General features: G+C 45.3%; 3 protein-coding genes across 7 annotated transcripts in view; 1 reads left to right on the top strand and 2 right to left on the bottom strand.

Annotated features, from left to right (window-relative positions):
• Positions 1 to 22,778: 22,778 nt before the first annotated feature.
• Positions 22,779 to 107,267, bottom strand: plekhm3 (pleckstrin homology domain containing, family M, member 3). Of its 4 annotated transcripts, none has more exons than XM_036959284.1 (9): positions 106,712 to 107,267; positions 103,397 to 104,344; positions 92,149 to 92,389; positions 91,165 to 91,925; positions 68,854 to 68,999; positions 68,439 to 68,632; positions 60,675 to 60,738; positions 32,738 to 32,895; positions 22,779 to 23,355 (listed from the first exon to the last, which is right to left on the bottom strand). In XM_036959284.1, the coding sequence occupies exons 2-9, from the start codon at positions 103,878 to 103,880 to the stop codon at positions 23,193 to 23,195; spliced, it is 2,211 nt and encodes a 736-aa protein (XP_036815179.1). In that variant the 5' UTR covers positions 103,881 to 104,344; positions 106,712 to 107,267; the 3' UTR covers positions 22,779 to 23,192. The 4 variants fall into 4 exon arrangements, 3 of the variants coding, with proteins under 3 accessions (XP_036815179.1, XP_036815178.1, XP_036815180.1); XM_036959283.1 differs by lacking the exon at positions 106,712 to 107,267 and adding an exon at positions 104,557 to 106,684; XM_036959285.1 differs by lacking the exon at positions 106,712 to 107,267 and adding an exon at positions 104,557 to 106,684 and having other exon boundaries at positions 23,213 to 23,389.
• Positions 107,268 to 111,626: 4,359 nt separating this feature from the next.
• LOC110501851 (isocitrate dehydrogenase (NADP(+)) 1) lies at positions 111,627 to 125,135 on the bottom strand. 2 transcript variants are annotated; one of them, XM_036959281.1, is made up of 9 exons: positions 124,986 to 125,135; positions 122,804 to 122,933; positions 119,146 to 119,437; positions 116,665 to 116,767; positions 116,088 to 116,265; positions 115,693 to 115,844; positions 115,249 to 115,389; positions 114,779 to 114,941; positions 111,627 to 114,686 (listed from the first exon to the last, which is right to left on the bottom strand). In XM_036959281.1, the coding sequence occupies exons 1-9, from the start codon at positions 125,017 to 125,019 to the stop codon at positions 114,593 to 114,595; spliced, it is 1,287 nt and encodes a 428-aa protein (XP_036815176.1). In that variant the 5' UTR covers positions 125,020 to 125,135; the 3' UTR covers positions 111,627 to 114,592. The 2 variants fall into 2 exon arrangements, with proteins under 2 accessions (XP_036815176.1, XP_036815177.1); XM_036959282.1 differs by lacking the exon at positions 124,986 to 125,135 and adding an exon at positions 123,845 to 123,991.
• A 14,389-nt stretch (positions 125,136 to 139,524) lies between these two features.
• LOC110502145 (potassium voltage-gated channel, subfamily H (eag-related), member 3) overlaps positions 139,525 to 144,179 on the top strand; it is a 205,725-nt gene continuing 201,070 nt past the window's right edge. Inside the window, exon 1 of the mRNA XM_036959274.1 lies at positions 139,525 to 139,999. Coding sequence (XP_036815169.1) covers positions 139,924 to 139,999 — 76 coding nt within the window. The 5' untranslated portion in view covers positions 139,525 to 139,923. The remainder of the gene's footprint in view (positions 140,000 to 144,179) is intronic.

Below are 144,179 nucleotides of genomic sequence, written 5' to 3'. Positions count from 1 at the left end.
TGGTAGGTAGGTTGGGTAGTTAGGTAGGTTGGTAGGTAGGTAGGTAGGTAGGTATGTTGGTAGGTAGGTAGGGAGAGAAGTTGATAGGTAGGTAGGTTGGTAGGGAGGGAGGTTGGTTGGTTGGTTGGTAGGGAGGGAGAGAGGTTGGTAGGTAGGTTGGGTAGTTAGGTAGGTTGGTAGGTAGGTAGGTAGGTAGGTAGGTAGGTAGGTAGGTAGGTAGGTAGGTAGGTAGGTAGGTAGGTAGGTAGGTAGGTTGGTTGGTAGGTAGGTAGGTATGTTGGTATGTTGGTAGGTAGGTAGGGAGAGAAGTTGATAGGTAGGTAGGTTGGTAGGGAGGGAGGTTGGTTGGTTGGTAGGTAGAGATACAGGTTGGTATGGAGGGAGGTAGCTAAGTAGGGAGTGAGGGAGGTTGGTAGGGAGGGAGGTAGGGAGTGAGGGAGTGAGGGAGGTTGGTAGGGAGGGAGGTTGGGAGGGAGGTAGGGAGGGAGGGAGAGGTTGGTGGGTAGGTAGGAAGTTAGGTAGTAAGGTAGGTAGGTAGGTAGGTAGGTAGGTCAAATCAAATCAAATTTATTTATATAGCCCTTTGTACATCAGCTGATATCTCAAAGTGCTGTACAGAAACCCAGCCTAAAACCCCAAACAGCAAGCAATACAGGTGTAGAAGCACGGTGGCCAGGAAAAACTCCATAGAAAGGCCAAAACCTAGGAAGAAACCTAGAGAGGAACCAGGCTATGTGGGGTGGCCAGTCCTCTTCTGGAGATTATAACAGAACATGGCCAAGATGTTCAAATGTTCATAAATGACCAGCATGGTCAAATAATGATCGTTCCAAGATGGCGTAGCAGTAGGACGTGTTGTCGTGTTCCTTGTATATATCGTTTGTTTTCGTTTCGTTTTCGTTTTTTTCTTCACATATCTTTAAAACTTTTTGCTGAACCTCAACTTCTTCTAAATACTCTCCTGCAACCCGCCTCACCCAACGTAGCTTTTTTCCTAAAGTATTTATATTTACTTCGGATCTGGAACCCCTCAACTGAAGCTAGCCAACTAGCCAACTAACTACCAGCTTCAGCAAAACATTGCTAGCGGTCTTCAGCTAACCGGTCAGCTAACCGGTCATCAGCTAACCTTTAGCTCGGAAAGCTCTCGCCAGTTCGAACAACGCGACTCTAACCAGAGCATAACGGACCTATCTTTTATTTTATTTTTCACCCCCGGATTCCCATCGCAAACGGAACATTTTGAGCTCCTGGGCTACAATATCCAGACCCACGACCGGTCCATTGATGTCACCGCATGAAGAGGAATAAACAGACTCCCCCCATCGCGACGTCCCCAAAGGCTAACTCTCTAGCCCTTGCTATCTCCTTGCTTGCAAATTCGGCCTGCTAACTGCTAGCTTGTTTAGCCCGGTCCGCTAACTGCTACCGTGTTTAGCACCGTCTACTAACTGTTAGCTTGTTAGCACAGGCCTGCTAACCATCTGAATCGCCGCGTCCCAAACACTCACTGAACCCATATTTACTTTCTATCCCTTTTCGATTTTTAATTTGTTTATACCTTCCGGTAACCTGCCTCACCCAATGTGATACGGAACCGCTATTATCTTTACATTTTTAGAACACACTCAAGAACCTTCAGAAGCTAACCAGCTAACTGGCTACAAGCTATTTAGTCATTGTTAGTTTTCTAACCTGGATAACACTCGCCAGTCCAGCTTCCCTGCCCCATCCACCGCTGCCCCTTGGACACTGATCACTTGGCTACATAGCTGATGCAGGCTGGACTGTCCATTAATTCACGGTAATCCATTCTGCTTGTTTATGTTTTATCTGTCGGCCCCAGCCGCACTTAGGCTCTGTGTGTAGTTAATCCGACCCTCTCTGCCTAATCTATCGCCATTCTACCTGCTGTTGTTGTGCTAGCTGATTAGCTGTTGTTGTCTCACCTACTGTTTTAGCTAGCTCTCCAAATTCAACACCTGTGATTACTGTATGCCTTGCTGTATGTCTCTCTCAAATGTCAATATGCCTTGTATACTGTTGTGCAGGTTAGTTATCATTGTTTTAGTTTACAATGGAGCCCCTAGTTCCACTCTTTATACCCCTGATACCTCCTTTGTCCCACCCCCCACACATGCGGTGACCTCACCCATTACAACCAGCATGTCCAGAGATACAACCTCTCTCATCATCACCCAGTGCCTGGGCTTACCTCCGCTGTACCCGCACCCCACCATACCCCTGTTTGCGCATTATGCCCTGAATATATTCTACCATGCCCAGAAACCTGCTCCTCTTATTCTCTGTCCCCAACGCCCTAGGCGACCAGTTTTGATAGCCTTCAGCCGCACCCTCATACTACTCCTTCTCTGTTCCGCGGGTGATGTGGAGGTAAACCCAGGCCCTGCATGTCCCCAGGCACCCTCATTTGTTGACTTCTGTGATCGAAAAAGCCTTGGTTTCATGCATGTCAACATCAGAAGCCTCCTCCCTAAGTGTGTCTTACTCACTGCTCTAGCACACTCTGCTAACCCTGATGTCCTTGCCGTGTCTGAATCCTGGCTCAGGAAGGCCACCAAAAATTCTGAGATTTCCATACCCAACTATAACATCTTCCGTCAAGATAGAACTGCCAAAGGGGGAGGAGTTGCAGTCTACTGCAGAGATAGCCTGCAAAGTAATGTCATACTCTCCAGGTCCATACCCAAACAGTTCGAACTACTAATTTTGAAAATTACTCTCTCCAGAAATAAGTCTCTCACTGTTGCCGCCTGCTACCGACCCCCCTCAGCTCCCAGCTGTGCCCTGGACACCATTTGTGAATTGATCGCCCCCCATCTAGCTTCAGAGTTTGTTCTGTTAGGTGACCTAAACTGGGATATGCTTAACACCCCGGCAGTCCTACAATCTAAGCTAGATGCCCTCAATCTCACTCAAATCATCAAGGAACCCACCAGGTACAACCCTAACTCTGTAAACAAGGGCACCCTCATTGACGTCATCCTGACCAACTGGCCCTCCAAATACACCTCCGCTGTCTACAACCAGGATCTCAGCGATCACTGCCTCATTGCCTGTATCCGCTACGGAGCCGCAGTCAAACGACCACCCCTCATCACTGTCAAACGCTCCCTAAAACACTTCTGTGAGCAGGCCTTTCTAATCGACCTGGCCCGGGTATCCTGGAAGGACATTGACCTCATCCCATCAGTTGAGGATGCCTGGTCTTTCTTTAAAAGTAACTTCCTCACCATTTTAGATAAGCATGCTCCGTTCAAAAAATGCAGAACTAAGAACAGATATAGCCCCTGGTTCACTCCAGACCTGACTGCCCTCGACCAGCACAAAAACATCCTGTGGCGGACTGCGCTAACATCGAATAGTCCCCGCGATATGCAACTGTTCAGGGAAGTCAGGAACCAATACACACAGTCAGTCAGGAAAGCTAAAGCCAACTTCTTCAGGCAGAAGTTTGCATCCTGTAGCTCCAACTCCAAAAAGTTCTGGGACACTGTGAAGTCCATGGAGAACAAGAGCACCTCCTCCCAGCTGCCCACTGCACTGAGACTAGGTAACATGGTCACCACCGATAAATCCATGATTATCGAAAACTTCAACAAGCATTTCTCAACGGCTGGCCATGCCTTCCGCCTGGCTACTCCAACCTCGGACAACAGCTCCCCCCCCCCCGCAGCTACTCGCCCAAGCCTCTCCAGGTTCTCCTTTACCCAAATCCAGATAGCAGATGTCCTGAAAGAGCTGCAAAACCTGGACCCGTACAAATCAGCTGGGCTGGACAATCTGGACCCTCTATTCCTGAAACTATCCGCCGCCATTGTCGCAACCCCTATTACCAGCCTGTTCAACCTCTCTTTCATATCGTCTGAGATCCCCAAGGATTGGAAAGCTGCCGCAGTCATCCCCCTCTTCAAAGGGGGCGACACCCTGGACCCAAACTGTTACAGACCTATATCCATCCTGCCCTGCCTATCTAAGGTCTTCGAAAGCCAAGTCAACAAACAGGTCACTGACCATCTTGAATCCCACCGTACCTTCTCCGCTGTGCAATCTGGTTTCCGAGCCGGTCACGGGTGTACCTCAGCCACGCTCAAGGTACTAAACGATATCATAACCGCCATCGATAAAAGACAGTACTGTGCAGCCGTCTTCATAGACCTTGCCAAGGCTTTCGACTCTGTCAATCACCGTATTCTTATCGGCAGACTCAGTAGCCTCGGTTTTTCGGATGACTGCCTTGCCTGGTTCACCAATTACTTTGCAGACAGAGTTCAGTGTGTCAAATCGGAGGGCATGCTGTCCGGTCCTCTGGCAGTCTCTATGGGGGTGCCACAGGGTTCAATTCTCGGGCCGACTCTTTTCTCTGTATATATCAATGATGTTTCTCATGCTGCGGGCGATTCCCTGATCCACCTCTACGCAGACGACACCATTCTATATACTTCCGGCCCGTCCTTGGACACTGTGCTATCTAACCTTCAAACGAGCTTCAATGCCATACAGCACTCCTTCCGTGGCCTCCAACTGCTCTTAAACGCTAGTAAAACCAAATGCATGCTTTTCAACCGTTCGCTGCCTGCACCCGCACGCCTGACCAGCATCACCACCCTGGATGGTTCCGACCTTGAATATGTGGACATCTATAAGTACCTAGGTGTCTGGCTAGACTCTAAACTCTCCTTCCAGACCCATATCAAACATCTCCAATCGAAAATCAAATCAAGAGTCGGCTTTCTATTCCGCAACAAAGCCTCCTTCACTCACGCCGCCAAACTTACCCTAGTAAAACTGACTATCCTACCGATCCTCGACTTCGGCGACGTCATCTACAAAATTGCTTCCAACACTCTACTCAGCAAACTGGATGCAGTTTATCACAGTGCCATCCGTTTTGTCACTAAAGCACCTTATACCACCCACCACTGCGACTTGTATGCTCTAGTCGGCTGGCCCTCGCTACATATTCGTCGCCAGACCCACTGGCTCCAGGTCATCTACAAGTCCATGCTAGGTAAAGCTCCGCCTTATCTCAGTTCACTGGTTACGATGGCAACACCCATCCGTAGCACGCGCTCCAGCAGGTGTATCTCACTGATCATCCCTAAAGCCAACACCTCATTTGGCCGCCTTTCGTTCCAGTTCTCTGCTGCCTGTGACTGGAACGAATTGCAAAAATCGCTGAAGTTGGAGACTTTTATCTCCCTCACCAACTTCAAACATCTGCTATCCGAGCAGCTAACCGATCGCTGCAGCTGTACATAGTCTATTGGTAAATAGCCCACCCATTTTCACCTACCTCATCCCCATACTGTTTTTATTTATTTATTTTTATTTTTCTGCTCTTTTGCACACCAATCTCTACCTGTACATAACCATCTGATCATTTATCACTCCAGTGTTAATCTGCATAATTGTAATTATTTGCCTACCTTCTCATGCCTTTTGCACACAATGTATATATAGACTCCCCTTTTTTCTACTGTGTTATTGACTTGTTAATTGTTTACTCCATGTGTAACTCTGTGTTGTCTGTTCACACTGCTATGCCTTATCTTGGCCAGGTCGCAGTTGCAAATGAGAACTTGTTCTCAACTAGCCTACCTGGTTAAATAAAGGTGAAATAAAAAAATAAAATAAAAAATAATAATCACAGGCAGAACAGTTGAAACTGGAGCAGCAGCACAGCCAGGTGGACTGGGGACAGCAAGGAGTCATCATGCCAGGTAGTCCTGAGGCATGGTCCTAGGGCTCAGGTCCTCCGAGAGAGAGAAAGAAAGAGAAAGAGAGAATTAGAGAGAGCATACTTAAATTCACACAGGACACCGGATAGGACAGGAGAAGTACTCCAGATATAACAAACTGACCCTAGCCCCCCGACACATAAACTACTGCAGCATAAATACTGGAGGCTGAGACAGGAGGGATCAGGAGACACTGTGGCCCTATCCGATGAAACCCCCGGACAGGGCCAAACAGGAAGGATATAACCCCACCCACTTTGCCAAAGCACAGCCCCCACACCACTAGAGGGATATCTTCAACCACCAACTTACCATCCTGAGACAAGACCGAGTATAGCCCACAAATATCTCCGCCACGGCACAACCCAAGGGGGGGGCGCCAACCCAGACAGGAAAATCACATCAGTGACTCAACCCACTCAAGTGACGCACCCATCCTAGGGACGGTATGAAAGAGCCCTAGTAAGCCAGTGACTCAGCCAGTGACTCAGGGAGGGAGGGAGGGAGGGTCAGGGAGGGAGGGTCAGGGAGGGAGGGAGGGAGGGAGGGAGGGAGGTTGGTAGGTAGGTAGGTAGGTAGGGAGGGAGGGAGGGAGGGAGGGAGGGAGGGAGGGAGGGAGGGAGGGAGGGAGTTTGGTAGGTGGGTAGGTAGGTAGGTAGGTAGGGAGGGAGGTAGGTAGGCAGGGAGAGAGTTTGGTAGGTGGGTAGGTAGGGCGATAGGTTGGTAGGGAGGAAGGGAGGGAGAGAGAGAAAGAAGGAAGGAAGGAGGTAGGTAGGTAGGGAGATATATTGGTTGGGAGGGAGGGAGGGAGGGAGGGAGGGAGGGAGGGAGGGAGGGAGGGAGGTAGGTAGGTAGGTTGGTCAGTCGGTAGATAGGTAGGTAGGGAGAGAGGTTGGTAGGTAGGGAGAGAGATAGGTAGGTAGGGAGAGAGGTTGGTAGGGAGGGAGGGAGGGAGGTTGGTAGGGAGAGAGATTGGTAGGTAGGGAGGTTGGTAGGTAGGGAGGGAGGTTGGTAGGTAGGTAGGGAGAGAGATTGGTAGGTAGGGAGGGAGGTTGGTAGGTAGGGAGAGAGATTGGTAGGTAGGGAGGGAGGTTGGTAGGTAGGTAGGGAGAGAGATTGATAGGTAGGGAGGGAGGTTGGTAGGTAGGGAGAGAGATTGGTAGGTAGGGAGGGAGGTTGGTAGGTAGGTAGGGAGAGAGATTGGTAGGTAGGGAGGGAGGTTGGTAGGTAGGTAGGGAGAGAGATTCGTAGGTAGGGAGGGAGGTTGGTAGGTAGGGAGAGAGATTGGTAGGTAGGGAGGGAGGTTGGTAGGTAGGTAGGGAGAGAGATTGGTAGGTAGGGAGGGAGGTTGGTAGGTAGGTAGGGAGAGAGATTGGTAGGTAGGGAGGGAGGTTGGTAGGTAGGGAGAGAGATTGGTAGGTATGGAGAGAGGTTGGTAGGTAGGTAGGCCTATAGGTAAGGTAAACAGCAGGCATGCTTTGTGTGTTGACCTAGCAGGACTGAGTCTAAACATGCATGACAATGGGTCCAACACGCAAGAACACTGCCCTGTGTTCACATGGAGGGGCTCTTCCACAAAGCATGGCTGTGTCCCAAATGGCTCCCTATTCAGTACACTCTATTCGTGCACTATATAGGGAAGATGCGGGCCATTTGGGACGAAGGCCATGTTTTCACTCTTAGCCAGTTTCTCTTGACCTGTCTCTTTAAGGTCAGGGAACATTCATACAGGATAGGGTTGATATTTTCTCACACAACTAGATTTGCTCTCCTTGTCCTATCACTCAAACAGACTCCATCTATAACCATGGTTTGCTGCTCTGATATAAACTGACTGTACAATGTTTACCTAATTGCTTTGAAATACAAAGTACACCACATACCATAGGTGTAGATAGATAGCATTAGCATGGGTGTGGTGTGGTTGATGTGTGGGTACTAGAGTATACCCCACCTACAACACTACATTGCTCAGGAGAATAGTTATGGCTTCTTTACTATGTGCAGTCAAACAAACACAAGTAGACTCTCTCTCTCTCTCTCTCTCTACCTCCCTACCTCTCTAAGAGTGTTGAGGCTTTCTGAAGTCTTGACCAAGACTTAACACTGAAGGAACACATTCAAACCAACCCCTGACCTGCATCATTGACAAATCTGCTAACCACTGGTTACAGAGCACAGCATATCAACAGATCTGACAGCTAGGCACACCTAGTCATCAACTGCCCACACAGGCAGTGCTGCTCTGTGATCAGACAGAGTGGACCCAACAACCAATCACTTGATTGTCACTTCTTCTTTCTCTGGAATCAAAACAACCACCTGAACGCACCTACAAAAAAACACACGGTAATGATTGTGGGCTCCATTTCAGTTAGCTTGGGTATGTGAACGAAATGGAGGGCTGTGTCCACACTCCTCCCTGACCCCCCCCCCCCCCCTCTCTCACCACCTCCCTCCTTCCAGAGCCAGGGATGAGCCTGCGTGCCCGTACAGGTGTCTACACAAAAGCCTTTATCCTACTCCTCATTCAGCCCCCTCCATACAAAACACACACACACACACACACACACACACACACACACACACACACAAAAGGCTGATGACACAATGTTACAAATGTTCACGTTTGTAAATCATTCTCATTTTCCAGTCTCCACTCTTCCTTCCTCTCTCTGGTTTATCCTTTATGTACAGAGACATGAGGTCAGGGTTACACAATACCAGACACAATTACTCATAAACACCCCTAATCCCACGTTTAGGGACCAACAACCATGTGTAAATCCCACATTTTGTGTGATAAAATGATGTAAACCCAATCTCATCATTATAATAGCAGTATTTATAAGTAGGGCCAGAGCTTTTCCTGGTTAGTTGACATGGTAAAAGGTAGGAAAAAAACCTGGGCCTATTTATAAAACATAACTAGGGCCAGGAATATACCCTGACTAAATGTCTCTATCCATGAGCCTGGGCCTATTTATAAAACATAACTAGGGCCAGGAATATACCCTGACTAAATGTCTCTATCCATGAGCGTGGGCCCTGCAAACGACTCAATAACATGTTCAGACTTCTAGTCAGAGGGCAAAGAGAGCATCAGTCGACTGAGAGGGCTGTGACAGGTGAGAGAGGGGGTTGGGTTGGGTTGTGACAGGTTATAGAGGGGGTTGGGTTGGGTTAGAGAGGGGGTTGGGTTATGACAGGTTAGAGAGGGGGTTGGGTTGTGACAGGTTATAGAGGGGGTTGGGTTTGGACAGGTTATAGAGGGGGTTGGGTTGGGTTGGGACAGGTTATAGAGGGGGTTGGGTTGGGTTGTGACAGGTTAGAGAGGGGGTTGGGTTGGGTTGTGACAGGTTAGAGAGGGGGTTAGGTTGTGACAGGTTAGAGAGGGGGTTAGGTTGTGACAGGTTAGAGAGGGGGTTGGGTTGTGACAGGTTAGAGAGGGGGTTGGGTTGGGTTGTGACAGGTTAGAGAGGGGGTTGGGTTGTTACGGGTTAGAGAGGGGGTTGGGATGTGACGGGTTAGAGAGGGGGTTGGATTGTGACAGGTTATAGAGGGGGTTGGGTTGGGACAGGTTAGAGAGGGGGTTGGGTTGTGACGGGTTAGAGAGGGGGTTGGGACAGGTTATAGAGGGGGTTGGGTTGGGTTGGGACAGGTTATAGAGGGGGTTGGGTTGGGACAGGTTATAGAGGGGGTCGGGTTGGGTTGTGACAGGTTAGAGAGGGGGTTGGGTTGTGACAGGTTAGAGAGGGGGTTGGGTTGGGACAGGTTATAGAGGGGGTTGGGTTTTGACAGGTTAGAGAGGGGGTTGGGTTGGGTTGTGACAGGTTATAGAGGGGGTTGGGTTGTGACAGGTTAGAGAGGGGGTTGGGTTGGGTTGTGACAGGTTATAGAAGGGGTTGGGTTGGGTTAGAGAGGGGGTTGGGTTATGACAGGTTAGAGAGGGGGTTGGGTTGTGACAGGTTATAGAGGGGGTTGGGTTTGGACAGGTTATAGAGGGGGTTGGGTTGGGTTGGGACAGGTTATAGAGGGGGTTGGGTTGGGTTGTGACAGGTTAGAGAGGGGGTTGGGTTGGGTTGTGACAGGTTAGAGAGGGGGTTAGGTTGTGACAGGTTAGAGAGGGGGTTAGGTTGTGACAGGTTAGAGAGGGGGTTGGGTTGTGACAGGTTAGAGAGGGGGTTGGGTTGTGACAGGTTATAGAGGGGGTTGGGTTGGGTTGTGACAGGTTAGAGAGGGGGTTGGGTTGGGTTGTGACAGGTTAGAGAGGGGGTTGGGTTGTTACGGGTTAGAGAGGGGGTTGGGATGTGACGGGTTAGAGAGGGGGTTGGATTGTGACAGGTTATAGAGGGGGTTGGGTTGGGACAGGTTAGAGAGGGGGTTGGGTTGTGACGGGTTAGAGAGGGGATTGGGACAGGTTATAGAGGGGGTTGGGTTGGGACAGGTTATAGAGGGGGTTGGGTTGGGACAGGTTATAGAGGGGGTCGGGTTGGGTTGTGACAGGTTAGAGAGGGGGTTGGGTTGGGACAGGTTATAGAGGGGGTTGGGTTTTGACAGGTTAGAGAGGGGGTTGGGTTGTGACAGGTTATAGAGGGGGTTGGGTTGGGACAGGTTATAGAGGGGGTAAGGTTGGGTTGTGACAGGTTAGAGAGGGGGTTGGGTTGGGTTGTGACAGGTTATAGAGGGGGTTGGGTTGGGTTGTGACAGGTTAGAGAGGGGGTTGGGTTGGGTTGTGACAGGTTATAGAGGGGGTTGGGTTGGGTTGTGACAGGTTAGAGAGGGGGTTGGGTTGGGTTGTGACAGGTTATAGAGGGGGTTGGGTTGGGTTGTGACAGGTTAGAGAGGGGGTTGGGTTTTGACAGGTTAGAGAGGGGGTTGGGTTGTGACAGGTTAGAGAGGGGGTTGGGTTGTGACAGGTTATAGAGGGGGTTGGGTTGTGACAGGTTATAGAGGGGGTTGGGACAGGTTATAGAGGGGGTTGGGTTGTGACAGGTTATAGAGCGGGTTGGGTTGGGTTTTGACGGGTTAGAGAGGGGGTTGGGTTGGGACAGGTTATAGAGGGGGTTGGGTTGGGACAGGTTAGAGAGAGGGGGTTGGGTTGTGACAGGTTATAGAGGGGGTTGGGTTGGGACAGGTTAGAGAGGGGGTTGGGTTGGGACAGGTTAGAGAGGGGGTTGGGTTGGGACAGGTTATAGAGGGGGTTGGGCTGTGACAGGTTAGATAGGGGGTTAGGTTGGGACAGGTTAGAGAGGGGGTTGGGTTGGGACAGGTTATAGAGGGGGTTGGGTTGGGACAGGTTATAGAGGGGGTTGGTTGGGACAGGTTATAGAGGGGGTTGGGTTGGGTTGTGACAGGTTAGAGAGGGGGTTGGATTGGGACAGGTTATAGAGGGGGTTGGGTTGTGACAGGTTAGAGAGGGGGTTGGGTTGGGACAGGTTAGAGAGGGGGTTGGGTTGGGACAGGTTATAGAGGGGGTTGGGCTGTGACAGGTTATAGAGGGGGTTGGGTTGGGTTGTGACAGGTTAGAGAGGGGGTTGGGTTGGGACAGGTTAGAGAGGCGGTTGGGTTGGGATAGGTTAGAGAGGGGGTTGGGTTGGGACAGGTTAGAGAGGGGGTTGGGTTGGGACAGGTTATAGAGGGGGTTGGGCTGTGACAGGTTAGAGAGGGGGTTGGGTTGTGACAGGTTAGAGAGGGAGTTGGGTTGGGACAGGTTATAGAGGGGGTTGGGCTGTGACAGGTTAGAGAGGGGGTTGGGTTGGGTTGTGACGGGTTAGAGAGGGGATTGGGTTGTGACAGATTATAGGTCAACTCCATCTTTCTTCAGTCAACTAAGGAAGTGGATTGGAATTCCACTTAATGAATATAAAATTCCTCTTTGAAAATAAACGGCCTCTTAAATTCTTTAATTTTAATTTAAACCCAAACCGATCTACTAACTTAAGTAAAGCACATTTTTTCTGAACAGACCAACTATCTAAAATGTAGATTCATAGGCTTTCACACAAGGACATAGGTCCAAACTAGAGGCCCCAGTCTGAATATACCATGAGGCAACAGTTGTAATTCTCCAGAGCAGCAGTACTAGCTACTCTCTCTCTGATCCAGGTCACCCGGAACAGCAGGGTCCAGTGTGCCTTTGTATGGCTGCTCAACGTCAGGGGGCCAGGGTGTGTGTGTGTCAGAGAACGGGGGGGATGGTGGAGGGGGGGGGGGGGGGGGGGGGTTTCAAAGCCACTATTTTCCTCCTTTCACAAGCACCGACCCTCACCCCTCGCGTTCCATCCCATGTTACCCCCTCCTCCCTCTCCCTTTGCACCCATCATCTCTCCCATCGTCTTTTTCTCCTTAAACCATCTTTTGTTTTCTTTTTCTGATGGCATTTCTCCTCTCTTGTTGTCAAGGCCCTAAATGAGTCTTGACCGGCCCCCGGGCCACTGGAGAAGCACAAAGGATCGTGTTCCGCTCGCTACAGTTGAGCCATTGTGGCCGCTGACAACGCACTAATTGGCAATGACAATTAAGCGCGGTCGACACTCAGGTTCAATTTGCCTGCTCCTCAATACAAATCACAGGCAAATGAGTCAGGCGATACACAGTTTGAACACACACACTTTGTTCTGTTACAGTTTTCTCTTGCCTTGTTTGGAACTTGTGGGAAGCCTGCTGACTGGCATGGTTTTGGACTGGTTGGAAAGCCTGCAGGCTCTTGCCTTGTTTGGGACTGGTTGGAAAGCCTGCAGACTCTTGACTTGTTTGTGACTGGTTGGGAAGCCTGCAGGCTCTTGCCTTGTTAGGGACTGGTTGGGAAGCCTGCAGGCTCTTGCCTTGTTTGGGAAGCCTGCAGACTCAAGCCTCATTTGGGAAGCCTGCAGACTCTTGCCTTGTTTGGGACTGGTTGGAAAGCCTGCAAACTTTTGCCTCATTTGGGACTGGTTGGGAAGCCTGCAGGCTCTTGCCTCGTTTGGGAAGCCTGCAGACTCTTGCCTCATTTGGGAAGCCTGCAGACTCTTGCCTCGTTTGGAACTGGTTGGAAAGCCTGCAGACTCTTGCCTCATTTGGAACTGGTTGGAAAGCCTGCAGACTCTTGCCTCGTTTGGGAAGCCTGCAGACTCTTGCCTTGTTTGGGAAGCCTGCAGACTCTTGCCTCGTTTGGGAAGCTTGCAGACTCTTGCCTCGTTTGGGACTGGTTGGAAAGCCTGCAGACTCTTGCCTCGTTTGGGAAGCCTGCAGACTCTTGCCTCGTTTGGGAAGCCTGCAGACTCTTGCCTCGTTTGGGACTGGTTGGAATGCCTGCAGACTCTTGCCTCGTTTGGGACTGGTTGGAAAGCCTGCAGACTCTTGCCTCGTTTGGGAAGCCTGCAGACTCTTGCCTCGTTTGGGAAGCCTGCAGACTCTTGCCTCGTTTGGGACTGGTTGGAAAGCCTGCAGACTCTTGCCTCGTTTGGGAAGCCTGCAGACTCTTGCCTTGTTTGGGAAGCCTGCAGACTCTTGCCTCGTTTGGGAAGCTTGCAGACTCTTGCCTCGTTTGGGACTGGTTGGAAAGCCTGCAGACTCTTGCCTCGTTTGGGAAGCCTGCAGACTCTTGCCTCGTTTGGGAAGCCTGCAGACTCTTGCCTCGTTTGGGACTGGTTGGAATGCCTGCAGACTCTTGCCTCGTTTGGGACTGGTTGGAAAGCCTGCAGACTCTTGCCTCGTTTGGGAAGCCTGCAGACTCTTGCCTCGTTTGGAAAGCCTGCAGACTCTTGCCTTGTTAGGGACTGGTTGGGAAGCCTGCAGACTCTTGCCTCGTTTGGGAAGCCTGCAGACTCTTGCCTCATTTGGGAAGCCTGCAGACTCTTGCCTTGTTTGGAACTGGTTGGAAAGCCTGCAGACTATTGCCTCGTTTGGGAAGCCTGCAGACTCTTGCCTCGTTAGGGACTGGTTGGGAAGCCTGCAGACTCTTGCCTCGTTTGGGAAGCCTGCAGACGGAACAAGGACAGGAACTAAAGGCTGAGCTCATTTTCTTTCAACCACATTTTGTCATGTCAGCAAACTGCATGCAGAGTTCATAGTTTCAAAGTCCAATGACATTTTACAGGGATTTAATTCCTCTGGTAACTACAGTATATTCATTTCCAATAACAGAGATGGAATGGTTCCATCCTCCCACTCATTCATTTCATACATTTACAGAGAGAAAACACTCATATACTTTGTGTAGTTAAAACAACCTCACACTGAAAATCTGTTTTAAATCTTAAATGGTTACAAAGCCTGTAACCCTTGTGTCCCCCAGGGAAATAAATGTGTGAGGGCTCCATTTAGAAGAGAGAGAGAGGACAGAGAGGACAGAGAGATGAGACTTCAACTCTGACCTGCCCAACATTAAGATCTTAATGGGTTTTGGAATCAACAGAGCGGCAAGGCTCAAGGACCCTCTAAAAACAACCCAAACCTTTCAGATCTCTCTGCCACTTCATGAAGAAAAAAAATGTGGCGGGCACACGTCCACGACAGACTGGCACACGTCCACGACAGGCTGGCACACGTCCACGACAGGCTGGCACACGTCCACGACAGGCTGGCACACGTCCACGACAGGCTGGCACACGTCCACGACAGGCAGGCACACGTCCACGACAGGCTGGCACACGTCCACGACAGGCTGGCACACGTCCACGACAGGCTGGCACACGTCCACGACAGGCGGGCACACGTCCACGACAGGCTGGCACACGTCCACGACAGGCGGGCACACGTCCACGACAGGCGGGCACACGTCCACGACAGGCGGGCACACGTCCACGACAGGCGGGCACACATCCACGACTGGCGGGCACACGTCCACGACTGGCGGGCACACGTCCACGACAGGCTGGCACACGTCCACGACAGGCGGGCACACGTCCACGACAGGCGGGCACACGTCCACGACAGGCTGGCACACGTCCACGACAGGCGGGCACACGTCCACGACAGGTTGGCACACGTCCACGACAGGCTGGCACACGTCCACGACAGGCGGGCACACGTCCACGACAGGCGGGCACACGTCCACGACAGGCGGGCACACGTCCACGACTGGCGGGCACACGTCCACGACTGGCGGGCACACGTCCACGACAGGCTGGCACACATCCACGACAGGCGGGCACACGTCCACGACAGGCGGGCGTGTTGCAGCCCATCGTCGGGTCTCAAACAAGTCCTCAGATGCCTGTGGATTACTGCCTGTCAGCTTTAGAGCTTCATCTCTCACTCTCTCCAAAGACCAGGAGAAATGGCTGCTGCCTGCCGCAGGGAGGACAAGTGGAGCGTTGACAAAGTAAACTACATGGGGATTGGGGAAGAGGCCACCAGACCAGGAGAAATGGCTGCTGCCTGCCGCAGGGAGGACAAGTGGAGCGTTGACAAAGTAAACTACATGGGGATTGGGGAAGAGGCCACCAGAGCAGGGGGGTGGTAGGAGAGTGGGTTTCTCAAGCTTTGTGTGGTTTGCCCTGACAGATGGAACAGGGATCCCATTGGCTGCTGTATGCCCCAACCACAGATCTAGGATCAGATGATAATCCTACCATTAACCATTGGGTTGGATGAAATAATATCTGACCCTGTATTAGTGGTTCGGGGCAACTCCTATCTACTCCTATGCCAGGCTGGAGAGTTGGTAGAATGTGATACCAGGTGGATGTTGTCTCACCAATGAGGTCATGCCAATGAATTAACACAATGTCTTTAGGGTTCTTCCAGACCTTAACCTTTGAAAAGGATAGAACGAGATAACGTGCCAGCGTAAGCAATATAATACAACTCAGTATTAAAAAAGGACACATAGCGAGTGGTAGAACTCAATCAGATCCTTGGTGCATCCTCTTACATGACATTACAAGGCTGGTAGTATAGTGTGGTTTATGACAGGTCCTCTGGCTGGCTCTTGGTTCTCCTCCAGGAAACCTGATCCATCTGGAAGTTAAGTTGTAATTTGGGATTAGTGAGAGTCAAGAGTTAGTGTTTGGACCTTCTCTGGCCCTAAACCAAACCAAGACCAACCAAGCCCAATAGGAACCATCCGGACCATTAACAGAACTATAGGGGTAGAAATAGACAGAACTGAATCAGTTGTTCCACTCTGTAACCATTCTTAGGTTTGTTCTGAGTTATAACCAGATAATAATTATGTATTTCATATATAGTGCATAATATATTGTTTAACTAGGGCCATGGGGTTTTCCAGACCGTGTATGACCAGAGAAGAAACATCTCTGTGGAGGCTATGCTTTTCAACTGGTTTACTTCTCCAGCTCAGGAAAATCTTCTGTCCCTATAGAATATCATGTCGCTGATGTGAAATGACAAGCCAGATCACAACATCAATGCCCACACCATGCTGTAGTAGTTTGTTTTATTGGCATCAGTGGTAAAAAGAGAAAAGAAGAAAGAACAGCAGGAGGAACGAGTGGTCAGGTACAGAGGTTGTCTGTTGGCTGCGATGCAGACTGAAACCAAGGCAGAACGGTCAGGTACAGAGGTTGTCTGTTGGCTGAGATACAGACTGAAACCAAGGCAGAACGGTCAGGTACAGAGGTTGTCTGTTGGCTGAGATACAGACTGAAACCAAGGCAGAACGGTCAGGTACAGAGGTTGTCTGTTGGCTGAGATACAGTCTGAAACCAAGGCAGAACGGTCAGGTACAGAGGTTGTCTGTTGGCTGAGATACAGACTGAAACCAAGGCAGAACGGTCAGGTACAGAGGTTGTCTGTTGGCTGAGATACAGACTGAAACCAAGGCAGAACGGTCAGGTACAGAGGTTGTCTGTTGGCTGCGATGCAGACTGAAACCAAGGCAGAACGGTCAGGTACAGAGGTTGTCTGTTGGCTGCGATGCAGTCTGAAACCAAGGCAGAACGGTCAGGTACAGAGGTTGTCTGTTGGCTGCGATGCAGACTGAAACCAAGGCAGAACGGTCAGGTACAGAGGTTGTCTGTTGGCTGAGATACAGACTGAAACCAAGGCAGAACGGTCAGGTACAGAGGTTGTCTGTTGGCTGAGATACAGACTGAAACCAAGGCAGAACGGTCAGGTACAGAGGTTGTCTGTTGGCTGAGATACAGACTGAAACCAAGGCAGAACGGTCAGGTACAGAGGTTGTCTGTTGGCTGAGATACAGTCTGAAACCAAGGCAGAACGGTCAGGTACAGAGGTTGTCTGTTGGCTGAGATACAGACTGAAACCAAGGCAGAACGGTCAGGTACAGAGGTTGTCTGTTGGCTGAGATACAGTCTGAAACCAAGGCAGAACGGTCAGGTACAGAGGTTGTCTGTTGGCTGAGATACAGTCTGAAACCAAGGCAGAACGGTCAGACACAGAGGTTGTCTGTTGGCTGAGATGCAGACTGAAACCAAGGCAGAACGGTCAGACACAGAGGTTGTCTGTTGGCTGAGATACAGTCTGAAACCAAGGCAAAACGGTCAGGTACAGAGGTTGTCTGTTGGCTGAGATACAGACTGAAACCAAGGCAGAACGGTCAGGTACAGAGGTTGTCTGTTGGCTGAGATACAGACTGAAACCAAGGCAGAACGGTCAGGTACAGAGGTTGTCTGTTGGCTGAGATACAGTCTGAAACCAAGGCAGAACGGTCAGGTACAGAGGTTGTCTGTTGGCTGCGATGCAGTCTGAAACCAAGGCAGAACGGTCAGGTACAGAGGTTGTCTGTTGGCTGAGATACAGTCTGAAACCAAGGCAGAACGGTCAGACACAGAGATTGTCTGTTGGCTGAGATACAGTCTGAAACCAAGGCAGAACGGTAGATTAACCTGAAACAGTGCTGAAGTCCAGACAGACATGGTGGTGGTTGTCTGTTGGCTGAGATACAGTCTGAAACCAAGGCAGAACGGTCAGGTACAGAGGTTGTCTGTTGGCTGAGATACAGACTGAAACCAAGGCAGAACGGTCAGACACAGAGATTGTCTGTTGGCTGAGATACAGACTGAAACCAAGGCAGAACGGTCAGACACAGAGATTGTCTGTTGGCTGAGATACAGACTGAAACCAAGGCAGAACGGTCAGACACAGAGATTGTCTGTTGGCTGAGATACAGTCTGAAACCAAGGCAGAACGGTAGATTAACCTGAAACAGTGCTGAAGTCCAGACAGACATGGTGGTGGTTGTCTGTTGGCTGAGATACAGACTGAAACCAAGGCAGAACGGTCAGGTACAGAGGTTGTCTGTTGGCTGAGATACAGTCTGAAACCAAGGCAGAACGGTAGATTAACCTGAAACAGTGCTGAAGTCCAGACAGACATGGTGGTGGTTGTCTGTTGGCTGAGATACAGACTGAAACCAAGGCAGAACGGTCAGGTACAGAGGTTGTCTGTTGGCTGAGATACAGACTGAAACCAAGGCAGAACGGTCAGGTACAGAGGTTGTCTGTTGGCTGAGATACAGACTGAAACCAAGGCAGAACGGTCAGGTACAGAGGTTGTCTGTTGGCTGAGATACAGTCTGAAACCAAGGCAGAACGGTAGATTAACCTGAAACAGTGCTGAAGTCCAGACAGACATGATGGTGGTTGGTGCACAACATAAATACAATACATATTGGGCCAAAGTAACACAATGTAACAAAGGCAGAGTAAAACACTGAAGAGAATAAAAACACAACGAAAAGCAGGGTGCAGTAATTCAGAAACCAAGGGCTCATGGTGCGAAGGCACATGGAAGTAAATAAATCCCTATTTGGGACTCCGAGTCCAAACAGAAAGACATGTCCAGGAGGATTATTCCCTTTGGTTCAATGCTCTCATCAGTCCCTCAGTAGGGACAACATTGTTCACCATTTACAGTGCACAGAATACCTGATGTTTAAAAGATCAACTCACGTTAAGAGAAGCCGTTCCAGACGATCACAGAGCGAACATCAGCCGTGTAAGAGTCTGCACTCTGACTTTAGTTATGTACATTGTACTGCATTTACGTACAGCGTTTTACTTCAAGGAACAGAAGTTATACACCCTCCCTGTCCTCTCAGCACATTACTAGTTGTACATTGAGGAGCTTTGCTAGAAGCCAATTAAAATAAAACATCACATTCCAGATATATTCTCCGTTGCGTTCCAGATTGGAGTAGGCACCCTTATTCAAGCAACAGTGACCGTGGTTTTTGGCCCTCGGTCTATACAATGAACAAACAGAAACATGGTTCAATACTAAATGGGAATCTGAGGCACGGTGCCATGATTAAAGATAGAAGCCCACACGTCAGTCTCACACAGACTACATTATCGCTGTAAGGAACACGTCAACAGGCTGTTAAGGCAGGCGAACGTACAGTCACTCAATAAATACCATTAATGAAATGTTCAAAAGCATGTACTCATTATGCATTCACACACAAAAAGAAAGGTGATTTATTACACAACACAAAAAAACAATACTGGCAAAATAATTGATTGGGCAACATGCCAAAAACGATAATGTAGCTGCATTTAAACAAGCACACCCACTTAGCTAGCTGTTAACTGGACCTTGTCTGGGGCATTAGTGCAGCTTAGTATCGCTGGCTCAGTGTCAGCCACACCAACACCCTGGCTTAGAGCCATTATCCAGTTTTCAATCAACGCAAGACATTTCCAGAAATGATATGACTTGTTACTTCAAATGTAAACCACAGGAAAACTAACACACTTACATACAAATTCATGGACAAATAAACTACCAGAACTTGGATGACCAGATAAAGGGCCCGTCCAGGAGAGATGGGACGATATGGGAAGAAAAGAGGACAGTGATAACCAGAGACATGTATTCTAGAGAAAGCAGAGTACGACTATAAAGACCTAGTTGCATAGGGAAGACACTCAACTCAAGGTAAAGCTTCAGTCTTTGAAAGTTTTGCACGATTAAAGCAGAGTACCTCAAAAAGGACAAGAAACAGAGGAGAGAAACAGAGGAGAGAAACAGAGGAGAGAAACAGAGGAGAGAAAAAGGCAACAATGAAAAGAAAAATGTATATTTTTGCCCCAAGTGTAGTTCCAGTAGTGAGAGCAGTGAGCCATCACAGTCCCAGCTCCTGTGGGTTCGTGACGGCTTGGCTTGTGTAACAGAACTAAGCCACGCATGGTGTTTTCCCTGGACTGTAATTTGGGCCTCCTGTGGCTGAGGCCTGGGGATGTAGGGCTGACCTGAAGGAGCTCTCCCTGCTGAATATACTGGACAGTCAATAACTCCACCAGCCTCCAGCATCAGAGGACAGGACTCGTTGCCCTTATTTAACCAGGATTAAGAATACATGATATGTGAAATGACTATGACCTCAAACTCATTCTAGTTTCATGTTGGTCCTGGACCCTTCTATTGAACATGTCCAGATAAAGAGTTGCCAGGTTAGAGCTGGGTGCACAACTGGCCCAGTGTCGTCCGGGTTTGGCCCGGGGTAGGCCATGATTGTAAATAAGAATCTGTTCATAACTGACTTACCTAGTTAAATAAGGTTAAAAAATGTTTTTTTTAAATAACCAACTCACCATCAAACTTATGGTGAGTTGGTTATTGAAGGACCGCGTTTGGGAAACCCTGGGTTATAGAGGGGCTCCAAAGGGTAATAGGCAAGTTAAATATGCAAACGCATCCTTCAATACTGTGGCTACGAGCCCAATCTGTGGCTTGACATCTGAATTAACATGCATTGATAGTGCAAAAACATGTGAAGGAGAGGGAGGGAAAGAGAATGACGTCCAGAGAGACAGTGTGGGGAAAGGCTGGGGACAAGGGGGGGGGGGGGGCACAGTATCCTAATGTAGACTTCAGATATATAGCGAGTTGCCACATCACACCAACTGAGACCACATATAGTCCATACACACTGCATATAGTGACATCACACCAACTGAGACCACATATAGTCCATACACGCTGCATATAGTGACATCACACCAACTGAGACCACATATAGTCCATACACACTGCATATAGTGACATCACACCAACTGAGACCACATATAGTCCATACACGCTGCATATAGTGACATCACACCAACTGAGACCACATATAGTCCATACACACTGCATATAGTGACATCACACCAACTGAGTCCACATATAGTCCATACACACTGCATATAGTGACATCACACCAACTGAGACCACATATAGTCCATACACACTGCATATAGTGACATCACACCAACTGAGACCACATATAGTCCATACACACTGCATATAGTGACATCACACCAACTGAGACCACATATAGTCCATACACACTGCATATAGTGACATCACACCAACTGAGACCACATATAGTCCATACACACTGCATATAGTGACATCACACCAACTGAGACCACATATAGTCCATACACACTGCATATAGTGACATCACACCAACTGAGACCACATATAGTCCATACACACTGCATATAGTGACATCACACCAACTGGAACCAGCTGTCCTTCTCATAACCAGCTGTTGAGTCACCTGGTGTGTGTGTGTGTGTGTGTGTGTGTGTGGAAAGGTTATCCCGTAAAGCCTTCAGGTGGTATGTTTGTGTGCCCAGAAACTTAAAGGACACATCACTGCTGTTCAGTCATCATAGTCTGTCTTCCTTTATTTGTGTGTGTAGCACTATGATGACAGAGGACACACTCTTTTCACACCACTAGCTAGCTAGCGTTTGCTCCGGTCCAACATTAAACCAACTCGGAAGTTCAAAGACATTCAAAGTTGATCTGAAGAAGCGCTCCTCTGTAGGTATAATTCTGTGGGCCTAATTCAGATCATACACATCATAACAAGATGCCCAACGCTTCAGAGCAAGCTTCCTCAATCCTCTCTCTTCCTGATTAAACCATGCTCTTAAGGCAAGCTTCCCCATCCCCTCTCTTCCTGGTTAAACCATGCTCTTACGGCAAGCTTCTTCATCCCTCTCTCTTCCAGATTAAACCATGCTCTTACGGCAAGCTTCCCCATCCTCTCTCTTCCTGGTTAAACCATACTCTTACGGCAAGCTTCCTCATCCTCTCTCTTCCTGATTAAACCATGCTCTTACGGCAAGCTTCCCCATCCTCTCTCTTCCTGATTAAACCATGCTCTTACGGCAAGCTTCCTCATACTCTCTTCCTGATTAAACCATGCTCTTACGGCAAGCTTCCCCATCCTCTCTCTTCCTGGTTAAACCATGCTCTTACGGCAAGCTTCCTCATCCTCTCTCTTCCTGATTAAACCATGCTCTTACGGCAAGCTTCCTCATACTCTCTTCCTGATTAAACCATGCTCTTACGGCAAGCTTCCCCATCCTCTCTCTTCCTGATTAAACCATGCTCTTACGGCAGGCTTCCTCAACCCTCTCTCTTCCTGGTTAAACCATGCTCTTACGGCAAGCTTCCTCATCCTCTCTCTTCCTGGTTAAACCATGCTCTTACGGCAAGCTTCCCCATCCTCTCTCTTCCTGATTAAACCATGCTCTTACGGCAGGCTTCCTCAACCCTCTCTCTTCCTGGTTAAACCATGCTCTTACGGCAGGCTTCCTCAACCCTCTCTCTTCCTGGTTAAACCATGCTCTTACGGCAAAATACAATTAGCTCTTAACGACTTTCCTATGCAGATCGCTTTCCCGCTCCACAGCAAGCTGCTCTTTCTGCCCTGATTGGTGAAGTCATTTAATGTCCAGTTAAATGTAAAAAATATACAGTACCAGTCAAAAGTTTGGACACAACTACTCATTCCAGGGTTTTTCTTTATTTTGACTATTTTCTACATTGTAGAATAATAGTGAAGACATCAAAAACTAAGAAATAACTCATATGGAATCATGTAGTAACCAAAGTAAGTAGCCACCGATTCTTTAACTCTTTTGGGGGTTACTACATGATTCCATATGTGTTATTTCATAGTTTTGATGTCTTCACTATTATCCTACAATGTAGAAACTAGTCAAAATAAAGAAAAACCCTGGAATGAGTAGGTGTGTCCATTTGTGATTGGTACTGTACATATTTCGGAGGTTTAAAAAGGAACAGAAGAACCATGTAAACCAGTACTTTTTGGAACTTTATTTTGCAGAGCAGAACAGTGGAATGAAATTTAAAAAACAAATGGTTCTGTTCAGAACGAAATGATTGAAAAATAATTTTGGTTCCAACCCCTGCTTCCGGTCATAGCTGTTTAAAGTGGCATGAAAAGAGTGTTTCTATTGCAGAAAGCAGAGTAGTTCCTCTCCAGTGGGTCTTGCGTTAGTGTCCATCTCTCCCAGGAGAGAGTGATGTCAGATCAAAAAGCAGGTGTGTCAGGGAGCATGATCCTTGCTTAGTCATCAACACTTCTGTTACTGTTTATCCTGGCCGACTCTCTCCCTCACACACACACACACACACACACACACACACACACACACACACTTTGGTAAGAGCAGCTCTGTGGAGTGGGTCCGCTGTTTCTCTCTCTGTGTGTGATCAGGTGTCCTGGTAGGGCATTGTGAAGCAGCCTGGTGTATCGTCGTTAGGGCTCCAGAAGGACGAGGGTCTCGTGTGGTGGAGCTCCCTGCGGACACAGCGTGGACATGGCTGGGCCTTCTGACGACACTCTGTATGGAACACCGCTCCGCAGACATCACATCTGGATCACACACACACCAAAATACAACAACAATCTGTGGTGATTGTAGGCTGGTCGATTTCACCAATGTCAGAAATGTATAGTAAATCAGAGGGAAAACATCACTATAGTAAAAATGTGGATAAAATGTAGTTTTAATGGCCCTGTTCAGTTCAGCCCTGACTGTCTAAGATGTACCACCTGTTGCCATCCTGCCAGGTGTCTATAGGACAGGACAGCATACTACACAGGTGGCTGTCTCTCCATCCATCATTCCATTCATCATTCCATTCATCATTCCATCTATCATGTCATCCATAATTTCATCATTCCATCCATCAATCATTCCATCTATCATTTCATCCATAATTTCATCATTCCATTCATCATTTCATCCATCATTCCATTCATCATTCCATCCATCATTCCATTCATCATTCCATCCATCATTCCATCCATCATTCCATTCATCATTCCATCCATCATTCCATCAATCATTCCATTCATCATTCCATCAATCATTCCATCCATCATTCCATCCATCATTCCATCCATCATTCCATCTGTCATGTCATCCATAATTTCATCATTCCATCATTCCATCCATCAATCATTCCATCTATCATTTCATCCATAATTTCATCATTCCATCTATCATTTCATCCATAATTTCATCATTCCATTCATCATTTCCTCCATCATTCCATTCATCATTCCATTCATCATTCCATCCATCATTCCATCCATCATTCCATCCATCATTCCATCCATCATTCCATCCATCATTCCATTCATCATTCCATCCATCATTCCATCCATCATTCCATCAATCATTCCATTCATCATTCCATTCATCATTCCATCCATCATTCCATCCATCATTCCATCCATCATTCCATCCATCATTCCATCCATCATTCCATCCATCATTCCATTCATCATTCCATCCATCATTCCATCCATCATTCCATCTATCATGTCATCCATAATTTCATCATTCCATCCATCTATCATGTCATCCATAATTTCATCATTCCATCATTCCATCCATCTATCATGTCATCCATAATTTCATCATTCCATCAATCTATCATGTCATCCATAATTTCATCATTCCATCTTTCCATCCATCAATCATTCCATCTATCATTTCATCCATAATTTCATCATTCCATTCATCATTCCATCCATCATTCCATCAATCATTCCATCAGTCATTCCATTCATCATTCCATTCATCATTCCATTCATCATTCCATTCATCATTCCATTCATTATTCCATTCATCATTCCATCCATCATTCCATCAATCATTCCATCAGTCATTCCATTCATCATTCCATTCATCATTCCATCCATCATTCCATCCATCATTCCATCCATCATTCCATCCATCATTCCATCCATCATTCCATTCATCATTCCATCCATCATTCCATCCATCATTCCATCCATCATTCCATTCATCATTCCATCCATCATTCCATCCATCATTCCATCCATCATTCCATTCATCATTCCATCCATCATTCCATCCATCATTCCATCCATCATTCCATCCATCATTCCATCCATCATTCCATCCATCATTCCATCCATCATTCCATCAGCTGAGCAATACATATGCATCTTTACTACATACAGTGCCTTCAGGAAGTACTCATACCCCTTGACTTATTCCACATTTGGTTGTGTTACAGCCTGAATTCAAAATGGATTAAATTGATTTCTTTCTCCCCCATCTAAACACAATACCCCATAATGGCAAAGTGCACATTTATTGAAAATGAAATACAGAAATATCAAATTTACATAAGTATTCACACCCCTGAGTGTTAGAATCACCTTTGGCAGCAATTACTGCTGCCAAAGGTGTGAATCTTCATGGGTAATTCTCTAAGAGCTTTACACACCTGGATTGTACAATATTTTATAAAAAAAAATGTAATCAATTTTAAATTCAGGCTGTAACACAACAAAATGTGGTAGGGAGTTTTTCCTAGCCACTGTGCTTCTACACCTGCATTGCTTGCTGTTTGGGGATTTGATTTTGGTAAAAGATAAGAGCTGTGAAAACTTTCTGAAAGCGCTGTAAGTATCTCAATGACTAGAAGAAAAGATGAGATTGCATCCTAAAACGTATGGAACATAGAATGGTGAAAGCATCTACTGTGTCTGAAAAGAAGAGAGAGAGAGAGTCTTAGAGAGACGGGTCAAACGAGACAATACATTGGAATACACAATATTGTAGAGCATGATTATGGAATGCATCAGACTCAACATATCAACATATCTCATCGACGGGGCTGTAGTAGAACAGGTTGAGAGCTTCAAGTTCCTTGGTGTCCACATCACCAACAAACTAACATGGTCCAAACACACCAAGACAGTCGTGAAGAGGGCACGACAAAGCCTATTCCCCCTCAGGAACCTAAAAAGATTGTGTATGGGTCCTGAGATCCTCAAAAGATTCTACAGCTGCAACATCGAGAGCATCCTGACTGTTTGCATCACTGCCTGGTACGGCAATTGATCGGTCTCTGACCGCAAGGCACTTCAGAGGGTAGTGCGTACGGCCCAGTACATCACTGGGGCTAAGCTGCCTGCCATCCAGGACCTCTACACCAGGCGGTGTCAGAGGAAGGCCCTAAAAATGGTCAAAGACTCCAGCCACCCCTGCTGCTACTCTCTGTTTATCATATATGCATAGTCACTTTAACTATACATTCATGTACCTACTACCTGAATTGGGCCGACAAACCAGTGCTCCCGCACATTGGCTAACCGGGCTATCTGCATTGTGTCCCTCCACCCGCCAACCCCTCTTTTACGCTACTGCTACTCTCTGTTTATCATATATGCATAGTCACTTTAACTATACATTCATGTATATACTACCTCAATTGGCCCGACCAAACAGTGCTCCCGCACATTGGCTAACCGGGCTATCTGCATTGTGTCCCACCACCCACCAACCCCTCTTTTACGCTACTGCTACTCTCTGTTCATCATATATGCATAGTCACTTTAACGATACCTACATGTACATACTACCTCAATCAGCCTGACTAACCAGTGTCTGTATGTAGTTTCGCTAATTTTATAGTTTCGCTACTTTTATAGCCTAGCTACTGTATATAGCCTCTCTACTGTATATAGCCTCTCTACTGTATATAGCCTCGCTACTGTATATAGCCTCGCTACTGTATATAGCCTCTACTGTATATAGCCTCTACTGTATATAGCCTCTACTGTATATAGCCTCGCTACTGTATATAGCCTCTCTACTGTATATAGCCTCTACTGTATATAGCCTCTCTACTGTATATAGCCTCTACTGTATATAGCCTCTCTACTGTATATAGCCTCGCTACTGTATATAGCCTCTACTGTATATAGCCTCTCTACTGTATATAGCCTCTCTACTGTATATAGCCTCGCTACTGTATATAGCCTCTCTACTGTATATAGCCTCTCTACTGTATATAGCCTCTCTACTGTATATAGCCTCGCTACTGTATATAGCCTCGCTACTGTATATAGCCTCTACTGTATATAGCCTCTCTACTGTATATAGCCTCTACTGTATATAGCCTCTCTACTGTATATAGCCTCTCTACTGTATATAGCCTCTACTGTATATAGCCTCGCTACTGTATATAGCCTCGCTACTGTATATAGCCTCTCTACTGTATATAGCCTCTCTACTGTATATAGCCTGTCTTTATACTGTTGTTTTTATTTCTTTACCTACCTATTGTTCACCTAATACCCTTTTTGCACTATTGGTTAGAGCCTGTAAGTAAGCATTTCACTGTAAGTTCTCTACACCTGTTGTATTCGGCGCACGTGACAAATGAACTTTTGATTTGATCTATAGCATTGGTTATGACATTTGCGCCAAAACGGGGCACCAGTCCAAAATAATCAAATTCTGCACCACTTGATGGTTAACAGCGCATACAGTGCCTTGCAAAAGTATCCATTTCGTTTGGTGTTTTTCCTATTTCGTTGCATTACAACCTGTAATTTAAATGGATTTTTATTTGGATTTCATGTGATGGACATACACAAAATAGTCCAAATTGGTGAAGTGAAATTAAAAAATTACTTGTTTCACAAAAATTCTAAAAAATAAAACACTTAAAAGTGGTCTGTTCATATGTATTCACCCCTTTTGCTATGAAGCCCCTAAATAAGATCTGGAGCAACCAATTACCTTAAAGTCACATAATTAGTTAAATAAAGTCCACCACTTAGATTGCACACAGGTGGACTTTATTTAACTAATTATGTTACTTTAAGGTAATTGGTTGCTCCAGATCTTACTTAGGGGCTACTCATTTCACTTCTCCAATTTGGACTATTTTGTGGATATATATATATATATATATATATATATATATATATATATATATATATATATATATATATATATATATATATATATATATATACACACACATACATACACACACATGTGTATATATATATATATAATATATACACACACACACACACTGTATACTGTACAGTATATATATATACTGTATATTTAATATATATATACAGTGCCTTGCGAAAGTATTCGGCCCCCTTGAACTTTGCGACCTTTTGCCACATTTCAGGCTTCAAACATAAAGATATAAAACAGTATTTTTTTGTGAAGAATCAACAACAAGTGGGACACAATCATGAAGTGGAACGACATTTATTGGATATTTCAAACTTTTTTAACAAATCAAAAACTGAAAAATTGGGCGTGCAAAATTATTCTGCCCCTTTACTTTCAGTGCAGCAAACTCTCTCCAGAAGTTCAGTGAGGATCTCTGAATGATAAAATGTTGACCTAAATGACTAATGATGATAAATACAATCCACCTGTGTGTAATCAAGTCTCTGTATAAATGCACCTGCACTGTGATAGTCTCAGAGGTTCGTCAAAAGCGCAGAGAGCATCATGAAGAACAAGGAACACACCAGGCAGGTCCGAGATACTGTTGTGAAGAAGTTTAAAGCCGGATTTGGATACAAAAAGATTTCCCAAGCTTTAAACATCCCAAGGAGCACTGTTGTGCAAGCGATAATATTGAAATGGAAGGAGTATCAGACCACTGCAAATCTACCAAGACCTGGCCGTCCCTCTAAACTTTCAGCTCATACAAGGAGAAGACTGATCAGAGATGCAGTCAAGAGGCCCATGATCACTCTGGATGAACTGCAGAGATCTACAGCTGAGGTGGGAGACTCTGTCCATAGGACAACAATCAGTCGTATATTGCACAAATCTGGCCTTTATGGAAGAGTGGCAAGAAGAAAGCCATTTCTTAAAGATATCCATAAAAAGTGTTGTTTAAAGTTTGCCACAAGCCACCTGGGAGACACACCAAACATGTGGAAGAAGGTGCTCTGGTCAGATGAAACCAAAATTGAACTTTTTGGCAACAATGCAAAACGTCATCCCCACTGTCAAACATGGTGGGGGCAGCATCATGGTTTGGGCCTGCTTTTCTTCAGCAGGGACAGGGAAGATGGTTAAAATTGATGGGAAGATGGATGGAGCCAAATACAGGACCATTCTGGAAGAAAACCTGATGGAGTCTGCAAAAGACCTGAGACTGGGACGGAGATTTGTCTTCCAACAAGACAATGATCCAAAACATAAAGCAAAATCTACAATGGAATGGTTCAAAAATAAACATATCCAGGTGTTAGAATGGCCAAGTCAAAGTCCAGACCTGAATCCAATCGAGAATCTGTGGAAAGAACTGAAAACTGCTGTTCACAAATGCTCTCCATCCAACCTCACTGAGCTCGAGCTGTTTTGCAAGGAGGAATGGGAAAAAATGTCAGTCTCTCGATGTGCAAAACTGATAGAGACATACCCCAAGCGACTTACAGCTGTAATCGCAGCAAAAGGTGGCGCTACAAAGTATTAACTTAAGGGGGCTGAATAATTTTGCATGTCCAATTTTTCAGTTTTTGATTTGTTAAAAAAAGTTTGAAATATCCAATAAATGTCGTTCCACTTCATGATTGTGTCCCACTTGTTGTTGATTCTTCACAAAAAAATACAGTTTTATATCTTTATGTTTGAGGCCTGAAATGTGGCAAAAGGTCGCAAAGTTCAAGGGGGCCGAATACTTTCGCAAGGCACTGTATATGTAGCCACCGTGCTTCTACACCTGCATTGCACACGCTTTTTCAGTTCTGCCCACAAATTTTCTATAGGATTGAGGTCAGGGCTTTGTGATGGCCACTCCAATACCTTGACTTTGTTGTCCTTAAGCCATTTTGCCACAACTTTGGAAGTATGCTTGGGGTCATTGTCCATTTGGAAGACCCATTTGCGACCAAGCTTTAACTTCCTGACTGATGTCTTGAGATATTGCTTCAATATATCCACATAATTTTCATTCCTAATGATGCCATCTATTTTGTGAAGTGCACCAGTCCCTCCTGCATGCAGCAAAGCACCCCCACAACATGATGCTGCAACCCCCGTGCTTCACAGTTGGGATGGTGTTCTTCGGCTTGCAAGTCTCCCCCTTTTTCTTCCAAATATAACGATGGTCATTATGGCCAAACAGTTCTGTTTCATCAGACCCAAGGACATTTCTCCAAAAAGTACGATCTTTGTCCCCATGTGCAGTTGCAAACCGTATGTCGATATAGGACTCATTTTTCTGTGGATATAGATACTTTTGTACCTGTTTCCTCCAGTATCTTCACAAGGTCCTTTGCTGTTCTTCTGGGATTGATTTGCACTTTTCGCACCAAAGTACGTTAATCTCTAGGCGACAGAATGCGTCTCCTTACTGAGCGGTATGACGGTTGCGTGGTCCCATGGTGTTTATACTTGCATACTATTGTTTGTACAGATGAACGTGGTACCTTCAGGCGTTTGAAATTGCTCCCAAGGATGAACCAGACTTGTGGACGTCTATAATATTTTTCTGAGATCTTGGCTGATTTCTTTTGATTTTCCAATGATGTCAAGCAAAGAGGCATTGCGTTTGAAGGTAGGCCTTGAAATACATCCACAGGTACACCTCCAATTGACTCAAGTGGCACCATGAAGACCAAGGAGCTCTCCAAACAGGTCAGGGACAACGTTTTGGAGAAGTACAGATCAGGGTTGAGTTATAAAAAAATATCAGAAACTTTGAACATCCCACAGAGCACCATTAATATAATTGAAAGGATATGGCACCACAGAGAGGCAACAAAGAGACCAAAAATAGCCCTGAAGGAGTTGCAAAGCTCCACAGCGGAGATTGGAGTATCTGTCCATAGGACCACTTTAAGCCGTACACTCCACAGAGATGGCCTTTACGGAAGAGTGGCCAGAAAAAAAGCCATTGCTTAAAGAAAAAAATAAGCAAACATGTTTGGTGTTTCCTAAAAGGCACGTGGGAGACTCCCCAAACATATGGAAGAAGGTGAGACAACAACTCTCATCACCCCGAGAACACCATCCCCACATGCACAGCATGGTGGTGGCAGCATCATGCTGTGTGGATGTTTTTCCCCATCGGCAGGGACTGGGAAACTGGTCAGAATTGAAGGAGGCGCTACAGGGAAATTCTTGAGGGAAACCTGTTCACCTTCCAGCAGGACAATTAAAAAATATATATATTTTACGTTTATTTTACTAAGCAAGTCAGTTAAGAACAAGTTCTTATTCTCAATGATGGCCTTGTTCAGGGGCAGAATGACAGATTTGTCAGCGCGGGGATTTGATCTTGCAACCTTTCGGTTACTAGTCCAACGCTCTAACCACTAGGCTATGCTGCCGCCCCAAATGACCCCATGCATACTGCTAAAGAAACACTTGAGTGGTTTAAGGGGAAACATTTCAATGTCTTTGAATGGCCTAGTCAAAGCGCAGACCTCAAACCAATTGAGAATCAGTGGTATGACTTCAAGATTGCTGTACACCAGTGGAACCCATCCAACTTGAAGGAGCTGGAGCAGTTTTGCCTTGAAGAATGGGCAAAAATCCCAGTGGCTAGATGTGCCAAGCTTATAGAGACATACCCCAAGAGACTTGCAGCTGTAATTGCTGCAAAAGGTGCCTCTACAAAGTATTGACTTTGGGGGGTGAATAGTTATGCACGCTCAAGTTTTCCGTTTTTTTTGTCTTATTTCTTGTTTGTTTCACAATAAAAAATATTTTGTGTCTTCAAAATGGTAGGCATGTTGTGTAAATCAAATGATACGAACACCCCAAAAATAAAATTTTAATTCTAGGTTGTAAGGCAACAAAATTGAAAAAATGCCAAGGGGGGTGAACACTTTCACAAGCCACTGTATATATAGCGGGCAAACTGACTGAGTGTCCAAGGTTAGGTTATTAATGCTGACACAACCAGACCAGGAGAGGAGCAGGTCTCTCTCTGGCCTAGAGCTCTCTCTCTCTCCCTCTGGCCTAGAGATCTCTCTCTCTCCCTCTGGCCTAGAGATCTCTCTCTCTCTCGCTCTCCCTCCTCTCTGGCCTAGAGCTAGCGCTCTCCCTCTCTGGCCTCGAGCTCGCACTCTCCCTCTCTGGCTTCGAGCTCGCGCTCTCCCTCTCTGGCCTCGAGCTAGAGCTCTCCCTCTCTGGCCTCGAGCTAGAGCTCTCCCTCTCTGGCCTCGAGCTAGAGCTCTCCCTCTCTGGCCTCGAGCTAGAGCTCTCCCTCTCTGGCCTCGAGCTAGAGCTCTCCCTCTCTGGCCTCGAGCTAGAGCTCTCCCTCTCTGGCCTCGAGCTAGAGCTCTCCCTCTCTGGCCTCGAGCTAGAGCTCTCCCTCTCTGGCCTCGAGCTAGCGCTCTCCCTCTCTCGGCTTCGAGCTCTCGTTCTCCCTCCCTCCCTTTCCATCTCTCTGGCCTAGAGCTCTCGCTCTGCCCTCCCTCCCTCTCTGGCCTAGAGCTCTCGCCCTCCCTCCCTGGCCTAGAGCTCTCGCTCTGCCCTCCCTCCCTCCCTGGCCTAGAGCTCTCTCTGTCCTCTCCTCTCCTCTCTGTCCTCTCCTCTCCTCTTCCTGATCTCCATTCCTTTTCAGTGAAACATCAAACCTCCCTGAGGTGAGAGAGGGCCATTCCTTCTCAGTAGCATGTCATAAGGCTCAAGCAGAAGGAGACGAGGACAGTGACTGGGACAGAGCAAGGAGGATCAACTGCTCCTCTCCAGCACGGTGCCATGCCCCTATCACCCGTGCCCCTTCCAGCTGGTGTGACTAACAAGAGACAGAGACACACTCCTCTTTACTCCATTCATTCTCCAGGATGCCATCATGATCTAAGATCAGTTTTCTGCATTACCCCGAAAAGCTAAAGGTGCAACATGCAGAAATCGCTCCGCCATTTCCTGGTTGCGGGTTAGTGGGATATTGTGCTGGTCCTAGATCTGTGCATACAGGGGACTCACCTCTTAGTAGCACTCTCCTGGAAGGGGTAGATGACCTGTCCGTTCTGACACATCTCACAGATGAAGCCCTTCTCTCTGCACTGTCTGCAGCTGTAGACATGGGAACTGGCAAACTGAATCACCTTGGAGAGGAAGGGGGCCAGCGTCCCATCTATCACCTGTAGGGACAGTTGTAGGGAAAAAATAGGAAATTTTCTTAATGGCACATTATTGAATAAAATAGAAACATTTTCTAAATTCTCATTCTAAATCAACCATTCTATTTCCCATCTACATTAATTCCCTGCAGTCATATATTCTACTATAGAGAGAGAACAACAGGAGGATTTTCCCTGAGAGGACAAACAGGGTTGATACAGGTCCCAACGGGAGCCACTGCAAAGAGATGGACAAGAGTTCGTCAGGAATTCACAAAACTAATAAAGGCCCTGGGAGAAAGACCTGGAGGCTGGAGAGGCCTGGGAAGGAGGTGTTGGGGGGTAACATGAGGGGGAGTCCTTTTTTTGTGAGGGGCCGTTTTAGCAAAAAAAAATGATATGTGAACGCCATTTACTGGACTGGGGGGTGCGTAGTTAAAAACCAGCAGGGCCTTTGAATCTTGGGGGCCTGGTAGAGAGAGCATTGTGGCCCCTTTGAATGAGTCTGGGGAAGGGAAGGGGCCCGGCCTGAGTGGACCTCCAAAGAACACTGAGGGAGGCTGAGACAAGTGGCTACACCTGGCCCCGGCTGCACCAATTAAAGGGCCTGCCAGGCATTCTTCAGCCTGGGGGAGAGAAGAGAAGGAGAAAGGAGGAGAAAGAGAGAGAGAGAAGGGCAGAGGGAAGGAGAGGGTGAAGGAGAAAGGAGACCACCACAACCCCCCCCTCCTACTGGAGATGGATACTCTGCAGGGGAGGGGGAGGTTATGTCTGGATGGTTTGGGCAGAGAAAGACATTACATCATGTAAAATGTAATGTACATCAAATATATTTTGATTTGTGTTAACACTTTCTGGGTTACGACATGTTTCCATATGTGTTATTTCATAGTTTTGATGACTTCAATGTCGAAAATAGTACAAATAAAGAAAAACCCTGGAATGAGTAGGTATGTCCAAACTATTGACTGGTGCTGTACGTGATTGCATACAAATGTAAGCAAAGTTTGAAATGAGTACATTTAAGTCAAATGTTATATCTGTTTGTGCTTCTTTCGGTCAATTTTCAGTCTACAAATGATTTGTCATGATGTTCTGGCCCCCTGACCATCCACTCAACACAAAAATCGCCCCGCGGCTGAATCCAGTTGATGATCCCTGACCTAAAGAATGGTCTTACAACCAGGAATAGTCCTTACACAGTAACACCTCAAGCAGTGGCTGAAAACACAGCCCCCCCCCATCCCAGAGGCTGTGTTCCCTCCAATCTGGGAGAGATACAACACTGTTAATAATGCTGTTTAGAATGGTGACATGAGTCATGCTGCTGCCCACCAATCAAAGGCTGTGTGTAGTGTGGAGCAGGTAGGGAGCCAGCCAGCCAGGCCGAGCAGCCAGCCAGCCAGGCCGAACAGCCAGCCAGCCAGGCCGAGCAGCCAGCCAGCCAGCCAGCCAGGCCGAGCAGCCAGCCAGCCAGCCAGCCAGGCCGAGCAGCCAGCCAGCCAGCCAGGCCGAGCAGCCAGCCAGCCAGCCAGGCCGAGCAGCCAGCCAGCCCGAGCAGCCTGCCAGCCAGGCAGAGCAGCTAGCCAGTCAACCAGGCCGAGCAGCCAGCAAGCCAGGCAGAGCAGCCAGCAAGCCAGCCAGGCCGAGCAGCCAGCCAGCCAGCCAGGCCGAGCAGCCTGCAAGCCAGCCAGGCCGAGCAGCCAGCCAGGCAGGCCGAGCAGCCAGCCAGCCAGCCAGGCCGAGCAGCCAGCCAGCCCGGCCGAGCAGCCAGCCAGCCAGGCCGAGCAGCCAGCCAGCCAGGCCGAGCAGCCAGCCAGCCAGGCCGAGCAGCCAGCCAGCCAGGCCGAGCAACCAGCCAGCCAGGCCGAGCAACCAGCCTGCCAGGCCGAACAGCCAGCCAGCCAGCCAGGCCGAGCAGCCAGCCAGCCAGCCAGGCCGAGCAGCCAGCCAGCCAGCCAGGCCGAGCAGCCAGCCAGCCAGCCAGGCCGAGCAGCCAGCCAGCCAGCCAGGCCGAGCAGCCAGCCAGCCAGCCAGGCCGAGCAGCCAGCCAGCCCGAGCAGCCTGCCAGCCAGGCCGAGCAGCTAGCCAGTCAACCAGGCCGAGCAGCCAGCAAGCCAGCCAGGCCGAGCAGCCAGCCAGCCAGGCCGAGCAGCCTGCAAGCCAGCCAGGCCGAGCAGCCTGCAAGCCAGCCAGCCAGGCAGGCCGAGCAGCCAGCCAGCCAGCCAGGCCGAGCAGCCAGCCAGCCCGGCCGAGCAGCCAGCCAGCCAGGCCAAGCAGCCAGCCAGCCAGGCCGAGTAGCCAGCCAGCCAGGCCGAGCAGCCAGCCAGCCAGGCCGAGCAACCAGCCAGCCAGGCCGAACAGCCAGCCAGCCAGCCAGGCCGAGCAGCCAGCCAGCCAGCCAGGCCGAGCAGCCAGCCAGCCCGAGCAGCCTGCCAGGCAGGCCGAGCAGCCAGCCAGCCAGCCAGGCCGAGCAGCCAGCCAGCCAGCCAGGCCGAGCAGCCAGCCAGCCCGAGCAGCCTGCCAGCTAGGCCGAGCAGCCAGCCAGCCAGGCCGAGCAGCCAGCCGGCCAGGCCGAGCAACCAGCCAGCCAGGCCGAGCAACCAGCCAGCCAGGCCGAGCAACCAGCCAGCCAGGCCGAACAGCCAGCCAGCCAGCCAGCCAGGCCGAGCAACCAGCCAGCCAGGCCGAGCAACCAGCCAGCCAGGCCGAGCAGCCAGCCAGCCAGCCAGGCCGAGCAGCCAGCCAGCCAGGCCGAGCAGCCAGCCAGCCAGGCAGAGCAGCCAGCCAGCCAGGCAGAGCAGCCAGCCAGACAGCCAGGCAGAGCAGCCAGCCAGCAAGCCAGGCAGAGCAGCCAGCCAGCAAGCCAGGCAGAGCAGAGCAGCCAGACAGCCAGGCAGAGCAGCCAGCCAGGCCGAGCAGCCAGCCAGCAAGCCAGGCAGACCAGAGCAGCCAGACAGCCAGGCAGAGAAGCCAGCCAGGCCGAGCAGCCAGACAGCCAGGCAGAGCAGCCAGACAGCCAGGCAGAGCAGCCAGCGTGTCCCTCATCCCCTAGCCTAGTCCAGATGATATATGCCCCCCCTGATCAAAGCTGACACCAGGGGTAATCAAGACACTCCATCATTTAGCTAAGCTGAATGAAACAACTGGCAACACACCACGCTGGGTTCTGACTGTGACTGATGCTCAGTGGACACGGAGAGAGGGAGGTTAAGGGAAACTGAGGGAGAGAGGGAGAGAGAGAGAGAGAGAGAGAGAGGAATTAAAGGAAGGAAAATAAATGACGGGAGAGGTATGAATGAACAGGGGGATGCTTTAGATGGCAGTAGCACTAGGGCTCCCCGTCTTTGCCAACCAGGTGGATACATTCTCCACAGAGAAGTGACCCTCCACCCAGAGCTGGTCTGAAGAAGGGGTGCAGAGCAGAGCGGAGAGGGGCCACCGTTTATTTGTCCTGCCTACAGCTGCCTTCCTTCGCTGCAGTGTCATTGTGACTGTTCCTGGAACAAACCACCCCCAACTTCTTCCACCCTCCCCAAATCCTCCTCATCCCTCACATCCGATAAAGTCACGCCCCTCTGGCCCTGTCCCGTGCAGGGGGCTTTGTGGTCCAAACGGCTTAATCCCCTAAAACCTCTATTTAACACCCGCTACGTTATCCCTCTCTAGTGTTCCCCTGATGAAGGCCTGGAACCTCCATTAGTGATGCTAAGAAAGCCACCCGGATTACACACATAAAGACATGGTGAGCTCTGTTTGGATAACACGCTCCCTGCCACCCCACTCACTAAACAGGATTACCACCAGCCCCCAGTGTGCAGAGAGGAGAGTCTGTCTACTAGTGAGTGACAGACTTTGATTACAGAAGACGTAGAGAGTGATTACAGAAGACGTAGAGAGTGATTACAGAAGACGTAGAGAGGGATTACAGAAGACGTAGAGAGGGATTACAGAAGACGTAGAGAGGGATTACAGAAGACGTAGAGAGTGATTACAGAAGACGCAGAGAGGGATTACAGAAGACGTAGAGAGTGATTACAGAAGACGCAGAGAGGGATTACAGAAGACGCAGAGAGTGATTACAGAAGACGTAGAGAGGGATTACAGAAGACGTAGAGAGTGATTACAGAAGACGTAGAGAGGGATTACAGAAGACGCAGAGAGTGATTACAGAAGACGTAGAGAGTGATTACAGAAGACGCAGAGAGTGATTACAGAAGACGTAGAGAGTGATTACAGAAGACATAGAGAGTGATTACGGAAGACGTAGAGAGGGATTACAGAAGACGTAGAGAGTGATTACAGAAGACGCAGAGAGTGATTACAGAAGACGCAGAGAGTGATTACAGAAGACAGAGAGTGATTACGGAAGACGTAGAGAGGGATTACAGAAGACGTAGAGAGGGATTACAGAAGACGTAGAGAGTGATTACAGAAGACGTAGAGAGGGATTACAGAAGACGTAGAGAGTGATTACAGAAGACGTAGAGAGTGATTACAGAAGACGTAGAGAGTGATTACAAAAGACGTAGAGAGGGATTACAGAAGACGTAGAGAGTGATTACAGAAGACGTAGAGAGTGATTACAGAAGACAGAGAGTGATTACAGAAGACATAGAGAGTGATTACAGAAGACATAGAGAGTGATTACAGAAGACATAGAGAGTGATTACAGAAGACGTAGAGAGTGATTACAGAAGACGTAGAGAGTGATTACAGAAGACGTAGAGAGTGATTACAGAAGACGTAGAGAGTGATTACAGAAGACATAGAGAGTAATTACAGAAGACGTAGAGAGTGATTATGGACTAACGTGTGAGAGATAGAGAGTGAGAATGCCTGTGGGAAAGAGAGGCAGTCGTGTTTGAGTTTTTTTCTTTAATGCAGAAATACTTGCAATATCTTCCACGCAAAAACAGCATAATTATAATTTACCAACAGTTCTCAAGATGACCAACATGCACCTAACCCAGTGACAGTGTAAGGGCATACATGGGCATACTGCCTGTGTCTATGCCTGCAGGATGTCGATGTGAAAGTGTTGGTGTCTGTACTAGAGAGTCCTTGTGGCTACGACATCTGTCTGATCCGGTGTCCTGTGTGAATTTAAGTATGCTCTCTCTAATTCTCTCTTTCTTTCTCTCTCTCGGAGGACCTGAGCCCTAGGACCATGCCTCAGGACTACCTGGCATGATGACTCCTTGCTGTCCCCAGTCCACCTGGCCGTGCTGCTGCTCCAGTTTCAACTGTTCTGCCTGCGGCTATGGAATCCTGACCTGTTCACCGGACGTGCTACCTGTCCCAGACCTGCTGTTATCAACTTTCTAGAGACAGCAGGAGCGGTAGAGATACCCTTAATGATCGGCTATGAAAAGCCAACTGACATTTACTCCTGAGGTGCTGACTTGCTGTACCCTCGACAACTACTGTGATTATTGTTATTTGACCATGCTGGTTGTTTATGAACATCTTGGCCATGTTCTGTTATAATCTCCAGCCAGAAGAGGACTGGCCACCCCTCATAGCCTGGTTCCTCTCTAGGTTTCTTCCTAGGTTTTGGCCTTTCTAGGGAGTTTTTCCTAGCCACCGTGCTTCTACACCTGCATTGCTTGCTGTTTGGGGTTTTAGGCTGGGTTTCTGTACAGCACTTTGAGATATCAGCTGATGTACGAAGGGCTTTAAAAATACATTTGATTTGATTACTACATAGTTTGTGGCCTGCATATGCTGCATACCAGGGTATCAGTGTGGGAATCTGCCTCCCTGCACGTAAGTGTGTGTCACCGTGGCTGCTGAGCCAGTCCGGGCCGGGTCCCTCAATGCCCTTTTGTCCCCTCCGTTGTTTGTAGGTCGTTGGCAGGACCAGCGCTGCTGCCATGGCACACAATACAATTAGCATCTACATGGCAGTGCTCAGTCCTCCACAACAAGCCCACCTCTCCACTACCCCACTACTTTACAACAAGCCCACCTCTCCACTACCCCACTACTTTACAACAAGCCCACCTCTCCACTACTTTACAACAAGCCCACCTCTCCACTACTTTACAACAAGCCCACCTCTCCACTACTTTACAACAAGCCCACCTCTCCACTACCTTACAACAAGCCCACCTCTCCACTACCCCACTACTTTACAACAAGCCCTCCTCCCCACTACTTTACAACAAGCCCACCTCTCCACTACCCCACTACCTTACAACAAGTCCACCGTCTCCACTATTTTACAACAAGCACACCGCTCCACTACTTTACAACAAGCCCACCTCTCCACTACCTTACAACAAGCCCACCTCTCCACTGCTTTACAACAAGCCCATCTCTCCACTACTTTACAACAAGCCCATCTCTCCACTACTTTACAACAAGCCCATCTCTCCACTACTTTACAACAAGCCCATCTCTCCACTACTTTACAACAAGCCCATCTCTCCACTACTTTACAACAAGCCCACCTCTCCACTACTTTACAACAAGCCCACCTCTCCACTACTTTACAACAAGCCCACCTCTCCACTACTTTACAACAAGCCCACCTCTCCACTACTTTACAACAAGCCCATCTCTCCACTACTTTACAACAAGCCCACCTCTCCACTACTTTACAACAAGCCCACCTCTCCACTACTTTACAACAAGCCCACCTCTCCACTACCCCAATACTTTACAACAAGCCCACCTCTCCACTACCCCAATACTTTACAACAAGCCCACCTCTCCACTACTTTACAACAAGCACACCGCTCCACTACCTTACAACAAGCCCATCTCTCCACTACTTTACAACAAGCCCATCTCTCCACTACTTTACAACAAGCCCACCTCTCCACTACTTTACAACAAGCCCACCTCTCCACTACTTTACAACAAGCCCACCTCTACTACTTTACAACAAGCCCACCTCTCCACTACTTTACAACAAGCCCACCTCTCCACTACTTTACAACAAGCCCACCTCTCCACTACTTTACAACAAGCCCACCTCTCCACTACTTTACAACAAGCCCACCTCTCCACTACCCCAATACTTTACAACAAGCCCTCCTCCCCACTACTTTACAACAAGCCCATCTCTCTACTACTTTACAACAAGACCACCTCTCCACTACTTTACAACAAGCCCACCTCTCCACTACTTTACAACAAGTCCACCTCTCCACTACTTTACAACAAGCCCACCTCTCCACTACCTTACAACAAGCCCACCTCTCCACTACTGGCCAGTAGTTTGGCCAGTAGCCAAACTAGTCCAGCCTCTGGGCAGGCCCTGGGCAAACAGTACACTGCTTTAAAGATAGAAAGGCTGCTCCTAATAGGAGGTGTTTGTTGGGATTTCAATAGCAAAGAGAGCCAAGTGCACTACTGCTTTCCATGAAGGACTGGGTCTACTCTATAACTAGCCAGGGAGACGGTCTTTATTGAACCTCACTGTGAAACAATAAAAGCCAGGCTTGATGAACAAGCTTTGATTATTCAGGAGAAATAAAAGAAACAGCTTGTTAATATGGAAAGCCAATTAGCTGTAAAGAGAGAAAGGGGAGGGGGAGAGAAAGACAGAGAGGGAGAGAGGGGAGGGGGAGAGAAACACACACAGAGAGAAAGGGGAGGGGGAGAGAAAGACAGAGAGAGAGAGAGGGGAGGGGGAGAGAAACACACACAGAGAGAAAGGGGAGGGGGAGAGAAAGACAGAGAGAGAGAGAGGGGAGGGGGAGAGAAACACACACAGAGAAAAAGGGGAGGGGGAGAGAAAGACACGGAGAGAGAGAGGGGAGGGGGAGAGAAACACACACAGAGAGAAAGGGGAGGGGGAGAGAAAGACAGAGAGAGAGAAAGGGGAGGGGGAGAGAAAGACAGAGAGAGAGAAAGGGGAGGGGGAGAGAAACACACACAGAGAGAAAGGGGAGGGGGAGAGAAAGACAGAGAGAGAGAGAGGGGAGGGGGAGAAAAAGACAGAGAGAGAGAAAGGGGAGGGGGAGAGAAAGACAGAGAGAGAGAGAGAGGGGAGGGGGAGAGAAACACACACAGAGAGAAAGGGGAGGGGGAGAGAAAGACAGAGAGAGAGAGAGGGGAGGAGGAGAAAAAGACAGAGAGAGAGAAAGGGGAGGGGGAGAGAAAGACACAGAGAGAGAAAGGGGAGGGGGAGAGAAACACACACAGAGAGAAAGGGGAGGGGGAGAGAAAGACAGAGAGAGAGAAGGGGGAGGGGGAGAAAAAGACAGAGAGAGAGAGAGGGGAGGGGGAGAGAAACACACACAGAGAGAGGGGAGGGGGAGAGAAACACACAGAGAGAAAGGGGAGGGGGAGAGAAAGACAGAGAGAAAGGGAAGGGGGAGAGAAACACACAGAGAGAGAGTAAGCTATGATAGAGAGAGATGAATAGAGAGAAAGAGAGTGAGGGAAAGAGAGCGCGAGAGAGAGCGAGAGGGTGAGAAGAGTGTCAGGCCAGGGGATGTAGGGAAGAATGGTGGACTTTAACACACTAGTTTTTCTGCTTGTTGATTCTGAATGTCTGTAATTAGTGAGCGGGCCAGGGTGAGGGGAACATGAAGGGGAGAGGGAGAGAGGTTGGGTGGTGCAGAGGGGGCTGGGTGAGGAAGGTGGAAGATATGGGAGAGTAGTAGTGTGGAAGAACTCCAGGTTGGGGGAGGGGGATCAGAGAGAGGGGGTGGGAGAGAGAGGCAAGAGATTACGCCAAACCAAAGTAACCCTCATCCCAATAACAGTTATTCATGCCTTCATAACAGCCTAGAAACTGTAAGGGAATACCCCCCTGATTTGGACAAAAACAAATGGCGGTATATTGGCATTGGACAAACCATATACACGATGGTCAATACCACCCAATTTGGCGTTGATTCATGCAAAGTATATTGCAAATGCCATATGGCAATTGCCAATTGTAACACTTCAAAATTCCAATAGGGGGCGTGTGCGTTCCACCGGGGCATTTCATATTGCAAATGGCACCCAAGTCAACATCCAAAAGCCAAATTTTGAAAAATGACATTTTTTTAAAAAAACTTAAAAACCCTTAAAAAAGTGCTTTCTGGACCTTTTTTCGAAATTCTTTCGAGTTTTTTGTCAATTACACATGGGTAAGTACTGTATGAGTATACTTTTGTCATCATATATATATATTTTTTAAGTACATGCGCATAAGGCATATGTTTTGTCCATTTGCAATATGATTTCATAGGAAGTCAAAAGTCAAAAGTCAAAAATGTCAAAATTTGGTAAAAAACTTCACACATCCTTAAAAAAGTGCTTTCTGGACCTTTTTTCAAAATTCTTTCGATTTTTGTGTCAATTACACATGTATAAGAACTTTATCAACATACTTTAGTCATACTTTATTATCATATATATATATATTTTTTTACTTGTGCATAAGGCATATGTTTTCTCCATTTGGAATATGATTTCATAGGAAGTCAAAAGTCAAAAGTAAAAAATGTCAAAATTTGGTAAAAAACTTCATACATCCTTAAAAAAGTGCTTTCTTGACCTTTTTTCAAAATTTTTTCGATTTTTGTGTCAATAACACATGTATAAGAACTTTATCAACATACTTTAGTCATGCTTTATTATCATATTTTTTTTACTTGTGCATAAGGCATATGTTTTCTCCATTTGCAATATGATGTCATAGGAAGTCAAAAGTCAAAGTCAAAAGTAACGATTTTCCTCCGTGCAACTGATGATCTAAAATGTGCAACGAAATGTTTTTGATTTTTTTTGTTTATGTTTCCTTACTTTTTCAAAGTCACTGTGCATTTGCAATATGTTTTAATGGGCAGATACCATCACGAATTTGTCATGCTCAAAATTCAAACTTTACTTTGCTCAAACTATACCTTGGTCAACTTGTATTACATATTTCTTTTTGTTTTACTTGTGCATAAGGCATATGTTTTCTCCATTTGCAATATGATGTCATAGGAAGTCAAAAGTCAAAGTCAAAAGTAAATATTTTCCTCCGTGCACCTGGTGATCTGAAATGTGCACCTGGTGACCTGAAATGTGCACCTGGTGATCTAAAATATGCAACTGGTAACCCAAAAAAAAAATTTTGGGATGTTTTTTTGTTTATGTTTCCTTACTTTTTCAAAGTCACTGTGCATTTGCAATATGTTTCAATGGGCAGGTACCATCACGAATTTGTCATGCTCAAAATTTTTTAGATGTATTTTTTTTGTTTCTTACTTTTTCAAAGTCACTGTGCATTTGGAATATGTTTTAATGGGCAGGTACCATCACGAATTTGTTTATCGAATTTGTTTATGTTTCCTTACTTTTTCAAAGTCACTGTGCATTTGCAATATGTTTCAATGGGCAGGTACCATCACGAATTTGTCATGCTCAAAATTTTTTAGATGTATTTTTTTTTGTTTCCTTACTTTTTCAAAGTCACTGTGCATTTGGAATATGTTTTAATGGGCAGGTACCATCACAAATTTGTTTATCGAATTTGTTTATGTTTCCTTACTTTTTCAAAGTCACTGTGCATTTGCAATATGTTTCAATGGGCAGGTACCATCACGAATTTGTCATGCTCAAAAAATTTTAGATGTATTTTTTTTTGTTTCTTACTTTTTCAAAGTCACTGTGCATTTGGAATATGTTTTAATGGGCAGGTACCATCACGAATTTGTTTATCAAATTTGTTTATGTTTCCTTACTTTTTCAAAGTCACTGTGCATTTGCAATATGTTTCAATGGGCAGGTACCATCACGAATTTGTCATGCTCAAAAAATTTTAGATGTATTTTTTTTTGTTTCTTACTTTTTCAAAGTCACTGTGCATTTGGAATATGTTTTAATGGGCAGGTACCATCACGAATTTGTTTATCGAATTTGTTTATGTTTCCTTACTTTTTCAAAGTCACTGTGCATTTGCAATATGTTTCAATGGGCAGGTACCATCACGAATTTGTCATGCTCAAAATTTTTTTGATGTATTTTTTTTGTTTCCTTACTTTTTCAAAGTCACTGTGCATTTGGAATATGTTTTAATGGGCAGGTACCATCACGAATTTGTTTATCGAATTTGTTTATGTTTCCTTACTTTTTCAAAGTCACTGTGCATTTGCAATATGTTTCAATGGGCAGGTACCATCACGAATTTGTCATGCTCAAAAAATTTTAGATGTATTTTTTTTTGTTTCTTACTTTTTCAAAGTCACTGTGCATTTGGAATATGTTTTAATGGGCAGGTACCATCACGAATTTGTTTATCGAATTTGTTTATGTTTCCTTACTTTTTCAAAGTCACTGTGCATTTGCAATATGTTTCAATGGGCAGGTACCATCACGAATTTGTTTATCGAATTTGTTTATGTTTCCTTACTTTTTCAAAGTCACTGTGCATTTGCAATATGTTTCAATGGGCAGGTACCATCACGAATTTGTCATGCTCAAAATTTTTTTAGATGTATTTTTTTTTGTTTCCTTACTTTTTCAAAGTCACTGTGCATTTGGAATATGTTTTAATGGGCAGGTACCATCACGAATTTGTTTATCGAATTTGTTTATGTTTCCTTACTTTTTCAAAGTCACTGTGCATTTGCAATATGTTTCAATGGGCAGGTACCATCACGAATTTGTTTATCGAATTTGTTTATGTTTCCTTACTTTTTCAAAGTCACTGTGCATTTCCAATATGTTTCAATGGGCAGGTACCATCACGAATTTGTTTATCGAATTTGTTTATGTTTCCTTACTTTTTCAAAGTCACTGTGCATTTGCAATATGTTTCAATGGGCAGGTACCATCACGAATTTGTCATGCTCAAAATTTTTTAGATGTATTTTTTTTTGTTTCTTACTTTTTCAAAGTCACTGTGCATTTGGAATATGTTTTAATGGGCAGGTACCATCACGAATTTGTTTATCGAATTTGTTTATGTTTCCTTACTTTTTCAAAGTCACTGTGCATTTGCAATATGTTTCAATGGGCAGGTACCATCACGAATTTGTTTATCGAATTTGTTTATGTTTCCTTACTTTTTCAAAGTCACTGTGCATTTGCAATATGTTTCAATGGGCAGGTACCATCACGAATTTGTCATGCTCAAAATTTTTTAGATGTATTTTTTTTTGTTTTCTTACTTTTTCAAAGTCACTGTGCATTTGGAATATGTTTTAATGGGCAGGTACCATCACGAATTTGTTTATCGAATTTGTTTATGTTTCCTTACTTTTTCAAAGTCACTGTGCATTTGCAATATGTTTCAATGGGCAGGTACCATCACGAATTTGTTTATCGAATTTGTTTATGTTTCCTTACTTTTTCAAAGTCACTGTGCATTTGCAATATGTTTCAATGGGCAGGTACCATCACGAATTTGTCATGCTCAAAATTTTTTAGATGTATTTTTTTTTGTTTCTTACTTTTTCAAAGTCACTGTGCATTTGGAATATGTTTTAATGGGCAGGTACCATCACGAATTTGTTTATCGAATTTGTTTATGTTTCCTTACTTTTTCAAAGTCACTGTGCATTTGCAATATGTTTCAATGGGCAGGTACCATCACGAATTTGTTTATCGAATTTGTTTATGTTTCCTTACTTTTTCAAAGTCACTGTGCATTTGCAATATGTTTCAATGGGCAGGTACCATCACGAATTTGTCATGCTCAAAATTTTTTAGATGTATTTTTTTTTGTTTTCTTACTTTTTCAAAGTCACTGTGCATTTGGAATATGTTTTAATGGGCAGGTACCATCACGAATTTGTTTATCGAATTTGTTTATGTTTCCTTACTTTTTCAAAGTCACTGTGCATTTGCAATATGTTTCAATGGGCAGGTACCATCACGAATTTGTTTATCGAATTTGTTTATGTTTCCTTACTTTTTCAAAGTCACTGTGCATTTGCAATATGTTTCAATGGGCAGGTACCATCACGAATTTGTTTATCGAATTTGTTTATGTTTCCTTACTTTTTCAAAGTCACTGTGCATTTGCAATATGTTTCAATGGGCAGGTACCATCACGAATTTGTCATGCTCAAAATTTTTTAGATGCATTTTTTTTTGTTTCCTTACTTTTTCAAAGTCACTGTGCATTTGGAATATGTTTCAATGGGCAGGTACCATCACGAATTTGTCATGCTCAAAAAATTTTAGATGTATTTTTTTTTGTTTCTTACTTTTTCAAAGTCACTGTGCATTTGGAATATGTTTTAATGGGCAGGTACCATCACGAATTTGTTTATCGAATTTGTTTATGTTTCCTTACTTTTTCAAAGTCACTGTGCATTTGCAATATGTTTCAATGGGCAGGTACCATCACTAATTTGTCATGCTCAAAATTTTTTAGATGTATTTTTTTTTGTTTCCTTACTTTTTCAAAGTCACTGTGCATTTGGAATATGTTTTAATGGGCAGGTACCATCACGAATTTGTTTATCGAATTTGTTTATGTTTCCTTACTTTTTCAAAGTCACTGTGCATTTGCAATATGTTTCAATGGGCAGGTACCATCACGAATTTGTCATGCTCAAAAAATTTTAGATGTATTTTTTTTTGTTTCTTACTTTTTCAAAGTCACTGTGCATTTGGAATATGTTTTAATGGGCAGGTACCATCACGAATTTGTTTATCGAATTTGTTTATGTTTCCTTACTTTTTCAAAGTCACTGTGCATTTGCAATATGTTTCAATGGGCAGGTACCATCACGAATTTGTCATGCTCAAAAAATTTTAGATGTATTTTTTTTTGTTTCTTACTTTTTCAAAGTCACTGTGCATTTGGAATATGTTTTAATGGGCAGGTACCATCACGAATTTGTTTATCGAATTTGTTTATGTTTCCTTACTTTTTCAAAGTCACTGTGCATTTGCAATATGTTTCAATGGGCAGGTACCATCACGAATTTGTCATGCTCAAAATTTTTTTGATGTATTTTTTTTGTTTCCTTACTTTTTCAAAGTCACTGTGCATTTGGAATATGTTTTAATGGGCAGGTACCATCACGAATTTGTTTATCGAATTTGTTTATGTTTCCTTACTTTTTCAAAGTCACTGTGCATTTGCAATATGTTTCAATGGGCAGGTACCATCACGAATTTGTCATGCTCAAAAAATTTTAGATGTATTTTTTTTTGTTTCTTACTTTTTCAAAGTCACTGTGCATTTGGAATATGTTTTAATGGGCAGGTACCATCACGAATTTGTTTATCGAATTTGTTTATGTTTCCTTACTTTTTCAAAGTCACTGTGCATTTGCAATATGTTTCAATGGGCAGGTACCATCACGAATTTGTTTATCGAATTTGTTTATGTTTCCTTACTTTTTCAAAGTCACTGTGCATTTGCAATATGTTTCAATGGGCAGGTACCATCACGAATTTGTCATGCTCAAAATTTTTTTAGATGTATTTTTTTTTGTTTCCTTACTTTTTCAAAGTCACTGTGCATTTGGAATATGTTTTAATGGGCAGGTACCATCACGAATTTGTTTATCGAATTTGTTTATGTTTCCTTACTTTTTCAAAGTCACTGTGCATTTGCAATATGTTTCAATGGGCAGGTACCATCACGAATTTGTTTATCGAATTTGTTTATGTTTCCTTACTTTTTCAAAGTCACTGTGCATTTCCAATATGTTTCAATGGGCAGGTACCATCACGAATTTGTTTATCGAATTTGTTTATGTTTCCTTACTTTTTCAAAGTCACTGTGCATTTGCAATATGTTTCAATGGGCAGGTACCATCACGAATTTGTCATGCTCAAAATTTTTTAGATGTATTTTTTTTTGTTTCTTACTTTTTCAAAGTCACTGTGCATTTGGAATATGTTTTAATGGGCAGGTACCATCACGAATTTGTTTATCGAATTTGTTTATGTTTCCTTACTTTTTCAAAGTCACTGTGCATTTGCAATATGTTTCAATGGGCAGGTACCATCACGAATTTGTTTATCGAATTTGTTTATGTTTCCTTACTTTTTCAAAGTCACTGTGCATTTGCAATATGTTTCAATGGGCAGGTACCATCACGAATTTGTCATGCTCAAAATTTTTTAGATGTATTTTTTTTTGTTTTCTTACTTTTTCAAAGTCACTGTGCATTTGGAATATGTTTTAATGGGCAGGTACCATCACGAATTTGTTTATCGAATTTGTTTATGTTTCCTTACTTTTTCAAAGTCACTGTGCATTTGCAATATGTTTCAATGGGCAGGTACCATCACGAATTTGTTTATCGAATTTGTTTATGTTTCCTTACTTTTTCAAAGTCACTGTGCATTTGCAATATGTTTCAATGGGCAGGTACCATCACGAATTTGTCATGCTCAAAATTTTTTAGATGTATTTTTTTTTGTTTCTTACTTTTTCAAAGTCACTGTGCATTTGGAATATGTTTTAATGGGCAGGTACCATCACGAATTTGTTTATCGAATTTGTTTATGTTTCCTTACTTTTTCAAAGTCACTGTGCATTTGCAATATGTTTCAATGGGCAGGTACCATCACGAATTTGTTTATCGAATTTGTTTATGTTTCCTTACTTTTTCAAAGTCACTGTGCATTTGCAATATGTTTCAATGGGCAGGTACCATCACGAATTTGTCATGCTCAAAATTTTTTAGATGTATTTTTTTTTGTTTTCTTACTTTTTCAAAGTCACTGTGCATTTGGAATATGTTTTAATGGGCAGGTACCATCACGAATTTGTTTATCGAATTTGTTTATGTTTCCTTACTTTTTCAAAGTCACTGTGCATTTGCAATATGTTTCAATGGGCAGGTACCATCACGAATTTGTTTATCGAATTTGTTTATGTTTCCTTACTTTTTCAAAGTCACTGTGCATTTGCAATATGTTTCAATGGGCAGGTACCATCACGAATTTGTTTATCGAATTTGTTTATGTTTCCTTACTTTTTCAAAGTCACTGTGCATTTGCAATATGTTTCAATGGGCAGGTACCATCACGAATTTGTCATGCTCAAAATTTTTTAGATGCATTTTTTTTTGTTTCCTTACTTTTTCAAAGTCACTGTGCATTTGGAATATGTTTCAATGGGCAGGTACCATCACGAATTTGTCATGCTCAAAAAATTTTAGATGTATTTTTTTTTGTTTCTTACTTTTTCAAAGTCACTGTGCATTTGCAATATGTTTTAATGGGCAGGTACCATCACGAATTTGTCATGCTATAAAAATCCTGCAGGAATGTGAAATTGACTGGCCCGATGAACTCGGGATGGCTTTGCAGTGATTCTGGGTCATCTCAATCGCTCGTTTGGGTTGATTTCAGAATGTCGCTTTTGGTGATGTTTTTTCACTATAGAATCATATTGCAAATGTACAAGAGTCAAGTGGACAAGAGTCCATCAGTCAATTAGATATCATTCTGACCACCAAACTGATACAAACTGACACCAAACCCACTTTTTCCAACTCGTTTAGTAGCCAACTATTACATACTTCAGAGCTGGCCCAAAATTCACAACGCCTTCGGTACAAACCATAAAAAAAACATAAAACACGTAGTTACGTTCTAGCTGCGGGTCCATTTCTTATGTTATGTGTTGGCCTAGCTGAGGCGACCCCGAATCCCAAGTTTCGGCTCGATAGGTCATTTGGTGTCCGAGAAAAACCCTAATTGGTGCTGAAAATCCACTATTTTCCATGACTTGCTACGGGGTCCTTGAATGAGATATCGGACAGAAACGTTGGGGTCTGTCTATATGGGCCGAGACGTTCGCAATGCACCTAGTCTTGCGACTCTGGGACATTTCTAAATGTCGTCATTTTCGTGATGCAAAAATGAATTGAAGTTATTTCAAATGTACGAGGCTGTTTCTCGGTCCGAGAACCTTCTAGAGCCACGTAACTCACCACGCACCATCTACGGGAGGTCTAGAACAGGTTTCTAAAGTTTCGGAACTCTAGGTCCGACGGTTCTTTTTTAGCTCCAACAAAGCTAACTATTGGAGCCATTGTCTGTCTCTACGCACCCCAATACGTCCCTCCATCCAAGTTGTGTTTTAGTGCAATTTTTTTTTCCTTTGATTTTTTTTGGGAAAAATGACTGATTTACAGTTCATGGGGGTTGCCTAATCACACATATGAAGTTTTGGAAAGATCAGACTTTTTTAACCCTTCGAAACAGCCCCTGAGACACCAATTATGGCACTTCCGGTTGGCACAGGAAGTTATAAATCAACACATATCCTCATTGGGGTATGCTGTTACAGAATCCTGAGTTTTAAGTCCTTACGTTAAGAATTGACTGATCTACACAGGGTTGAATGCACTATGTCTATCAAACTGCATGCATTGTATGGGTAAACACTTTTAGGGGCATTTTAACCACTTCCGGTTGGTCCAGGAAGCTTAGAATCAACACAGGTAGACCTCATAGTGGCCTGATGGACTGGTACCGAAGACAGGTTCATACGGCATTCATAACCCACATAGGCCTCAGGTTGAAATTAGGGGTGCAGGCAATGTATTCCTATGGGGAGAGATGACACTGTAATCTGTGAGATCAAAAAACACTGTTTTACTGTGAAGGGTTAATGCCACACGGTCAAGGTTAGGCTTGTTCAGATCGGGAGGACCTTAGGAACATTCAAGTGGTGGAATTTTTCTTCTCACCCTAACGGTTCTCTCACTGTCACTCAAAAGCAAATGACATTGTGGTGCAGGCTTCATTTTGGGCCTTCTATTCTAATGGTTGCTGCGCCTAGACCGAGCGAGCTACGGTCAAGCGGGATAGCTCGTTGAACTCAGAACAGTCTGGAGACTATGGTGATGCCATTTTTTGTGTTGATTTCAGAATGCCATTTTGGTGATGGTCCCTCTCCGTTTAAACATATTGCAAATGTACAAAAGTCAACTAGCAAGTCAGTGTCCATCAGTCAATTAGATGTCATTATGACACCAAATGGATATCAATTGACACCAAACCCACTTTTTACTACTCATTTAGTAGCCAACTATCACATATGTCAGCGCAGTCCCATAATTCACAGCGCCTTCAGTTGAAAACCTAATAAAAAGGTAAAACACATAGTTACGTTCTAGCTGCGGGTCCAGTTCGGACATTATGTGAAGTCCTATGTGAGGCGACCCCGAATCCCGAGTTTCGGCTCGATAGGTCATTTGGTGTCCGAGAAAAACCCTAATTGGTGCTGAAAATCCACTATTTTCCATGACTTGCTACGGGGTCCTTGAATGAGCTATCGGACAGAAACGTTGGGGTCTGTCTATATGGGCCGAGACGTTCGCAATGCACCTAGTCTTGCGACTCTGGGACATTTCTAAATGTCGTCATTTTCGTGATGCAAAAATGAATTGAAGTTATTTCAAATGTACGAGGCTGTTTCTCGGTCCGAGAACCGTCTAGAGCCACGTAACTCGCCACGCACCATGGCCCGGAGGTCTAGAACAGGTTTCTAAAGTTTCGGAACTCTAGGTCCGACCGTTCTTTTTTAGCTCCAACAAAGCTAACTATTGGGGCCATTGTCTGTCTCTACGCACCCCAATACGTCCCTCCATCCAAGTTGTGTTTTAGTGCAATTTTTTTTTCCTTTGATTTTTTTTGGGAAAAATGACTGATTTACAGTTCATGGGGGTTGCCTAATCACATATATGAAGTTTTGGACAGATCTGACTTTTTTAACCCTTCGAAACAGCCCCTGAGACACCAATTATGGCACTTCCGGTTGGCACAGGAAGCTATAAATCACCACATGTCTTGATTGACATGGCCACTTACAGAATCCTGAGTTTTAAGTCCTTACGTTAAGAATTGACTGATCTACACAGGGTTGAATGCACCATGTCTATCAAACTGCAGGCAGTGTATGGGTAAACACTTTTAGGGTGATTTGAACCACTTCCGGTTGGTCCAGGAAGCTTAGAATCAACACAGGTAGACCTCATAGTGGCCTGATGGACTGGTACCGAAGACAGGTTCATACGGCATTCATAACCCACATAGGCCTCAGGTTGAATTTTGTGGTGCAGGCAATGTATTCCTATGGGGAGAGATGACACTGTAATCTGTGAGATCAAAAAACACTGTTTTACTGTGAAGGGTTAATGCCACACGGTCAAGGTTAGGCTTGTTCAGATCGGGAGGACCTTAGGAACATTCCTATGGTGGAATTTTTCTTCTCACCCTAACGGTTCTCTCACTGTCACTCAAAAGCAAATGACATTGTGGGGCAGGCTTCATTTTGGGCCTAATATTCTAATGGTTGCTGCGCCTAGACCGAGCGAGCTACGGTCAAGCGGGATAGCTCGTTGAACTCAGCACAGTCTGGAGACTATGGTGATGCCATTTTTTGTGTTGATTTCAGAATGCCATTTTGGTGATGGTCCCTCTCTGTTTAAACATATTGCAAATGTACAAAAGTCAACTAGCAAGTCAGTGTCCATCAGTCAATTAGATGTCATTATGACACCAAACCCACTGTTTCCTACTCATTTAGATGCCAACTATCATATATGTCAGAGCAGTCCCATAATTCACAGCGCCTCTAGTTTAAAACATAATAAAAAGGTAAAACACATAGTTACGTTCTAGCTGCGGGTCCAGTTCGGACATTATGTGAAGTCCTATGTGAGGCGACCCCGAATCCCGAGTTTCGGCTCGATAGGTCATTTGGTGTCCGAGAAAAACCCTAATTGGTGCTGAAAATCCACTATTTTCCATGACTTGCTACGGGGTCCTTGAACGAGCTATCGGACAGAAACTTTGGGGTCCGTCTCTATGGGCCGAGCCGGTTTCAACGCACCTAGCCTTGCGTCTCTGAGACTTTTCTAAACGTCGTCATTTTCGTGATGCAAAAATGAATTGAAGTTATTGCGAATGTACGAGGCTGTTTCTCGGTCCGAGAACCATCTAGAGCCACGTAACTCGCCACGCACCATGGCCCGGAGGTCTAGAACAGGTTTCTAAAGTTTCGGAACTCTAGGTCCGACCGTTCTTTTTTAGCTCGAACAAAGCTAACTATTGCGGCCACTGTCTGTCTCTACGCACCCCAATACGTCCCTCCATCCAAGTTGTGTTTTAGTGCAATTTTTTTTTCCTTTGATTTTTTTGGGGAAAAATGACTGATTTACAGTTCATGGGGGTTGCCTAATCACATATATGAAGTTTTGGACAGATCTGAATTTTTTAACCCTTCGAAACAGCCCCTGAGACACCAATTATGGCACTTCCGGTTGGCACAGGAAGCTATAAGTCACCACATATCCTCATTGGGGTATGCTGTTACAGAATCCTGAGTTTTAAGTCCTTACGTTAAGAATTGACTGATCTACACAGGGTTGAATGCACTATGTCTATCAAACTGCATGCAGTGTATGGGTAAACACTTTTAGGGGCATTTGAACCACTTCCGGTTGGTCCAGGAAGCTTAGAATCGACACAGGTAGACCTCATAGTGGCCTGATGGACTGGTACCGAAGACAGGTTCATACGGCATTCATAACCCACATAGGCCTCAGGTTGAAATTAGGGGTGCAGGCAATGTATTCCTATGGGGAGAGATGACACTGTAATCTGTGAGATCAAAAAACCCTGTTTTACTGTGAAGGGTTAATGCCACACGGTCAAGGTTAGGCTTGTTGAGATCGGGAGGACCTTAGGAACATTCATGTGGTGGAATTTTTCTTCTCACCCTAACGGTTCTCTCACTGTCACTCAAAAGCAAATGACATTGTGGGGCAGGCTTCATTTTGGGCCTACTATTCTAATGGTCGGTTATTGTGTTATTTCAGAAAATCATAGAAAATCACAGAAATGTCGCAGAGCTCCGCAGCACACTTTAAAAATATTCGTATGAACACCCTGCAACTGGATCTGTAACCGTTGAAAAAAAAAAACGCCTATTTGTGACCATCACCAATTTGTCATTGTTCCGTTTCTCTTAAATGACGATAGATAAATGGCTGGTTCTTTTTTTATTGACACCGGAGGCTCCTTGGCTTTGACCCGAAGTGGAAAAATAATTTCTCTACTTCCATTTTAAGCCTTTAATCCCAGAAAAATGGCTGTAGCTCAAAAACCGTCGAGGCCTAGACGCCATCCCGTTCGGGGCCAACTGCCCCTTGAGCCAAACCTACGCTCGCCAAGTTTCGGCTTCGAAATATTTTCAGTTTTTGAGATAAGGCCCCGTCGCGATTCGTGATGTTTTGCCAAATTGCCATATGATTCCGTATGCCATCTGGTGGGAGTGTCCGGGACGGCGGAAAAACGGTCCGAAACTTGTTTTTTTTTTTAAACGGGAACCGAAAGTCCGACAAAGTTCATTCGATGACTTCCCGGTAGGTCTGGCCCTACCGCACGGCCCGACGCCGACCGCGAATTTTACAAACGATTTCGGACGTCGGGTAAGGGACCGTACATTTGCAATATGGACTTTCTCACTGATCATACACGAAATGCCGAAATGTTCCCTTAAGGTATGCCGAGGGAAACTCTCCCCACTGTAACGATGGTCGAGGGAAACTCTCCCCACCGTAAAGAGGGCCGAGGGAAACTCTCCCCACTGTAATGAGGGCCGAGGGAAACTCTCCCCACTGTAACGAGGGCTGGGGGAAACTCTCCCCACTGTAACGAGGGCTGAGGGAAACTCTCCCCACTGTAACGAGGGCTGAGGGAAACTCTCCCCACTGTAACGAGGGCTGAGGGGAAACTCTACTCATTGTAACGAGGGCTGAGGGGAAACTCTCCCCACTGTAACGAGGGCGGAGGGAAACTCTCCTCACTGTAACGAGGGCTGATGGAAACTCTCCCCACTGTAAAGAGGGCCGAGGGAAACTCTCCCCACTGTAACGAGGGCCAAGGGAAACTCTCCCCACTGTAAAGAGGGCTGAGGGAAACTCTCCCCACTGTAACGAGGGCTGAGGGAAACTCTCCCCACTGTAACGAGGGCTGAGGGAAATTCTCCCCACTGTAACGAGGGCTGAGGGAAACTCTCCCCACTGTAACAAGGGCTGAGGGAAACTCTCCCCACTGTAAAGAGGGCCGAGGGAAACTCTCCCCAACAAGCCCACCTCTCCACTACTTTACAACAAGCCCACCTCTCCACTACTTTACAACAAGCCCACCTCTCCACTACTTTACAACAAGCCCACCTCTCCACTACCTTACAACAAGCCCACCTCTCCACTACCCCACTACTTTACAACAAGCCCTCCTCCCCACTACTTTACAACAAGCCCACCTCTCCACTACCCCACTACCTTACAACAAGTCCACCGTCTCCACTATTTTACAACAAGCACACCTCTCCACTACTTTACAACAAGCCCACCTCTACACTACTTTACAACAAGCCCACCTCTCCACTACTATACAACAAGCCCATCTCTCCACTACTTTACAACAAGCCCACCTCTACACTACTTTACAACAAGCCCACCTCTCCACTACCCCAATACTTTACAACAAGCCCACCTCTCCACTACCTTACAACAAGCCCATCTCTCCACTACTTTACAACAAGCCCATCTCTCCACTACTTTACAACAAGCCCACCTCTCCACTACTTTACAACAAGCCCACCTCTCCACTACTTTACAACAAGCCCACCTCTCCACTACTTTACAACAAGCCCACCTCTCCACTACTTTACAACAAGCCCACCTCTCCACTACTTTACAACAAGCCCACCTCTCCACTACTTTACAACAAGCCCACCTCTCCACTACTTTACAACAAGCCCACCTCTCCACTACTTTACAACAAGCCCACCTCTCCACTACTGGCCAGTAGTTTGGCCAGTAGCCAAACTAGTCCAGCCTCTGGGCAGGCCCTGGGCAAACAGTACACTGCTTTAAAGATAGAAAGGCTGCTCCTAATAGGAGGTGTTTGTTGGGATTTCAATAGCAAAGAGAGCCAAGTGCACTACTGCTTTCCATGAAGGACTGGGTCTACTCTATAACTAGCCAGGGAGACGGTCTTTATTGAACCTCACTGTGAAACAATAAAAGCCAGGCTTGATGAACAAGCTTTGATTATTCAGGAGAAATAAAAGAAACAGCTTGTTAATATGGAAAGCCAATTAGCTGTAAAGAGAGAAAGGGGAGGGGGAGAGAAAGACAGAGAGGGAGAGAGGGGAGGGGGAGAGAAACACACACAGAGAGAAAGGGGAGGGGGAGAGAAAGACAGAGAGAGAGAGAGGGGAGGGGGAGAGAAACACACACAGAGAGAAAGGGGAGGGGGAGAGAAAGACAGAGAGAGAGAGAGGGGAGGGGGAGAGAAACACACACAGAGAGAAAGGGGAGGGGGAGAGAAAGACACTGAGAGAGAGAGGGGAGGGGGAGAGAAACACACACAGAGAGAAAGGGGAGGGGGAGAGAAAGACAGAGAGAGAGAAAGGGGAGGGGGAGAGAAAGACAGAGAGAGAGAAAGGGGAGGGGGAGAGAAACACACACAGAGAGAAAGGGGAGGGGGAGAGAAAGACAGAGAGAGAGAGAGGGGAGGGGGAGAAAAAGACAGAGAGAGAGAAAGGGGAGGGGGAGAGAAAGACAGAGAGAGAGAGAGAGGGGAGGGGGAGAGAAACACACACAGAGAGAAAGGGGAGGGGGAGAGAAAGACAGAGAGAGAGAGAGGGGAGGAGGAGAAAAAGACAGAGAGAGAGAAAGGGGAGGGGGAGAGAAAGACACAGAGAGAGAAAGGGGAGGGGGAGAGAAACACACACAGAGAGAAAGGGGAGGGGGAGAGAAAGACAGAGAGAGAGAAGGGGGAGGGGGAGAAAAAGACAGAGAGAGAGAGAGGGGAGGGGGAGAGAAACACACACAGAGAGAGGGGAGGGGGAGAGAAACACACAGAGAGAAAGGGGAGGGGGAGAGAAAGACAGAGAGAAAGGGAAGGGGGAGAGAAACACACAGAGAGAGAGTAAGCTATGATAGAGAGAGATGAATAGAGAGAAAGAGAGTGAGGGAAAGAGAGCGCGAGAGAGAGCGAGAGGGTGAGAAGAGTGTCAGGCCAGGGGATGTAGGGAAGAATGGTGGACTTTAACACACTAGTTTTTCTGCTTGTTGATTCTGAATGTCTGTAATTAGTGAGCGGGCCAGGGTGAGGGGAACATGAAGGGGAGAGGGAGAGAGGTTGGGTGGTGCAGAGGGGGCTGGGTGAGGAAGGTGGAAGATATGGGAGAGTAGTAGTGTGGAAGAACTCCAGGTTGGGGGAGGGGGATCAGAGAGAGGGGGTGGGAGAGAGAGGCAAGAGATTACGCCAAACCAAAGTAACCCTCATCCCAATAACAGTTATTCATGCCTTCATAACAGCCTAGAAACTGCTAGTGAGAGGGCCGAGGGAAACTCTCCCCACTGTAACGATGGCCGAGGGAAACTCTCCCCACCGTAAAGAGGGCCGAGGGAAACTCTCCCCACTGTAATGAGGGCCGAGGGAAACTCTCCCCACTGTAACGAGGGCTGGGGGAAACTCTCCCCACTGTAACGAGGGCTGAGGGAAACTCTCCCCACTGTAACGAGGGCTGAGGGAAACTCTCCCCACTGTAACGAGGGCTGAGGGGAAACTCTACTCATTGTAACGAGGGCTGAGGGGAAACTCTCCCCACTGTAACGAGGGCGGAGGGAAACTCTCCTCACTGTAACGAGGGCTGATGGAAACTCTCCCCACTGTAAAGAGGGCCAAGGGAAACTCTCCCCACTGTAACGAGGGCCAAGGGAAACTCTCCCCACTGTAAAGAGGGCTGAGGGAAACTCTCCCCACTGTAACGAGGGCTGAGGGAAACTCTCCCCACTGTAACGAGGGCTGAGGGAAATTCTCCCCACTGTAACGAGGGCTGAGGGAAACTCTCCCCACTGTAACAAGGGCTGAGGGAAACTCTCCCCACTGTAAAGAGGGCCGAGGGAAACTCTCCCCACTGTAACGAGGGCCGAGGGAAACTCTCCCCACTGTAAAGAGGGCTGAGGGAAACTCTCCCCACTGTAACGAGGGCTGAGGGAAACTCTCCCCACTGTAACGAGGGCTGAGGGAAATTCTCCCCACTGTATCGAGGGCTGAGGGAAACTCTCCCCACTGTAAAGAGGGCCGAGGGAAACTCTCACCACTGTAACGAGGGCCGAGGGAAACTCTCCCCACTGTAAAGAGGGCTGAGGGAAACTCTCCCCACTGTAAAGAGGGCCGAGGGAAACTCTCCCCACTGTAACGAGGGCCGAGGGAAACTCTCCCCACTGTAAAGAGGGCTGAGGGAAACTCTCCCCACTGTAACGAGGGCTGAGGGAAACTCTCCCCACTGTAACGAGGGCTGAGGGAAATTCTCCCCACTGTAACAAGGGCTGAGGGAAACTCTCCCCACTGTAAAGAGGGCCGAGGGAAACTCTCCCCACTGTAACGAGGGCCGAGGGAAACTCTCCCCACTGTAAAGAGGGCTGAGGGAAACTCTCCCCACTGTAACGAGGGCTGAGGGAAACTCTCCCCACTGTAACGAGGGCTGAGGGAAACTCTCCCCACTGTAACAAGGGCTGAGGGAAACTCTCCCCACTGTAAAGAGGGCCGATGGAAACTCTCCCCACTGTAACTGGCAAAGGACAATTTTTCCTCACTGTGAGCTCTTCTCCCAGTGTCTAGTGCTGCTAGCAGGTTGAGGTGTCAGAGACAGAGCACCTCTTCACTGGGAGGGACTGCTTTAGCTCCACATGCCTGTCTGAGTCCGAGCAGAGACAGACGCTGGTCCTAGCAGCCATGCATTGTCCTGACACGTGTAAACTGAATGTTCAAACCCTGAATGCTGATTGGCTAACAGCCGTGGTATATCAGACCATATACCACGGGTATGACAACACATTTCTTGTTAGTGCTCTAATTATGTTGGTAACCAGTTTATAATAGAAATAAGGTACCTCGGGGGTTTGTGGTATATGGCCAATATACCACGGCTAAGGGCTGTTCTTGTGCATGACGCAACGCAGAGTGCCTGGATACAGCCCTTAGCCGTGGTATATTGATCATATACCACACCTGACTGCTTAAATATAACACAGTATATGTATATATACAGTGCCTTGCGAAAGTATTCGGCCCCCTTGAACTTTGCGACCTTTTGCCACATTTCAGGCTTCAAACATAAAGATATAAAACTGTATTTTTTTGTGAAGAATCAACAACAAGTGGGACACAATCATGAAGTGGAACGACATTTATTGGATATTTCAAACTTTTTTAACAAATCAAAAAATGAAAAATTGGGCGTGCAAAATTATTCAGCCCCTTTACTTTCAGTGCAGCAGACTCTCTACAGAAGTTCTCTGAATGATCCAATGTTGACCTAAATGACTAATGATGATAAATACAATCCACCTGTGTGTAATCAAGTCTCTGTATAAATGCACCTGCACTGTGATAGTCTCAGAGGTCCGTTAAAAGCACAGAGAGCATCATGAAGAACAAGGAACACACCAGGCAGGTCCGAGATACTGTTGTGAAGAAGTTTAAAGCCGGATTTGGATACAAAAAGATTTCCCAAGCTTTAAACATCCCAAGGAGCACTGTGCAAGCGATAATATTGAAATGGAAGGAGTATCAGACCACTGCAAATCTACCAAGACCTGGCCGTCCCTCTAAACTTTCAGCTCATACAAGGAGAAGACTGATCAGAGATGCAGCCAAGAGGCCCATGATCACTCTGGATGAACTGCAGAGATCTACAGTTGAGGTGGGAGACTCTGTCCATAGGACAACAATCAGTCGTATATTGCACAAATCTGGCCTTTATGGAAGAGTGGCAAGAAGAAAGCCATTTCTTAAAGATATCCATAAAAAGTGTTGTTTAAAGTTTGCCACAAGCCACCTGGGAGACACACCAAACATGTGGAAGAAGGTGCTCTGGTCAGATGAAACCAAAATTGAACTTTTTGGCAACAATGCAAAACGTTATGTTTGGCGTAAAAACAACACAACTGAACACACCATCCCCACTGTCAAACATGGTGGTGGCAGCATCATGGATTGAGCCTGCTTTTCTTCAGCAGGGACAGGGAAGATGGTTAAAATTGATGGGAAGATGGATGGAGCCAAATACAGGACCATTCTGGAAGAAAACCTGATGGAGTCTGCAAAAGACCTGAGACTGGGACGGAGATTTGTCTTCCAACAAGACAATGATCCAAAACATAAAGCAAAATCTACAATGGAATGGTTCAAAAATAAACATATCCAGGTGTTAGAATGGCCAAGTCAAAGTCCAGACCTGAATCCAATCGAGAATCTGTGGAAAGAACTGAAAACTGCTGTTCACAAATGCTCTCCATCCAACCTCAGAGCTCGAGCTGTTTTGCAAGGAGGAATGGGAAAAAATTTCAGTCTCTCGATGTGCAAAACTGATAGAGACATACCCCAAGCGACTTACAGCTGTAATCGCAGCAAAAGGTGGCGCTACAAAGTATTAACTTAAGGGGGCTGAATAATTTTGCACGCCCAATTTTTCATTTTTTGATTTGTTAAAAAAGTTTGAAATATCCAATAAATGTCGTTCCACTTCATGATTGTGTCCCACTTGTTGTTGATTCTTCACAAAAAAATACAGTTTTATATCTTTATGTTTGAAGCCTGAAATGTGGCAAAAGGTCGCAAAGTTCAAGGGGGCCGAATACTTTCGCAAGGCACTGTGTGTATATATATATATATATATATATATATATATATATATATATATATATATATATATATATATATATATATATATATATATATATACACACACACTGTATGTGTGTGTATTAGTGTGCCTGTAACGGTCTGATGTTTGAAAGTGTGAGAGTGAGAGTGTGTCCACTATACAGTATGTGTGTAGTGTGTATTACCTGTTGCAGGTCAGCCAGTGAGTACAGGTGGATATGTTGCAGTAGGTAATCTCTGGGGAAGATCCTTGGGGGGAGAGAGAAAGACCAACATTTTGACCATTTTAGTTATGCAATTTTCTTAGAACCATAAGTCAGATCCTTTCAGAAAATGCAATATTATATGCAATTTAGCAGACTTACAGCACTGTGTGTATGGGTGGCCCCACCAATAAAAAGTAGAATTCAATGGTGTGTGTCATTGTCTCTCACTGTACTGACCTGGAACAGCAAAGCTGGTGAAATGGTTTATCATATATTAAAACATGACAGGAAGGAGATGTGAGGTTCATGTTGAGATTCATAAAGGACGATAACAAAATGTACACGATGAGTCATGTCACACATACACACACACACGGACCATGATAGTGCCTGTGTAACCATGGTAACGGCGGGGCCAAATTGCAGAGAAAATGGGGGTTAATTCAATAGAATGAGAGTCAGGCTGGGGCAGAAGGGGAATGGGTGTTTAAAAGCTCTCTGCCTTATAATGGAGCGAAGTGGAGGTCTCTCTCTGCTCTCTCATCAGGCTCGCTATTATAGCCCTCTGCACAACACTCTCTACCAAACCTACACACACACAGTAATTCACACACACTCACCCACACCAGCTCACGTTACAGTTCAAGCATCCACAAAGTGACATAGCAAGAGACAGAGAGGTGGGAGTTGGAGTGAAAGATGGAGAGGGCAAGAGATGGGATCATATAGACTCTCTGCACTAATAACCCCACGCTGTCCCTCTCTGCACTAATAACCCCACTCTGTCCCTCTGCACTAATAACCCCACTCTGTCCCTCTCTGCACTAATAACCCCACTCTGTCCCTCTGCACTAATAACCCCACTCTGTCCCTCTGCACTAATAACCCCACTCTGTCCCTCTCTGCACTAATAACCCCACGCTGTCCCTCTCTGCACTAATAACACCACTCTGTCCCTCTCTGCACTAATAACCCCACTCTGTCCCTCTCTGCACTAATAACACCACTCTGTCCCTCTCTGCACTAATAACACCATGCTGTCCCTCTCTGCACTAATAACACCACTCTGTCCCTCTCTGCACTAATAACCCCACTCTGTCCCTCTCTGCACTAATAACACCACTCTGTCCCTCTCTGCACTAATAACACCATGCTGTCCCTCTCTGCACTAATAACCCCACGCTGTCCCTTTCTGCACTAATAACCCCACTCTGTCCCTCTGCACTAATAACCCCACTCTGTCCCTCTGCACTAATAACCCCACTCTGTCCCTCTCTGCACTAATAACCCCACGCTGTCCCTCTCTGCACTAATAACCCCACGCTGTCCCTCTCTGCACTAATAACCCCACGCTGTCCCTCTCTGCACTAATAACACCATGCTGTCCCTCTCTGCACTAATAACACCATGCTGTCCCTCTCTGCACTAATAACGCGATGCTGTCCCTCTCTGCACTAATAACACGATGCTGTCCCTCTCTGCACTAATAACACGATGCTGTCCCTCTCTGCACTAATAACACGATGCTGTCCCTCTCTGCACTAATAACCCCACGCTGCCCATCTCTGCACTAATAACACGATGCTGTCCCTCTCTGCACTAATAACCCCACGCTGTCCCTCTCTGCACTAATAACACCACGCTGTCCCTCTCTGCACTAATAACACCACGCTGTCCCTCTCTGCACTAATAACACCATGCTGTCCCTCTCTGCACTAATAACCCCACGCTGTCCCTCTCTGCACTAATAACCCCACTCTGTCCCTCTGCACTAATAACCCCACTCTGTCCCTCTGCACTAATAACCCCACTCTGTCCCTCTCTGCACTAATAACACCACTCTGTCCCTCTGCACTAATAACCCCACTCTGTCCCTCTCTGCACTAATAACACCACTCTGTCCCTCTGCACTAATAACCCCACTCTGTCCCTCTCTGCACTAATAACACCATTCTGTCCCTCTGCACTAATAACCCCATTCTGTCCCTCTCTGCACTAATAACCCCACTGTCCCTCTCTGCACTAATAACCCCACTCTGTCCCTCTCTGCACTAATAACCCCACGCTGTCCCTCTCTGCACTAATAACACCACTCTGTCCCTCTCTGCACTAATAACCCCACTCTGTCCCTCTCTGCACTAATAACCCCACACTGTCCCTCTCTGCACTAATAACCCCACTCTGTCTCTCTCTGCACTAATAACCCCACTCTGTCCCTCTCTGCACTAATAACCCCACTCTGTCCCTCTCTGCACTAATAACCCCACTCTGTCCCTCTCTGCACTAAAAACCCCACTCTGTCCCTCTCTGCACTAAAAACCCCACTCTGTCCCTCTCTGCACTAATAACCCCACGCTGTCCCTCTCTGCACTAATAACCCCACTCTGTCCCTCTCTGCACTAATAACCCCACTCTGTCCCTCTGCACTAATAACCCCACTCTGTCCCTCTCTGCACTAATAACCCCACGCTGTCCCTCTCTGCACTAATAACCCCACGCTGTCCCTCTCTGCACTAATAACACCACTCTGTCTCTCTCTGCACTAATAACCCCACTCTGTCCCTCTCTGCACTAATAACCCCACTCTGTCCCTCTCTGCACTAATAACCCCACTCTGTCCCTCTCTGCACTAATAACCCCACTCTGTCCCTCTCTGCACTAATAACCCCACTCTGTCCCTCTCTGCACTAATAACACGATGCTGTCCCTCTCTGCACTAATAACCCCACTCTGTCCCTCTCTGCACTAATAACCCCACTCTGTCCCTCTGCACTAATAACCCCACTCTGTCCCTCTCTGCACTAATAACCCCACTCTGTCCCTCTCTGCACTAATAACCCCACTCTGTCCCTCTCTGCACTAATAACCCCACTCTGTCCCTCTCTGCACTAATAACCCCACTCTGTCCCTCTCTGCACTAATAACCCCACTCTGTCCCTCTCTGCACTAATAACCCCACTCTGTCCCTCTCTGCACTAATAACCCCACTCTGTCCCTCTGCACTAATAACCCCACGCTGTCCCTCTCTGCACTAATAACCCCACTCTGTCCCTCTGCACTAATAACCCCACTCTGTTCCTCTCTGCACTAATAACCCCACTCTGTCCCTCTGCACTAATAACACGATGCTGTCCCTCTCTGCACTAATAACACAATGCTGTCCCTCTCTGCACTAATAACACCATGCTGTCCCTCTCTGCACTAATAACACGATGCTGTCCCTCTCTGCACTAATAACACCATGCTGTCCCTCTCTGCACTAATAACACCATGCTGTCCCTCTCTGCACTAATAACACGATGCTGTCCCTCTCTGCACTAATAACACGATACTGTCCCTCTCTGCACTAATAACCCCGCGCTGTCCCTCTCTGCACTAATAACCCCATGCTGTCCCTCTCTGCACTAATAACCCTGCGCTGTCCCTCTCTGCACTAATAACCCCACTCTGTCCCTCTCTGCACTAATAACACGATGCTGTCCCTCTCTGCACTAATAACCCTGCGCTGTCCCTCTCTGCTCTAATAACCCTTTGCTGTCCCTCTCTGCACTAATAACCCCACTCTGTCCCTCTCTGCACTAATAACACCATGCTGTCCCTCTCTGCACTAATAACACCATGCTGTCCCTCTCTGCACTAATAACACCATGCTGTCCCTCTCTGCACTAACACTGAAGGGACACACAGCTCTATGCAGGTACCATGGAAACCTTTGTGGGAAGGGGTAGTAGTATCTATATGAATGTGAATTTGAGTGCATATACTGTATACGTGAGTTACATCTGTCCCTTCCACGCCCTCTACTTCTCATCCCGTGTCTCCCTAACCTGCCGCCACTCCCCCAGTGCTCTCTCCCTCTGTGTGGGTGTTTCTGATTGTGAGAGTAGAGACAGGTGTGCGAGTGACGTTTGAAACACTATTAGAGCGTATATGACTGTAGTACAGAACCATGTCTTTAAACAGTATATGACTGTAGTACAGAACCATGTCTTTAAACAGTATATGACTGTAGTACAGAACCATGTCTTTAAACAGTATAAATGACTGCCTGTGTTCATATGTGGGGCGGCAGGGTAGCCTAGTGGTTAGAGCGTTGGACTAGTAACCGGAAGGTTGCGAGTTCAAACCCCCGAGCTGACAAGGTACAAATCTGTCGTTCTGCCCCTGAACAGGCAGTTAACCCACTGTTCCCAGGCCGTCATTGAAAATAAGAATTTGTTCTTAACTGACTTGCCTGGTTAAATAAAGGTAAAATAAAAAAATAAAAAAATAAAAAAATATGTGCATGTGTGTGTGCGTGCAGACTATCCACACGTATGCAGCAGATCTGTGTGTCTAACGTGTACTATGTGTGCATCCTTATGTGTGTGTGTGTGGGGTTCAGAGGTGTGTGTTAGATCAGTGCGGGCGGTGATGGCCGTGACAGGCCTCCTCAGCGCCCCCTCCAGGCCGACGGTAGGCCCAGAGGGTCCATGGATGGCCCGACGGTAGGCCCATAGAGGGTCCATGGCCCATGGTAGGCCCATAGAGGGTCCATGGTTGGCCGACGGTAGGCCCAGAGGGTCCATGGCAAATGGTAGGCCCATAGAGGGTCCATGGCCCATGGTAGGCCCATAGAGGGTCCATGGATGGCCGACGGTAGGCCCAGAGGGCCCAGAGAGTCCATGGCCCATGGTAGGCCAATAGAGGGTCCATGGCCCATGGTAGGCCCATAGAGGGTCCATGGCAGGCCCATAGAGGGTCAATGGCCCATGGTAGGCCCATAGAGGGTCAATGGCCCATGGTAGGCCCAGAAGGTCCATGGCCCATGGTACGCCAATAGAGGGTCCATGGTTGGCCGACGGTAGGCCCAGAGGGTCCATGGCCCATGGTAGGCCCAGAAGGTCCATGGCCCATGGTAGAACCATAGAGGGTCCATGGCCCATGGTAGGCCCATAGAGGGTCCATGGCCCATGGTAAGCCCATAGAGGGTCCATGGTTGGCCGGGGGAAGGGTTTAGCACCACCGGCCTCATTAATCCTGCAGTGTTTTGAAGGGCAGGGCGTTAGTCGCCGAGCGCTAATGGTGTAGTGGTAAACAGGGTCTCTAGCGAGGGAGGAGCACTCCGGGGTCGCCAACACTGCCGTAAACACCACAGCCTTCTTCCCCTTCCGGCAACCAGCTGGGATAACTCTGTAGCCCAGGGTGTGAGTGGAGTAGGAGCGTCTCAGAGCCCCACTCTCTCTGTTCGTCTCAGCCAAGACCTCAGCAAAAAAAATGTAGACCTCCACAAGTCTGGTTCATCCTTGGGAGAAATTTCCAAATGCCTGAAGGTACCACGTTCATCTGTACAAACAATAGTCCGCAAGTATAAACACCGTGGGACCATGCAGCCGTCATACCGCTCAGGAAGGAGACGCGTTCTGTATCCTAGAGATTAACTACTTTGGTGCGAAAAGTGCAAATCAATCCCAGAACAACAGCAAAGGACCTTGTGAAGATGCTGGAGGGAATAGGTACAAAAGTATCTATATCCACAGTAAAACAAGTCCTATATCGACATAACCTGAAAGGCCGCTCAGCAAGGAAGAAGCCACTGCTCCAAACCGCCATAAAAAAGCCAGACTACGGTTTATGAGGACAAAGATCGTACTTTTTGGAGAAATGTCCTCTGGTCTGATGAAACAAAAATATAACTGTTTGGCGATAATGACCATCGTTATAAGAGGCTTGCAAGCCAAAGAACACCATCCCAACCGTGAAGCACGGGGGTGGCAGCATCATGTTGTGGGGGTGCTTTGCTGCATGCAGGAGGGACTGGTGCACTTCACAAAATAGATGGCATCATTAGTAATGAAAATTATGTGGATATATTGAAGCAACATCTCAAGACAACAGTCAGAAAGTTAAAGCTTGGTCGCAAATGGGCCTTCCAAACGGACAATGACCCCAAGCATACTTACAAAGTTGTGGCAAAATGGCTTAAGGACAACAAAGTCCTTAGGATTAAATGTCAGGAATTGTGAAAAACTGAGTTTAAATGTATTTGGCTAACGTGCATGTAAACTTCTGACTTCAACTGTATATATTTTTTTGAATGCCAGGAATTGATGGGGGAAATGAGCTTCTCAATTACAAATTGACTGAACAGAGAACACTGTTTTCACAGACATGTTGAGTGTTGATGTATCAAACAGAGCTAGTGTGTGTGGAGGTTGAGGAGGGGGTTAGGGGGTGTCAGAGAGCGTCCATCACCCCAGAGACAGGCCTTTTAGTCTGGGCACCCTCACATAAACACATTCCCATCATACACTCACATACTGGCCTCAGAGGAGCCTTCAGGCTACACTTCACACATTCATGCTTAACATGGACTAGGAATCAAGTCAACAAAAGGTGCTTTCAATGGACATCAGACATACAATTACCATTCCATACTTCTCCATTATGTTCCTGTGCTTTTTGAAAGCTTACTTTGATGTTTCCAGTCTCATAAAACCACTCTGTGTTCCTCCATCTTCCTACTATGGTACTGCGTCATCCTTTCACTGTCTCATCCCCCAACATCTTGCCCATTGACAACCATTTTCATCTCTAGTCAAAATGGATTTAATTAACAATCAAGGCCTTGATGAATCATACCTCATCCCCCTCTCGTCCATCCCTCCCCCTCCCCTGTCCATCCCTCCCTCGTCCTTACCACTCCCCCTGTCCAGCCCTCGTCCTTACCCCTCCCCCTGTCCAGCCCTCCCCTTCTACAGAGGTCCTCGGTGATATCAGCAAGGCAGCTGAACAAGTATGCTCTGAAGGACTGGAGCTTCTACCCCCCCATACAGCCTCTTCAACCCTACCCTCCATACCCATACAGCCTCTTCTACCCTACACTCCCCTCACACTCCATACAGCCTCTTCTACCCTCCCCACCCCTCACACTCCATACAGCCTCTTCTACCCTCCCCTCACACTCCATACAGCCTCTTCTACCCTCCCCACCCTTCACACTCCATACAGCCTCTTCTACCCTCCCCTCCCCTCACACTCCATACAGCCTCTTCTACCCTACACCCCCCTCACACTCCATACCCATACAGCCTCTTCTACCCTCCCCTCCCCTCCCCCTCCATACAGCCTCTTCTACCCTCCCCACCCCTCACACTCCATACAGCCTCTTCTACCCTCCCCTCACACTCCATACAGCCTCTTCTACCCTCCCCTCACACTCCATACAGACTCTTGTACCCTCCCCACCCCTCACACTCCATACAGCCTCTTCTACCCTACACTCCCCTCACACTCCATACAGCCTCTTGTACCCTCCCCTCACACTCCATACAGCCTCTTGTACCCTCCCCTCACACTCCATACAGCCTCTTCTACCCTACACTCCCCTCACTTCATACCCATACAGCCTCTTGTACCCTACACTCCTCTCACACTCCATACAGCCTCTTGTACCCTACACTCCATACAGCCTCTTGTACCCTACACTCCCCTCACACTCCATACAGCCTCTTGTACCCTACACTCCCCTCACACTCCATACAGCCTCTTGTACCCTCCCCTCACACTCCATACAGCCTCTTCTACCCTCCCCTCACACTCCATACAGCCTCTTGTACCCTCCCCTCACACTCCATACAGCCTCTTCTACCCTCCCCTCACACTCCATACAGCCTCTTGTACCCTACACTCCATAAAGCCTCTTCTACCCTCCCCTCCCCTCACACTCCATACAGCCTCTTGTACCCTCCCCTCCCCTCTCACCTTCTCCGGAGGTCCTCGGCCACGGCAGCACGGCAGCTGAACAGGTATGCTCTGAGGGACTGGAGCTGCTGTCTCAGGCGTAGGACTGCAGCCAGGCCCTCACAGTGTTCATACAGACACGGGTTCAACTGCTGCACATCCAGCAGCGGCTCCTCATAAACAAACTCCAGGAACTCCTTGGCCTGCTTGGACACCTGGACAGAATAGGGAGAGGAGGGGTGGGCTGTGTGTGTGTATGTGTGTCAAATTAGGTCAAATCCTAATTTCAGAAGTGTAGGTAACTAAAACTCTCACTCAGTGGGTGTTTCAGAATTTTTCTGTAGGTTTCTGAATATGTTGCGTGTGAGTGGATATGAACACATACAAGTCACTCTGGTAAATGACTCAGACGTGTGTAGAACATCACCATTCTCACCTTGTGTCTGTCGGTGTCCCAGTTGTGCAGCAGGCGGGCAGGGATGAGGAACAGGTTGTCTTGGTGACAGCTCTGGCAGTAGTACCAGCCACTGTAGCAACACACCTTGGCCTTGCCCTGCGACAACCCTACTGGCTTCTGACACCCTGCACAGAGATAGAGAGGAGATACTGGGTGAGGGAGTGTGTGTGTGTGTGTGAATGAGTGTATGGGTCTACAGATAAACTAAACCACCAAACACTCTCTGTATCTAGAATTCAAAACGGTGAGTGATGAAGTCCCTAATTTATTAGCTGTTATTAGACGTTGCAACAGCCATGCAGGTCAACGATTGAGCGGCTGTTGACCTCCACAGGTCAAAGGTCAGGAGATAGAAAAACAGATTTGCCATGGTTAATGATTAAAGTCCCAGTCTGCAAGACTTTCATATGTACCCCTCTCTCAATGCCACACTAACCACTTGCAACCAAGCAAACCAACATCTAGAACTACAAGGACTTCCAAAAACATCCCGATCAGTGAATCCCTCCAACCCAGTTGAAGCGGAGGTTTCCCCACTCCTCCCTGTAGTCACAATAAGAGGGGAATTCAATGCTCTACTGTCTTAGAAAACAGTAGAAAGGAAAGATCCTAGGCTTCTATTGATGTCCTTCAGTAGTGCTGCTATCCTCTGAAAACTCTCTGCTTTGTCTTGGTCTCTTTGTTGTTCCTGTCTGCGCTCCCCCAAACACTCTGGGCCCACGCCATGGGCCACGCTCAGAACCCAAACAGGTGACCGCGGCAATGGCAGGTGTCCCTTATCCCCAGGACGATCTGGGAGGGACGGGGCCCAGGACGCCACGGAGGAAGAAAGGAACAAGGGAAGAAGGAGATGGAGAAGGTAATGGAGGGAGAGGGGGAAGGAGCGCAGGCGGATACGGACTTGCACGCTCTTTGTCTTTTTCGGTGGAGCGTAGCGCCTGCCTCTGTACTTCACAGAGACGGGAGGGGGAAGAGATCAGACGTGGATAGAGAGAAAGAAGGAAAGAGACGGAGGAGAGAAAAAACAGAGGATAACACACCAACAGGGTCTATCAGAACAGCCGATCTGGACCGGAGAGAGGTTCAGAATTAACCTTATTCAATCGACTACAGGCTTAATTAACTGAATGGACAACAGAGACAGAATGCAATATGGATTTTTTTTTAATATTTTGGGGTATGGCCTCGTCTCCTTGGAGCAAGATGCTGATGACATGAAAAACCAGCTAGATCTACTGTCTCTATTGTATTATGACAGACCAGCTAGATCTACTGTCTCTATTATATTACGGCAGACCAGCTAGATCTACTGTCTCTATTATATTATGGCAGACCAGCTAGATCTACTGTCTCTATTATATTATGGCAGACCAGCTACTGTCTCTATTATATTATGACAGACCAGCTAGATCTACTGTCTCTATTGTATTATGGCAGACCAGCTAGATCTACTGTCTCTATTGTATTATGACAGACCAGCTAGATCTACTGTCTCTATTGTATTATGGCAGACCAGCTAGATCTACTGTCTCTATTGTATTATGGCAGACCAGCTAGATCTACTGTCTCTATTGTATTATGACAGACCATCTAGATCTACTGTCTCTATTATATTATGAAAAACCAGCTAGATCTACTGTCTCTATTGTATTATGACAGACCAGCTAGATCTACTGTCTCTATTGTATTATGACAGACCATCTAGATCTACTGTCTATTATATTATGAAAAACCAGCTAGATCTACTGTCTCTATTGTATTATGACAGACCAGCTAGATCTACTGTCTCTATTATATTATGGCAGACCAGCTAGATCTACTGTCTCTATTATATTATGGCAGACCAGCTAGATCTACTGTCTCTATTGTATTATGGCAGACCAGCTAGATCTACTGTCTCTATTGTATTATGACAGACCAGCTAGATCTACTGTCTCTATTGTATTATGGCAGACCAGCTAGATCTACTGTCTCTATTGTATTATGGCAGACCAGCTAGATCTACTGTCTCTATTATATTATGGCAGACCAGCTAGATCTACTGTCTCTATTGTATTATGACAGACCAGCTAGATCTACTGTCTCTATTGTATTATGGCAGACCAGCTAGATCTACTGTCTCTATTGTATTATGGCAGACCAGCTAGATCTACTGTCTCTATTGTATTATGACAGACCATCTAGATCTACTGTCTCTATTATATTATGAAAAACCAGCTAGATCTACTGTCTCTATTGTATTATGACAGACCAGCTAGATCTACTGTCTCTATTGTATTATGACAGACAATCTAGATCTACTGTCTCTATTATATTATGAAAAACCAGCTAGATCTACTGTCTCTATTGTATTATGACAGACCAGCTAGATCTACTGTCTCTATTGTATTATGGCAGACTAGCTAGATCTACTGTCTCTATTGTATTATGGCAGACCAGCTAGATCTACTGTCTCTATTATATTATGGCAGACCAGCTAGATCTACTGTCTCTATTGTATTATGACAGACCAGCTAGATCTACTGTCTCTATTGTATTATGGCAGACCAGCTAGATCTACTGTCTCTATTGTATTATGGCAGACCAGCTAGATCTACTGTCTCTATTGTATTATGACAGACCATCTAGATCTACTGTCTCTATTATATTATGAAAAACCAGCTAGATCTACTGTCTCTATTGTATTATGACAGACCAGCTAGATCTACTGTCTCTATTGTATTATGACAGACCAGCTAGATCTACTGTCTCTATTATATTATGGCAGACCAGCTAGATCTACTGTCTCTATTATATTATGACAGACCAGCTAATTCTACTATTTCTATGTCTCTATTGTATTATGACAGACCAGCTAGATCTACTGTCTCTATTATATTAAGGCAGACCAGCTAGATCTACTGTCTCTATTATATTATGGCAGACCAGCTAGATCTACTGTTTCTATTATATTATGGCAGACCAGCTACTGTCTCTATTATATTATGGCAGACCAGCTAGATCTACTGTCTCTATTATATTATGGCAGACCAGCTAGATCTACTGTCTCTATTATATTATGACAGACCAGCTAATTCTACTATTTCTATGTCTCTATTGTATTATGACAGACCAGCTAGATCTACTGTCTCTATTATATTATGGCAGACCAGCTAGATCTACTGTCTCTATTATATTATGGCAGACCAGCTAGATCTACTGTCTCTATTATATTATGGCAGACCAGCTACTGTCTCTATTATATTATGGCAGACCAGCTAGATCTACTGTCTCTATTATATTATGGCAGACCAGCTAGATCTACTGTCTCTATTGTATTATGACAGACCAGCTACTGTCTCTATTATATTATGGCAGACCAGCTAGATCTACTGTCTCTATTATATTATGGCAGACCAGCTAGATCTACTGTCTCTATTGTATTATGACAGACCAGCTAATTCTACTATTTCTATGTCTCTATTGTATTATGACAGACCAGCTAGATCTACTGTCTCTATTATATTATGGCAGACCAGCTAAATCTACTGTCTCTATTATATTATGGCATCCCTCTGCTGGGCAGCTGGTATCGAAACCCCCCCGCTGGGGGAAAGGAGGTCCAGTAATGGGCCTTCAGGTTATTATAGCTGGTGAGGGGGGGTGTGCGGAGCGTTGTCCAAGAGGGTTGTCCAAGACTGTTGCTGAAAAACAGGAAGTGAGAGAACATGGGCAAGTTGACATATAAATACATCAACACTTACACCCATTGGTTGAGACAGGAAAGTGATAATTGCAAGAGCGAGGTTAAAAAGCAAACGTGCTTTATTGTGCCGTGCTTATAGGCTAAAGGTAAATAGGTAAATGACATTCAGCTGATGGCTAATAAGAGGAGGAGATTAGCGAGATGCTACGCTGATGATATGTTTGTATTCATTCCCACTACGACCGTAGAACAGGAAACAGAGTGAATTAGGTAATACTGCTTAATGAAGTTAAACAAGCATTCAGATCAGCCTTCCTGATTGAACATTCAGATCAGCCTTCCTGATTGAACTTTTGTGAACTACATTACAAGTCTCTGTTTTCTGCTGTTTATCTGCGGAGGCTTTCTATTGGCTGTTGTTGAAGCTCTGTCAATGAAGAGGAAGTGAGACTGGCTCAACTGCTCTAGGGATAGAGAGAGAAAACAAAGGGTAATAGGTCAACTAAAACACATAAAGGGCCGGTTCAAGAGTATTCCTGGACCCAGATGAAGCCCAGCACTTTTAATGGAGGGCCAAGTGTAAAATGCATCTGGGAGTTGGTTTTCCATTCCCCACTGTGGACAAAAGACAAGTCAATGTAAAAAACCTTACAGACATCAAGGAATACATAAACCACAAAACCTCCCCAGCCGACATCTTAATTAGAGTAATGTCTCCCTTAAGGTCCCCTCAGACTTTGGGGACCATTAGTTTCTACTTTATTATTCTGTCAGAGGGAAAAACTTAGAACTCAACCCAACGCAATATAACAGAGGCCCCATTATAAATGAGTATGATAAATTACTAAGCAGGGACTGATGTGTGACCCTGTTTCTCTTGGAGAGAGAGACCATCTCCTCCTTATGCCTTCCTTAAACCCAAACCAATATGGCATAAATACAGGGGCTGCCCTGCCACTGGCTGAGGTTAGGAGCTAACAACGCACCAGCCATCTACCATCAGGCACACTGGAGCTAATGTCAACTTGAGCTTTTTGGGGCAGGGACCCCAAGCTATAAAAAGACAGTTGGTGTCTTCCCCCCCTCAACTCTAGTCCCCTCTCTACCATCCAACCCTGAGCCTAAACACACACACACACACACACACACACACACACACGCCCTGGAGGCTGCAGTGCAGAGCGTACCACAGACCACGCAGTGGGGTGTCATGTGTCGAGGCTGCCCTGTCATCAACGTAGGAGCGCAGCACAAACCCACACTAACCACCCCTGCTCCATAAATACATCCACCCCCCCAGAAACCCGCTTGCTCTGCTACCCATCCACTCAACTCACAGCGGATGGATGGGGTTTAGCCATTGGGGTTTTTCTCAAAAGGGTTCCTCAGAAATTATTGATGATTGTTAAGTTACCAAATCGCTAACATCGTCGTTTACACAACTACACCTTGGCTTCTGTATGGTCTATATTCTCTGAAATAGACCAGCATCTCTAAATCTGGACCTTAACTTGTGATGGATGGTGCGGCTCCTATACTAATGATGTGGACAATGTGGATTCCCTTAGTGAGAGTGAGATGGAAGCCAAGGCCTCCAGGGAGAATGTCCAGCCAGCAGAGAGGATGGTCAGTGCCAGTGGCCAAACGCTGTGACCCAGCTGGGTGCTGGGTCATGTGGACAGCACTGCTGATATGGTCAGTAAAGAAAACAAACAAGAAAAACCTTTGCACAAAAAATGATAATCACAAACGCATGTGGAGCTACTTCATGTGTATATGTCCTCCCCAAAGAACCACAGCTCACTAACACAGCTGGATGCATTCTAAAAGCCTTCTAAGGTAGAGTGTAGAGGGCAGAGGGACAGAGCAGTGGTGCTCATGGGAACAACATGCCCTCTTGGAAATCCTGTGTCCACCAGTGTGGGAAGTGGGAAAGAAGAAGAGGTATCAAACCATGACCCCCGCCCCTCATCTCATGCTCCCACTTGAGAGGCCACCGTAGATTAGAACAGAAACACTATTCTAATACTGAGGCCCCCCAGGCCTGCCTTCTATGGTGAATCTGTGGCCCCTGTTCCCCAGTCCCCTAGCTAGAGAGGGTCTTTCTGCTCTGTCGTCCCCAGAAAGGGGCTCCCACTCAGCCACGCTTTCAACTGTCCCGACGGTTTACACCTCTCTGTGTGTGTGTGTGTGTGTGTGTGTGTGTGTGTGTGTGTGTGTGTACAGGGGGCAAAGACAAGAGGCCTCTTCTTTGATGTGTCTCATTCAACACTCAAATTAAAATGTGTGCAAAGAGGGACAGAAACACAGAGACAGAAACACAGAGACAGAAACAGAGACACAGAGACAGAGAGAGACACACAGACAGAGAGAGAAAGAGAGAGAGACAGAAACACAGACAGAGACAGAGAGAGACAGAGAGAGAAAGAGAGAGAGAGACAGAAACACAGACAGAAACACAGAGACAGAGACAGAGACACAGAGACAGAGAGAGACACACAGACAGAGAGAGAAAGAGAGAGAGACAGAAACACAGACAGAGAAAGAGAGAGAGACAGAGAGAGAAAGAGAGAGAGACAGAAACAGAGACAGAAACACAGACAGAGAGAGACAAACACAGAGACAGAAACACAGACAGAGAGACAGAAACACAGAGACAGAAACACAGACAGAGAGAGACAGAAACACAGAGACAGAAACACAGACAGAGAGAGACAGAAACACAGAGACAGAAACAGACAGAGAGAGACAGAAACACAGAGACAGAAACACAGAGACAGAAACACAGAGACAGAAACACAGAGACAGAAACAGACAGAGAGAGACAGAAACAGACAGAGACACAGAAACAGACAGAGAGAGACAGAAACACAGGGACAGAGAGAGAAAGAGAGAGACAGAAACACAAACACAGAGACAGAAAGAGAGACAGAAACCTACATGGAAAATTGGAAAACACTAAACAAACAACAACACGAAGAATTATCTATCCAAAATGGAGATGTATGGGTAAACCACTTCTCCAATCTTTTTGGCTCTATAACAATGAATAATGAGCAAAAACATATACAGGATCAAAAATAAATCCTAGAATCAACTATTAAAGACAACCAGAACCCACTGGATTCTCCAATTACCTTGAATGAGCTACAGGACAAAATAAAAACCCTCCAACCCAAAAAGGCCTGTGGTGTTGATGGTATCCTCAATCAAATGATCAAATATACAGACAACAAATTCCAATTGGCTACACTAAAAACTCTTTAACATCATCCTTAGCTCTGGCATCTTCCCCAATATTTGGAACCAAGGACCGATCACCCCAATCCACAAAAGTGGAGACAAATTTGACCCCAATAACTACCGTGGGATATGCGTCAACAGTAACCTTGGGAAAATGCTCTGCATTATCATTAACTGCAGACTCAGTCAGCAAATGTCAAATAGACTTTTTACCAAATTACCGTACAACAGACCATGTATTCACCCTGCACACCCTAATTGACAACCAAACAAACCAAAACAAAGGCAAAGTCTTCTTATGCTTTGTTGATTTCAAAAAAGTATTCGACTCAATTTGGCATGAGGGTCTGCTATACAAATTGATAGAAGGTGGTGTTGGGGGTAAAACATACGACATTATAAAATCCATGTACACAAACAACAAGTGTGCGGTTAAAATTGGCAAAAAACACACATTTCTTCCCATAGGGCCGTGGGGTGAGACCGGGACGCAGCTTAAGCCCCACCCTCTTCAGCATATACAGTGGGACAAAAAAGTATTTAGTCAGCCACCAATTGTGCAAGTTCTCCCACTTAAAAAGATGAGAGAGGCCTGTAATTTTCATCATAGGTACACTTCAACTATGACAGACAAAACGAGGGCAAAAAATCCAGAAAATCACATTGCAGGATTTTTAATGAATTTATTTGCAAATTATGGTGGAAAATAAGTATTTGGTCAATAACAAAAATGTATCTCAATACTTTGTTATATACCCTTTGTTGGCAATGATAGAGGTCAAACGTCATCTGTAAGTATTCACAAGGTTTTCACACACTGTTGCTGGTATTTTGGCCCATTCCTCCATGCAGAACTCCTCTAGAGCAGTGATGTTTTGGGGCTGTTGCTGGGCAACACGGACTTTCAACTCCCTCCAAAGATTTTCTATGGGGTTGAGATCTGGAGACCTGCTAGGCCACTCCAGGACCTTGAAATGCTTCTTACGAAGCCACTTCTTCGTTGCCCGGGCGGTGTGTTTGGGATCATTGTCATGCTGAAAGACCCAGCCACGTTTCATCTTCAATGCCCTTGCTGATGGAAGGAGGTTTTCACTCAAAATCTCACGATACATGGCCCCATTCATTATTTCCTTTACACGGATCAGTTGTTCTGGTCCCGTTGCAGAAAAACAGCCCCAAAGCATGATGTTTCCACCCCCATGCTTCACAGTAGGTATGGTGTTCTTTGGATGCAACTCAGCATTCTTTGTCCTCCAAACACGACGAGTTGAGTTTTTACCATCTGACATTCTCCCAATCTTCTTCTGGATCATCCAAATGCTCTCTAGCAAACTTCAGACGGGCCTGGACATGTACTGGCTTAAGCAGGGGGACACGTCTGGCACTGCAGGATTTGAGTCCCTGGCGGCGTAGTGTGTTACTGATGGTAGGCTTTGTTACTTTGGTCCCAGCTCTCTGCAGGTCATTCACTAGGTCCCCCCGTGAGGTTCTGGGATTTTTGCTCACCATTCTTGTGATCATTTTGGCCCCATAGGTTGAGATCTCTATTGCAGATTCAGTCTTTCCAGCCTGGTGCAGGTCTACAATTGTGTTTCTGGTGTCCTTTTACAGCTCTTTGGTCTTGGCCATAGTGGAGTTTGTAGTGTGACTGTTTGAGGTTGTGGACAGGTGTCTTTTATACTGATAACAAGTTCAAACAGGTGCCATTAATACAGGTAACGAGTGGAGGACAGAGGAGCCTCTTAAAGAAGAAGTTACAGGTCTGTGAGAGCCAGAAATCTTGCTTGTTTGTAGGTGACCAAATACTTATTTTCCTCCATAATTTGCAAATACATTCATTAAAAATCCTACAATGTGATTTTCTGGATTTTTTTCTCATTTTGTCTGTCATAGTTGAAGTGTACCTATGATGAAAATTACAGGCCTCTCTCATCTTTTTAAGTGGGAGAGCTTGCACAATTGGTGGCTGACTAAATACTTTTTTGCCCCACTGTATATCAACGAATTGGCGCGGGCACTAGAAAGGTCTGCAGCACCCGGCCTCACCCTACAAGAATCTGAAGTCAAATGTCTACTGTTTGCTGATGATCTGGTGCGTCTGTCACCAACCAAGGAGGGCCTATAGCAGCACCTAGATCTTCTGCACAGATTCTGCCAGACCTGGGCCCTGACAGTAAATCTCAGTAACACCAAAATAATGGTGTTCCAAAAAAGGTCCAGTCGCCATGACCACAAATACAAATTCAATCTAGACACCATTGCCCTAGAGCACACAAAAAACTATACATACCTTGGCCTAAACATCAGCGCCACAGGTAACTTCCACAAATCTGTGAACGATCTGAGAGACAAGGCAAGAAGGGCATTCTATGCCATCAAAAGGAACAAATTTCAACATACCAATTAGGATCTGGCTAAAAATACTTGAATCAGTCATAGAGCCCATTGCCCTTTATGGTTGTGAGGTCTGGAGTCCGCTCAACAACCAAGAATTCACAAAATGGAACAAACACCAAATTGAGACTCTGCATGCAGAATTCTGCAAAAATATCCTCCGTGTACAACGTAGAACACCAAATAATGCATGCAGAGCAGAATTAGGCCGATACCCACTAATTATCAAAATCCAGAAAAGAGCTGTTAAATTCTACAACCACCTAAAAGGAAGCGATTCCCAAAACTTCCATAACAAAGCCATCACCTACAGAGAGATGAACCTGGAGAAGAGTCACCTAAGCAAGCTGGTCCTGGGGCTCTGTTCACAAACACACCCCCACAGAGCCCCAGAACAACAGCACAATTAGACCCAACCAAATCATGAGAAAACAAAAAGATAATTACTTGACACATTGTAAAGAATTAACAAAAAAACAGAGCAAACTAGAATGCTATTTGGCCCTAAACAGAGAGTACACAGTGGCAGAATACCTGTCCACTGTGACTGACCCAAAATTAAGGAAAGCTTTGACTATGTACAGACTCAGTGAGCATAGCCTTGCTATTGAGAAAGGCCGCCATAGGCAGACATGGCTCTCCAGAGAAGACAGGCTATGTGCACACTGCCCACAAAATGAGGTGGAAACTGAGATGTACTTCCTAACCTCCTGCCCAATGTATGACCATATTAGAGACACATATTTCCCTCAGATTACACAGATCAACAAAGAATTTGAAAACAAACTCAATTTGGATAAACTCCCATATCTACTGGGTGAAATACCACAGTGTGCCATCACAGCAGCAAGATTTGTGACCTGTTGCCACAAGAAAAGGTAAACCAGTGAAGAACAAACACCATTGTAAATACAACCCATATTTATGCTTATTTATTTTCCCTTGTGTACTTTAACCATTTGTACATTGTTACAACACTGTATATATACATAATATGACATTTGTAATGTCTTTATTGTTTTGAAACTTCTGTATGTGTAATGTTTACTGTTCATTTTTATTGTTTATTTCACTTTGTATGTTATCTACCTCATTTGCTTCGGCAATGTTAACACATGTTTCCCATGTCAATAAAGCCCCTTGAATTGAATTGAGACACAGAAAGAGAGACAGAGAGAGAGAGAGAGAGAGAGAGAGAGAGAGAGAGAGAGAGAGAGAGAGAGAGAGAGAGAGAGAGAGAGAGAGAGAGAGAGAGAGACAGAAAGAGAGACAGAAAGAGAGACAGAGAGAGAGAGAGAGAGAGAAAGAGAGAGAGAAAGAGAGACAGAAAGAGAGACAGAGAGAGAGAGAGAGAGAGACAGAAAGAGAGAGAGAGAGAGAGACAGAAAGAGAAAGAGCGAGAGACAGAAACACAGAGAGAGAGACAGAAAGACAGAGAGAGAGAGAGACAGAAAGAGAAAGAGCGAGAGACAGAAACACAGAGAGAGAGACAGAAAGAGAGACAAAGAAAAAAAGAGAGACAAAAGCACAGAGAGAGATAGAGCGGAATAGTAGAGAATGCAGTGAACACAGTGAGCGCATGGACAGTGCAGTTCTCTCCTCAGTTCTCCTCTCCTCCTTGTCCCTACAAAGCCCTCTCCTCTGCGGACCCTGTGAATCCACACAAGCTGAATGACCAGGGTCAAGCAAACTTTGAGAGGAACCTGGGGGTACATTCTGCACCCCATCGAGGACTAGTGGTGGTATTGGAGGGGTCTCAGGCTTCAAACAAACACCGGCCACAAAAGAACAACCCTGTGTTCCTCCATGTGTAATTTGCTGAATAAATATTGCTAATTAAATACTGGTTCAGTATGGGTTTGATGTGAACAATCACTTGTCGTGGAGGGGGGTGGGGCTCGCATATGCATATGTGGTGCAATTCTATTCAGTTGAAACAAATTGACGAAGACAACACACTGGTCTTTCATGGTGAGTCCTGCATGACAAGATATAGACCAGTGTAGATGATTGTATAGATTGGCTAATATACAGCGCATTCTGAAAGTATTCTGTTATGTTATAACCTTATTCTAAAAGGATTAAATGAGACATTTTCCACATAAATCTACAGAAATGTTTGCAAACTTAAAAACAGAAATACTTTACATACATAAGTATTCAAACCCTTTGCCATGAGACTCGAAATTGAGCTCAGCTGCATCCTGTTTACACTGATCATCCTTGAGATGTTTCTACAACTTGATTGGAGTCCACCTGTGGTAAATTCAATTGATTGGACATGATTTGGAAAGGCACACACCTGTGTATATAAAAGGTCCCACAGTTGACAGTGCATGTCAGAACAAAAACCAAGCCATGAGGTGAAAGGAATTGTCTGTAGAACTCTGAGACAGAATTGTGTCGAGGCACAGATCTGGGGAAGGGTACAAAAACATTTCTTCAGCATTGAAGGTCCCCAAGAACACAGTGGTCTCCATCATTCTGAAATGGAGGAAGTTTGGAACCACTAAGACTCTTCCTAGAGCTGGTCGCCTGGCCAAACTGAGCAATCGGGAGAGAAGGGCCTTGGTCAGGGAGGTGACCAAGAACCCAATGGTCACTCTGACATACAGTGGGGCAAAAAAGTATTTAGTCAGCCACCAATTGTGCAAGTTCTCCCACTTAAAAAGATGAGAGAGGCATGTCATTTTTACCATAGGTACACTTCAACTATGACAGACAAAATGAGAAGAAAAAAATCCAGAAAATCACATTGTAGGATTTTTAATGAATGTATTTGCAAATTATGGAGGAAAATAAGTATTTGGTCACCTACAAACAAGCAAGATTTCTGGCTCTCACAGACCTGTAACTTCTTCTTTAAGAGCCTCCTCTGTCCTCCACTCGTTACCTGTATTAATGGCACCTGTTTGAACTTGTTATCAGTATAAAAGACACCTGTCCACAACCTCAAACAGTCACACTCCAAACTCCACTATGGCCAAGACCAAAGAGCTGTCAAAGGACACCAGAAACAAAATTGTAGACCTGCACCAGGCTGGGAAGACTGAATCTGCAATAGGTAAGCAGCTTGGTTTGAAGAAATCAACTGTGGAGCAATTATTAGGAAATGGAAGACATACAAGACCACTGATAATCTCCCTCGATCTGGGGCTCCACGCAAGATCTCACCCCGTGGGGTCAAAATTATCACAAGAACGGTGAGCAAAAATCCCAGAACCCCACGGGGGGACCTAGTGAATGACCTGCAGAGAGCTGGGGCCAAAGTAACAAAGCCTACCATCAGTAACACACTACGCCGCCAGGGACTCTAATCCTGCAGTGCCAGACGTGTCCCCCTGTTTAAGCAAGTACAGAGATCTTTGATGAAAACCTGCTCCAGAGCTCTCAGGACCTCAGACTGGGGCGAAGGTTCACCGTCTAATACATTTGCAAAAATGTCTAAGAACCTGTTGTTTGCTTTGTCATTATCAGGTATTGTGTGCATGAGGGGAAAAAACTACTTAATCCATTTTAGAAAAAGGCTGTAACGTAAGAAAATTTGGAAAAAGGTCAAGGGGTCTGAATACTTTCCGAATTCACTGTAGTGCATTCAAATAGTAGTATTCATCTGGCCAGTTAATATAAGATGCATACAGGTCTTAAGTTCAATATTCATCAAGAACTGATACATTGAATGTGTTCAGCCAGGCCAGAACATTTTTGAGAATGTTGTTTGTGGTTCATGTGAGTAAGTAGCTTTGAAACGCCAGGCCAAAATTCCTCATGACAAACCGCTGCTCTAACAATGATACTCAGGGAAAAGGACAGGACAAGGCAGGAGGGAGGAAGCTATCAGGGAAAAGGACAGGGCAAGGCAGGAGGGAGGGAAGAAGCTATCAGGGAAAAGGACAGGGCAGGGCAGGAGGGAAGAAGCTATCAGGGAAAGGACAGGGCAAGGCAGGAGGGAAGAAGCTACCAGGGAAAAGGACAGGACAAGGCAGGAGGGAAGAAGCTATCAGGGAAAAGGACAGGGCAAGACAGGAGGGAAGAAGCTACCAGGGAAAAGGACAGGGCAAGGCAGGAGGGAAGAAGCTATCAGGGAAAAGGACAGGGCAAGGCAGGAGGGAAGAAGCTATCAGGGAAAAGGACAGGGCAAGGCAGGAGGGAAGAAGCTATCAGGGAAAAGGACAGGGCAAGACAGGAGGGAAGAAGCTACCAGGGAAAAGGACAGGGCAAGGCAGGAGGGAAGAAGCTACCAGGGAAAAGGACAGGGCAAGGCAGGAGGGAGGGAAGAAGCTATCAGGGAAAAGGACAGGGCAGGGCAGGAGGGAAGAAGCTACCAGGGAAAAGGACAGGGCAAGACAGGAGGGAAGAAGCTACCAGGGAAAAGGACAGGGCAAGGCAGGATGGAAGAAGCTACCAGGGAAAAGGACAGGGCAAGACAGGAGGGAAGAAGCTACCAGGGAAAAGGACAGGGCAAGGCAGGAGGGAAGAAGCTACCAGGGAAAATGACAGGGCAAGACAGGAGGGAAGAAGCTACCAGGGAAAAGGACAGGGCAAGGCAGGAGGGAAGAAGCTACCAGGGAAAAGGACAGGGCAAGACAGGAGGGAAGAAGCTACCAGGGAAAAGGACAGGGCAAGGCAGGAGGGAAGAAGCTACCAGGGAAAAGGACAGGGCAAGACAGGAGGGAAGAAGCTACCAGGGAAAAGGACAGGGCAAGGCAGGAGGGAAGAAGCTACCAGGGAAAAGGACAGGGCAAGGCAGGAGGGAAGAAGCTACCAGGGAAAAGGACAGGGCAAGGCAGGAGGGAAGAAGCTACCAGGGAAAAGGACAGGGCAAGGCAGGAGGGAAGAAGCTACCAGGGAAAAGGACAGGGCAAGGCAGGAGGGAAGAAGCTACCAGGGAAAAGGACAGGGCAAGGCAGGAGGGAAGGCTAATTCTGTTGTTGCATCTTTCTATCCATTGTGCTCTGGCCTCTTCTACAAATTCCTAGTCCACTAAGTTGCTGAGGCCTGATGGGTAATTAGGAGACATTAGAGCCCAGCTGAAAGGAGGGTGCACATGCTCCGCCCCAGAGCCCTTCACACAGGCACAGGAGAGGGGCAAATCCACCATCTATCCTTTGTGGGGGGAGGGGGTAACAAATTGGGACATGGGGGGTGTTGGGCGGTGGGGCATGGGGGGAATAGAAGAAGCACAGGGTGCTCAATCACAGACCCCAAATAGACAGAGAGGCGAGTGGCAAAAGCTACAGTAATGGGGACCCCCAAACCCCCTCCTACACTCCCTGGACATTGTGGTCTCCGCCAGACCCCACAATGGTAACTTCCCCCCTCTGTCAGACCCCACAATGGTAACTTCCCCCCTCCGTCAGACCCCACAATGGTAACTTCCCCCCTCCGTCAGACCCCACAATGGTAACTTCCCCCCTCCGTCAGACCCCACAATGGTAACTTCCCCCCTCCGTCAGACCCCACAATGGTAACTTCCCCCCTCCGTCAGACCCCACAATGGTAACTTCCCACCTCCGTCAGACCCCACAATGGTAACTTCCCACCTCCGGCAGACCCCACAATGGTAACTTCCCCCCTCCGTCAGACCCCACAATGGTAACTTCCCCCCTCCGTCAGACCCCACAATGGTAACTTCCCCCCTCCGTCAGACCCCACAATGGTAACTTCCCCCCTCCGTCAGACCCCACAATGGTAACTTCCCCCCTCCGTCAGACCCCACAATGGTAACTTCCCCCCTCCGTCAGACCCCACAATGGTAACTTCCCCCCTCCGTCAGACCCCACAATGGTAACTTCCCCCCTCCGTCAGACCCCACAATGGTAACTTCCCCCCTCCGGCAGACCCCACAATGGTAACTTCCCCTCTATGCTCCCCCCCTCTCTCTCTAACTTCCATTATCTCTCTCTTCCACTCTCTCTCTCTTCCACTATCTCTCTCTTCCACTAGCTCCCTCGTACTCTGTCCCTGCCTTTGCCTGCTGTCCTCACGCCCCCTAATCCCCCTAAACGAGCCCTGGTGGCCAGAGATATTTGTTTAGGGAAAAGTGATTAAAGTGTAATACAACAGACTGGCCCCTGACTCTCTGTCCTAAGATAAGTGACTGACAAGACCAAGCAGTCAAAAGGAAACTGGCACGCTACCAAGGAGCCAGGCCAGGACAGAGAGGGAGTTGGACAGAAAGAGGGAACAGAGAAAGAGAGAGAGAGAGAAAACGAGAGAGAGCGGGACAGAGAGAGAGAGAGACTAGAGTTCAGTGAACACAGTGAGAGCCTGAGAGACGAGTGAGTCTGAATGAACGAGAAAGGAAAAAGGGATAAATGGGGAGAGAACATAATAAAAGAGGTGTGTGAACAGAGCATGGAAAAAGCTGTATCCAGCTGTTATTCTAAGCTTGGGTCTCGACACGCCTCATTCAAACACCTCTGCAGCCAAAGCGAACAGAACAGAGCCTCTGAATCAAACAATTAGCTTCCGCATTGACCACAGCATCCCGGCCGCCCGGCCGCCTGTCTTTGATTCTAAAAAGGGATTTTTTTCCCCCTCCGCTTTATGCCGGCCAATTATTGTCAGGTGCCCGCTCTCCTTGTTCAGAGGACCTTTCAGATGGCATGCATTAATAGAGGACTGGTTACAGAAGAGGAGGAAAGCACCTCATTCATCCCTCTTAGTGAGCACACATTTCACACCCAGAGAGACCAAACACAGCGCCGCCATGGTTCCATTTACTGAGCTGTCTGTCCGTCAGCTTGTGAAGTCTCTCTGTATCTGGTAGTGACATATCAGTTAGGGTCCAGAGGCTGACGACACAAACAGATATAGTGGGGAGTAGGACATCTCTAGGGGGAATTATGAACTGTAGCTATATCTCTAGATGACCATTTACATTAAGTTGCTCTTATAACGGTGTACTATTTACACTAGTATCAATGTGTTGTTACATAGATAGTACTTGAGTAATTTCATTTCAATTGCATAGTAATGGAACTCATATATTACAGACAGGCCATAGTGAATACTAAAACATTTACCACCAGACAATGGCCAGTGTGTGTGTGTGTGTGTGTGTGTGTAAGGTGTTAATTTTGGGGAGGTGTCTGTGACCCCAAGTAGTGTAACAGATGACTGATCTGAGCGCAAAATAACTGATGGTGGTGGGTGAGAGACCCAGAAACCATGACCCCCCCCCCCCCCCCCCCCCCAGCCGCCGTTTTGAAGCTAACCACAACAAAGCTGCTTTGTCACCGCACAGGACTCTGGGGAATACCATGGAAAATGAAGACAAACTAAAAAGGGTCTGTGTTTGGGTTGAGGTTCATATAAATTACAGACTAAAAAAAAAATCTGACGTTCTATCAAGTGTTGCTTTGGAGAGCTGCCGTCCACTTGTCTGTGTTTTGTTTGATTGTTTGGAGGGAGGGAGGGAAAGAGGAACGGCGAAGGATTCAAGGACACTGGTCTTACTCAGGTCTGGACATGCCGTTCAAGTTGGCGTCGTTAAACGTGGTGAAATGTGGGTTGATGAACAGATAAGCCGCACCCACCCGCACACTTCCTTGTGTAACCTCAAAGGGGTTAAGAGGTCGCAAAGGTCAAGGTTGACGAAGAGGATAAGGGACGAGTCCTTCTGATAGGGTTTAGGATATTATGCACCCATTGGCTAATGTCACACTGGACTTCTTCAACAGGGCCTATGCTTATCTCTGTTTGTGTGTTCTACTTATATTGGACTCAGAGACAAGACCTGCATTGCACCATCTGACAGTCCTTAGATAGCTGACCTCCCTCCTAACCTCCACTGAATTATACACAGAGACGACAAGAATGCCTACTGAACACAGTACAGCGCTCTAAGGCACTGCATCTCAGTTCTAGAGGCGTCCCTACAGACCCTGGTTCGATTCCAGGCTGTATCACAACCGGCCGTGATTGGGAGTACCATAGGGCAGCGCACATTTGGCCCAGTGTCGTCCAGGTTCGGGCCATCATTGTAAATAAGAATTTGTTCTTAACTGACTTAGTTAAATAAAGAAAGAAAAACGTATACAATCCTCGGGACATGTTTTCCAGATACTAACCCTCCGGTAGTGAACATATTTATGTGGACACCTGCTCATCAAACATCTCATTCATGGGCATTAATAGTGGGACCCCCCCTTTGCTGCTATAACAGCCTCCACTCTTCTGGGAAGGCTTTCCACTAGATGTTGGAACAATGCTGCAGGGACTTGCTTCCATTCAGCCACAAGAGCATTAGTGAGGTTGGGTACTGATGTTGGGCGATTAGGCCTGGCTTGTAGTCGGCGTTCCAATTCATCCCAAAGGTGTTCGATGGGGTTGAGGTCAGGGCTTTGTGCAGGCCAGTAAAGTTCTTCCATAACAATCTCCACAAACCATTTCTGCATGGACCTTCGCTTTGTGCACAGGGGCATTGTCATGCTGAAACAGGAAAGGGCCTTCCACAAACTGTTGCCAAAAAGTTGGAAGCACATAATCATCTAGAATGTCATTGTATGCTGTAGAGTTTATCTATTTTATTTAACCCTTATTTTACCAGGTAAGTTGACTGAGAACAGATTCTCATTTACAGAAACGACCTGGGGAATAGTTACAGGGGAGAGGAGAGGGGATGAATGAGCCAATTGTAAGCTGGGGATGATTGGTGCAGCTGTAGAACCTTTTGAAGATCTGAGGACCCATGCAAAATCTTTTCAGTCTCCTGAGGGGGAATAGATTTTGTCGTTCCCTCTTCATGACTGTCTTGGTGTGTTTGGACCCTTTTAGTTTGTTGGTGATGTAGACACCAAGGAACTTGAAGCTCTCAACCTGCTCCACTGCAGCCCCGTCGATGAGAATGGAGGTGTGCTCGGTCCTCTGTTTCCTGTATTCCACAATCATCTCCTTTGTCTTGATCACGTTGAGGGTGAGGTTGTTGTCCTGACACTACATGGCCAGGTCTCTGACCTCCTGCGTCCATATAGGCTGTCTCGTCATTGTCGGTGATCAGGCCTACCACTGTTGTGTCATCGGCAAACTTAATGATGGTGTTGGAGTCATGCAGTCATGAGTGAACAGGGAGTACAGGAGGGGACTGAGCATGCACCCCTGAGGGGGCCCCGTGTTGAAGAACAGCATTGTGGATGTGTTGCTACCTACCCTTACCACCTGGGGGCGGCCCATCAGGAAGTCCAGTTGCAGAGGGAGGTGTTTAGTCCCAGGGCCTTAGCTTATTGATGGGCTTTGAGGGCACTATGGTGTTGAACGCTGAGCTGTAGTCAATGAATAGCATTCTCACATAGGTGTTCCTTTTGTCCAGGTGGGAAAGGGCAGTGTGGAGTGCAATGGAGATTGCATCATCTGTGGATCTGTTGGGGCGGTATGCAAATTGGAGTGGCTCTAAGGTTTCTGGGATGATGGTGTTGATGTGAACCATGACCAGCCTTTTGAAGCACTTCATGGCTACAGGCGTAAGTGCTACGGGTCGGTAGTGTCATGACGTTGGCCTGGGGGATAGGCTTATGACCGTCATAAATACCTCTTCCCCCCTTTTCTCTTCTCTAACCTACTGAGGTTACATTTAAAAACCCCTTGGTTAACATAGAGATTCTGGGAACATTAGTATGTGGGGGGAAATGAACTATATTCTGGTAATCTGACCAATTGAACATATGCGGTGATACTTAATGAATATGATGTCAGTTCGGTTGTCATCTGAGACATTCTCATCAATGATAAGATGACAAACTCCACAGTGGAAAGTCTATACATCAGAGTTATCAGATTCACATGGAATTGTTGTTCAATTTAAATGTTTGAATATGAATTATTTGTGATGGGATGAAATGTGATTTTAGCTTCTATAATGTGAGATTCGGATTTTCATAAGTTAGGGCTGCTCAATCAGTGGCCCTCCCCTGTGAAGGGACAAAGGCTGTAAAACTTTTCAAACACACCCTCCTCTTCCTTCCTATATAAGCTCTTGACTACAACATAACTATCTGTTCCGCGGATGTGAGATGACAGTCCCATGTAAGAATGGTTCAGGAAAAAACCACAGAACGAAGCCAACATTAGCATGAGCTTTGGTTGCGAATGGTATGAACTTTGAACTCTTATTCACGACAGAAATGATACCTCCTAGCCGTTGAGTTAGCGACCGCAGCTGCAAAAGCAGGTTAGGAAGGAACAGACAGAGTATCCCATCTACCACACAACGACGTTACTACAACTTATCCAAGTGACCACCAGAGACATTCTTCAAAGGACAGAGGACTCGGTTTGGCAACACGGCCTTCCACCTACCACCAACATACTGAAGCGCAGCTCAGAGTAAATTTTTTTGCATTTTTCTTTTCCAAATGGGCGGTAATTTAGAATGCATGAGATACTTATTTATGAAGCCAATGACTGATGTGGTGTACTCCTCAATGCCATCGGAGGAATCCCAGAACATATTCCAGTCTGTTCTAGCAAAACAGTCCTGTAGCTTATCATCTGACCACTTTTTTATTGATCTAGTTACTGGTGCTTCCTGCTTCATTTTTTGCTTGTAAGCAGGAATCAGGAGGATAGAATTATGGTCAGATTTGCCAAATGGGGGGCGAGGGAGAGATTTGTTTACATCTCAGTGTGTGGAGTAAATAAAGGTGGTCCAGAGTTTTTGTTTTCCTCTGGTTGCACATTTAACATGCTGATAGTAATTTGGTAAAACGGACTTAAGTTTCTCTGCATTAAAATCCCCGGCTACTAGGAGCGCCGCCTCTGGATGAAGGTTTTCTTATGGCGGAATACAGCTCATTCAATGCTGTCTTAGTACCAGCCTCTGACTGTGGCGGTATGTAAACAGCTACGGAAAAATACAGATGAAAACTAGGTAGGTAGTGTGGTCTACAGTTTATCATGAGATACTCTACCTCAGGCGAGCAATTGCTCGAGACTTCCTTAGATATTGTGCACCAGCTGTTATTTACAAAAATACATAGTCCACCACCCCTTGTCTTACCAGACAACTGTGTTCTATCCTGCCGGTACAGTGTATAACCAGCCAGCTGTATGTTGATAGTGTCGTCGTTCAGCCACGTCTCCGTGAAGCATACGATATTACAGTTTTGAATGTCCCATTGGTAGTTTAATCTTCCGCGTAGGTCATCTATTTATTGTTCAAAGATTTCACGTTCGCTAGCAGAATGGAATTAAGTGGGGATTTATTCGATCGCCTATTAATTCTCAGAAGGCAGCCTGCACTCCGGCCCCTTTTTCTCCACCTCTTCACGCAAATCACAGGGATCAGGGCCTGTTCCCGAAAAAGCAGTATATCGTTCGCGTCGGCCTCGTCAGACTCGGAAAAAAAGTATTCTGCCAGTCCGTGGCGAGTAATCGCATGTCCAGAAGTTATTTCCGGTCATAAGAGATGGTAGCGGCAACATTATGTACAAAATACGTTTTTAAAAAAATTTAAAAGTTACAAACAACACAAATAAACTAACAAAAAAAACACAATCAGGTAAAACATCTGCCTTCTTCTCTGGCGCCATCTTACAAGGGGCCCAAACCATGAAAAAAAGCCCCAGACCATTATTCCTCCTTCACCAAAACTTTACAGTTGGCACTATGCATTGGGGCAGGTAACGAACTCCTGGCATCCGCCAAACCATCTGTGCAATTTTTAAGTAAAGAATATGTAGTAGGTGATGGATAAGTAAAGAAATAAAAACAACAGTAAAAAGACCGTGAAAATAACAGTAGCGAGGCTGTAACAGTAGAGAGGCTATAACAGTAGAGAGGCTATATACAGTAGAGAGACTGTAACAGTAGAGAGACTGTAACAGTAGAGAGGCTGTAACAGTATAGAGGCTATTTACAGTATAGAGGATATTTACAGTATAGAGGATATTTACAGTATAGAGGATATTTACAGTAGCGAGGCTATATACAGTAGCGAGGCTATATACAGTAGAGAAGCTATATACAGTAGCGAGGCTATATACAGTAGCGAGGCTATTTACAGTAGCGAGGCTATTTACAGTAGCGAGGCTATTTACAGTAGAGAGGCTATATACAGTAGAGAGGCTATATACAGTAGAGAGGCTATAATAGTAGCGAGGCTATAATAGTAGCGAGGCTATATACAGTAGCGAGGCTATATACAGTAGCGAAGCTATATACAGTAGAGAGGCTATTTACAGTAGCGAGGCTATAACAGTAGCGAGGCTATATACAGTAGAGAGGCTATATACAGTAGAGAGGCTATATACAGTAGAGAGGCTATATACAGTAGAGAGGCTATAACAGTAGAGAGGCTATAACAGTAGAGAGGCTATATACAGAAGAGAGGCTATATACAGTAGAGCGGCTATATACAGTAGAGCGGCTATATACAGTAGAGAGGCTATATACAGTAGAGAGGCTACATACAGTAGCGAGGCTATATACAGTAGAGAGGCTATAACAGTAGCGAGGCTATATACAGTAGAGAGGCTATATTCAGGCACCAGTTAGTTGGGCTATAACAGTAGCGAGGCTATATACAGTAGCGAGGCTATATACAGTAGAGAGGCTATATACAGTAGCGAGGCTATATACAGTAGCGAGGCTATTTACAGTAGAGAGGCTATATTCAGGCACTAGTTAGTTGGGCTAATTGAGGTAATATGTTGATGTAGGTATAGTTAAAGTGACTATGCAAAGATGATAAACATTGAGTAACAGCAGCGTAAAAGAGGGGTTTGGGGGACACAAATACACACACACACAATGCAAATAGTCCAGGTAGCCATTTGGAATGGATCTTTCAATTAACAGAGATATGTAGGTGAACCATTATGTGGGGTGTGAAGTGACAGGATATTCTTCTAGTGAAGAATGTGTCACTTTATCACTTTATCACTGTGTGTGTGTGTGTGTGTGTGTGTGTGTGTGTGTGTGTGTGTGTGTGTGTGTGTGTGTGTGTGTGGTTGGTAAGAGGTCTCTACCTGCACACCGGAAGCTCTGGGTGGTCAGGCCCTTCTCCACAGCCAGGCAGGTGAGGATACTGAGGAAGCTGGTGGTGACTGACTGTCTCTTGGCCCTCTGGGTGTCCCTCTGCCTCCTCTCCCTGGAGGGCTTGCTCCTCAGCAGAATCCCCGTCGACACTGTACCCGGCTGGGCCTGGCCGGAACCCTGTCCCTCCTCACCCTGGGGCCTCTGGGCTGCCACGGCCATCTGCAGGGCCTCCACCCAGTCCTGGGCTTTGAGTTGGCTCTCAGCCCGCAGACGGAGCACCTCGCTGGGGAAGACGCCTTGGAAGCAGCCAGCGCTCACCCCTTCGGCCTCGTCCCTTTGCACGGCCAGGCAGGAGGCCAGCGGGTAGTGGAGGACGGGCTCAGACACGGGCCCCCGGCCCTCGGTGGGAAAGGCCTGCAGCGTGGAGCGACTCAGTACGAAGGTGAAGGCCCTCCAGTTGTTCTGGTCAGTCAGCTGGTGGAGGATCCCAGCCTTGAGGACATCCGTACAGCAGTGGGTGAACAGGGGCAGGGCCGTGGGCCGGGCTGGGAGGAGATGAGAGCAACCAGGGGCCAGGGCAGCCTCAGCAGGACCACGGGGATCTGGTCTGGTGTCGTGACCTCCAGAGGTAACAGAAGGACACTCTGCATTTTTGTGGGCGGGCTGGGCAGCCAGTACTCTCTCCCAGATCAGCCTCCTCCAGTCTAGCACCTCCCACTGGCAGGCGGCACGTAACTGCAGGCGGGTGGAGCTGTTGAAGAAGAGGGTTAGTGAGTGATCTTTTAACACGTTGCTATGAGAGAAAGAACATTACAACAAAGCTTAAATTACAACTTATTTTCAAGTGAGTGCAGGCCATTTTTTTCATGTTTATGTGATTGACAAACATTTAATTTATATTTATTCAGGAAGTCCTGTTGAGGTCAGAAGACTTATTTTACAAGAGGATAAGAACCATGGTTTTCTTCCTTTACCTGTTGAAGAAGAGGGCCTGGAGGACTCGCCCGTCCTGGGGCGGCTGGGACTGGCTGACCCCCTGGCAGTGGGACAGGGAGTAGGCAGTGCAGAGCTGACGGTTACCGCTGCTGTCCAGGCTGTAGACGCGCAGCTCACATGGGGTCAGCTCTACGTGACAGACGCTCCAACGACCCTTCTGACCCTCACGATGCTCCAGGGTACCCTGTTTCACCACACTACCGCTGCTGTCCTTACGGCCTGCAAAAAAAAAACACAGTATATTCAGCAAAAGGATCATCTGCGGAAGACACTATTTAATATACTAAGTATATACTAATAATACTAACTAGGACTACATTTATTAGGCCTAACTTATATTTAATACCATTTAGACTACTGGAACAGGTTACAAGTAGAAGCCAACTGCCTTTGAAAGATTCAGAGGGCGGATAAATTAATAGATATCTGATTACGTGGGGGGCAGTCCATTCAAATGGCCCCACACACTACTACCACTCACAGAATGTCTCTGCAACAATTTCATTTTATTATCTGCTCATTGGATCAATAACCTTGGCCTCCATTTGTCAGTCAGCACTCAGCAGTGTTCTCTTAGCTAATATACCACATAGGACGTTCATTCTCCACTCATTAAAGTCACATCTTCAAAACATAGAATTCCCAGCTTATTAAAAACCACAAATCAAAACGCAACACATCACTAAGAGCAGGGTCTTGGACCTGTCTAGCCTATTCAGGTTCAGCTTACTTAGCAGGCTTTTTCACACAAAATGAATAAGCCTACTATGCAATTCCACCCATTTGAGGGCCACAAATCTGATAGCACTTTTATATACAGTACCAGCCAAAGGTTTGGACATACAGTTGAAGTCTGAAGTTTACATACACTTAGGTTGGGGTCATTAAAACTTGTTTTTCATCCACTCCACAAATTTCTTGTTAACAAACTATAGTTTTGACAAGTCGGTTAGGACATCTACTTTGTGCAATACACAAGTCATTTTTCCAACAATTGTTTACAGACAGATTATTTCACTTATAATTCACTGTATCACAATTCCATTGGGTCAGAAGTGTACCGACACTGCGCCTTTAAACATCTTGGAAAATTCCAGAAAATGATGTCATGGCTTTAGAAGCTTCTGATAGGCTAATTGATATAATTTGAGTCAATTGGAGGTGTACCTGTGGATGTATTTCAAGGCTTACCTTCAAACTCAGTGCCTTATTGCTTGGCATCATGGGGAAATCAAAAGTAATCATCCAATACCTCAGCAAAGGATTGTAGACTTCCTCAAGTCTGGTTCATCCTTGGGAGCAATTTCCAAATGCCTGAAGGTACCACGTTCATCTGTACAAACATTAGTACGCAAGTATAAACACCATGGGACCACGCAGCCATCATACCGCTCAGGAAGGAGACGCGTTCTGTCTCCTAGAGATGAACGTACTTTGGTGCGAAAAGTGCAAATCACTTCCAGAACAACAGCAAAGGACCTTGTGAAGACACTGGAGGAAACAGGTACAGAAGTATCTATATCCACAGTAAAACAAGTCCTATATCGACATAACCTGAAAGGCCGCTCAGCAAGGAAGAAGCCACTGCTCCAAACCGCTATAAAAAAGCCAGACTATGGTTTGAAACTGCACATGAGGACAAATATCGTACTTTTGGAGAAATGTCCTTGAGACTGATGAAACAAAAATAGAACTGTTTGGCCATAATGACCATCGTTATGTTCGGAGGAAAAAGAGGGAGGCTTGCAAGCCGAAGAACACTATCACAACCGTGAAGCACGGGGGTGGCAGCATCATGTTGTGGGGGTGCTTTGCTGCAGGAGGGACTGGTGCACTTCACAAAATAGATGGCATCATGAGGATGGACAATTATGTGGATATGTTGAAGCAACATCTCAAGTCAACAGTCTGGAAGTTAAAGCTCGGTCGCAAAAGGGCCTTCCAAATGGACAATGACCCCAAGCATACTTCCAAAGTTGTGGCAAAATGGCTTAAGGACAACAAAGTCAAGGTATTGAAGTAGCCATCACCTCAATCCTATTGACAATTTGAGGGAAGAACTGAAAAAGCATGTGTGAGCAAGGAGCCCTACAAACCTGACTCAGTTACACCAACTCTGTCAGGAGGAATGGGCCAAAATTCACCCAACTTATTGTGGGAAGCTTGTGGAAGGCTACCCGAAACGTTTGACCCAAGTTAAACAACTTCAAGGCAATGCTACCAAAAACGAATTGAGTGTATGTAAACTTCTGACCCACTGGGAATGTGATGAAAGAAATAAAAGCTGAAATAAATCATTCTCTCTACTATTATTCTGACATTTCACATTCTTAAAATAAAGTGGTGATCCTAACTGACCTAAGACAGGGAATTTTTACTAGGATGAAATGTCAAGAATTGTGAAAAACTGAGTTTAAATGTATTTGGCTAAGGTGTATGTAAACTTCCAACTTCAACTGTACCTACTAATTTTTCTTTATTTTTACTATTTTCTACACTGTAGAATAATAGTGAAGACAATAATAATAATAGTGAAGACAATAGTCAAAACTATGAAATAACACATAAGACTGTTGGAAAAGCATTCCAGTTGAAGCTGGTTGAGAGAATGTCAAGAGTGTGCAAAGCTGTCATCAAGGCAAAGGGTGGCTACTTTGAAGAATCAAAATTTTTTTAACACTTTTTTGGTTACTACATGATTCCATAAGTGGTATTTCATAGTTTTGATGTCTTCATTACTATTCTACAAAGTAGAATGAGGTGTGTCCAAACGTTTGACTGGTACTGACTGGTACTGACTGACTGACTGGTACTGACTGGTACTGACTGGTACTGACTGACTGGGACTGACTGACTGACTGACTGACTGACTGACTGACTGACTGTCTGTCTGTCTGTCTGTCTGTCTGTCTGTCTGTCTGTATATATCATATGTATATGATTTTTGGGGTATTTTTACCCTTTTCTCCCAATTTCAAATGCGATCTTGTCTCATCGCTGCAGCTCCCCAACGGGCTCGGGAGAGGAGAAGGTTGAGTCATGCTTCCTCCGAAACATGACCCGCCAAACCGCACTTCTTAACACCTGCCCACTTAACCCGGATGCCAGCTGCACCAATGTGTCGGAGGAAACACCGTTCAACAGACGACAGTAGTCAGCCTGCAGGCACCCGACCCGCCACAAGGAGTCGCTACAGAGCGATGAGCCAAGTAAAGTCCACCCCGGCCAAACTCTCCCCTAACCTGGATGACGCTGGGCCAATTGTGCACCGCCCTACGGAACTCCAGGTCATGGACGGTTGTGACACAGCCTGGGATCGAACCCGGGTCTGTAGTGACGCTGACTTAGATATTCGGACCTGGACATGCTCTGGTAAACAACGTGTCAAAAGTGCCATCTACCACAGCATGTCCAGATCCAAATGTCCAGGTCAGAATGTCCAGGTCAGCGGGGCTAGCTGTAAAAGTACTTCCTCGGAGGTCAGCAGGAAGAAACCGCATTGTTACTCAGAACGCTGTGCCCACACAGAGAATCAGGAGAAACTGACTCATCTGCAGCACACACTCTCTCTGCTCTTCCATTTCTTTCACACTCCTTTCTTTATATTCCTCCTTTATTAATCTCATCTCTCAGCTTCCTGCTCAGTGGATATGGGTTTTGACTTGTGCTATTGGCTGCACATAGGGTGCAGACGGACTGGGGTGAGACTCCATCTACCTACCAGTGGCCCCGGAGCAGAGGGACCGGGGTGAGACTCCATCTACCTACCAGTGGCCCCGGAGCAAAGGGACCCGGGGTGAGACTCCATCTACCTACCAGTGGCCCCGGAGCAAAGGGACCCGGGGTGAGACTCCATCTACCTACCAGTGGCCCCGGAGCAGAGGGACCAGGGTGAGACTCCATCTACCTACCAGTAGCCCCGGAGCATTGCCCCATGAGACAGATAGGAGATGTTTTCCTTATCTGTAACTCTCCAACTCACTCTAGGCCCAGAATATCATATCAGGGAAACACAACTCTAGGCCCAGATAATCATCTCAGGGGAACAACTCTAGGCCCAGAATATCATATCAAAGGAACACAACTCTAGGCCCAGAATATCAGGGGAACATCTCTAGGTCCAGAATATCATCTCAGAGAAACAACTCTAGGCCCAGAATATCATATCAGGGGAACACAACTCTAGGCCCAGAATATAATATCAGGGGAACACAACTCTAGGCCTAGAATATCATATCAAGGGAACAACTCTAGGCCTTGAGGGTTGCAAAGTATACTTGTGTTCATCCTTATCCTTATCAGAAACCTAGTTACACCCGGGTTAACAGGTGTTAGTGTAGTCCTTGACCAATCAATGATAATAAGTGATAATCAATTGGCAGGGATTAAGACAGTTCATTTCAGTACATCCCTGTGCTAAGCTTTAGTGTCAAGGCCGCCACACACTTCACACAAACGCAGCGATGGAAAGTCGTTTTCACACACAGTTCTACGTACCCCTGTGTGGCTCAAATTTTGGAATGGGACTGTATACGACGCTCTGTGGCTCTGTTTACATGGAGTGTGTAGCAGCATTTACTGTTACCAACCACTGTTACTCCCCTTCAGGGGGCTGTCTGTCTCACCCAACCTCCTCCCTTCAACGCCATCAATCGAGGCCGATGGCAATTGAGGTTGTGGGCTAATTTGTCTATGTTTGTCAGGGTGAGAGGAGCAGATGCCAAGAGCAAAGCCCAGGGCAGACGACCAGACCGCTGTGCTTTGGCTTTCAGGAGCCACTCAGGCGACGGTGGGGGGTGCTAGGGGGCTCGCCTGTCCCCCTGGGCTTCAAAGGCTCCCGTGAGCATGTGGGTGCGGAGCAGGTCACTGTTCATTTCACGCTACAGAGGAAGCAAGGCACACGGACATGACTCAATTAGCAGTCTGCGCTTTGCTCTGCTGGGCTTGGTCAACCAACAGCGGTCTAGCCCTACAATGTCCTACACCTCCACTGAATTCAACTGGCTGTCCTGGCCTGTCCTGGCCTGTCCTGGCCACCTGATGCGATAGCGTTGCTGAAACGTCACAGGGTCTTAACATTAACGTGATGTGAATGGTCTGGCCCAGAGGCAGGTGAGGCCATCTTATGAACTCACTGTTGGTGTCTGAGCCGTCACTTCATATTATACTCAACTTACAATGGTGCCTTGTCCCCTAGTGATAGCTTAATAGCTTCACTAGATGAATTAGCCTAATATGTTTTTTATTTATTTTTTAAACAAGGCTAAATGTGGTTAAATGGACAACGGTCCCCTTCCCCCCTAGTTTCCTTTCCTTCCTGCTTTTTTAATAACGGAGGTAAAGAAGGGTGGTGGTGTGTCCCAGGGTTCTCCACAAATCTTTTTTTTTTTTTATTCTTTATTTGTTATCATATAAGGCTGTTAGAGGTGTTAAACCCCCCTCCGGGACGCCCCCCTCCAGCAGCACCACCTTGTTAAAAATAAATCCTGGGGAGAATCCTGTGTCCCATCCATCTTACTGCACAAAATCATTGACAGACAAGGTGTCACTGAGTTTCACACTTGCATGCTAAACTAAACTCTCTTTAGGGACTAATAGATATGTGGATGCAGTGGAAACTCGATTGGGATTCAGCCTCCGATCGGCAGTCGACACGCTCAGGGGAGTTTGGAGCAGAATTAGTGTGTCAGTGTGCTCTGTTCAATTACACCTCCGCCGTGTGTCGTGACATCATGCTCCGGTAACGCTGTGAGACATAAACAAGCTAACGTTACGCCACACAGCCTCGGGCCCAATTGCCTCAACCCTGCTGTCAAAACGCAGAACTAGGATATCAGTCCACCCAGAGATGTAATCCCACTAAAGGCGTCAGCATGCTTCAGTTCAGCTGGAGGGTAGCCCAACTCGTCAAGGTGAACCGAACGAGTGTGCTCGCATACTCCATTAAAAGACCTTTGGATGAAAAATGAGAAAAAAAAGCAGCAATAGTACTGTTTGTCCATTTTAAGTAAGATGTTTGGTGCAGTATTTCTCAATGAAAAATGTGCATGAAAACGAGTCGTCTCTCATTGAATGCCAAAAAAAGACGATGGAAGAATCCCCACTGTTGACCAATCACCGACGAAGGGGAATAGAGTTTGGCTCTGAAATTGCCTCTAGAAAACATTGTGTGCCCGAACAACCCTCATCGAAGTCCTAAATGAACAAAAACGTCACACAATGTCATCATAATATATGCACGAACTCTTCCGAAATGTTTCAGCCGGGAAGCAGCTACCTTTTACCGCCACTGATCTCGTTCGTCTTTCAGTCACCCACGTGGGTATAACCAATGAGGAGATAGCAGGTGGGTACCTGCTTCTATAAACCAATGAGGAGATGGGAGAGGCAGGACTTGCAGCGCGATACGAGTCAGATATAGAAAGGACTTCTATTTTAGCCTTTGGCAACGCAGACGCTCGTGAGCAGTGTGGGTGCAATAATTGAATAACATGGATTTCTACATTTATTTTACAACGCTTCTGCGCAATACCCTGACTACACAGCACGCGTGTAGAAATCCATGTTATTCAATTATTGCACCCACACTGCTCGCGAGCGTCAGCATGAGTGAAGGATGCTTTGTGCGAAATAGGAAGCCGATTCTAGATTTAATTTTGGATTGGAGATGCTTAACGTGAGTCTGGAAGGAGAGTTTACAGTCTAACCAGACACCTAGGTATTTGTAGTTGTCCACATATTCTAAGTCAGAACCGTCCAGAGTAGTGATGCTGGACGGGCGGGCAGGTGCGGGCAGCGATCGGTTGAAGAGCATGCAATTAGTTTTACTTGCATTTAAGAGCAGTTGGAGGCCACGGAAGGGGAGTTGTATGGCATTGAAGCTCGCCTGGAGGTTAGTTAACACAGTGTCCAAAGAAGGGCCAGAAGTATACAGAATGGTGTCTGCGTAGAGGTGGATCAGAAAATCACCAGCAGCAAGAGCGACCATCATTCATGTACACAGAGAAGAGAGTCAGCCCGAGAATTGAACCCTGTGGCACCCCCATTGAGACTGCCAGAAGTCCGGACAACAGGCCCTCTGATTTGACACACTGAACTCTATCAGAGAAGTAGTTGGTGATCCAGGCGAGGCAATCATTTGAGAAACCAAGGCTGTTGAGTCTGCCGATAAGAATATGGTGATTGACAGAGTCGAAAGCCTTGACCAGGACGATGAATACGGCTGCACAGTATTGTCTCTTATCGATGGCGGTTATGATATTGTTTAGGACTTTGAGCATGGCTGAGGTGCACCCATGACCAGCTCTGAAACTAGATTGCATAGCGGAGAAGGTACGGTGCGATTCGAAATGGTCGGTAATCTGTTAACTTGGCTTTCGAAGACCTTAGAAAGGCAGGGTAGGATAGATATAGGTCTGTAGCAGTTTGGGTCTAGGGTGTCTCCCCATTTGAAGAGGGGGATGACCGCGACTACTTTCCAATCTATGGGAATCTCAGACGATACAAACGAGAGGTTGAACAGGCTAGTAATAGGGGTGGCAACAATTTCGGCAGATAATTTTAGAAAGAAAGGGTCCAGATTGTCTAGCCTGGCTGATTTGTAGGGGTCAAGATTCTGCAGGCTCTTTCAGAACATCAACTGACTGGATTTGGCAGAAGGAGAAATGGGGGAGGCTTGGGCGAGTTGCTGCGGGGGTGCAGGGCTGTTGACCGGGGTAGGGGTAGCCAGGTGGAAAGCATGGCCAGCTGTAGAAAAATGCTTCTTGAAATTCTCAATTACAGTGGATTTATCGGTGTTGACAGTGTTTCCTAGCCTCAGTGCCGTGGGCAGCTGAGAGGAGGTGCTCTTATTCTCCATGGACTTTACAGTGTCCCAGAACTTTTTTGAGTTTGTGCTACAGAATGCAAATTTCTGCTTGAAAAAGCTAGCCTTAGCTTTCCTAACTGCCTGTATATATTGGTTCCTAACTTCCCTGAAAAGTTGCATATCACGAGGGCTATTCGATGCTAATGCAGAACGCCACAGGATGTTTTTGTGCTGGTCAAGGGCAGTCAGGTCTGGAGAGAACCAAGGGTTACATTTTTGTAATGGGGCATGCTTATTTAAGATGGTGAGGAAGGCACTTTTGAAGAATATCCAGGCATCCTCTACTGACGGGATGAGGTCAATATCCTTCCAGGATACCCGGGGCCAGGTCGATTAGAAAGGCCTGCTCGCTGAAGTGTGTCGTGATCGCGTTTGGTGTAGGGGGACAAAATAAATGTTTGCACGTGTAAGGCTTAAACAGTTCCGTGTAAGGCTTAAACAGGGACGTGACGATAAACACTGTAGCAGGGGCCAGGGTGTAATTTGGGGGGAGGTTTGTACCGGGAATAGGGAGAACTGGTTAGGTCAGCTCACTTAGCTAAACCTGCCAAAGACATAAAGGGCAGATAGGGACTGCTCTAGCAATTATCTTACTGTACTGACTGACTGCCACGCCCAGACAGACCAACGACTGGGACAGCCAATCACAACAACAAGTGCCATTTTAGAACTTTGGCCTTTAAAGAAGCAGATGTTGGACCCCCTGGTGATTCCTGGACACCATGACAGACCCAAAGAGGTCAGGAATAAAGTAAACATCCCTAACATAGAGTTAGTTAACATAGAGTTATAACATAGTTAGTTAACATAGAGTTAGTTAACATAGAGTTATAACATAGTTAACATAGAGTTAGTTAACATAGAGTTATAACATAGTTAGTTAACATAGAGTTATAACATAGTTAGTTAACATAGAGTTATAACATAGTTAGTTGACATAGTTTTATTTTATTTTTTTCACCTTTATTTAACCAGGTAGGCTAGTTGAGAACAAGTTCTCATTTACAACTGCGACCTGGCCAAGATAAAGCATAGCAGTGTGAACAAACAACAACAAAGTTACACATGGAGTAAACAATAAACAAGTCAATAACACAGTAGAAAAAATTACAAAAAGAGTATATACATTGTGTGCAAAAGGCATGAGGAGGTGGGCGAATAATTACAATTTAGCAGATTAACACTGGAGTGATAAATGATCAGATGGTCATGTACAGGTAGAGATACTGGTGTGCAAAAGAGCAGAAAAGTAAATAAATAAAAACAGTATGGGGATGAGGTAGGTAAATTGGGTGGGCTATTTACCGATGGACTATGTACAGCTGCATAGTTATAACATAGTTAGTTAACATAGAGTTATAACATAGAGTTATAACAGAGTTATAGCATAGTTAGTTAACACAGTATTGCTACTTGCACATCATCATCTGCACATCTATCACTTCAGTGTTAATTTGCTAAATTGTAATTACCTCGCTACTATGGCATATTTATTGCCTTACCTCCTTACTCAATTTGCACACACTGTAAATAGAGTTTTCTATTGTGTTATTAACTGTACGTTTGTTTACTCCATGTGTAACTCTGTGGGGTTTTTTGTCACACTGCTATGCTTTATCTTGGCCAGGTCGCAGTTGTGAATGAGAACTTCTTCTCAACTGGCCTACCTGGTTAAATAAAGGTGAATTAAAAAAAAAAAAATATATATATATATATATATATATGTGAAGATACATATATTAAGTGTTGTATTTTAATTCTGTGGCATCCCTAATTAAATCAAAAGCCAAAATAACAGAGATTCATTAGATGAATGAACCAATGGAAAGACCATTTAACAGCTAATAAAGCTAGGCTATACATTCAAATCCCTGAGGTACCTGTCTGGTCTAATGTCTTCAGAGGACAATATAAAACCTTACAGAGTACAGTGGTAAATGATGTAAAACCTCTACAGCACTAGAACACTGACAGCTGAAGGCTCAGTGACGCCTGCTCGCTCTCGCCTGCCGAAATCAACTGATCCATCAACATTAGCGTGTGTGTTGCTGAGGAAATCAGTAAATGTCACCCTACGGGGACTCAGCAGCAGTGTGTGGGCTGGGCTCATTATGGGGGAACAGCTACCAGTGAGACAGAGTGAAAGCATTCTTGCATGCCAGTAGCTCCAAAGCCTCCTTTCCCTGTTGCATCCAATGTGAAAACATGAACTGCAGTGGAAACCCATGTTATTCAAGGTAGTGGGGATGCATGGTTCTCTCTCTTAGCAATTAAACAGATATGCTGAGGTTTGTCCTAAGAAGAGATGGGCCCTAGCCTAGGCCTACCTACACACGTCATGGAAATATATTACAGGGCACGAGAGGATACATTTAGGCTACAGTGTATGAAAGCATTGCCAACCGTAACGACTGGCAAAGAGCAGTATGTATTCTGATGCAAAGTGCTGTTGATTGCAGCCCATGCTTTTACTGTCCTCTTGTGTAGCCCAACTATCCATTCCTCCTCCCTGCCCAGAGCCAACTAGGGCCTTTTCAGTCATATGCTAATCCTTCCTAATACGAGGGATAATTGGGCCACTCTCTTTCTCCTTATATGGGTCTGTTTGGTGACAGAATGACATCCTATTACGGTCTTTGGTGAAAATCTTCACAATCACATCCCTAAACAAACAGGCAGACTAAACAATGCGTCAGGGAGGTTGGTATTATTCACCACATCCTGACTGGTCACTGCAGTGGAAACTCAGTTCCATCAGAGTAAAATGCTGGCTGCTGCAGTACAGCCTAGGCCCAATTGTTTTCTGTAGGACACTGAAATCATCTTCATAACGTGGAAGTGGAAGCTAGTCCCGGGCTTAATCTAGTCTCTGACACAGAGGACAAGTGTCATGATAACATAAATACTAAAACTGGGCGATAAATGACCTGAGTTGATGTGATAACTATAAATAGAACTATATGTTTATAACAATGTGAACTACAGGTTGTGTTTGATTATCCTTTAACCTACTACTACTAGTTTGATGGTTGTAGCCATCAATTGTCCCATTTAACAATCACCCATATTAGCACACTTATTTCATTTCAAACTTTACATTTCTCTAGTATAGGCTACTTATCGTAATAAACAATATCAGTAAAATGCGATAAGTGATCGGTGTGGTCGGCGTCCATCATTTTCGGTTTATCGTCCCAACTCTAAAGCACATGTCATGACAGCCAATTTAGCAAACATTTTGAAGATTTGTTTGAAGCTCATAGACACTGACATTGATTTGAGTATCAACCAATAATAAATAGGCAGTATGTCCTTATCAGCTAACCAAAGAAGGACACACTCTCTCCTTCCTGCCTTACCTTCTTCTCTATGGTCGTTGAGAGCCATGTTCTTCAGCGTATTCTTGTCCACAGCAGGCAGGCCGTTAGCGTTGTCCATGTAGGACGGCCGGTAATTAACATCAGACCGCGAGCGGTTGTGGCCTTTGTTAAAGGCGGCGTTAGAGGAGGTGTTGTTGGTGTCCTTGGTGTGGGCGGCCAGGTCATTAGTGGAACGAGCACGGCTCCTTTTCCCCTGCCTCAGAGCCAGCACGCTGAAGGCCGAGGGCTGGTCAGCCCAGGCCACGTTATGCGGGGATACCTCGGTCCCCTGCTCCCCAGCCAGCAGGCCCCACACCCCGCTAGAGCTCAGCTTCCCCAGGGCTACAGACATCTCCTGCAGCTTGGGGTGGTGCTGCCTGGGCTGCCGGACCCCCTCCCCTCCCTGGCCTCCACCTCCGTCCAGGCAGTGTAGGAAGTCCTCAGTGGCCTCCAGGGCAGGGCTAATGTCCTCTACCTCCTCCATGGTGCTCCTCGGCTTGGCCCCGTGTGGAGGCTGTTAGGGCAGGCGGGGTGGTGGTTCTCTATGGGGCTGGGTGGTTCTCTGGGCAGGGGACGATCCAAGCGGCTCTGGACCTCGCAGCTGAAGCATCTGCAGTCTGAGCCCCAGAGGGAAGCCGTGTTCCTCGAGGGTAGGAGGCTTCTTCCAGGAAAACAATTCCTCGTTAACACAGCTCTGTTAATCAACTAGCTAGAGGCGGACACTCTTATTGAGTTTATGATAGCTCTGGCCTTTGCCAGAAATTCTTATGACACAGTTTTGGGCTGGCACTGCTTTTCTTACACAGGCTGATGGCTCTCTCTCTCTCTCTGTGTGTGTGAGTCAGCTCTCACATGAATCCACATGAGGATGTGTGTAACAAAGAATAATGCTCTTCCTCCACATTGGATGATGATGATGCCATCAAAAGGACACAATGTGAGGCTTCACTGTGTCATGGGACAGAAAAGGGAACAGAAAAAGGAAGCATGTCAGGGTTGATTATCAGAACGTAAGAAAACACTGAACAGCGTGAAGATCATGTTTAGCAATGAACAAGGCTTAGCAAGCATAACATTTCCTGATCTCATCAAACAACATAGGCATTATACAGTTGACAGATAACAGTTTACAAACACTATTGTAAATCAAAGACAATTACCTCCAATCAATCAGCTACCCTCAACCATCGGATGCTCCCTCGGCTGTTCGGATCAACCCGGGTAGAGGGAGTAAATGGAATAGCCTAGCCTAACACACAGACAGCTAACCTGTGCCTCAGGCTTAGACCAACCTGGTTGGGGCGGGGTTCCCTTCCTTCTGGGCAGACAGTTTAGCCTCTCACTTCCAGGGTTTGTTGCAATTTTTCTCTTCCTCACCCCTCACTACCTCTCTCTCTCTCTGTCACTGACAGGCCCATTGCTCCCTCCCAGCTCTGGGTCTTTCACTTTCTTCCAGACATGAATTATTTAGAGGACATCACCACTAGCCTATCCCTGGATGGCATACAGGCAGCACTTCACTGGGAAAGGGGGGTGATGTGAGGAGAGGGGGTGAGGAGAGGGGGTGAGGAAAGGAGAGGGGGTGAGGAGAGGAGAGGGGGTGAGTTGGAGGGAGGGAGGTGAAGAGAGGGGCTGAGGTGGGGGGGTGAGGTAAGGGCTGGGCGATATATCAAATTCATGTTTTAGCACGATGTTCCAAATGCCTGTAGCACAACAATCAAGTTGAATTAAAAATGTGATTATGTCTGCTTGTTTTCATATCTTTTTGGTCTCGTCTCCTTCGCTCCTTCTGTGCTGTGCACCTTCCCATTTACACACACACCAAGCCACGCCTCCTGCCACTCACAACAAAGATGAGAGATCACTTCTTCCTCTCTGACAAGCGGTTTCAACTCGCTATATTCATTTGAGGTTTGGTCAAAGACAATCGGACATATGGTCAGGTAGTGTATATTATCCGGAATCCTGTCTGGGAAAAAAAAAATCTAGATATTATTTTTAGGCCATGTCACCCAGCCCTATGTGAGGGGGTGTGGTGAGGAGGTGGAGGTGGAGAGAGGGATGAGGTGGAGGGAGGGATGAGGTGGAGAGAGGGATGAGGTGGAGAGAGGGATGAGGTGGAGAGAGGGATGAGGTGGAGAGAGGGATGAGGTGGAGAGAGGGATGAGGTGGAGAGAGGGATGAGGTGGAGAGAGGGATGAGGTGGAGGGAGGGGTGAGGTGGAGGGATCAAGGAGGGCAGCCAGGCCAGATGAGGCTGTGCTTAGGAATGTTGTCGTTGTGACAACAAGCCCCTGGGGGAGCCCTGGGCAGGGTGTAACTCTGCAACTCCATGTACAACTCCAGGTACAGTAGCTACAGGAATCTGTCTCATCAATGAGTTCACTGCATCCAATGAAACATTGTCATCATGGCTATGTTCATAGCAAATTATCATCTCACAGACAATCATCCTGCACTAACGAGAGCGACCAGCTCAAAACTAGAAAAACATATTCAACTATCCCCAAGAGCACGTGTAAAAAAATAAACACATCCTGGTGACCTAGTGCATGACTGTCTGCAGTGACCTAGTGCATGACTGTCTGAAGCAAGCAGCAGTACCAGCAGCAAGGAGCAGCGGTGTGTCCTCACCTTCCTCAGCAGACTGGCAGGTGTGACACAGAAGCACACTGTCTCTCCTCACTGACGGTCTATTTATAGCCCTCTCACACAGCAGGCATCATATCTTCCCTCATTGCAGTAGCTAGGACAGGTGTGTGTGTGTGCATGTAGTCTACACATCTGTATATTATCTATTCATTTGACATGAATGGGCTAACTAACTCTGGTGTAGTTAACAATTCATTGATCAACACAAGGGGACAGCGCTGTCAAGACAGGTGCCTTGCGTATAACTTCTGACAACAGTGCAGCATGTAACGCAATCAATGCAGCTATCCTAGCAAGCTAGTAAATTATCGTTTTACATATACACCCAGACCAGCTACATCCTAGTTCAGTGGTTCACTAACATAGTTAGCTAGCTAGTTCCAAGCTAACACCGAATATCGGTTCACTTCTAACATTCGTCGTTGACACAATACTTAGTAAAGCTTGCCTACCAAGCTAGCGAGATAAACGGCTCCGTTGGCTAGCAGGTGCGAGTGTCCATCATCTAGTTAGCAACGTCAACTAGCCTCCCATCCTTGAACAATGTCATTTCCATTCTAGCGGTAAAAACCATCTATATTTGTTAATATCATTGTTCGGAAAAAAATATGCTAAATAACCACAAATTCGGCGTCGAAAGAATAATTAATAAGTCTCGACTCACCTGATTCTGTTTACAAATATATAATTTTCTGGTCCGTTCACCGGACAGAACTGATAGTTCCTTCGTTAAATGTTCCGTCTCTTGCAACTTGTGTGAGTTGGCCATGCATTCTGGAGAAAGGGTGTCCTGATTCTCAACCATTCATTTCCCCCAGATCAGTTCAGAGAAATTACTGTAGAGAGTTGTCAATTCTGCAATAACATGGGATTTATGATTGATTCTATAAGTAATAATACCATACTATGGCACTACTAACATGATCATTCTGGTGTAATTATAATCTCAACATGGATGGAAACAGCATGATCATTATTACACAAGTGTGTGTAGCAATAATAATTGAGGAACTTTTGGTGAATTGACAAACCTTTCAGTTACTACATCTGTACCTAATTTATTCTACATCCCTATGTCTCATTGTCCCCCTGTGTTTTGCACGAAAATCACATAGCTTTTTTGTAACTGAACATTTAAAGTCCTTTTAAATTACTCCAACCCTGTTCCATACCCATTCCCCAACGTCACACAAATTAACCTACAGTTGCGGCAAAACCAATATAATACTAATTTAATGACGAAGGCAGGTGACAGCAGCAGAGACCACATATCAAACTGAAAATCCTCCAACAAAGGTCATAAAGACATTTCTCTAATGACGAATCTGAGTGGAGGGGTGGAGGAAAGGGGGGTGAGCAGGGAGAGAACGGAGCATATTTTTTTCCTAATGGGGCAAAGCTAGCGGTGCTTGAAGCTACCCAGCGTCCATTGTGCTGACCCTACAGAAAGAGAAACATTGGTCTCTTTCAGGCCAGAGAGAGAAACACAGTAATTATCGTGGGCTCTCTCGGCTAAACATGCAACCACCCCTCATTCGGTCCCTCAGAGCCCCCCTGTACCCTTTCTATGTGCTTATTGTCTAGGCTCGTTTAAAAAAGTCCTTCTCTAATGAAGGAGGAGGGGGCCCTGCCCGGGCTAATGGGCTCAAATATGTTCCTCTCCGGAGCATTGTTGTGGGATAATGGCTCTATGAGCCCCAGCTGTAAACTTGCAGACGCCATATTGTGTATGACCTACATAGAGCTGCATGTGAACTCTTGCTAAATGCTATTTGTCCCAGCAAACTCTCCTCTCTTTTATTTTGTTCTGAGAGGAGAGTCAATTATGGCAGTCAGCAATTGGGCCTAGCTGCCTTTGGTAGAGATGCAGGAGGAAGCAGAGAGGGACTTATAGTTGGATACGTCTTACAGCTGTAATACTGTAATGTATAAATGCTTTCTCAAATGGGATGTACAAATAAATAGAGAAATATAGTATGATAACCTCAAGGACACCAGGGCATTTAACACAATGATATAACATGTAGCACAAACACTACTAACATTGAATGGTATTTGTTGCTTCATTCGGATACTAAAAATAAATGTTAATTTTCCAAATAAAGTAGAAATGCTAATTTGTCCCATATTGATTACAAATATTTGTGGAGTACAATGTCCTGGTCAGTGACGTTGTAATATTATTTGTCATCTTGCTCCAGGAAAGACACAGCAAACCTTTCAATCTAAGTGGATAGGAGATTGACATTGCAAATAAGGTGCCGTCAACGTTAAGAACAAAACCATGTCTATCCATATCCTCTCTAATTTTTTACATCTAACAGCACTCTCTCCCTCTCTCGTTCCCTGACCTACGAACTCCACTCTCCCTCCCTCTATTTCTCGTTTCTCTCTGTCTATCTCTCCCATCCATCTACCCCTTTATTTTGATTATATCCTCCTGTACTGATGACTAAATTATGATTGGGTTTAAGGATGGCAATGCTTTCATCTGGCCAGTGTTGTTCTGCTCTCTCCCTCTCCAACACAAAAGGCCCACTACCTCTGCTCTGCTCCCCGCTTTTGAAGAGTAGAGTGGCTGTTGGGTCCCCATGGAAACTGCAGCGAGGAGGCCTCTTATGGCCTACCTACTGGAGCAAGGTGTTCTCATATCAGAACAGAGACAAAGTTTAAACACAGACAGACAGACAGACAAAGAAAAACACAGCTCTTATCTTATAAATCTTTGGACAGGAAGTGATTTCAGGAGAAATAGGTTCAATTTGTCTTTGTATTATGATCAGTTTTCTTTATACTGGAATGGCCTTTTTTTTTGCCAGAATGTGTTTTTGATAGGTAATGCTAAGTCCTTTAGACATCCAGTACATTTCAATCCTAGGTAAAAAGGTCAAACAGAACAATCATGTACCATTATGTTGCCATTGTATGTGCTGTACCATAGCGCTTGTATAGGGCATAGTATGTTATAATTAAGCAATAAGGCACGTGGGAGTGTGGTATATGGCCAATATACCATGCCTAAGGGTTGTTCTTATGCACAACGCAACACGGAGTGCCTGGATACAGCCCTTAGCCGTGGTATATTGGCCATATACCACAAACCCTCAAGGTGCCTTATTTATATTATAAAACTGGTTACCAACATAATTTGAGCACTAACAAGAAATGTTTTGTCATACCCGTGGTATACAGTCTGATATACCACGGCTGTCAGCCAATCAGCATTCAGGGCTCGAACCACCACTGTTCTTAGGCGTTGTGATTAAGAGCAGCCCTTAGCAGTGGGATATTGGCCATATACCACACCCTCGTGCCTTATTATTTAAATATCATTCATATAGGATATCAGAGTGAGGATTGACAAAGACTGCTTTGAAAGGCAGCCAAATGTGTAGCAATAAACATTTAGGACCACAAAAATAGAGATCCTGAATGTGTTCAAAGCACAGACTAAACCAACACGGTGTCAACATACACTACATGACCAAAAGTATGTGGACACCTGCTCATCAAACATCTCATTCCAAAATCATGGGTATTAGTATGGAGTTGGTCTCCCCTCTTCTGGGAAGGCTTACCACTAGATGTTGGAACATTGCTGTGGGAATTTGCTTCCATTCAGTCACAAGAGCATTAGTGAGGTTGGGCACTGATGTTGGGCGATTAGGCCCGGCTCGCAGTTGGCTTTCCAATTCATCCCAAAGGAGTTCGATGGGGTTGAGGACAGTGCAGGCCAGTCAAATTATTCCACACCGATCTTGATAAACCATTTCTGTGTGGGTGATATTGTCAACTTGTTTGCCTTGGGGTAAGTTGTGCCAATGGCCACCATACCCCATACAAATGACTATAATTTAGTCAGTTTTATGCAGTATTTTGCAACATGTCATGCATATGAACTCCAGATAGTGCATTTGCATTGTTTCAAAGCAGACATCGTCATTCCCCATGACGGGAAGATATCCATTAGAGCAGTAACAAGTGAGGAAAACAGACAATGACATTGAAGGGATTCATTGACAAAAAAAAAGTTAGCTTAACATATCAAGAATCTTCTGACCAGTTTCATGGGCTAAGTAACCTGAAATGCAGAGAACTTGCCTACAAATTGGAACATCGAAACAACATTCCAGACAAAGGGTAAGTGATATTGAACTGAGAGATCTTTATCTGAATGTAGGCATACATTTAAGATATACAGTATACCACACCCCTTTTCCATGAATTCAACTTTGACCTACCAGCACCATCACACGATATCAGCACCCACTTACCCCAAGGCACCTCAATTTACATAAGTTGCACCAAGACACCTTTTTTTTTGAACAAGCGATGTTTTCAAAGCTTGTGTACATGAATTCTGATTATTTCCAGGGATACACATCCTGAAATACATGTAGATATCTTTGTTAGAAAGAATACTATATTCACCACAACGTAGTGATGCCGAATGTAAAAAATAAAAACAAGCCTCAGAACATCAGGCTTCCTACAGTACAGAGACGGCCATCTCTATGGCAGTCTCTTACTGCTGTGGGCCTTGTGAATATAGACCTTTTTAGATATCATTTTTTGCTGGAAGTTTTCTTTAAGACTGACAAATGAGTTTTGGTTCAATACCAGCTAATGTGTTTACTCCCTCAGAGTTGATAGCTTATGTGGGGCTTCTTGATCTATGTTGTCCCATCCATCCAGCCAGGTTCTAAAAATAGTAAACACTGTTCCCATTCGCAGCTAACAATCCTGCTCTTTCAGTGGCAAGTGATCCATGTGGAGCCTCAGACTGGTAAAATGAGACTTCCTTCTCCCAGACAAAATCCAATTACGTTGGGACAATAGTAGCAGCCCTACAGGCTTTGATACCTTTTTGGAAGCCTTGGTTCTCGCCATCTTCCATTGGAAGTCTGAGTGCCTCCGTTTCCTTTCTTTTCCTCTGGGTCTATCCACCCAGCGCCGCTTGCGCTAGGATTAACCATGTGGATTCCATCTGGTGCAGAAAAGCTAATCATGCCAAGGGTGCACCTGACTGTGTACATGTGGAAGGTGCATCGCAGTAGGCCTATACTCCACGTGGACATACCATAGTCAGTGCTTTAGAAGGATTTGAGGGAGGTTGTGCTGCAACTGATAATATGTTAGATACAGTCATGTCATAGCTTCTTCCATTTCATGCAGATAAAATGTATTACACCTGATGAACAATGTGGGGCGGCAGGGTAGCCTAGTGGTTAGAGCATTGGGCTAGTAACCGGAAGTTACCGGAAGGTTGCAAGTTCAAATCCCCGAGCTGACAAGGTACAAATCTGTCGTTCTGCCCCTGAACAGGCAGTTAACCCACTGTTCCTAGGCCATCATTGAAAATAAGAATTTGTTCTTAACTGACTTGCCTGGTTAAATAAAGGTAAAATAATAAAAAATAAAAAAAAGTCACTCAGATTACAATGGCACCATCTGGTGGCAAACTTCAAGACACTAAAATCTTCCAAAGTGTTTTTTGTAAGACCGTGGCACTAGATAAACAGTTTTACAACATAACATTTATGGGGTAATAGAAAATAAATACTCAAAGCACTAGACCATTTTCTCCAAAACCCATTTATTGAGTTGATATTCTGACCACACTGTCAAGTACAAACCTGCATCCCCTGGTTGTGTGTGCTTACTGGCAGAGGAAGGTACTTGGACACTCATTTCTGTATGGGGGGGGGGGGGGGGGGGGGGGTAAGGTGTTAAGTGTGTTTTTAATATCTTACGACCTCTTCCATAACCACAAACAGGGAGTGAGTGATGCTAGTATAGCTTTGTGAATCAATGACACCAAGCCAAGACGGTCAAAATCTAAACAGGCTACAGTAGTTGTCATGGCATAATATATATATATATATAAAATGCTGTGACAGACTGAAGTCACGTTACATAAGACAAGGCAACAGAAGGGTAAGATCACCCTCAGGCAGGACTGGCGATCACTGCTCACTGACCGACAACACACACACAAAAAAAACAACACATAGTTCAATTAGCGTAGGGAACACTGGTTATTTCTGTGTCCATCATTCATTAAAAACAGTCATACTTGGCAGAATTATAAACACATATTTCACTAGGCGATTGCTTAAAAAAAAAATCACAAGTTATGCTTGTGATCTCAAATTAGGATTCAGGCCACTTAGATTGGCTGAGTGTTACCACTATGGTCTAGCCATATCTTTTGGTAAGTCATCAATGGAGAAGAGGGCCTCACATCAACAACCTGCCCAGGGACTGCGGTTGAAAATTAGTCGGCTGGCTAAAACCAGCACTTTTACTGAAACGTTGATTAATGTGCACTGTCCCTGTAAAAATACAAATAAACTCACCCTACATCTGAACCCTACATATAGTAAAACATGGGATTAATATAGCACTTTTCAAGGACCAAAGTCTTTAAACAATTGTAAAAATAAAAATTAAAAAAAGAAAGTTTACAAAAGCATGAATAAAGAGAGCGGGTGGGCTGAAATAAGAGAGATGTATCAGTGTATGGGGAGGGTTAGGATACGAACCTGGTTTAGGGTAAGGGGCATGTGGGTTGGTAGGGGACAAGAATGTCAGAGGTGGGGAGGGGGGGGGGCAAGGTGGTGAAGGGCTTTGTAGGTCAGAAAGAAGAGCTTGTAATCAAAGCGTTGAGAGACAGGGAGCTAATGAAGTTCACAGAGGAGAGGTGCTACCAGTACTTAGTGTGGGTGAGGGGGGGGGGGGGGGGGGGGGGGGGTCGGGCTTATGGAGGGAACTTGAGTTGACGCTAGAGAGTAGTGAGTTACAGTAGTCAAGACAGGAGGAGATGGAATGCGTGTTTCAACGGCAGGACAGGTGGACCTGGCTTTGGCAATGTTGCGGAGGTGGAAGAATGACAATTTGCCAGTCTGTCTGTCTTATGTGATGGTCAAAGGAGAGGGTGAAGCCAAGGTTGAGTGTGTGTGGGGAGACAGTGGTGTCAATCGCAAGATTACCAGCTTTGGTGAAGATGGATTTGGTGTCTATGAGTAAGAGTTCCGTTTTATAAATGCTTAGCTTGAGGAAGTGTTGTTGCAGCCATGTTTTTAATGCCGAAAAAGGAAATTCAATGTGGGTCGAATAGGGATTTGGTGCCGAGGTGGTCAGGTGACACCCAGATCAAGGAAGATGAAGCGTAAGGGGCCCAGCACAGTACCTTGGGGGACACCCTGTGTGACTGCAGTGGCGTCTGAGGTATGGCCATTGAGGGAGATGTAGTGGGTCCGGTTTATGAGGTATGATTGTAGCCAGGAAAGTGCTGTACCCTCAATCTGATGACTCAGTGCTAAAAGCGGCACTCTGGTCAAGGAGAATCAGGATGTTAAGGGCACCAGCATCAGCAGAGGTGAGGTCATTCACAACTTTGAGTGCAGTTTCAGTACTGTGGTGGAAACCAGACTGGAGGGGCTTGAATTAGTTGTTGACTAGCAGGTGGGTTTGAATTGGGAGGCAACAGTCTGGAACAGAGTCTTGGAAAGGAAGGTTGGAAATTGTGCAGAAAGATGGTGGTGTCCGTTCCCGGCATTTATAAGATTGGGGGAGGGGTGTCTGCAGCTGTTCTGTAGGGGTGAGATCCGTGGGCAAGGGAGAGGTTGATGGTGTGTGATATATGGACAGAGGGCAGGCAGGCTTTAATGAGAACAGTAGGGAGAGGATCCAGGGATGGACAGAGAGCAGGCAGGCAGGCTTTAATGAGAACAGTAGGGAGAAGAGCCAGGGATGGACAGAGAGCAGGCAGGCTTTAATGAGAACAGAGCTGTGATGAGTAAGTTGTGTGAAGTGTATTTGTGAGCTTTTCCTTGAAAATAGCTGACGAAGGAGTTGTAGATTTCAGTGGAGGGAGTAGAGAAGGTGTCGTCACGAGGCTGAAGTAGTTTGCTGACAGTGGAGAACAGAGTTCAGGAGTTCTTATTGAAGCAAGCAGGGCATGGACCTCAGGGGTCAACCAGGGGGAGAAGGACACGGTTTAGTTTGGAGGGGGTGGGGGAGAGAATTGGGGGAGACAGAGCAGTGTTGACTTGGGCAGCTAGTTCATCAGGTGAATTGGGGGCGTGGTCAAGAGGCAGAGCAGATGGCATTAGAGTTGTAGGGGGTCAACAGCTTTTATGATGCAGAAGGAGTTGGTCTGTATTGTTGGGTAACATTGAAACAGTCCTTAACAGCAATGAAATAAGAGGCATGTTGAGTTTAATGAGTCCACATTAATATTCATATTGCCAAGCAACAGCAAGCATGGGGAGAGTGGGACAGCAATGGCAAGTAGTTTAGATAGGAATGATTCATTAGCTTTGGGAGGACATCCCCCCCCCCCCCTCCCCCTGGACAAGACACCTCCTTGAAGCAGACAGACTGCTTGTGGAGGGAATGATTAAGTCTCAAGGGTCCTAGGTCTTCTAGAAGCTCTGGTTGCGTTCTGGGCAGACAGTCCCCTTCATTGGTTCAGTGTTGGCCGGGGCCCATAGTCCCTGCTGTCAATAGTGTGTGCGTTTAAAGTTGGGAGATGAGGTGATCACAGTTTGGGTTGGTTGGACATCTTGGTCTTCAGGTTCTCTGACAGTTTATCCAGGAACTCAAAGGTGTTCAGGTAGTCTGAGCGTTTGGTACTAAGGGAGAAGATGAAGGAAAAAAAAAGACCGTTGGAGTCAGTCTAGTTTCAGAGTCAGGTTTACTGTGCGTATGTATGCATGCTACTCACTCTGCCATGCCTTTGATACAGATAGCCAGATCCTTGGTCATGAAGCCAGCCTCGATGGTCTCCACGCAGACGACCTCCAGGGCCTCAGCAAACACACGCAGCTCTGCGTTGTCATCCAGCTTTGCCCGGTGCAGCAGCCCCCGCGACCAAGCAAAGATGGACGCTGCGCACACACACACACACACGTTAGGGACATGTCAAAACGTTGAGCTCTTTTCCTAGGTCCTCGTGTTGCCTGTGTTTCTCTGTGCTGTAATCAATAGAAAACACAGTTTCTATTGGACAAATTCAGGTAGGTCCCTCCCAGTTTGGTGTAAGAAACATTTAGCAACATAATCAGTAATGAATACACCCCTGCTACATGCAGATCTACATCCAGAAGGGGAATGAGCTGAATGGTTTTTAGAGCAGGCATTATCAGTCGGACACCGAATGAAATAGAACATACATTGTATCCGTGTTTAATTTACCGATGGGGTTGGTGGATGTCTCCTTGCCCTGCTGGTGCTGTCTGTAGTGGCGCGTTACCGTGCCGTGGGCCGCCTCCGACTCCACCGTACGACCGTCAGGACAGATGAGCACACTGGTCATCATACCAAGGGACCCATAACCTGGGGTACACACATATTAAATACATCTGTCACAAAGTACTTAACAGCCAACTGGATATAAGCGCTCAGGGACAGTAGTGCCAAGACAAAATATAAGCATTCTCCTGTGTTCTGGAACTAAAAGGCATTCTATTGAGAGTCTTAAAATATTCCTTAAAATACACAAATTCAAAAATGGACTGGCGTCTGGACTACATCAGAGTACACTAGACTGGACTAGCTGGTCTTACCTTGGGCTACAGAGTCAGACTGGACTAGCTGAGCCTACATCAGAGTACACTAGACTGGACTAGCTGGTCTTACCTTGGGCTACAGAGTCAGACTGGACGTCCCCGTCGTAGTTCTTGCAGGCCCAGATGAATCCTCCATCAGACTTCATGGCCTGAGCCACCATGTCATCAATCAGACGATGCTCATACCAGATCCCCTTCTGCTCAAACTTAGAGCGGTACTGCCTGGGAGACACAGGAACAGGTCTGAGAACAGGGTTTACACACCTAAACCTCGTACTGTCCTTTATAAAAAAAAATATGCATAGTAGGTGGGGGGGGCGGGGCTTGTCGGCCAATTACCCTTTATCGTCAACCATACATTGTATGTGACTCGTGTGTATCATCTACATGCTGAAAAAATATATTGTCAATAGGGAAAATAAAGATTTACTCGACAATTATATGTCTGAGGCCAGGCAGACATACTTTTCATAGATCTCCTGGAAGATATCTTTGAAGCGCCCGTCATACTTCTTGAGGATGGTGTTCTTGGTGCTGAGGTACAGAGGCCAGGCTTTTTGCAGCCCCATCTGGAAGGAGCTGTGGGCAAAGTCCCTGATGGAGCTGTCTGTGTTGTACATCCCCAGAGCCACACCACCTGAACCTGGAGGACCAAGACACATCATTCTCATGAAGATACTGTACACTCACATGAATACACTAAGACAGCCACCTCCCCCATTTTGCAAACAGAGCAATGGAGCCAACCTTAATCACACCCTCTAGTTAATCAAAATGCTGTGTTTGTCTACAGTATGTGCAGTAGAGGGAGGTACACAGCTGATTTATCATTCAGAGTTAAATCAGATACTGCCGTTCTCATTGTAATATTTACACAGCAAACATATGTAAAGATTGTCATATTGACATACACAGGCTGGCACCATAGGCTAACACAATATTATATAACGGACAAAACCTATTCTGGACATTATTTTCCCTTACAAGCAAAGGTTACATTTTAAGATTGATTTTCATTGACAAGTAAATCTTGTGGTTTTACCTTCAAAGTCATGGACGACAAAGTTCATTGGCTCCCCAATCTTGGGTGTGAATTTCATCTCCAGTCTCCCAGGTCCAGGTACCACAAAGTCTGTGGCCTTGTACTGCAAAGGGGAGAGAGAGAGAGTGGAGAGGTCATAGATGAAACAGACAAGGGCTCCATCTAGTGGAGGAAAATAGAAGTGCAATCCCTGTCTGGGGCAACCAGGCACTGGACTACTGTTCACTGGGTAGATGACAGTAACCTGTAATCTCAGAATAGATGACAGGTTACATTGCTGTTTGAGAGCTGAAAAACAGATGTGTCTGGCCAAAATGAAACATTGTTATGGTTGTCTTCAACCAATCAGTAGTGTGGATGCAACCGAAAGACCAATCCGAAATAGCACTATTACAATATAAAAAAATCCAGGCCATACCGTGACGTGATTGTCAAATACAGTAACCAACCAAAAGGTCAAGTTCCCACCTCATTTGTCAATGGAGTTGAAGCGTAGAGGTTACATTGTTCTCTAGCTGCAGTACAGTATGAATGACGTTCCACTTTGAGACGTGGAGCCAGTGTGGCGACGTCATGGTCTAAAGGGCAACAAAGCCATTTTAAATCAGTGACTGAGCGTTCAGTGACAAAACCAGTCTATTTGTCTCTCTGTGAGCAGGCCTGACCACCACACCTCTAGTCGGCATGAAGTTAACATGTGATCACCTGGAGACTGTACAATCTCTCCCTTAATTAAAAACGTGCAAACAGACGGGGTACCACTAACACATAGCTTCATTTACTTAGGGCATAGCATCTATCCTCTGTCTCTCGGGGTAAATCAGATTCAAGGAAGTGAGGGAGGAAGGGCCTAGAGAAACCTAGAGAGCCAATCATTAGGGGTGGGGGGGCTAGACATTTTTATTAGAGGTCGACCGATTATGATTTTTCAACGCCGATACCGATTATTGGAGGACCAAAAAAAGCCAATGCCGATTTTTATTTATTTATAATAATGACAATTACAACAATACTGAATGAACACTTATTTTAACTTATTATAATACATCAATAAAATCAATTTAGCATCAAATAAAATTATGAAACATGTTCAATTTGGTTTAAATAATGTAAAAACAAAGTGTTGGAGAATAAAGTAAAAGTGCAGTATGTGCCATGTAAGAGAGCTAACGTTTAAGTTCCTTGCTCAGAACATGAGAACATGAAAGCTGGTGGTTCCTTTTAACATGAGTCTTCAATATTCCCAGGTAAGAAGTTTTAGGTTGTAGTTAAAGGAATTATAGGACCATTTCTTTCTATACCATTTGTATTTCATATACCTTTGACGATTGGATGTTCTTATAAGCACTTTAGTATTGCCAGTGTAACAGTATAGCTTCCGTCCCTCTCCTCGCCGCAACCTGGGCTCGAACCAGGAACACATCGAAAAATCAACAGCACCCTCGAAGCAGCGTTACCCATCGCTCCACAAAATCTGCGGCCCTTGCAAGGGGAACAACTACTCCCAGTCTCAGAGCGAGTGACGTTTGAAACGCTATTAGTGCGCGCTAACTAGCCAGCCATTTCACATCGGTTACACCAGCCTAATCTCGGGAGTTGATAGGCTTGAAGTCATAAACAGCTCAATGCTTGAAGCACAACGAAGAACTGCTGGCAAAACGCACTAAAGTGCTGTTTGAATGAATGTTTACACGCCTGCTGCTGCCTACCACTGCTCAGTCAGACTGCTCTATCAAATATCAAATTATAGACTTAATTATAATATAATAACACAGAAATACGAGCCTTAGGTCATTAATATGGTCGAATCCGGAAACTATCTCGAAAAGAAATAGTTTATTCTTTCAGTGAAATACGGAACCGTATTTTATCTAACGGGTGGCATCCATAAGTCTAAATATTCCTGTTACATTGTACAACCTTCAAATGTTATGTCATAATTATGTACAATTCTGGCAAATTAGTTCGCAATGAGCCAAGCGGTCCAAACTGTTGCATATACCCTGACTCTGCATGCAATGAACGCAAGATAAACTAGTAATATCATCAACTATGTGTAGTTAACTAGTGATTATGATTAATTGATTGTTTTTTCTAAGATAAGTTTAGCTAGTAACTAATCTTAGCTTCTTACTGCATTTGCGTAACAGGTGGGATCCTCATGAGGCAGGTGGTTAGAGCGGTGGACTAGTCAACCGTAAGGTTGCAAGATTGAATCCCTGAGCTGACAAGGTGAAAATCAAGGCAGCTAACCCACTGTTCCTAGACATTGAAAATAAGAATGTGTTCTTGACTGACTTGCCTAGTTAAATAAAGTTGTAAAAAAAAAAATAATAATTTAAAAAAAAATGGGTGTCCAAAAATACCGATTTCCGATTGTTATGAAAACTTGAAATTGGCCCTTCCGATTAATCGGTCAACCTCTAATTTTAATGAATGGTTAGTAAGGGTTCTACTGCTGAAGGGGTGGTAAAAGGTTACCTGGTCTCCGTGGGCATGCCTGCCGATGATGATTGGTTTGACCCAGCCGGGCACCAGGCGGGGGATGTTCTTACAGATGATGGCCTCCCTGAACACGGTGCCTCCCAGGATGTTACGGATGGTCCCGTTGGGCGAGCGCCACATCTGCTTTAGCTTGAACTCCTCCACCCGGTTTTCATCCGGCGTGATGGTGGCACACTTAATGCCCACGTTGTAGCGCCGCGTCGCCTCCGCCGCCTCAACCGTCACCTTGTCGTCCGTGGCATCACGGTTCTCCATGCCCAGGTCGTAGCTGAGGGAAGGGCAGAAGAGCAGCAGGGAGGAGGATAATTGTTACCTTTAGGGTTCATGGGAGGACAAATGCTATGAAGAGTATGTGGGTCTGTAAAACCAATGAAAAAGTTAATGTTTCTATCAGAATAAAGTTTAATACATTTACTGTGTGTTTTTGTTTGATGTCATTTAGCCTTTTATAATTAAGTCAGTGGGGATTCCCAATGCAAAGCCTACCTCTGAACCACCTCATCAGGGAGTTCCCTACGCTCAGGTCTAACAGAGCCACACTGTACCAATCAAAACAGGACCCAGTAAACAAAACCTTCCCGTTTCAAATGCAGCAGGAATTAAACAATTGCAAAAAGTAGAATGAGAACAGAGCAACATTCAAATCAGTGTGAAATGATGTAAATCACATGGTGTCATCACTATAGAGTAAGCTTGGTGAGAGGCTGAACCAGAAACAGTATACAAGATGCTAACATGTGAACAAAGAGGCCAGTCTTCACAGGCTGCTGCTACGTGACTGAACTAATGAATTACTCCTCTGAAAGACCCAACACATTTTAGCAGGCGATGGGGTGCTCTGGATTTCCACTAGTTACCGCAAGCAAAAAGTCAATTGGCTAGATCGTTAAAAAAAAAGGTGTATTTTTGGTCTTAAATTTAAGGTTAGCAGTGTGGTTAAGGTTGTTTAAAATGTTATTTTGAGAGAAATTGTAATAATAGGCGGGGTTTATGACAGCTAGTGATGACTGGCGTGCTACTCCTGGAGGCAATGAACTATTAGTTTGAGGAATCATTACATAACCAACTTCCCATTTCTACACACAGTTAGAGACCGGGTTGTCTGCTCACAAACTACAACACATTTTTTAATTTATTTTTTACCTTTATTTAACTAGGCAAGTCAGTTAAGAACAAATTCTTATTTTCAATGACGGCCTAGGAACAGTGGGTTAACTGCCTGTTCAGGGGCAGAACCTTCCGGTTACTAGTCCAACGCTCTAACCACTAGGCTACCCCGCCGCCCCAACAATGCAAGGAGGAACTATTTATTTGTTTATTGATTTAACACTAAATTGAAATCACCCCACAAATAAAGTGTGCACTGCACCCGTACATCCAAAAAGACTAAGCATAAATACCTCATTTCCTTGTAAGCCTTTCCTTGTGTAAACTGGGTTTTGTTCAACAACCTTTCACCCAGTTTCTCCCTCCCCCTTAGCCTAGTACTACAACAATGTGCTACTCCACAGACAACCGCAGGTTAGATGTGCATCTCAATGGCATTGGGAAATCAGCACATCTGATACTGTGATACAGCACTACAGGCGTTGTGTAATGGTGCGAGATGGCGATAAATTGCCTGAGGGCTGTGTGCGCACTGTGGTTGACCAAGACGAGTCCACACACCCCACATCCCCATGCAGACCGAATGCATTCCTAAGATTTGTGAAACCAATGAGTGTGCCTTACAGACACAGAAACTGGGACAGCAGGAATAAAACAAACCTGCAAGAATTAAAAAAAATACAAACTTCAGCTATCCTTCTCACTTGACCAACTTCAGATGGCAATAATTTGATACAATTACTGGAGATAAAATTTAAAATAAATAAAGTCTGCCCAGGACATGGGTAACAAGCATGACCACAGGGCAGGTCATGGGTAATGAGCATGACCACAGGTCAGGTCATGGGTAATCTCTTTCCAAAACACTTCTGCCCAAATGCACGTAGAGTCTGGTGGATGAACGCGTCAAACTTGACCTTCGTTAGCAGAAAACCCAGGAGAAACTCCCGGCGCATAGACATCAGCTTATTTTACCAACCAATAATTTCCCACAACACCTTCCCCCTAACCCTCCCGTACAATAGCACACCACAAGCACAGAGTATTAAGACACTGAAAAGCTCATGTACAATTGTAATAATCACAGCACAGCAGCCAATGTCGTGTGTGTGTTTAATATCAGTCCACAGTCTGAAGGTCTAGTGCAAAGAGGACTGGACTAGAGCAGAGGACTGGACTAGAGCAGAGGACTTGAACAGTTCAGATTTGACAGACCAGAGTTGTAGATCTTGGAAAGGATTGGTTCTGGATCAATCACGCCACATCCAGCTCCACTAGTCTGCTGACGTCATGTGATCAGATTGTCTGGGGGGGGGGGGGGGGGGGGGGGGTTGGGTAATACACTGCTCTTTAAAACAGCTACATCTAGGAACAAACCTCACAATTTCAAAATGCATCGGTCTTTTCAAAAATGGTAAATGATTATACAAGTCCCTTTGATCTGGCCATCACACTACCTTTTACCCAACACTTGAAACATGCCACATGTTCTGAACAGACATCTAATACAGGATAGCAAGAGAGTACAATAAAGAACATGTTGCTCAATAATGTGCAGTGACAACTAACAAACCTGTCCTTGGTGATATTTGCTAGTGTCTATGGTTAGTGTAGTGCAGAGCACAGCTACAATCAGCATTTTCCACATCACGTGTTATTCCTGTAACCTATAGGGGTTTCCTGAGCATGCGGCTTAAGAAAAAAAACTGAGCATTACAAGTCAACCTAGTGAACCCTGTAGTGAAGCCTACCCACCAACCCTACCCACCCACATAGCGAACCCCACCCTCCCACATAGCGAACCCTACCCACCAACCCAGCGAACCCCACCCACCCACATAGCAAACCCCACCCACCCACATAGCAAACCCCACCCACCCACATAGCAAACCCCACCCACCCACATAGCAAACCCCACCCACCCACATAGCAAACCCCACCCACCCACATAGCAAACCCCACCCACCCACATAGCAAACCCCACCCACCCACATAGCAAACCCCACCCACCCACATAGCAAACCCCACCCACCCACATAGCAAACCCCACCCACCCACATAGCAAACCCCACCCACCCACATAGCAAACCCCACCCACCCACATAGCAAACCCCACCCACCCACATAGCAAACCCCACCCACCCACATAGCAAACCCCACCCACCCACATAGCAAACCCCACCCACCCACATAGCGAACCCCACCCACCCACATAGCGAACCCCACCCACCCACATAGCGAACCCCACCCACCCACATAGCGAACCCCACCCACCCACATAGCGAACCCCACCCACCCACATAGCGAACCCCACCCACGTAGATTCAGAACACTGATATAACTTTGCTCTATTCATTCCAGTTCCATCTATGTATTTAAGGTATAGGAAATGAGTCAAAACAGGGTGGACTACCTGAACTTGTCCAATAAGAAGTGCTCATTTTCATTGTAAAATGTTTCCTGTTACCCTTTGCTACGGTGTACAGTAATGACTACAAGCCCAGGTGTAGCAGCAGGTACAAGTCACCTGTGCAGGTCCATCTCCAGGTAGGGGAAGATGAGCTTCTCCTTAATGAGCTCCCAGATGACTCTGGTCATCTCATCCCCCTGCATCTCCACCACCGACCCTGCCTTGATCTTCTGGGACATCCTGAAACCTGGGGGAGGCAGAGTAGGAGAGAGTCAGTCAATAGTAACAAGAAAATGGCAGCTGGCAAGCAAGCCTTCTGCATGTGGAAGTTATTTCAGCAGTGATACAGTCAAGGCAATTTCCCCCTGGTCTAAAGTACATATCAAATTAATTTACAACTTGGCTTACTAGACCAGTGAGTCAGCATTTCTCTTGTATTAAATGCCATTTTGCTAAACAGGGACAGTTTCAAAGAGATTCCAACCTCTAGTTTTACAAGTATAACAATGTCACCTGAACCAGAATTAGTTTTAGCACCTATGGCCCATTTCTCGAAACTGAACATGGATAGCCTACATTAGCTACCGGCAAGATCAAGGCAAGAAACCTTGAGATAAAACGCATCCAACCAACAAGGCAGTACTGGTGCTACAGCTGAGTCGATACATGGCTTCTTCTGAAAACTTCGTAACAATGTTTTAACGTTCCACCCAGAAACGTTAACCCCAGAATGTTACATACATTGAACACCGACTGGCCATCGTATGATGAGGGGCTAATAGTCTAGGGATACTGGCAAAGACTAGACCAAGTTAAAGAATCTAACGTTAGTCTGGGCTAAATTACCTAGTGTTAATCGCGAATATTAATTTACTGAATGTGTGCACAATCAGCCGGTGTGAGAGTTGTCATTAAGGATCACAACAAAACTCAACAGGCCTACCTACATCTCTCTCCACAAAAGATATTGCAATATACATGTTCGTATCAAATAGGCCACTGTATTTTAAAGACCCCGATGGTATTTGTTATGTCCAACAATGGTTAGTTGGGCTATTGTAGCCACTGTTGCCAGACAACGGGGATTTAGCGATGATCATACCAAATAAAAGCGTTTAAACCCAATATACCTAAGCAGTAGATACTATGAGTGCCTACCTTAGTTTCTAACAGAACCACAATATGTGGGTAATAGTTTAGGCTGTAGAGCGGCTTGTTCTGCACGGACTGGTTCTAGAAGGCTGCGGCTACAACTGACTAGAGGAGAGGCGCGGTTTCATACAAATAGAGGCGTCAACCAGGAGGGAGTTTGATTACACTGAACCGGGATAAAACGGATATATTGCCCCTCACCGGGCAAAAGCGGTAAGGGAGGAGTGCCTGGCTCAAATAGAGCTGGACCGGGCCACAATGTCAACAAAATAACATGATACATCGCTCAGAAACATAAAACATGTATTTTCTAATAAATACATATTATAATATAAGTAGTTTCCCTTGGGGAGGCAGGTAAAACGATATGTGTTTATATAAAGAGCAAGACTTTCGTATGTAAAAACACTGGCCTACATAGAACTTGGCCATTTTTGTTTTCAGCCAACTTCATCTTCGGCTTTAACTGGGGAAACCGGTTCATCCTCGTAATCAATGCTAACCCGGTTTACCCACGCCATTAATCGAATCCCCTCCTGGTCAGCACCAGTGAACTCACCCACAAGACAGACACTCCCTGAGCCAATCAGGGAAAATGTCAAAACCTAAACCAGACACCCCACTCGCTGTTTTTTGTTCTCAGTGAAATAATGTATTACGTAGACCAGATCCAGCTGCTATTACATTGGTGTCTGTGGGAGACACACCCAGTTAAGTAGACTGAAACGTCAATGGTAAACTGCCTTAGTTCACCATCTTCATTTTATCCACCATCTTTTCCGAAACCAGCCAATAGAGTAATCCCACACCGCTATGGGAGGGTGTTCATGGGAGGGTGCTTATGGGCGGGTAGTTGTTTTTTTTCAAGAGGGTTGTTTGTGCTACGCGGCGGCCTCAATTGCTCTGCGCGAATCTTTTTAATAAAAATAAAAACATTTAACAGTTCATGTTAAATGATTAGGAAATGCAGTTGATTTAGGTTCCCAAACACACCCATTTCAACACAACCAACCTAGGCTATCACAATTCTGCCGTTCCTGCTCTATCACCGTATGTAATCGTCGTCTCTGCAGCTTTTTGAACAGACTGTTCATTGAGAAGGTGGCCTCATTAATGCACAAGTGCGAAAATGTATGATCATACTGACCTCCAAACCGTAGTCGATCTGGCGCACCGAGCATGTCTTCGTTAAACGAAGTATAGGGAGCTTCGTCTGCCTCAAAGAACGTATGCCTACAATGAATGACAGACGCGTTCAATGTTTTGATCAGGTCGATGTTGCTACAGCACGGAGGGCTTATTTTTAAAGTAAAATGTTGTGCAACATTTCAACACGAGCATTATGTTGATTTGGCAATGTGATCATTAACTTATAGAAAACACCCAGGCGAGGATAGACTTATGATATACACTCGCCAGGGTGTTTTCTATAAGTTTATGATCACATTGCCAAATCAACAACGGCACCCCACCCTTAATGCTTGTGTTGCAATGTTGCACAACGTTCCACTCTAAAAAGACCACAGTGCTGTAGCAACATCGGACGGATAAAAATACAGCGTACAAAAATTAGGAACAACTTCCTAATATGGAGTTGCACCCACTTTTGCCCTCAGAACAGCCCCAGTTCGTTGGGGCATGGACTCTACAAGGTGTTGAAAGCGTTCCACAGGGACGCTGGCCCATGTTGACTCTACAAGGTGTCGAAAGCGTTCCACAGGGATACTGGCCCATGTTGACTCTAATTCTTCCCACAGTTGTCAAGTTGGTTGAATGTCCTTTGGGTGGAGGATAATTCTTGATCCAGTGGAGGATTTAGGTATCGGCGACATGGGCAGCCGCGACAGGTTTTCTACCTCTCATTTTCACGTCACGCCAATGATATGTCACCGTGTGGGACTGACCGTCAATTAACCTTGTCGGAGTGGGCGCCCTGATTCTAGTTTGAGCTAGGCAAGCTACTGCATGGGAAGGTCTCCCACTCAGAAGTAGGAGGTAGGGCAGGGGTAGGTTGACCTCAGGTCTCCCCACTAGAGGCCCTAGCTAGGGGAAGCGGGGAATCTATCATATAGCGCACCTTTAACTTTGTACAGTATTCATGCAATTAGTCAAATTAGTCACACTATGAAGTGCTACCAAATAAACCACAATTCATTCATAATACTGTGAATGTATAGTTTCACAGACATATTGTTACCTTTTTTTCTGGTTTGTGTGAAATGGTTAATAATAATATAAAACCAGTCTGCACACCACCAAGGTGAATTGGTTTAACCTGACTCTTGGTTGACAGTGTTCGGTAATGTATTCATGCTTAAATGCCAAATATACACATTTCTTTCTATTTGTCTTTGTAACTTATTTTTGATGTGAGTCTTATTTGCAGTCTTGACACAAACCTTGACATCAAATAAGGGATCATAGCTTTCACCTGGTCAGTCTGTCATGGAAAGAGCAGGTGTCCTTAATGTTTTGTACACACAAACACACATATATATATATATATATATATATACATACACATATATATATATATATATATATATATATATATACACATACATACATACATACATACATACATACATACATACATACATATATATACATATACATATATATACATATACATATATATACATATATACATACATACATACATACACACATATATATATATACACATACATATATATATAAATATATAAATAACAAAAATATAAAACAAAACAAAAATATAAACGCAACATATAGTGTTGGTCCCATGTTTCATGAGCTGAAATAAAAGATCCCAGAAATGTTCCATAAGCTTATCTAAAATGTTGTGCACAAATTTGTTTACATCCCTGTTAGTGAGCATTTCGCCTTTGCTAAGATAATCCGTCCAACTGCCACGTGTGGCATATCAAGAAGCTGATTAAACAGCATGATCATTACACAAGTGCACCTTGTGCTGGGGACAATAAAAGGCCACTAAAATGTGCATGTGTCACACAACACAATGCCAGATGTCTCAAGTTGAGGGAGCGTGCAATTGGCATGCTGACTGCAGAAATGTACACCAAATCTGTTGCCGGAGAAGTAAATGTTAATTTCTCTATCATAAGCCATCTTCAACGTTGTTGAAAGGCCCTGCTCCCCCGATTGCTCAGTTGGGCCTGGCGGCAAACACTACAAAGAGTTTTGGTGGTTCCAAACTTCTTCCATTTAAGAATGAAGGCCACTGTGTTCTTGGGGACCTTCAATGCTGCAGATATTTATTGGTACCCTTCCCCATATCTGTGCCTCGGCGCTCTACAGACATTTCCTTGGTATGCTAATTGCCAATGTCAGGCTAGCAAATAATGAAATAAGCTAATTGCCAATGTCAGGCTGGCAAATAATGAAATAGGCTAATTGCCAATGTCAGGCTGGCAAATAATGAAATAAGCTAATTGCCAATGTCATGCTGGCAAATAATTTTAATGAACATATACTTCAGCTAGAAAACTCCATGTTTAGCCATGCAAAGCGTTCTTTAACCATTCGCATAGCCCGCATAGCCTGTTGGGTAACGTAGTCTAAATCTTATTAACACAACATCTTCTTTCCTTTAAAAGAAAACTACTTTTCTATGTTATTACACGTCACATCACATTTGTTTACTCAACCTGCAAAACATGCAATTTTCAATAACACACATTTCTTTCCCCAAATGTTTTTCCTTAAAATTAAAATTCAACTAAATATAGTCTGTCCAACAATACTCTATTGTGGCTCTATTTCTTTTCACATTAACAAAACATTCAGTCCAGGTGCCCCTTTTTGTATTTATATATATTTGATACACTGCCGATTTTGCAGGTTTTCCTACTTACAAAGCATGTAGAGGTCTGTCATTCAACTGTGAGAGACGGAATCTAATACAAAAATCCAGAAAATCACATTGTATGATTTTTAAGTAATTCATTTGCATTTTATTGCATGACATAAGTATTTGATACTTCAGAAAAGCAGAACTTAATATTTGGTACAGAAACCTTTGTTTGCAATTACAGAGATCATACAGTGCCTTGCGAAAGTATTCGGCCCTCTTGAACTTTGCGACCTTTTGCCACATTTCAGGCTTCAAACATAAAGATATAAAACTGTATTTTTTTGTGAAGAATCAACAACAAGTGGGACACAATCATGAAGTGGAACGACATTTATTGGATATTTCAAACCTTTTTAACAAATCAAAAACTGAAAAATTGGGCGTGCAAAATTATTCAGCCCCTTTACTTTCAGTGCAGCAAACTCTCTCCAGAAGTTCAGTGAGGATCTCTGAATGATCCAATGTTGACCTAAATGACTAATGATGATAAATACAATCCACCTGTGTGTAATCAAGTCTCCGTATAAATGCACCTGCACTGTGATAGTCTCAGAGGTCCGTTAAAAGCGCAGAGAGCATCATGAAGAACAAGGAACACACCAGGCAGGTCCGAGATACTGTTGTGAAGAAGTTTAAAGCCGGATTTGGATACAAAAAGATTTCCCAAGCTTTAAACATCCCAAGGAGCACTGTGCAAGCGATAATATTGAAATGGAAGGAGTATCAGACCACTGCAAATCTACCAAGACCTGGCTGTCCCTCTAAACTTTCAGCTCATACAAGGAGAAGACTGATCAGAGATGCAGCCAAGAGGCCCATGATCACTCTGGATGAACTGCAGAGATCTACAGCTGAGGTGGGAGACTCTGTCCATAGGACAACAATCAGTCGTATATTGCACAAATCTGGCCTTTATGGAAGAGTGGCAAGAAGAAAGCCATTTCTTAAAGATATCCATAAAAAGTGTTGTTTAAAGTTTGCCACAAGCCACCTGGGAGACACACCAAACATGTGGAAGAAGGTGCTCTGGTCAGATGAAACCAAAATTGAACTTTTTGGCAACAATGCAAAACGTTATGTTTGGCGTAAAAGCAACACAGCTGAACACACCATCCCCACTGTCAAACATGGTGGTGGCAGCATCATGGTTTGGGCCCGCTTTTCTTCAGCAGATGGTTAAAATTGATGGGAAGATGGATGGAGCCAAATACAGGACCATTCTGGAAGAAAACCTGATGGAGTCTGCAAAAGACCTGAGACTGGGATGGAGATTTGTCTTCTAACAAGACAATGATCCAAAACATAAAGCAAAATCTACAATGGAATGGTTCAAAAATAAACATATCCAGGTGTTAGAATGGCCAAGTCAAAGTCCAGACCTGAATCCAATCGAGAATCTGTGGAAAGAACTGAAAACTGCTGTTCACAAATGCTCTCCATCCAACCTCACTGAGCTCGAGCTGTTTTGCAAGGAGGAATGGGAAAAAATTTCAGTCTCTCGATGTGCAAAACTGATAGAGACATACCCCAAGCGACTTACAGCTGTAATCGCAGCAAAAGGTGGCGCTACAAAGTATTAACTTAAGGGGGCTGAATAATTTTGCACGCCCAATTTTTCAGTTTTTGATTTGTTAAAAAAGTTTGAAATATCCAATAAACGTCGTTCCACTTCATGATTGTGTCCCACTTGTTGTTGATTCTTCACAAAAAAATACAGTTTAATATCTTTATGTTTGAAGCCTGAAATGTGGCAAAAGGTTGCAAAGTTCAAGGGGGCCGAATACTTTCGCAAAGCACTGTACGTTTCCTGTAGTTCTTGACCAGGTTTGCACACACTGCAGCAGGGATTTTGGCCCACTCCCTCATACAGACCTTCTCCAGATCCTTCAGGTTTCGGGGCTGTCGCTGGGCAATACAGACTTTCAGCTCTCTCCAACGATTTTCTATTGGGTTCAGGTCTGGAGACTGGCTAGGCCACTCCAGGACCTTGAGATGTTTCTTACGGAGCCAGTCCTTAGTTGCCCTGGCTGTGTGTTTCGGGTCGTTGTCATGCTGGAAGACCCAGCCACGACCCATCTTCAATGCTCTTACTGAGGGAAGGAGGTTGTTGGCCAAGATCTCGCGATACATGGCCCCATCCATCCTCCACTCAATACGGTGCAGTCGTCCTGTCCCCTTTGCAGAAAAGCATCCCTAAAGAATGATGTTTCCACCTCCATGCTTCACGGTTGGGATGGTATTCTTGGGGTTGTACTCATCCTTCTTCTTCCTCCAAACACGGCGAGTGGAGTTTAGACCAAAAAGCTATATTTTTGTCTCATCAGACCACATGACCCTCTCCCATTCCTCCTCTGGATCATCCAGATGGTCATTGGCAAACTTCAGACGGGCCTGGACATGCGCTGGCTTGAGCAGGGGTACCTTGCGTGCGCTGCAGGATTTTAATCCATGACGGCGTAGTGTGTTACGAACGGTTTTCTTTGAGACTGTGGCCCCAGCTCTCTTCAGGTCATTGACCAGGTCCTGCCATGTAGTTCTGGGCTGATCCCTCACCTTCCCCACGAGGTGAGATCTTGCATGGAGCCCCAGACCGAGGGTGATTGACCGTCATCTTGAACTTCTTCCATTTTCTAATAATTGCACCAACAGTTGTTGCCTTCTCACCAAGCTGCTTGCCTATTGTCCTGTAGCCCATCCCAGCTTTGTGCAGGTCTACATTTTTTTCCCTGATGTCCTTTCACAGCTCTCTGGTCTTGGCCATTGTGGAGAGGTTGGAGTCTGTTTGATTGAGTGTGTGGACAGGTGTCTTTTATACGGGTAACGAGTTCAAACAGGTGTAGTTAATACAGGTAATGAGTGGAGAACAGGGAGGCTTCTTAAAAGAAAAACTAACATGTCTGTGAGAGCCGGAATTCTTACTGGTTGGTAGGTGATCAAATACTTATGTCATGCAATAAAATGCAAATCAATTACTTAAAAATCATACAATGTGATTTTCTGGATTTTTTTAGATTCCGTCTCTCACAGTTGAAGTGTACATATGATAAAAAAAATACAGACCTCTACATGCTTTGTTAGTAGGAAAACCTGCAAAATCGGCAGTGTATCAAATACTTGTTCTCCCCACTGTATATATTTAGCAATTCTCAATAAGCATTTCAGGGGCTCTGACAGACCTTTTTGGTCGTTCTGCTGAAGTGCTTCCTGAAACAGTTGGACAGCGTTCATTGTCAGTCAGGATGTTCTGACTGAATTGTCCATTTCTAAAGGCATTTGACGCTTCAGCAGTATCCTCCTGATGATCCTCAGATCCTTAGATCCACTCTGTTTCGTCTCAGTTGTGATCCATGCTCCGTTTGGATCTCATAGGATCGCGGTGCAACTTCTCTCTGCACACACCCTTGCTGCATCCAGGTTCCTGTAGTGATGTCTCGGAGTCGTACATGATCTCCAGGTTTTAGTTCAGGTAAGTGTCTTGCACTTTTGTTGTGTTGCTATTTTTGCACTTCTGGGTGTTAGCAAGTCCTCATGGATGGGTAGGTTGGTTCTGATGTGACGTCCCATCAACATTTGTGCAGGTGAAAGTCCGTTCTGCCGCGGTGCGCTGCGGTAGATCAGATTTTTTAGGAAATCCTCCTTTCCATCATGTGCCTTTTTCATCAGACCTTTGACAATTTTGACTGAACTCTCTGCTAAGCCATTGGACCTTGGGTAGTTGGGGCTGGAGGTGTTGTGTCGGAATCCCCAGTCGTCAGTGATCGATTGGAATTCGGAACTTGAGAACTGCGGGCCATTGTCCGAGTACAGTTCAGACGCAACCCCATGTCTTGCAAAGACTGATTTCAGGTAGGTGACTACAGCTTTGCTGGAGGTAGTTGGCAGTGTTGCTACTTCAGGGTAGTTTGAGTAGTAGTCGGTAACAACAATGTGACTTTTGCCATTGCAGTCAAAAAGGTCAATTCCAACTTTGTAGTAGGGTCTGTTGGGTACTAGATGAGGCATTAGCGGCTCTGCTTGCTGCTCTGGCCTGTAGGTCAAACACAGTTCACATGAAGCAGTGGTCTGGCTGATTTCCTGGTTCATTCTTGGCCAGTACATTACTTCTCGTGCTCGTCGTTTGCATTTTTCCTCACCCAAGTGGCCCTTGTGTATTTTATGTAGCATTTCTTTGCGTAGTCTCACGGGAATGACAATCTTGTTGCCTTTGAACACTATGTCATCCACAACGGTGAGCTCTGCTCTGCATATCCAGTAATCCTGTATTCTCCTTGGACAGTTGTTTTTCTGTGCAGGCCATCCTATCAGTGTTGTTTCTTTCAACTCTGTCATTGTTTGGTCAACTGCGGTCTCTTTTGATCTGCTCCACTCTCAGAAGACACAGGAAGTGATGTTACGATCATGTCGACGTAGGCCTGAATCTCAGTGTTTTTCTGTGTGTCGAAGCTCTCCTTTTTGTCGACTGCTCGAGAAAGAGTGTCGGCGGCGAACATGAACTTTCCCGGGGTATAGATCCTCTTCACATCATACTTTTGCAGTCTGATCAACATTCTCTGGATTCTCATTGGACAATCATTCAGTGGCTTAGACATGATTGACACCAATGGTTTGTGGTCGGTTTCTACTTCGAAGTCTCGTCCGTAGATGTATTGGTGAAACCTTTCGCAAGCGTATGTGCTTGCCAGTAGTTCTTTATTTGTGCATACCTTGTCTCTGCGCCTGTCAAGGTTCTGGACGCATAAGCGATGGGTTGCCATGTGTCGTCATGCTGTTGCAGAAGAACTGCTCCCAGGCCAAACTGTGACGCGTCTACAGAAATCCTTGTGCTTTTCTCTGGATCATAGTACCTGAGCACTGGCTCTTCTTGTCTTCTTTAGGTGTTTGAAGCAGTTTTCCTGTTCATGGGACCATTCCCATTCATTTGTCTGTTCCAGAAGACATCTGAGTGGAGCGGACTGTGCTGACAGTTGAGGTATGAACTTCGCAAGGTAGGTGATCATGCCCATGAAGCGTCTCACATCGTCCTTGTTCTTCGAGCGCTCCATGTTGTTGATGGCTGATGTTTTCCTCGGGTCTGATTTGACTCCGTCCTCAGAAAGTACATCTCCCACGAAGGTAAGTGTTTTCCCACCAAACTCAGATTTGTCCTTGTTTAGTTTTAGGTTGACTTTCCGTGTCAGGTCCAGCACTTGTCTCACTCTCGCATCGTGTTCTTCTTTTGTGGACCCCCAGATGATGAAGTCATCCATCATAGTCTCCACTCCTGGAAGGTGCTCGAAGATCATGTGGATTGTCTTGTGGTAGACCTCTGGCGCGGAGAGAATCCCATATGGTAGGCAAAGAAATCTGTACCTGCCCTCGGGTGTGTTGAATGTGCATAGCCTTGAGCTTGCATCGTCTAGCTTCATTTATCAGAATCCTGATGAGGCGTCAAGCTTACTGAACCACTTTGCTCCAGCAAACTGCAACATTATTTCTTCTCTGGTTGGCAACTTGAAATGCTCTCTCTTGATTGCTTTGTTGAGATCTCTCGGGTCTAGACATATCCTGAGATCATTGTTATTTTTCACCACAATAACCAGTGAGCTTACCCAGTCTGTAAATTCATCCATTTTTGTGATGACGTCCATATTTTCCATGCATCCGAGTTCCTCTTTGAGCTTTTTCCTCAGTGCAAATGGAATGTTTCTGCATGCATACATACATGCACATCAGTACATATTTTGTGTTCTCCTGGTAAACATCCAAGACCCTCAAACACATCCTCATTCTCAGCCAGTAGTGATTCTTGGTCATTTTCAGTCTGTGATGTCACTACATTCACTCTTTTCAACAAATTGAGCTTTTTACATGCATTGATTCCTAGAATAGGCTCTACACTCTTTTGCACAATCAGCAGCTGTGCTCTGAACAGTTTTCCTTTATGCTGTAAAGTTACTATGCAGCTACCTTTGACTGGTACGTTCTCCCCAGTATAACCAGTAACCTTCATTTTCACCGGGTGTATTTTGCTCTTCACCTTCAGTGTTTTGCAGTCATCCAGCGACAACAGGTTTACCTGTGCTCCAGTATCAAGCTTGAATGGTATTATAGATTCATTCACCTTCAGTGTTTTGTAGTCATCCAGCAACAACAGGTTTACCTGTGCTCCAGTATCAAGCTTCAATGGTATTATAGCTTCATTCACAGTCAATGACACAATCCATTCTGCATTTACTGCATTGCATATTTCCACAGAATCAACAAAGAATTCTTCCATCTCCTCGACTGTGTGAACCTTTTTCTTTGTAGCCTCAGCCTTGCAGCATTTTGAGTAAGGATTATTTTTCCCACAGTTGTTACATGATTTGCCATATGCAGGGCATTTGTTTTGGCTTGTGGATAAATCCACATTTTCCACATGTAGTGTTTTGATTTCTCTCTTTTGTTTGTTTTTGTTTTGTAAGGTGTTGTGTGTGGTGCTCCTCTCTTTTTATTGCATACACTGACGTCTCATCCCTGCACAGCTCTTTAGCTTGTGGTTTCAGCTGCTCGACACATTCACTGCTTTATCCAAAGTTAAATCTTGCTCACGCAGCAATCTCTCCTTGAGTCCATTATCAAGTATGCCACAGACTATCCTGTCTTTCACTAGTGAGTCTTTCAGATTTTCAAATTCACACGTTTTGTCCAGTGTGTTCAGCGCAGCCAAAATACTGGTTTAAACTGACTCCCTGTTTCTGATCATGAGAGAAACTTGTATCTCTCAAACGTGACGTTCTGGCTTGGTACAAAGTACTCCTCAAATGTATCCATTAGCAAAGTCAATGTCAAGTTTGCCTCGTCTTGCTGAAAGCTATTGTAAATGTCCAATGCTTCCTCTCCAATAACATGTAGAAAAATAGAAGCTTTCAATTTGTCATCATCTCCCCCTGAACCACTGGCTGCTAGGTAGATATTGAATCTCTTCTTTAAACGTTTCCAATTGTCAGCTAAATTGCCTGTTAACTGAGTAGGAGGACTAAGCCTATCCATGACGGAGAACAGGAACAGTGTCAATTTCTCTTACTTCAGTATGTTGCTCATCAACTTGCTCGTCAACAGATTCCAATGCAGCCTTGCTCTCGCTGCTGCGGCTCGTTGTCCTCGCTCTTGCAAGCTAGCATCTTCGACTACCCACGTCACTTGACTTGTGGTAGAATGTTCAATTTTCGTTGAGGAAATTTGCAGAGTTACTCCTTTCTTATCTCTGTCTCGTCATAGCGACTACCAATCTGACACCATGTTATGTTTGTTCCTTATATAATGACAAACCTGGGCGTAGGTTTAACTACTTTTAATGAACATATACTTTAGCTAGAAAACTCTGTGTTTAGCCATGCAAGGCGTTCTTTAACCATCCGCATAGCCTGCTGGGTAACGTAGTCTAAATGTTATTAACACATAACAACACACTTGCCTTAACTCTTGTAACTACCCATCCCAGATCCGGGAGCGTTGTCATCAACTGACACTAATTAGCATAACGCAACGGACATAAATATTACTAGAAAATATTTATATTCATGAAATCACAAGTGAAATATATTGAAACACAGCTTAGCCTTTTGTTAATCACCCTGTCATCTCAGATTTTGAAAATATGCTTTACAGCCAAAGCAAGTTAAGTTAATCGATAGCCTAGCCTAGCATTATGCCTAGCTAGCAGCAGGCAACCTGGTCACGAAAATCAGAAAAGCAATTAAATTAAATTGTTTACCTTTGATAACCTTCGGATGTGTTCACTCACAAGACTCCCAGTTAGATAGCAAATGTTCATTTTTTCCCAAAAATATAATTTTTGTAGCCGAAGTAACTCTTCACATTTGGCTCAGAATTCGACCGGAAATTGCGATCACGACAACGGCGAAAAATATTCCAAATTAGCGCCATAAAATCGACAGAAACATGCCAAACGTTGTTTATAATCAATCCTCAAGGTGTTTTTCAAATATCTATTTGATTATATATCAACCGGGACAGGTGGCTTCTTAGTAGGAAAGAGAGAAACAATGGCCGCATTTGTCCCTTATGCACAAAACACTCGGAGAGACTCCAGCTGACCACTGACGCAATGTTGACGTTCAGGCTAATTTTTCAAAATAAAATCCTGAAACTATGTAGTGTGACACTAGACACATTAGGGAAGCCATAGAAAAAGGAATTTGGTTGATATCTCATTAACTGCTCAATAGGGACGCATAGGAACGCAGAGCTTTCTAAATAAGAGTCCCTTCCTGATTCGATTTTTCTCAGGCTTTCGCCTGCAATATCAGTTCTGTTATACTCACAGACAATATTTTTACAGTTTTGGAAACTTTAGAGTGGTTTCTATCTTAAGCTGTCAATTATATGCATATTCTAGCATCTTGTCCTGACAAAATATCCCGTTTACTTTGGGAACGTTATTTTTCCAAAAATGAAAATAGTGCCCCCTAGTTTCAAGAGGTTTTAATATATTGAAAAATAGCGTGCTTACTGGTAGGCTAAATGACTTGCAAGTTGGTCAACCACCATCCTCTTGTGTCATGCTGGAATGGTAGTTGTATTTTGAATCGGAATAGCAGTTACATTTTTTATTGACCCAAATGCCCCCTCCTTTTTAGGTAAGAGCTTTTATTAAACACATTATTTCCCTTTAGCTTCTAGGTAGCATCTCGTTTGCAACAGCACAGGTTTGTACAAACCTTGCTGTTTGCCACTCAGACCCTAGTAACAATGTTGCAAAATATGAATTTGTAAAACAAATTATTACCCTACCAATAAATACGAAATTTAGCGGTAAAAATGAAGGACCATTTAATGTGGCATGAACACAACCAGTCGTGATGCCATCTGATGGTCAAACAAATCACTTATTTCTGAAAACGGTGGGTAAACTGCGTTTACAGTTTTCATGGACACAAATGCAAATAATGTAGATATATTGAATGCTTCTCACCGAAAGAGTCAACTATAGGCTGGATTGGATGCGCATTGGTGTCGAGCTGTAGGCTAGTTGTCTAGTGATATTGGCGACCTTCAGCTGATCCAGGAGAGTAAACAAAAGGTCTCCTTCTTGTGGACACGGAGAACACCAACACACGCACGCACCTGAAAAACAAAGCAATGAGCTGATTGACAAAAGCAAACAAAATATATAAAGGCCTCCGAGGAAGAGGAGCTTGCACATAGGCCTATAGAATCCCCCCCAAAATAATTATAATAGTGTAGGCTAGCCTTATATTTTTGATCAAAATATAGAGGGGGCTCATTGTCAAGGTTGTTGACCCAATAATCAATTGGATAAGTAACTCAATATGCCAAGGTAGTGCACAAAAATAATAATGATTCATTTTAGGATGGTACTCAGGCTATAAGAAAATAAGAACAACTTGGCCCAGAAGATGGCAGGATTTCACTTATCAAACTTTAGGCTACTAGCAGAAAGGCGGTCTCTGGAGAACCGTTCCGTTGAAAACTATCATAAATGTACATCTCCAGGCTGCTATTCAATCAAAGCCACATTGACATTATCCATCCCTGGTTAGCCACTATTTGCTTAAAAAGTCAGACGTAGCCTAACACAATATCTGCCAATTAATTTCAAGCAATATTGCCTCTGGTCTGTTGTCTGTATGGTGCATGTGTTTGTTTATCACTCCATGTAGCCAGTTAGTGATGCTAATGATAATGATCTTGTGGGTAGACGGAAAGACTTTCCCCAATAACCTTCTGAATTAAATGTTAACTGCAAAGTAGGCTTACCTGACAGAATACTGAAAATATAAATGCAACATGTTTCATGAGCTGAAATAAAAGGGGCGGCAGGGTAGCCTAGTGGTTAGAGCGTTGGACTAGTAGAGCGTTGGACTAGTAACCGGAAGGTTGCGAGTTCAAACCCCCGAGCTGACAAGGTACAAATCTGTCGTTCTGCCCCTGAACAGGCAGTTAACCCACTGTTCCCAGGCCGTCATTGAAAATAAGAATTTGTTCTTAACTGACTTGCCTGGTTAAATAAAGGTAAAATAAAAATAAAATAAATAAAAAAAGATTCCAGAAATGTTTCATATGCACTAAAAGATTAATTCTCTCAAATTTTGTGCACACAATTGTTTATATCCCTGTTGGTGAGCATTTCTCCATTACCAAGATAATCCATCCACCTGGCAGGTGTGGCATATCAAGAAGCTGATTAAACAGCATGATCATTACACAGGTGCACCTTGTGCTGGGGACAATAAAAGGCCAGTGATGGACTGTCGTTTCCCTTAGCTTATTTGGGCTGTTCTTTCCATAATATGGACTTGGTCTTTTACCAAATAGCTCTATCTTCTGTATACCCCCTACCTTGTCACAACACAACTGACTGGCTCAAACGCATTAAGAAGGAAAGAAGTTCCACAAATGAACTTTTATCAATGCACACCTGTTAATTGCAATGCATTCCAGGTGACTACCTCATGATGCTTGTTGAGAGAATGCCAATAGTTTGTGAAGCTGTCATCAAGGCAAAGTGTGGCTATTTGAAGAATCTCAAATATAAAATATATTTTTGATTTGTTTAACACTTTTTTGGTTACTTCATGATTCCAGATTTTATTTCATAGTTTTGATGTCTTCACTATTATTCTAAAATGTAGAAAATAGTAAAAATGAAGAAAAACCCTTGAATGAATAGGTGTTCTAAAACTTTTGACAGTAGAGTATATATTTGCAAACAGGAAAATGTTACAGAGAAAACATGGTGCTTGTCTTGCCAAATAGGACTACTGTTTATGAACCATTATTTAACCTATGGGCCTATATTGACACATCTCTTGTACACCAAGGACCCGGGGAGGATTGGCAGGGTAGAGAAGAATAAACATCCATTGTACACCAAGGACCCGGGGAGGATTGGCAGGGTAGAGAAGAATGTGCCTATTTTAAAAGTTTCGAAACAATATGTTTAATTTTTTTTAAGTAGCTCTCAAGCTAGAAAAGGTTGCGACCTCATGCTCTATAGGCTACTAAGGCTAATGGCGCAATAATAGAACATAACAAAAATCGAATAACTTCTCAAGGGAAGTGTGTTGGACTGAACAAAATGTTTGCTTATTCATTGATGATGAACCTTCTACACTGCAAGCCCTTTACGCAGTTCTGAATGTAGCCCATTCACTACCGGTTAGAGAGCTGAGTAGGCGCCACAACATTCTCAAAACACGACCAGGAAACGCGGAACATGGCAAAAGCCTTAAACTCTGCAACATATATTGTCGCAATGGAGTTTAGTGTTCCCCAGAGAAAACATAATTGGGTTTTCGTTTCTCGGTGAACACGTATTGTTGATGTGTTATTGTATGGTGGGTGACTGGTCAAATTTGATTTCTGAATCGCTGACCGGCTCCCTTGAAGCACAGCAGCTGTCACCATAGCAACTCCAACAGCTGTGCACGGGAGAGAAACCCACATTTTGGGACTCATTTTGCTTATCCGCGCCAATATTGAGTTTTCAGGCTGACTTGATAAAAAATAAAAAAATACATTTTGATTTGTTCCTGGACATACATTTTCGTATTTTGGAGGGAGTTTGAAATATACCATATTTCACGTTATCAACAATGGATCTCCTTTATTTTGTTGAAAAAAAGGATATTGTAGCCTAGCAACTATTGTCAAACCCCCATCCTATCCCCAAAGTAAAGTCTGCTGGCAACACAAGGGATCATCACCCCTGCCAAGCCTCCAATGTACCCAGGAGCATTGGTCTCTGGAACTATAGTCCCCCAAATATATCACGTGACATGACATCTGCTCGCAGTAGTAACCAGGAGAAACAAAGCAACTGCTAGGGGGAGGAGAGCGCGCGCAGTATTGCTTACCCCGAGGAGGAGCTTGCCTCCGGAGTTCAGTTCACAGCATCAGTACCGAAACTTGCGCTGTCCTTACTCTGCGTTGGTTCTTCTAGACAAAGGAAAACATTATCTAAGCAATTTATAGCTGGTAGTCTATAGCTAAAGGCTGGTGCCAGGTTTGGGTTCTCCAAGACTGGGTATGCGCGTTTTCTTTTGAAGGATATGGTCACAACCCCGGTCTCAAAGTGGAGCCACGCACATCTCGGATCGGCGCGCTCCTCCAGGGGCTAGGATGCGCGCCCGGAACGTCAAGGTTCTTGCCCGGGTTTGGGTCTGAACAGGAATCCACTGCCCCGGGGCGCCGAGGCAGGAGGACCCAGTCGACCCGTTCCAGGATGCCGGTGATGCGAGGTCTGCTGGCTCCGCAGAACACCTTCCTGGACACCATCGCCACCCGCTTCGATGGCACCCGTAAGTAACCAACCTCCAGGTCATAAAGCGGGTATTGGTCGTCTAAAAGCCTCTACTGTTGTTAACTTTCAGGGTTTGCTCTATCGCCTACACAGTATAATTTTAGGGACAAAGCACATGACTCCACACTGAAAGGATTGCTCAAATGAAATACATTTGATTGGCGTGTTTCCACGCAGGAGACGGAATTTTCCATTCTACTTTGACTTCAATGTATTGACTGTATAGGCCTATTCATCCAATTTGTGCGTTAAAGCATTGCCTTTACCCCGTTAATATAATCGATAGCTGATGTTTTAAATTGGTTTCAGCAAAAAGTTGGCTTATAGTTTGTGTGCTTTCTTTTTTCAGTGGTTTCTGAACCACTGAACTCCGCACGCTTTGTGGGGTCTATGTAGCCTATAATAAACACATCTTATTATAACGCTCTCTCTGGCTACTATTGTAGCCTATGGAGTGCATGATAACACAGCAAAATGCAGTTCTTGCTACATCGGGATATGACTGCTTTAGACAATACATCCCGCATTCCAAGCTTACAATAGTGCACGCGGATAGACCTGGCTTGATTCTTAAGTTTCGGTGTGATTTAGCGCACCTGCTATGTTTAACTGCAATACTGTGGTCCATTGTTTAATAATGCACTGGCAGATAATGTCCATCTATCACCATTCACCTCAGCTGTCTCCAACCTAGCTCTCGAAAACCCTTCTCCATATGTAGGGTTTACAGCGCTTACATTCGCTCACTGATGGCGCCACGTGAACTACAATTCCAACGCTGTGAAACGTCAACAATCATCGCTTTCAAACCGGTTTTCAAATCATATTCTGAAATGCCCCTTATCTTTTATATCAGATTGAAAAATAAAATAAATGCACTCAATGTCTTGGAGAAACCTGCAGTTTTGCACAGATCCACAAGCTCTGTGTGCCTCCAGTTGATGTCCTCAGTTACACCAATACACACACAGGCGTTCGGAGCATGCTAGATAGCTAATCAGCACAGGTGGCCATGCATGTCTTCCATCTGTCTTCCTTAAACAAGCGCTGTAACATGGAGATATGGCCATGTGGGAACACTAACGCCAACCCTATAAAGGTGTGTATCAATTTAAACTTTTGTTAAAAATATATATATATATATATCTCGCTGATATGAAAGATAAGGTCCTTCTGCTTCCAAAACCACAGGCAAGCAATGCGTGTTCATGCTCAGACCAAGTGTCAGGGCTCTTAACCAAACTGAACAAAAAAGATGCCTTTGTTCAGTGACTCTTATGTGGAATGAAAAGAAATGGAACTGAGAGTCATGGTCAAGGGCTATCTCCAACCATGATATATGATTTGATCAGAAGATAATTGTTGATGTTCTTTTATAGCTGCATATTCCTATTTCAGTAAAGCAGTAAACACAGCGACTTAAAAAAGGTTTTAGGACAAGTGCTGGGGAAGTGGGAGGTCGAGTTCCAAGCAGGGCTGCTTGAGCCTTGTGTGTCTTGTCTCTGCGTTTTGATCCGTTGTGATTAGGGTTGAATGGTGGGAGCCCGGGTACCTAGATTTACTGGGATTTACCGCCCAAAACCACTCCCTTTTCCTGGGATAAATAACTGCTTTGAAACCGGTAAATAATAACAAATAATTTATATGAACAGCATGGCGTGAAATGGAACAGTTAAATTACATGTCTAAATCTGTCTTCTCTAACGCCTCTGCATGAATCATCAACACTCAGGGTGGGAACAGACAGCCCAGCTGTGTTCGAATACCCATACTAACATACTTAATGAGTAGATACTACATACGGTATACTATTAGTTCATTTTAGTATACTGTAAACGAACCGTATCGTTTCAGTTGAGTGTACTAGAGCTTCGCCTGTCTACCCGGAAGTTGATGCTGTTCCTATGCAACCTCTTGTTAGCTTGTTAGCATAACAAATGACTAGCTAAACATTTAATTATTTTGAGTGTGTTCGTAAATTCAATCCGTAGTGCCAGAGTGCCCTCTGGGCGTTCCGTTCGTAAATCTAGAGCGTTGTCAGATTGTCTGTTCATAAGTTTCGCTCTCGGAGCATTCAGAGCGCACACTGGACGCTCTGGCCAAGAAGTAGGGTTGATCAGAGCGGTCAACTGCAGTCAAGCACCCAAGCTAACTGGCTAACGTTGGCTAGCTACTTCCAGACACAAATGAGAGAACACCTCACTCTGACCATTTTACTCACCCTAGCAGAGCTGGTTAGGCTGTTTTCATGTTATCCAGAGCGTTGGTTACTGTAACTGTGCTGTAGGCAACAATTTAATTACGCTTGTTTTTGACGAAGTTTACGGACACTGGCCATATTCAAAGGGTGTTGAACATTCGTAAATTACACAGCAGGACCTGGTCAATGACCTGAAGAGAGCTGGGACCACAGTCTCAAAGAAAACCATTAGTAACACACTATGCCGTCATGGATTAAAATCCTGCAGCGCACGCAAGGTCCCCCTGCTCAAGCCAGCGCATGTCCAGGCCCGTCTGAAGTTTGCCAATGACCATCTGGATGATCCAGAGGAGGAATGGGAAAAGGTTGTGTGATCTGATGAGACAAAAATATAGCTTTTTGGTCTAAACTCCACTCGCCGTGTTTGGAGGAAGAAGAAGGATGAGTACAACCCCAAGAACACCATCCCAACCGTGAAGCATGGAGGTGGAAACATCATTCCTTGGGAATGCTTTTCTGCAAAGGGGACAGGACGACTGCACCGTATTGAGTGGAGGATGGATGGGGCCATGTATCGCGAGATCTTGGCCAACAACCTCCTTCCCTCAGTAAGAGCATTGAAGATGGGTCGTGGCTGGGTCTTCCAGCATGACAACGACCCGAAACACACAGCCAGGGCAACTAAGGAGTGGCTCCGTAAGATGCATCTCAAGGTCGTGGAGTGGCCTAGCCAGTCTCCAGACCTGAACCCAATAGAAAATCTTTGGAGGGAGCTGAAATGGAGGAGTGGGCCAAAATCCCTGCTGCAGTGTGTGCAAACCTGGTCAAGAACTACAGGAAACGTATGATCTCTGTAATTGCAAACAAAGGTTTCTGTACCAAATATTAAGTTCTGCTTTTCTGATGTATCAAATACTTATGTCATGCAATAAAATGCAAATTAATTACTTAAAAATCATACAATGTGATTTTCTGGATTTTTGTATTAGATTCCGTCTCTCATAGTTGAAGTGTACCTATGATAAAAATTACAGACCTCTACATGCTTTGTAAGTAGGAAAACCTACAAAATCAGCAGTGTATCAAATACTTGTTCTCCCCACTGTACACTGTAAGTGTTCTGACCCTTTGCTATGAGACTCGAAATGGAGTTCAGGTGCATCATGTTTCCATTGATCATTCTTGAGATGTTTCTACAACTGGATTGGAGGCCACCTGCAGTAAATTAAATTGATTGGACATGATTTGGAAAGGCACACACATGTCTAAGGTCCCACAGTTGACAGTGCGTGTCAGAGCAAAAACCGAGCCATGTGGTCAAAGGAATTGTCTGTAGAGCTCCGAGACAGGATTGTGTGGAGGCACAGATCTGGGGAAGGGTACCAAAGCATTTCTGCAGCATTGAAGGTCCCGAAGAACACAGTGGCCTCCATCATTCTTAAATGGAAGAAGTTTGGACCCACCAAGACTCTTCCTAGAGCTGGCCGCCTGGCCAAATTGAGCATTCGGGGGAGAAGGGTCTTGGTCAGGGAGGTGACCAAGAACCAGAAGGTCACTATGACAGAGCTCCAGAGTTCTGCTATGGAAATGGGAGAATCTTCCAGAATTACAAACATCTCTTCAGCACTCCACCAAACAGGCCTTTATGGTAGTGGAAACTCCTCAGTAAAAGGCACATGACAGCCCGCTTGGAATTTGCCAAAAGGCACCTAAAAGACTCTCAGACCATGTAAAACAAGATTCTCTGGTCTGATGAAACCAATATATAATTTTTTGGCCTGAATGCCAAGCATCACGTCTGGAGGAAACCTGAGTTGAAGCATGGTGGTGGCAGCATCATGCTGTGGGGATATTTTTCAGCGGCAGGGACTGGGAGACTAGTCAGAATCGAAGGAAAGATGAACAGAGCAAAGTACAGAGAGCTCCATGATGAAAATCTGCTCCAGAGTGCTCAGGACCTCAGACTGGGGCGAAGGTT

This window comes from Oncorhynchus mykiss, chromosome 22, assembly GCF_013265735.2.
Source record: "Oncorhynchus mykiss isolate Arlee chromosome 22, USDA_OmykA_1.1, whole genome shotgun sequence".
Lineage (NCBI taxonomy): Eukaryota > Metazoa > Chordata > Actinopteri > Salmoniformes > Salmonidae > Oncorhynchus > Oncorhynchus mykiss.
Note: the sequence above shows the minus strand (reverse complement) of the source record. Positions and strands in the feature narration are given on the sequence as shown.

What these genes read in the sequence shown, in the direction of transcription:
- LOC110501851 (XM_036959281.1), bottom strand. Translation starts at nt 125,019, where the DNA reads ATGCTCGGTGCGCCAGATCGACTACGGTTTGGAG. An exon ending in TTCCAGGAGATCTATGAAAA is followed by an intron (nt 115,845 to 116,087) that starts GTATGTCTGCCT and finishes TGTGTCTCCCAG; the next exon opens with GCAGTACCGCTCTAAGTTTG. An exon ending in TGTATCAAAGGCATGGCAGA is followed by an intron (nt 114,687 to 114,778) that starts GTGAGTAGCATG and finishes CTTCTCCCTTAG; the next exon opens with TACCAAACGCTCAGACTACC.
- plekhm3 (XM_036959284.1), bottom strand. Translation starts at nt 103,880, where the DNA reads ATGGAGGAGGTAGAGGACATTAGCCCTGCCCTGGAGGCCACTGAGGAC. An exon ending in CAGGCCCTCTTCTTCAACAG is followed by an intron (nt 91,926 to 92,148) that starts GTAAAGGAAGAA and finishes CTTCTTCAACAG; the next exon opens with CTCCACCCGCCTGCAGTTAC. An exon ending in GGGACACCGACAGACACAAG is followed by an intron (nt 68,633 to 68,853) that starts GTGAGAATGGTG and finishes TATTCTGTCCAG; the next exon opens with GTGTCCAAGCAGGCCAAGGA.